Below are 144,179 nucleotides of genomic sequence, written 5' to 3' on the forward strand. Positions count from 1 at the left end.
TTGTGCATTTCCAGAAATGTGTGAACAATCTTTTAATTTGCTTAATCAGATTTTGTCAAAGCAACATTTTGGCTTGTCTGAAGTTAAGCCATGCAAACAATTTAGGGAAAAAGATTCAGATGAAGAAAAAGGGAGCAAAAATAAGCCCATCACTGTGCAGCAAAATATAGCAAATTCTGGTTGGTATTCCAACCAAATAGAATGTTATTTTACTATTCAAATTTGGTTCATATTAAGCCAGTGTTCTCAATTTTGTGTGTTCAGTTATTTTTAAGATGTCGGTTGCCTATTTTAACCCCTTAGTGACCAGACCGTTTTTCAATTTTCTTACCGTTAAGGACCTGGGCTGTTTTTACATTTCTGCGATGTTTGTATTAGCTGCAATTTTCCTCTTACTCATTCACTTATATTATATATAGTTTTTCTTACCATTAAATAATCTTTCTAAAGATACCATTATTTTCATCATATCGTATAATTTATTATACATTTTTATTTTTATATATATATATAATGAAAAAATAAAAAACACACTTTTTTAACTTTGACCCTCAAAATCTGTTACGCATCTACAACCGCCATAAAACACCCATGATAAATAGTTTCTAAATTTTGTCCTGAGTTTAGAAATACCCAATGTTAACATGTTCTTAGCTTTTTTTGCAAGTTATATAAGTACAAGTAGGACATTGCTGTTTCAAAATATATATTTTTTACATTTATCAATAGGGACATTGTGACACTGTTATCTGTCATAAATCTCTGAATCACACCTCACATGTACATATTTTTTTTTAAGTAGACAACCTAGGGTATTCAATATAGGGTATGTCCAGTCCTTTTTAGTAGCCACTTAGTAACAAACACTGGACAAAGTTAGCATATATATTTGATTGTGTGTTAAAAATGCAAAAAACTATTATGAATGCTAAATTTGTCCAGTGTTTGTGACTAAGTGGATACTAAAACAGACTGAACATGCCCCATTTGCCATACCTTGGGTTGTCTTCTTTTGCAAATGGTATGCCATCATGGGGGTAATTCTCACTCCTGGGCTACCATACGCTCTCAAAGCCAACATAACCAATCTGGCAAATTTCAATGTGAAAAAACATTAAACCAAGCCTTATATTTGACCCTGTAAATTTCAGAAACACTATAAAACCTGTACATGGGAGGTACTGTTATACTCGGGAGACTTCGCTGAACACAAATATTTGTGTTTCAAAACAGTAAAATGTATGCTTATTGGAAGCAGAATGATGGCAACACGTTTGCCTTCCAGCGGTCTTTTGTCACAGGCTTCGCATCGATTCTTTTTAGGCAATTTTCCCTTGGATGATCTTAATGGTTTTCTTCCCGTAGAACTATCATGATGGGGAATATATAATATTAGCTCTCTTTTGTTTGTTTAGTTGTTACATAAAGTACCATTTAAAGAGAAACAAAAATTAAATTATTAAATAATTAAATGGCTTACCTATAACTCTTAGAGTGTGACCTATTTTTATTACCAGATGATTCTGAATCGGATCTTTTTTCTTTCTCCATATTAGCAAATGAGAATAGCTATGGAATAGAAATTGAAATGAATATCCTAAAGCAGCATACATTTAAAATTTTGAAGAAAATTAGAAATCTACCTTTAGAAGACAGAAAACATACCTTGATGATAAAGGAAAATCTTTAAGGAACAATACACATCAAAACCAAAAATACTGAAAATGTACAAGATGAAACAAGGGGAAACACGTAATATAAAACTGAGTTTTGGCGCTCTAAGTAGGCGTCTGACGTCATAGGTGACATCACTGCCTATTTTGCGCGTGCCTGAATTGCGGCACCATTCAAATGGCTGTTTGCACATGCGCGAATAGCAGCATTTATGCAAACGCCATTTGCGCATTTACGAATTTGCGTACAAGTGCAAATCTTTGAAATTATGCGAACATGCCATTCGCGCATGTGCGAAATTGCGTGTTACACAAAGGCTTGGTTCGCGCATGCGCTGTTCACCCATTAAGATGCCGGGAAAGATGTCAGGTTTGAAGAAAACTTGTAAACTTAAAAAATAAAATAAAAAATTGAGGGAATTGAAATAAGAATCCCTAAACCACCATGGAAGGGGAAAAGCAAGGTAAGGGAAGGAAAACTTAATACAGGAGGGGGAACCCACGTGTATATACAAAAATACATTAATATAAGTATTTCCCCAAGTACATACATGTGAGCTGCCAACATGGAGAAGTAGAGTAGTCTTGTCCAGGATGAAATCTTCTTGCCACTTCCTGCTACCTCTTGATCACTGCATGGAATAAGTTTATTGCTAATTTTTCTCTTGCTACCCCTAGGGTCACAGCAAGTAAACCCCTGGTCACTAAGTGGGTAGCTTCAGGGGGACACCTTTGCACAGGGCCGTGTACTGAAGCTGCCCAAGGAAGAGAGGCTGAACTACTTTGGGGACAGAAGGTAAAGACCCCAGGTAAGCCAAAAAAAAGTTGGCCCTATGGGGAAAGGACAGGAACAAAAAGACTGAGGGAGGAGGAGGTAGGAGGGGGTATTTGTACTTTATTTTTATTAGTTCCTGTCTAATTAGGGAAAGGGGGGAGCTCCCCATTGTTGTGCTGCCATGGATATGGCCAGGAAATATATATAAATATATAAAGACACGTACAATATGTGTGTGTGTGTGTGTGTGTGTGTGTGTGTATATATATATACACATACACACACATACACTTTTATTTTCTATATATGTATAATATAATATAAAATAATGAAAGCATTTTATAATATATTATACATATATAATGCATATATATATATATATATATATATATATATATATATATATGATTACATTATAAGTGTATTTTGAGATATATGTTCATATATCTCAAAGTACACTAATAATTAAATCATATATATGCATTACATCTGTATAAAATATTATAAAATGCTTTAATTATTTTATAATATATTATAAATATATAATATATGTACAATATATTTATTTGATTATATGATTCTTTTTTTTTTTATTACTATTTTAGGTGTCACGGGGTCTGCCTGACAGCTCAGACAGTCCCCCTGCTGGCAGTTCCATAGACTCCTATTGCGGCCATGTGATCATGGTGATCACATAGCCCTGGAGGGCCGGGGTGGCTGCAGCTGCTGCCGGGGGACTGCTGGGGTCTTGGGCAGTCCCCCCCCCGACCGGGAACGCCGCAGATCGCCGGTCCAGATAAGTTCAGCGCTCATCTTTTCAGTGGACGTACTAGATATGTCCGCAGTCTTTAACAACCGTCAAGAGGTTAAGCTTTCTGTCTGACTGACCTATGAGTGGTTCCTTCCTCCCTCTTTGTCCATTGTCTGTGTCATTTGTTTTGTGATACGAATCACAATTAATTTAAAACTGTTTATATATGTATAGTATTTCACCCTAAATGTTGGGATTGTGTCTTCTTTTCAAAAGTCCATTGTTCTTATTCAAGGGTTGATTTATTTCTTACAAAGATACACTTGCTGAAAAGCTTTACTCCCTCAAAAATTGTCTGTGTAACATGGTCAGACCATTTACGATCTATATATTGTATTGGCCAAATAGGAGCAAATACATAAAGTTACTCCAAATGTACTTCTAAAACCATCTTGAATATTCAAATTGTAATCAAAATTAAACTCCAAAAGAAAATGGAGAGACACCTGGTAGCGTTAAAGCAAAATTGGTGTCTGAATAATAATAAAATCGATAAACTACTTTCTAATAAACTGAAGTTTGAAAAGAAAAATTAGCACAGTAATAAGATCAAAGTTGGTAACAACATTTTATTATCTCCAAAGCAAATTGAACAGACATTTAAGGCTTTTTATGAATACATTTATAATTTGAAGAAGGATATTAATGTATCGATTCAGGACAGCCTCAACGAGTTTCCCCAGATTATTCCAAATAAATTGGAACTTATAAATAAGCTTCTTACTCTTAATGAGATCCAGACCACAATAAGTTGATTAAAGAATGGAAAAGCTCCGGAACCTGAGGGATTCTCTGTGCCCTTTTTTTAGGATATTGAGGGTTTGGTTTCCCTACTGTTGTTTCAAACTTGTAATGAGTTTACTGTACGTAGACATATCCCACAGAAGCTAATACGGGTTAATATTCTCCCAGTTCCAAAGCCTGGGAAAGACCCAAACACCCTGCCCAATCTCTTTGATTAATTTAAACATCAAGATCTTCCCTAAAATATCAGCAGATAGACTGAAAATAGCAATACCACATCTCTGCCTAAATCAAACGGGATTGGATGAAGGCACATACCTCCACCTCACAGTGGCCCGTAGGGAACCTCGAGACATCCTATTGCAGGGACAACTACACACAGCTAGAAAGTCAGCTAGATTCTTCTACAAATACTCTAATAAGAGTGGCAGACTGCTGGCACGGATGTTACAGGATAAAAGAAGGACACAACACATCCACAAGATTCACACACGTGACGGAGGCGTCACACGCTTGCCAGAGGGTATCCTGGAGGCATTACAAGAATATTACGCGGCGCTATACGCACAGGCACGAGCAAGAGAGGGACCCGCGAGACAGCACCATAGAAACAGAGTTCTGGCATACCTTGAAAGACATGTGGCTTGAAAACTCACCCCAGAGCAGGAGGCGGAATTAGACCAACCTCTGACGATCGAAGAACTGACCGGAGCCATGAAAGCCTCCAAGCCACATCGGGCTCCAGCTCCGGACGGGCTACCGCTATCGTACCACCGCACCTTCAAGGACGTACTATTGCCGAGACTCTTAACAGGCCTCAACTCAATCCTAACGGGTGGCTATTTCCCCATGGACACCTTGAGTGCCATCGTCACTGTCCTCCCGAAAGAAGGTAAAGATCCCACTAACTGTGCCAGCTACCGTCCAATCTCATTACTGAACGCGGACCTGAAGATATTTGCTAAGGCAATGGCGCTTCGGCTCACCCAAGCTCTACCTGATCTGGTACATCCAGACCAGGTCGGTTTCATACCCGGGAGGGAGGCCAGGGACAACACCATTAGAGCCCTCAACGTAATCCACTAGGCCAGGTCTGGTAAGCGGGAGGTTATGCTCCTGTTAACGGACGCTGAAAAAGCGTTTGACAGGGTGGATTGGACCTTCCTCGCGGAGATGCTACGCCATATGGGTTTCGCCCCAACTTACGAACATGGGTGGCCGCTCTGTACACCAACCCAACGGCACGCATCCGGGTCAATGGAGCACTGACAAAACCATTTAGCATTCACAATGGCACCCGCCAGGGTTGCCCCCTGTCACCCCTCCTGTTTGCCCTCACTCTCAAACCATTTCTGGAGGCGGTCAGACGGGACGGGGGCATCATGGGGACCCAACTGGGTGGGGCGGAACATCAAGTCGCGGCATATGCTGACGATATTCTCTTCTTTATAGAACAACCCAGAATCTCGGCCCCGAACTTACTAGAGGCGTTTAAACAATACAACATAGTCTCTAACTTGAAACTTAACTTAGAGAAATCGGAGGCAATGCCGTTGACACAGGACAGAGCCCTAACGCAACACATCGAAGAACACTTCCCTTTCAAAATCTGCACAACAAAGCTTCGATACCTTGAAGTCTGGCTGCCGAAAGATCTCTCGCAGATATACCAACTGAACTTCGCACCTCTCCTCGTGACACTACAGCAAGACTTAAAACGATGGACGTCCAAGTACATATCGTGGTTTGGCCGCATAAGCGCTATAAAAATGAATATTATGCCGCGTATCCTATACTTATTTCAGACGCTGCCTACCACCATCCCCCAAGTCTTCTTTCAGATGCTAACCACAAACGTTAGACAGTTTGTATGGAACCAACGGCCTACTCGGGTCCGGAGATCCAAAAAGCGATGGAGGAATGGGACTCTCCTCCGCACTCATGTTCTATCAGGTGACCCACCTACATAGACTGGTCGACTGGCACGCCAACCCAATCACTAAGCAATGGGTGGACATGGAGCTCCAACAAGCACAAGGGAAGATCCCAGCGCTACTGGCTGGGTGAGGCTACACTCAGGGAAATAAGCACAGGGAACCCGATGATAGACGCTACTCTCAGGGTCTGGTGCGGGATACGGTACGCCAAACAGCTCACCACATCACCCAATCCGCTCACACCCATAACTAGCAACACAAAATTAGTGGGCGGCCTAAACTCTGCTGCCCTTAAAAACTTCCAGGCGACGGACTGGGTTTACCTACACCAATGGTGTAGTGGCCGGAACCTTAAACCCCTGAGAGACCTGACACAGGATCGTGGAGTGACCAGACTGGATGAATTCCACTACCACCAACTTGAAACCTACTATAACGCTATCAAGGGTAAGGATCATGTACACCGCCCACTCCTATATCTGGAACAACTATGCACAGCTAGACAACACCTCTCACATGGCGTATCAACTATGTACTCAGCACTAATGAATAGCAGAGACAAGGGCGCTTTAGGCTTCACGGAGTGATGGGAAAGGGAAACGAGGATTGAACTCACGGACATGGAATGGAACAAGATCTTCCAGTTGACGCACAAAGGAACCATAAGCTCAAAGTACCAAGAATGCAACTATAAAATCCTGACGCACTGGTACAGGACCCCGGACATCTTAAGACATATCCACGACACGATTCCTGGCAAATGCTGGAGATGCGGAACCGAGAAAGGTACAGCCTACCATGTCTGGTGGACATGCCAATTCATAGTCCCGTACTGGCAAATGGTGAACCGCACAATAGAAGAAATCACAGACACCGAGCTACCACTGCAGCCCCTGGCGATGTTGCTTAACCCCATACGCACATGCCACTGAAAGCATACAAAAAAGGGCTCACCATACACTTGCTCACGGCGGCTAAGACGCTCAACCCCACAAACTGGAAAAACACGACAGTACCCTCCCTGGGGCAGTGGATCGCCAGGGTGGAAGACATCTACAACATGGAAATGATGATGGCCTCACTGCAGGGATGAGCTGACAAGTGTGCGCTGACCTGGTACCCGTGGATGGACTATGTGGCCAAGAGAGCTGCGGCGGCGGGGCCGCGCGGGGGGGGTGGGGGCTGCGCCCACGCCGGGGAGGCCGGAGGCTGGGGACTAATACATACCAGACTCACACGAACAAGAGGACAACTTACTGGTATCAAAATAACCCATGTCCCCGACCCCCCAGACTGCTGACGGACATAGATCTGACATACCATAATTCACGATTGTTGAACCCCTCACCACGACCTCAGTCTGACAAAGAACGGAATCCAAGTCACGAAGACTCAGGGACACAGGCTTCACCTGCCACGGAACAAAATGTTGCACACAAACGAGGGGCCATCCCAGCCACACACAACAATTGACACCACCGACAAAACAGACCCCTGCGCCCAGTGCCTGAATAGGGAAACCCGTGACCGTACTGCATTCGACACCCACAACGCAAGGTGCCACACCACAAGGGGTTCTGGGGCGGGGGAGGAGTGGGGGATAGGGACAGGGGCACATGGACCGACAAAGGAATTCACTCAGCCCAGAAAGGTGACGGTGCGCGTACGGGCACCGGACAGACAAAGGTTGAAGGGTAACAATAGGGGCTTAGCTCAGGCAACAATGAGTACATGAACACTTACGACTCACAACATGGATAAACACTGAGGTTGATAAACTAAATCACAAGTTCAACTCAATACCTACCAGGCACCATAAGACAGAGACGCGCAGTTCACCATTCATTGTGGCTTCCCCGCATAACCTCAGCTGCACGGCCAGGTCAATAACGACAGATGTGGGGGATGCTGGGGGGAGGGGGGGAGGAAGGATAGGAAATACACAGACACACACACCTACTTTGAGACGGGTGCGCAGACATCCCGATACAGGGGGGTATCCAGACCTCAAACACCCCAGAGGCCCAATCCCATAAATCCAGAGGCCCTCACACTGAACGGGAACATACGCCCGATGTCAGATCTAACCCAGATGATTCTCTCAGGTATGAGGAGCATACACTATCTATTGTATCACCTCGTTTAAGCGATATTACCTGCTTAAGAGGTTTAACCTGAACAGGGACTGTTAAGCAGAATCTTAACATGTAAAATGAAAACGCTACTATGTCCGACTGTCCAGACACTCCTTTACAAATGTATTGTACAACTGCATGTAACAATTCTTTACTTCTCAATAAAAAATTGATTGACAAAAGAAAATAAAAAATAAAAAATAAATCAAACGGGATATGGTGAGATATGAGATATGGTAGATAACACTTGTAAAATCTTAAATATAAAAAAGTACAATCCATCTTTTTAGCATTACACGCAGAGAAGGCATTCCCCAGGGTGAGCTAGAGATTCCTAGATTTGGTTATGGAGACTTTTGACTAGAATTTTGGTGGGCCCATTTAAAAAAAAAAAAAAACATCATGGCACTTTATAGACTGGGAAGAAGCTTATTTACAAGTCAGGAAATACACTCATAGCCTTTAATATAATGCACAGTTGATATCTCACTCCACATAGAATTAGGAAATTTAAATATAAATATATTGATTCTTGCTGGAGATGCACTAATTCTACCGGTACATTATATCATATATAGTGGGAATGCAAATGTTTGACAGAGATTAAGTAAACAAAATCTACATTTTTTACAGTCTTATGTAAACAGTAAATAACAGTGACCATACAACCTTTTAATACAGTCTGTACAATGAAAGAACAACCTAATTGCCCTCGTATCTGTTAATATAGTTATATACTACAACAAACTGGATCTCCGCAGTTCCAACCATAACGAGAATGCGTGTTTTATTTTAATGTTTAAACAAAAATTGTTTAATATGTGTTTTATGTGTGGATATGTCTTTGTATGTTAATTTGTGAAAAATTTGAACATTTGCAATAAGGAGTTATAAAATAAAAAAAGAAAAATAAACTGTTTACAACAGTCTAGTGAAAGGTTTCGCTGGTATACAATATTCCAGTGGATCCTAATTAATTTTTACCTTGGAACCCTTTGACATAGTGTATCAACATCGTAGAACCCCCTCCCCAAAAAAATAAATAAACACAATTTTGCACCGTTGCGTAAATCTCAACTAGCAGAACATAATGTCTTATTTTTTTTTTTGCAATTTTTTTTTTACTATATATACAAACCAATTTCTACGGATAGTAAACAGATTGCAATACTTAGGAGCACGTGTGTTTTTGTGTGTAGGGTTGTTGTTTGTATGTAATTTTATCGTTTTAATACAGGGATGTGTTTTATGGAATGTTAGCATTTGCATGCAGAGGTGTATTTGGATGTAGTGTTGGATTTTAAATGTGGATTTACATTTGTGTGAAGTATTGCGTTTGAGTGTTTGTATATAATTTTGGATTTAGAGTTCAGGGGTGTCTTTTTATGTCATGTTTGTGTTTGTGTGTTGTGTTGGTGTTTGATTGCTGGGATGTCTGTACATGTACTGCCACATACATACTTACACATTACCAATCAGAAACACACTGACATATGCACACTCATATACACACAAACATAGGCACACACACACTGACACAGATACACAGACCTTGACACACACCAGCACATACACACAGACATACACAACTTGACACACAGATACACACACTGACACATACACACAGGGGTTTAACGATACCCATTGGGTGGCCCTAAATGCTTGGGCCACCCGATAGACAAATCACAGCGGAACCCCAATTTTGTTCTCACAGAATCCTAAATGGAAAACGCTGCACTATACCAAATTAAACTTGTATGGTCCTTCCGGACAGATCATTCAAGTGCAGTATCCCAAGATAAAAAGTTAACAGAGAAACTTAGGTTCAAATCCCGTTCAATCCTCCTCATCAATAAGTGTCCTTAGGCAAGACACCTAACAATATATATATGCCTACCCAAAAATCTAAGCTAGTTTGAGCAGGTCCTTCTTCACCTCCAAAAAATTATCCTTTCTATAATTGTAAAGTGCTGCAAAATATGTTGGCACTTATGATAAATTAATTCCTAATTAGGTATATTATGTGGGTTAGAGTGTATTTTGCGACTCATACATGTCTTCTTTATCAGACACTTTCTATTTCAAAAAGCATGGGACTTCAATAAGAGTACAATGTCTCCCATTCTTTGCTAACCTGGAGAAGTAACGTGTTTTTGGAAACAATAAATTCCATAAATTATTTTTCTATGACCAGGATTATACTGTTACACTAATTCATATTTAGCAAGCAAATCCATGAAATATAACATTTTATTTTCATTTGTCAGTAACAAATCTCAGATTTGTAATGGGACAGGTTAATTCTAGTCTAGACTTGACATTATAGACTAAAAAGTAAATCAAGTGCAGTAACACTATTGTGCGCTCAAACATACTCACCAAAAGCATGCCAATTGAAAGGATTTCTGTAGTATACTTAGTTTATTTTGAGAAGCCGATTCCTTACCGGAAAGGGGTGGTGTGGATTTACCCAAAGGAGATATTAGAGGATTTCATAGGGCTCTAAAAAAAAGGGAAATAAACTCACTCAACTGAAAAAGTCCTACAATGACACCATTACATTTGTTATGGTTATGAGATTACTCTTTTTACTGCTTTCAGGGGAGAATATGACTAAATCATGGAAGTGATACAAGACTTTATACATATATCAATGTTTTATTTTAGCTTTGTTATCTTTTATAGTGATTCACACATGGATATGATATTTTATTATTATTATTGTCTGCCAAAAGGTCACAACCTAAAACATATCACACAGGCTTTATACAGTAAATTACAATTAGATGTCTTGTTTTATGATTCACAGTTACTGAAGGAAAACAAATAAAGATGTTGTAGGTAAAGTCTTATGCTCTAGTACACCATCCCAGACATAGAAAACTGGAATACGGTAATGGTTTGAAATACTAAACTTAATCTCACAAATGCAGACATTAGAACAGTTGATGTAATTAGTGGCCTGGCTCTCAACCAGGAAAAATGTACCTGCTTTCTAGCACTATGTCAGAAGAAAAAAAAAAATATGGAAAACTATGTGCAGTGAAAAATCTAAAAAAAAAAATCCAACTTTAGGAAATCTAGTTTTTTCATATTAATATGCATTTTAAAGTTTAAAATTTGAGTTGATTATTTCACATGTGCAGCAGGTGATAAATGTTGGTATGTTGGTCAATGTTGAACAAACCTGTATAAATAATTCCTCAGCGTAGCATTAAAATAGGATATAAATATAAATGTTAGGTTTGTGTCTTCTTATTGTTCATATATATATATATATATATATATATATATATATATATATTCAAAAAAGTAGCCTTGCACTTCTACTTACAGTTTCTGTAAACCGCTGCTCGATAGCACTAAATTATATACCAATAAAAGTTTTTTTTAAAAAGTATCAGCACTGTAAGAATTTCTAACAAAATTGGTTTACCAGAAAGAAAAGTGTCAAACAAAGTCACTGTTTCCGTTCCAATAGGAACTTTCTTCCGGAATGTATGACCATGTTGAAAATCGGGGATGAGTAGTACCTATTTTTTCTTTTTATAAATATGTGAAAGTGATTGTCTTGATGAAAATTTAGTGAAGTATTTTTTTGTAATTTTTTATTATATATAATAATCCTGATGAAAGCTCCATGAGGAGCTGAAACGTCGATGTCTTGCTTTGAATAAAGAAAACTACTAAGTTTGAAAGAATCCTGGAGTGCCGGTATTTTTGGGGATTTATGATTATTGCTGCCAGAGCACCAGGTACCATTTAGTTCTTTTGGGTTGGAGTGCAAGAATCTTTTTCATTTATATATATATATATATATATATATATATATATATATATATATATATATATATATATATATATATATATATATATATATATATATATATATTATTGACATGAGAAAGCATGGCACTGAACAGATGGAACACACACTTCTCCGCCTTTGTCAAATTAGTCATAACCTGCAGAAAAATAAAATAAAAGATGCCAATCACCAAAGATAGAAGAATAACAAAGAAGCCACAAGTTACAAAAGTTACTAGAACCAAAGGTAATTTATTAGCAACTGAATGTCAGTGTACATTTGAATTGCAAACTACAGAGTTAATACACACATTTGATGCAAAAATTGCTATTTGAACATTTACTAAAGCCGGTTAAAGGGCTCAGTTGTAGACTGATTCCAAATGTGCAAGTTTACACTTTGGCAGATCTGGGTCTGTAAAGAAAATTATATTCTAATTCCGTGCAAAGTATAGAAATTTGCAGAGCTGGTAAGCACCAAATCTAGTTTGGATGGTTTTTTTTTTATTTTATTTTTTTGTGTGAATTGAAAATATAAATAATGTGCAGAAGTATACAGAAAAAAGGTTAAAAAAAAAAAAAGCACAATAGAACTAGGAATGTGATGAAGAAAGGTTATGGAATCAAAGCCTCTTTTATATATCAATATATCCTGATCGTGATCCTGAGGAAAGCTCCGAACGAGGGCTGAAATGTTGATTTTATGGAAAAAACTTCTAACAAAAGAATACTTTTTATCTCCAAAAGACGGTGAGTGCAAGCAGTTCCTCAATATTTTATATTTTTCGCTATGGTTTATTGTGCACCCGGCACTTAAATAGTTGGGTCAGTCTGTGTGCAAGGACCTTTGTGTTATATATATATATATATATATATATATATATATATATATATATATATATAAAACACCTGGAGGTATGAGAGTCAATTTTTATACTGGGATTGTGTGCCTTTAGTGCCGTATTGCAGAATATTATATATGCTTTTTGAGGTATGGGGCTGTAATAATTTAAATAAACTGCTTAATAGTGATGTACCGAAGTGTCCGCCGGCGAACAGTTCCCGGCGAACTTAGCGTGTTCGCGTTCGCCGCGGCGGGCGGACACATGCGCAGTTCGATCCGCCCCCTATTCGTCATTATTGGGCAAACTTTGACACTGTGCCTCTCGGTCAGCAGACACACTCCAGCCAATCAGCAGCACTCCCTCCCTTCCACACCCTCCAACCTCCCTCCCAGCATCCATTTTCGATTCATTCTGAAGCTGCATGCTTAGTGAGAGGAGGGAAAGTTTAGCTGCTACTGATTAGATAGGGAAATTGATAGCTAGGCTAGTGTCCACTACAATCCTGAAGGACTCATCTGATCTCTGCTGTAAGGACAGCACCCCAAAAAGCCCTTTTTAGGGCTATAACATCAGGCTGCTTTTTTTTTTTTTTTTTTTTCCTGTGTAATGTAATTGCAGGTGCCTGCCTGCCAGCTTCTGTGTGAGGTTCACATTGGATACTGTGCCTACTTGCCCAGTGCCACCACTCATATCTGTTTTTACAATAGGTTAAGCTTTACATTTAAAATAAATAATTTTTTTTCACTGTAATAGAAGAGCAGGTGCCTGCCTGCCAGCTTCTGTGTGAGGTTCACATTGGAAACTGTGCCTACTTGCCCAGTTCCACCACTCATATCTGTTTTTTACAATAGGTTAAGCTTTACATTTAAAATAAATATATTTTTTTCACTGTAATAGAAGAGCAGTTGCCTGCCTGCCAGCTTCTGTGTCAGGTTGGATGCCTTGCCCATTTGCACAGTCAGTGCCACCACTCATATCTGTTTTAACAATAGGTTAAGCTTTACATTTAAAAGAAATAATTTTTTTTCACTGTAATAGAAGAGCAGTTGCCTGCCTGCCAGCTTCTGTGTCAGGTTGGATGCCTTGCCCATTTGCACAGTCAGTGCCACCACTCATATCTGTTTTAACAATAGGTTAAGCTTTACATTTAAAAGAAATATTTTTTTTTTCACTGTAATAGAAGAGCAGTTGCCTGCCTGCCAGCTTCTGTGTCAGGTTGGATGCCTTGCCCATTTGCACAGTCAGTGCCACCACTCATATCTGTTTTAACAATAGGTTAAGCTTTACATTTAAAAGAAATATTTTTTTTTCACTGTAGAAGAGCAGTTGCCTGCCTGCCAGCTTCTGTGTCAGGTTGGATGCCTTGCCCATTTGCACAGTCAGTGCCACCACTCATATCTGTTTTAACAATAGGTTAAGCTTTACATTTAAAATAAATAATTTTTTTTCACTGTAATAGAAGAGCAGTTGCCTGCCTGCCAGCTTCTATGTCAGGTTGGATGCCTTGCCCATTTGCACAGTCAGTGCCACCACTCATATCTGTTTTTACAATAGGTTAAGCTTTAGATTTAAAAGAAATATTTTTTTTTCACTGTAATAGAAGAGCAGTTAGTTGTTTGCAAGCGTCTGGGTGTCAGGCCTACTTCAGCGTGTGCTCTGCAGACCTGTGCCAGCGTGCTTTGACAGTTGCCAATCATATCTGGTGTCTCTTTAGCGTGCTTTTAAAAAGAAAAAAGGTTTCCAGTGTAAGCTAATAGCAGCCAGTCAGTGTCCTTCAAGCGGCTCTGTCAGGCCTTCCTTCAGCGTGTGCCCTGCACAACCCTGCCAGCGTACTTTGACAGTTGCCACTCATATCTGGTGTCTCTATAGCGTGCTTTTACAAAGAAAAAAGGTTCCAGTGTAAGCTAATAGCAGCCAGTCAGTGTCCTTCAAGCGGCTCTGTCAGGCCTTCCTTCAGCGTGTGCTCTGCAGACCTGTGCCAGCGTGCTTTGACAGTTGCCAATCATATCTGGTGTCTCTATAGCGTGCTTTTACAAAGAAAAAAGGTTTCTAGTGTAAGCTAATAGCAGCCAGTCAGTGTCCTTCAAGCGGCTCTGTCAGTCCTTCCTTCAGCGTGTGCTCTGCAGACCTGTGCCAGCGTGCTTTGACAGTTGCCAATCATATCTGGTGTCTCTATAGCGTGCTTTTACAAAGAAAAAAGGTTTCTAGTGTAAGCTAATAGCAGCCAGTCAGTGTCCTTCAAGCGGCTCTGTCAGTCCTTCCTTCAGCGTGTGCTCTCCAGAACTGTTCCAGTGCACATTGCCAATCATATCTGGTGTCTCTATAGCGTGCTTTTAAAAACCATTTTTTTTTTCACTGTTATAGATTGAATAGCAGTTACTTGTCTTCAAGCGGGTGTGTCAGGCCTACAGTGTGTGCTCTGCAGAACTGTTCAAGTGCACATTGCCAATCATATCTGGTGTCTCTATAGCGTGCTTTTACAAAGAAAAAAGGTTTCTAGTGTAAGCTAACAGCAGCCAGTCAGTGTCCTTCAAGCGGCTCTGTCAGTCCTTCCTTCAGCGTGTGCTCTGCAGACCTGTGCCAGCGTGCTTTGACAGTTGCCAATCATATCTGGTGTCTCTATAGCGTGCATTTACAAAGAAAAAAGGTTTCTAGTGTAAGCTAATAGCAGCCGGTCAGTGTCCTTCAAGCAGCTCTGTCAGTCCTTCCTTCAGCGTGTGCTCTCCAGAACTGTTCCAGTGCACATTGCCAATCATATCTGGTGTCTCTATAGCGTGCTTTTAAAACCAAAATTTTTTTTTCACTGTTATAGATTGAATAGCAGTTACTTGTCTTCAAGTGGGTGTGTCAGGCCTACAGTGTGTGCTCTGCAGAACTGTTCAAGTGCACATTGCCAATCATATCTGGTGTCTCTATAGCGTGCTTTTACAAAGAAAAAAGGTTTCTAGTGTAAGCTAATAGCAGCCAGTCAGTGTCCTTCAAGCGGCTCTGTCAGTCCCTTCTTCAGCGTGTGCTCTGCAGACCTGTGCCAGCGTGCTTTGACAGTTGCCAATCATATCTGGTGTCTCTATAGCGTGCTTTTACAAAGAAAAAAGGTTTCTAGTGTAAGCAAATAGCAGCCAGTCAGTGTCCTTCAAGCGGCTCTGTCAGTCCTTCCTTCAGCGTGTGCTCTCCAGAACTGTTCCAGTGCACATTGCCAATCATATCTGGTGTCTCTTTAGCGTGCTTTTAAAAACAATTTTTTTTTTCACTGTTATAGATTGAATAGCAGTTACTTGTCTTCAAGCGGGTGTGTCAGGCCTACAGTGTGTGCTCTGCAGAACTGTTCAAGTGCACATTGCCAATCATATCTGGTGTCTCTATAGCGTGCTTTTACAAAGAAAATTTGTTTTTCACTGTTATAGATTGAATAGCAGTTACTTGTCTTCAAGCGGGTGTGTCAGGCCTACAGTGTGTGCTCTGCAGAACTGTTACAGTTCACATTGCCAGTCATATCTGGTCTCACAGTAGCTTGCACGCATAGTACCACTAATCCCCCAAAAAATGACAGGCAGAGGCAGGCCACCCCGCAGGGGCCGTCGTGGTCGTGGTGCTGTGATTCCCTTTTGCCCTAGAATAATGCCCAGTTTTCAGAAGCCACGTACCCTGAACTTGAAAAGTTCTGAGGACATAGTTGACTGGCTAACACAGGACACCCAATCTTGTACAGCCTCCGCTCGGAACCTTGACGCACCATCCTCCTCCAGCTTAGCTTCAGGCACCTCTCAAGATACCACTCACCCGCCTGCCGCCACCACCAAAACTAGCACCACAGCCGCTTTACTTGGTATGTCAGAGGAGTTATTCACACACCCGTTTGAAGAAATGAGTGATGCGCAACCATTATTGCTAGAGGATGTAGATAACAGGGATATGTCTCAGGCAGGCAGCATTAAACACATGGAGGTACGGTGTGATGATGATGATGTTGTACCCGCTGCTGCTTCCTTTTCTGAGTTGTCAGATACAAGCGAAGCGGTTGATGATGACGATGCGTCCATGGATGTCATTTGGGTGCCCGCTCGGCAAGAAGAAGAACAGGGCGAAAGTTCAGATGGGGAGACAGAGAGGAGGAGGAAACGAGTTGGAAGCAGGGGGGGTCGTCGCAAGGAGCTAGTGGCACAGTCAGACAGCATGCATTGGCACCCGGGGTCAGCCCGACAGCACGCCAATCAACGCATGCTGTGTCCACCACCAGAATGCCGTCATTGCAGAGCTCAGCAGTGTGGCATTTTTTTTGTGTGTCTGCCTCGGACAACAGCGATGCCATTTGCAACCTGTGCCAAAGGAAACTGAGTCGTGGGAGGTCCAACACCCACCTAGGTACAACTGCTTTGCGTAGGCACATGATCTCACATCACAAACGCCTATGGGATCAACACATGAGTACAAGCAGCACGCCTACTCTAAGTCACCATCCTCCTCCTGGTCTAGCATCTTCAGCCACGTCAACCACTGCTGTCCTTCTTGCCCCCTCTCAACCATCCGCCACTCCGTCTCCCGCCTTGTGCAGTTCCCGCTCATCTGCCCACAGTCATGTGTCTGTCAAGGACATGTTTGAGCATAAGAAGCCAATGTCACCAAGTCACCCCCTTGCCCAGCGTCTGACAGCTGGCTTGTCCGAACTATTAGCCCTCCAACTTTTACCATACAATCTGGTTGAGTCTGAGGCGTTCAAAAAATGTGTAGCTATTGGGACACCGCAGTGGAAGGTACCCGGCCGGAATTTCTTTTCACAAAAGGCAATCCCCAACTTGTACTCGATTGTGCAAAAGGAAGTCATGGCATGTCTGGCACACAGTGTTGGGGCAAGGGTCCATCTGACCACTGATACCTGGTCTGCAAAGCATGGTCAGGGCAGGTATATCACCTACACTGCGCATTGGGTAAACCTGCTGACGGCTGACAAGCAAGGAATGCGTGGCATTGCAGAGGAGTTGGTGACACCGCCACGAATTGCAGGCAGTCCTGCTGCCACCTCCTCTACTCCTCTTACTCCATCCTCTTCCATAACCTCCTCGGCTGAGTCCTCTTGTGCTGCTGCGTCTTGCTCCACATCAACGGCACCCCCACAGCTCCCCAGGTACTATTCCACATCCCGGATACGGCAGTGTCACGCCGTCTTGGGTTTGACTTGCTTGAAAGCAGAGAGTCACACCGGTCAAGCACTCCTGTCTGCCCTGATCGCACAGGTGGAAAAGTGGCTGACTCCGCAGCAACTGGATATCGGCAAAGTGGTGTGTGACAACGGAAAAAATTTGATAGCGGCATTGAAGTTGGGCAAGTTGACACATGTGCCGTGCATGGCACATGTGTGCAATCTGATCGTACAACGCTTTGTGCATAAGTACACAGGCTTACAGGACGTCCTGAAGCAGGCCAGGAAGGTGTGTGGCCATTTCAGGCGTTCCTACATGGCCATGGCTCACTTTGCTGATATCCAGCGGAGAAACAACATGCCAGTGAGGCGCTTGATTTGCGACAGCCCTACACGTTGGAATTCAACACTCCTAATGTTCGACCGCCTGCTCCAACAAGAAAAAGCTGTTAATGAATATTTGTATGACCGGGGTGCTAGGACAGCCTCTGGGGAGCTGGGAATTTTTTTGCCACGTTACTGGACGCTCATGCGCAATGCCTGTATGCTCATGCGTCCTTTTGAGGAGGTGACAAACATAGTCAGTCAACGAAGGCACCATCAGCGACATCATACCATTTGTTTTCTTCCTGGAGCGTGCCCTGCGAAGAGTGCTGGATCAGGCTGTAGATGAGCGTGAAGAGGAAGAGGAAGAGTTGTGGTCACCATCACCACCAGAAACAGCCTTATCAGCATCGCTTGCTGGACCTGCGGCAACGCTGGAAGAGGATTGTGAGGAAGAGGAGTCAGAGGAGGATTGTAGCTTTGAGGAGGAGGAGGAGGAGCAAGACCAAACACAACAGGCATCCCAGGGTGCTCGTTGTCACCTATCTGGTACCCGTGGTGTTGTACGTGGCTGGGGGGAAGAACATACCTTCAATGACATCAGTGAGGAGGAGGAACGGGAAATGAGTAGCTCGGCATCCAACCTTGTGCAAATGGGGTCTTTCATGCTGTCCTGCCTGTTGAGGGACCCTCGTATAAAAAGGCTGAAGGAGAACGACCTGTACTGGGTGTCCACGATACTAGACCTCCGGTATAAGCAGAAAGTGGCGGAAATGTTACCGAATTACAACAAGTCGGAAAGGATGCAGCATTTGCAAAATAAATTAAAAAGTATGCTTTACACAGCGTATAAGGGTGATGTTACAGCACAACGGGAATCTAACAGGGGGAGAGGTGGAAGTCATCCTCCTCCTCCTCCTCCCACGACCACGCCGGCAAGAACAGGACGCTTTAAAGACGTGTTGTTGATGGAGGACATGCGGACCTTTTTAAGTCCTATGCATCGCCACAGCCCTTCGGGATCCACCCTCAGAGAGCGACTCGACCGACAGGTAGCAGACTACCTCGCCTTAACTGCAGATATCGACACTCTGAGGAGCGATGAACCCCTTGACTACTGGGTGTGCAGGCTTGACCTGTGGCCTGAGCTATCCCAATTTGCGATAGAACTTCTGGCCTGCCCCGCTTCAAGTGTCCTGTCAGAAAGGACCTTCAGTGCAGCAGGAGGTATTGTCACTGAGAAGAGAAGTCGCCTAGGTCAAAAAAGTCTAGATTACCTCACCTTTATTAAGATGAATGAGGGATGGATCCCGAAGGGACTGACACTGGGCGATACATTCGCTTAAAAAAGGCCTGATGAGATGAGCTGCCTTGGGCTAAAAATGGTCCACACGCTGCTGTATTTTAGCTCTGAATGACGTTTGACTTGCGTGACTTATCCGCCCCCAACTAGGGTTCAAGCCGCCATGTTTTAGGGCACTTTCTGCCTGTGAAACAAACATCAATTTTTCTGCCCGCTGCTACAGCAGCGGCTGCAACAATACCAAATTTTTCAGGCATGTGTACATGCCTAATTTTTAGGCCCACTGGTGCAGCACTGTGGCTTCAAAAACTAAACAAAAAAAAAATCCTCCAAGATGGCACCAATATACCAGTGGTCTAAGCATCTTCCCACCTTGGCCTAAAAAGGGGAGGTGATTCAACAATTAAAAATCTCTGCCATTTACACGTCCACTGATAGGAGACGCGGAAGGTATTAAACTGATATGAACAATACTAAACTCACCACTCCTATCTGGTGGCACATTAGCTTGCCCGCGCAGTGCCCCAAATTTCAAGTAAGAGGACCGACCAAGCATCTTCTTCCATCTCCCTGTTACATAAATCAATGCCATATACATAGAAATTGTAGAGAATATCCAGGATAGTTTTACAGGGCCAAATCATGTCGCCTGTTGAAAGAGGTGACCTTGCTCGGGTCCCAGGTGTGCGGTTCCTAAAATGGCTGCCATATACATGTCCTCTGATAGGAGACGTGGAAGGTATTAAACTGATATGAACAATACTAAACTCACCACTCCTATCTGGTGGCACATTAGCTTGCCCGCGCAGTGCCCCAAATTTCAAGTAAGAGGACCGACCAAACATCTTCTTCCATCTCCCTGTTACATAAATCAATGCCATATCCATAGAAATTGTAGAGAATATCCAGGATAGTTTTACAGGGCCATATCTTGTCGCCTGTTGAAAGAGGTGACCTTGCTCGGGTCCCAGGTGTGTGGTTCCTAAAATGGCTGCCATATACACGTCCACTGATAGGAGACGCGGAAGGTATTAAACTGATATGAACATTTACTAAACTCACCACTCCGAGTGCTGTTATTTATTTAATTTTTTTGTGGTGAGGCTTTACAGGACAGAGTGCTTCTCCACGGGACATGTTAACTCACGGGCAGCTGGCTCATCAAGGAACCAGAGCAGCTTGAACGAGGTGACCTTGCTCGGGTCCCAGGTGTGCGGTTCCTAAAATGGCTGCCATATACACGTCCACTGATAGGAGACGCGGAAGGTATTACACTGATATGAACAATACTCCACTCCTATCAGTAGGTCCGTCCCATTGTGATTTATGCCCCCCACCCACCGCGCAGGGATGGGGGCCGGGGGGGAGGAAAGTAGGCCCCCCCATTGTGATTTATAGCCCCCACCCACCGCGCATGGGTGGGGGCCGAGGGGGGAGGACAGTAGGTCCCCCCATTGTGATTTATGGCCCCCACCCACCGCGCAGGCGTTGGGGAGGACAGTAGCTCCCCCCAGTGTGTATCATGGGCTTTGAGGACAGGTGTCAATCCATACCTGCCAAGTGACCCTAAGTAGGGGTAACAGTCCCTATTCTGCTCTGTGTCAGTGTGTATCATGGTCTCTGTGGACGGGGAACAGTCTCTATTCTGCTCTGTGTCAGTCTGTATCATGGTCTCTGTGGACGGGGAACAGTCTCTATTCTGCTCTGTGTCAGTGTGTATCATGGTCTCTGTGGATGGGGAACAGCCTCTATTCTGCTCTGTGTCAGTGTGTATCATGGACTCTGTGGACAGGGAACAGTCTCTATTCTGCTCTGTGTCAGTGTGTATCATGGTCTCTGTGGACGGGGAACAGTTTCTATTCTGCTCTGTGTCAGTGTGTATCATGGTCTCTGTGGACAGGGAACAGTCTCTATTCTGCTCTGTGTCAGTGTGTATCAGGGGCTTTGAGGACAGGTGTCAATCCATACCTGCCAAGTGACCCTATGTAGGGGGAACAGTCCCTATTCTGCTCTGTGTCAGTGTGTATCATGGTCTCTGTGGACAGGGAACAGTCTCTATTCTGCTCTGTGTCAGTGTGTATCATGGTCTCTGTGGACGGTGAACAGTCTCTATTCTGCTCTGTGTCAGTGTGTATCATGGTCTCTGTGGACGGGGAACAGTCTCTATTCTGCTCTGTGTCAGTGTGTATCATGGACTCTGTGGACAGGGAACAGTCTCTATTCTGCTCTGTGTCAGTGTGTATCATGGACTCTGTGGACAGGGAACAGTCTCTATTCTGCTCTGTGTCAGTGTGTATCATGGTCTCTGTGGACGGGGAACAGTCTCTATTCTGCTCTGTGTCAGTGTGTATCATGGACTCTGTGGACAGGGAACAGTCTCTATTCTGCTCTGTGTCAGTGTGTATCAGGGGCTTTGAGGACAGGTGTCAATCCATACCTGCCAAGTGACCCTATGTAGGGGGAACAGTCCCTATTCTGCTCTGTGTCAGTGTGTATCATGGTCTCTGTGGACGGGGAACAGTCTCTATTCTGCTCTGTGTCAGTGTGTATCATGGTCTCTGTGGACGGTGAACAGTCTCTATTCTGCTCTGTGTCAGTGTGTATCATGGTCTCTGTGGACAGGGAACAGTCTCTATTCTGCTCTGTGTCAGTGTGTATCAGGGGTTTTGAGGACAGGTGTCAATCCATATCTGCCAAGTGACCCTATGTAGGGGGAACAGTCCCTATTCTGCTCTGTGTCAGTGTGTATCAGGGGTTTTGAGGGCAGGTGTCAATCCATATCTGCCAAGTGACCCTATGTAGGAGGAACAGTCCCTATTCTGCTCTGTGTCAGTGTGTATCAGGGGTTTTGAGGACAGGTGTCAATCCATATCTGCCAAGTGACCCTATGTAGGGGGAACAGTCCCTATTCTGCTCTGTGTCAGTGTGTATCAGGGGTTTTGAGGACAGGTGTCAATCCATATCTGCCAAGTGACCCTATGTAGGGGGAACAGTCCCTATTCTGCTCTGTGTCAGTGTGTATCAGGGATTTGACTATCTTTATTCAGATTCAAAAATTACAATTCCAGTAAAAATTTAACAAACATTTACAAGAACATGTTATGCACATCATAGAAACAACGTAAACCTCTTTAAAGCCACAAACTTAAGACAAAAAATACGTACACACAATGTGTAAGGGTTTGAAAGAATATTCTGAATCCTTACATGTTTACTTTATCGTTTGTTTGATTTTTGTGAACCATATATAAACTACAAGCAGCGTGAAAACTATAAAAACTCAAGTGGCCATGCTGATCAAATTAAATAGTATGCTTTACACAGCGTATAAGGGTGATGTCACAGCACAACGGGAATGTAACAGGGGAAGAGGTGAAAGTCATCCTCCCCCTCCCACGACCCCGCCATATCTGCCAAGTGACCCTATGTAGGGGTAACAGTCTCTATTCTGCTCTGTGTCAGTGTGTATCATGGTCTCTGAGGATGGGGAACAGTCTCTATTCTGCTCTGTGTCAGTGTGTATCAGGGGCTTTGAGGACAGGTGTCAATGTTAGGTGATTTCTGCCCTTTATGGATTAAAAGCAGACTCTGCATCAACTGTGCAATTTTCCATGGGAGTTTTGCCATGGATCCCCCTCCGGCATGCCACAGTCCAGGTGTTAGTCCCCTTGAAACAACTTTTCCATCACTTTTGTGGCCAGAAAGAGTCCCTGTTGGTTTTAAAATTCGCCTGCCCATTGAAGTCAATGGCGGTTCGCGCGGTTCGTGAACATTTGCGGAAGTTCGCGTTCGCGAACCGAAAATTTCGGGTTCGCAACAACACTACTGCTTAACAAACAGAAAATCAAATAAGTAATATTTAATATCCAGTACAGTCAAATCATGTCAATGGCTTTTAACAATCTGATTCAAAATTCATTGAGGTGCATTCATTAAAAAGGAAAATGTGGCGAGCTGAAAGCATTTTGGAAAACCTAAGCTAAAATTGATGAGTTTAAAAAAAATATTCCGCTGAGCAGGTTTGTATTTTCAGAATTTTGACCAAAGTTTTTTTAAGTTGTGGGGTTATTTTCTAAATTGTGAGATGGGGTGAATTAGAAATTGAATTGCAAAACATAGGTCAACGTTATCCAACTTGAGAAATTCTTCTATTCATCTGTTTTACAAACTTGGCTAATTTGGCATGCATTTTGAATTGAATTTGACAATTCATTGTTTAATGAGTAAGCCCATCAGTTTTAAACTCATTAAAACTCACTGTTTAGTGCATAGGTCCCCTTAGAAATGTTCTTGCAAATGTATGCACTTGCTATTTCTTTCTGTTTTATGGGAAGCATTTTGAAAAAGCCCTAACACAAAATACAAACCACTGTGAAACTAAATACATTTTCTATTTTATTGACTGAAATTAGTGAAGCAAACCAAAAAAACAAACTGTCAACCCTCTAAATGTAGCCTGAACATTGGCCACTATCAACACAAACACACACAATTTAAGTATTTATGTGTTGTGTGTTTTCTGTGTTTGCCTAACAAAATATAAATTTTAAACCCAGGAAAAAAGAGAATGTGGAAACTTCACACTGGACTTCAAGCATCTTGCGGTGTGTGCCTCTCCATTCTTCCTCCAGATTCTGGGTCCTTGGTTTCCAAATGAAATGCAAAAGTTGCTCTCATCAGAAAAGAGGACTTTGGAACACTGAGCAACAGACCAGGTCTGTTTTTCTTTAGCCCAGGTAAGACGCTTCTGACGTTGTTTGTTGTTCAGGAGCGACTTGACAAGAGGAATGCGACATCTGAAGCCCATGTCCAGGATCCGTCTATGTGTAGTGGCTCTTGATGCACTGACTCCAGCCTCAGTCCACTCCTTATGAAAGTCCCCAACACTTTTGAATGTCCTTCTCCTGACAATCATCTCAAGGCTGCGGTCATCCCTGCTGCTTGTGCACATTTTTCTTCCACACTTTTACCTTCCACATAACTTTCTATTATGATACAGCACTTTGGGAACACCCAACTTCCTTCACAATTACCTTTTGAGACTTTCCCTCCTTATGGAGGGTGTCAATGATGGTTTTCTGCACAACTGTCAGGTCAGCAGTCTTCCCCATGATTGTGATTCCTACTGAACCAGACTGAGAGACCATTTAAAGGCTCAGAAACCCTTTGCAGGTGTTATGGATTACTTAGCTGATTAGAGTGGGACACTGTGAGCCTAGAATATTGCACCTTTTCACAATATTCTAATTTACAGATTTTTCAAGTATCACCTGTATTCAAATGTTTAGTGTGAGAGCACACAACAAATGGTTAGCACAGTCTGTAAATGGATATTTTATCTGTGGATTTAAAATAGAAAAGAACCATAGGCTAATATAGTTTGTAGTCAAATATGTGTATACACATAAAAGGACCCACTCACATGGTTCTGAGCCACTTAAAAAGCTGGCTCAGACTTAAAATTGCACGTAATATCGTGGATGGTTATGGAGACTGACTTGTTCTTGTTCCCCAGCTCTGCTATCTAGAATTCCCTATACTTCTGCACATTATTTATATATTCTAATTCACTAAACTAAAAAAAAAAATTGCATCCAAACTAGATTTGGTGCTTACCAGCTCTGCAAATTTCTATACTTTGCACGAAATTAGAATATAATTTTCTTAACAGACCCAGATCTGCCAAAGTGTAAACTTGCACATTTGGAATCAGTCTACAACTGAGTCCTTAAACTGGCTTTCGTAAATGTCCAAATATCAATTTTTGCATCAGATTTGTATATTAACGCTGTAGTTTGCAATTCAAATGCACACTGACATTCAGTTGCTATTAAATTACCCCTTCAGTATTTTCAAATGTACTTGATTTCTAGTAACTTTTGGCTTCTTTGTTATTCTTCTATCTTTGGTGATTGGCATCTCTTATTTTATTTCTCTGCAGGTTATGACTAATTTGTCAAAGGCAGAGAAGTGTGTGTCTCATCTGTTCGGTGCCATGCTTTCTCGTGTCAATATTTACAGCACAATTTCAAGGTTCCCAGGGAGGGAATATTTTTAAACTAAGCACTTTCTAACCCGGTTATACATATTCAAGAAATGAATTGTATTTTAATCTCCCATCAAATGATTTAGTGGTCTTCAATCAAAACTAAGAGTCAAGAAGGGATTTATCAATAGATGTAGATTGCACTATGTTGAATTTATATCGCTAGTGATATGATTTTTAGAAGCTATACATATATAATTTTAATTTATAGTTAATATTAAAGAACCTTTGCAAGACTGTATACACATGAGCAATGTTAAAGTGTTTGTTGACTGTAATTGATCAGAGAAACCACATATTGTATAATCAATCCTTGCTTAAAATATGTACATATGTTAATCAGTTCATCTGCTGAATTGTTTTTTATGAATATTGTATTTGATTTACAGCATCAACTAAATTAAGTAAATTATGTCAAGTGTCTTGGCACATTTTTTAACTTTAGATTATGTCTCATTTATCATGATTTTTTTTTCATCAATTGCTGTGCATTAGGCAATAAAATCTACCAATGAGTGAGTTTTAATAACACAACTGACATCTGGATAAACTAAGGAATGTTTAACTAAGGAAATAACACTATGTTAGTAAATGAGATTTAAGAGTGACTTTTAAATTGGAGAGCTCTGTTTGGTGCAAATGGACTAGAATATCATAGTTGTTTTTTGGGTACTATGCATAGTGGGAGGGACTGGCCTCATAATATAGTTAGTTGGGGAGATGGGGACATATTGTAGATCACATAATCTGGGAGGGATAGCAAGTGCACACCTATAATTATACCTGCTTCTTAAAGGGGAATTGTCACTTCATGTGAATTCCAATATAATATTTGCATATCGATACGTTTAACAGTCACAGGATGTATGGTGAGAAAAATAAAATTTAACATAGAATTTACTATTATCTTCTTTATTCTGTGACTTGACATTTCTATATTAGTTATCTGTTAGTCATTGCTATAAGCTCTATTCTTTGTACCTGGTGTCAGCATACAAAAGGCATACAGTGATGACAAGAAATTAAACAACATGTCTGTTTCTCCCCCTCATTCGCAATGTTTGCCCTGTCTTTGCCTTGTCTTTAGAGGATTGTAAAGTAATTAGCTAAATCTCTAATATAAATTTAAATGGAAATGGAGTGTCATGTGAAAAAAAAGGTTAACATAAGTTTTAGGTGACTTTTCAATGGCATAATTCCAGAGAAGTGATAGTTCCTCTTTAAGAGTAATCCTCCTGGTCAAGGACAAGGGGTAAAAGGGAGTCTAGGGCTCCCACCTGGTTCAACCAACATAATGTTCACATATCTCATTATCCCACAATAACGTAGACCTAATTATAGGGCAGGGATAGGCAACCTTTGACACTCCAGGTGTTGTGGACCATGTCTCCCTTGATGCTTTGTCAGCATTATGGCTGTAAGAGTATTATGGAAGATGTAGTCAACAACAACTGGAATGCTGAAGGTTGCCTACCCCTGTTTTATGGGATATAGAAAGGGATTATCCAAAATAAACTTGGACATAGAGAGGACAAATTTAAAGCAGACATATTTGTGTTTCCAATCTGAAATGTTCACATACTACTTTTTTGTAGCTATTTATGGAACTTTAGCAATTTAGCAATAGGACACACATATCTTCATTTGGTCAAGATAAACAAATTGGAGATAATTTGTATCAAAGCAACAAGATGTTTTGTTGGAGTCGTCCAACCAATTCTTCTTCTTTTGTTTAAATTTTCTTTGATATATTCACAGAAAAAAAAGTCTAATTTACAGTGAAACATTTATTAACTTATAGAAAACTCTAAATAATCAAAAATAAAAAGAAATAGAGTGTTCTGTTTATTTTAGAACAGAGTCATGCACATTGTTTTCTTTTGATTGTTAAATTATAAGTGCTTGCAAAAACAGACAGCATAGAGGTTACGTGGAAGCTTATGCAGCATAAAATCGCAAAACTCATCTCTAATTAAATTCTTTGACTATATCTCATTGCTATTCAGCTCATGCATTAATATGAATCAGTTCCATTTTCTTTTCACTAGAGTCAGCCTGCATGAAATCATTGATACACTGAACAGGCTTGTGTACTTAGCATCAAAGAAGAATATGGACTTTCTGCCTGCGATGGAGGCTAGATCTTATATTCCTTCCTTTGGTCAAGTGCAGATGTGCGAAAAATTGGATATATTAATTTTACGTTGATAATAAAACATGATGAAAAATATATTTTTTAAAGAAATTGTTGAAAAGTTCAAATTTTATTTTTTCCGGTAGAAATTGCTTATGATGGACATATGTTTTTGTTTTGTTTGTTTCTTTATGAGAAGGTTTCATCCTTCCCTATAGTGTTTCTTGTTTCTTTTCACACTTTTAGACTCACGCGTTTATATCATTCAAGTTGTATACCATTTCCAATTTCAGAAAACAATGTATTTCTTCATGCTTTCATAAAAGTATCACACATGTGACAACTCATATTATTTGAGGAGATGGAAATCTAAAATAAAGCTCATTCATAGTTGATCTCTGCAAATTTATAAAATTGTTTCAACATATATAAAATCATTTTCCTTAAACAATATATAAACAATATTTTAAGAGAAATTAGCAGAAATTCAAGGAAATGTTTTCACTGGGGGACATTTTACTTTACCCATTACTGTTATTTTCCAATAATACCTAACAATCTACTGTATACTATAACAATAAAATCCCAAATGACCTGCTCCAATTCATGATTCATTCATGATCTGGAAAAATCTACCCATCTAGGGAGCTTTATTAGATATCACTTATTAAAACTGTGTTCTACAAAATCTATCTAATTTACCTCTCCATCATTATGCATGTGTTACTTACATGCTAAAGTAGAGGAGGCCTGTTTGATAGAGAAAAAATATCTTCCTATCTTGGGGAAATATTACTAGTTTGTCTCCATGGCTGGTGTTCTCCAGATAGTTCAGTACTGCTCTATTTGGGACACTTAGGTGGTATGTATAAGGGCTTAATATGCCAAGCATGGATCCAAGTAATGCCCTGGCCCAATATCCCCATCTCACAGCATCAGTTATGAATTCTTGTTTGAAGGTTACACCCATAGCCTGCCTATCTATCTATCTATCTATCTATCTATCTATCAATCAAACATACAAGATCCAGCACACAATTTGCTGTTTAGTGAATAAGTGAGTGCGCTGGATCTTGTATGTTATATTAATTGGCCCCAGCAGCACCCTATAATATATGCATGTTCGGGTGAGTGCAGCCTCTTGGTTTTATAAATTGGATATTTGGGGACAATTGGCTATGGGGTAGGTGGCCGGAAGAAGTAAGCCAGATCGAAGGGTTCTATAAGAACTTGTCACTCTTCGAGGTATATCCCATCGTAGCCGCAGCAGCAACATGGGGTCATTTATGGGCAGGCAGACCGGTACGATGTTTCTCTGACAATTTGGCCATTTGCCATGTTATAAACAAAGGCCGGTCTTCATCCCTAATCATTATGAAGTTTATCAGACGACTGACGTGGTTGGCAGCCTGTCCCCAATTTTATCTGAATTGTTACCACCTACCAGGCATTTATAATACAGCTGCTGACCAGTTATCTTGTCTTCAATTTCAGGCATTCAGGAGATCCCTACCAACAGCCTAATCAATAACCGCTCCCCAGCTCCAAGAATGAATCATGGACAAGAAGAATTGCTAGGTCACAGCAGGAAATTGACAAAATTGGCCCTCTCAAAGAATACGCACACTGCTTATGATAGAGCTAACTGGTTATATCAAAGGTTCATGACAGATCACCAGCTGACCAACTGGTTCGATAATACAACTTTGGTGGCTTTTGCCACTTTTTGCCACATCAAACTAAAAATGTCACACAACACTGTTAAATTATACCTCACGGGCATCCAAAACCACATGTTCGCAACTCATCCCAACAACCAAGGATTCCTCACATCCTACCCCATCAAAACCATCCTTAAGGGTATACTCAAAGCCCACGGTCCTACTCCACAACGTAGGTGGCCTATCAACATACAACTCTTCAAATGTATTTCAGGCCTACTGGACACCACACCTTTTGAACCTCATACAAATGCAGTTCTTAAAACCACAATATACTTGGCTTTCTATGGATTTCTCCGACCAAGAGAGTTCACTGTCACAGGGCAACACGATTCTAAGCATTGCCTTCAGTACTCAAACCTTTACAAACTACAGGACCATTATGTGCTAAGCCTTCCCTCAACTAAGACCAGCCAGATGGGTCAAGCGGTTCTTATACACTACTACCCCACCGACAACTCATGGTGTCAGGTGAAAGTTTTTGGCACGTACCTACTGTCAACTGCACGGGGTCACCCTTACCACTTCTAAATTCATGGTATACATACAGTTATCATTGACACGACTCAGCTTAAACGCCACCAAATATTCAGGACATTCATTACGGATAGCGGCAGCATCCACTGCCTCAAGCCCAGACATCCCGGTTCATGTAATCAAAACATGAGGCCGCTGGAAGTCATCCGCTTATGCTGTTTATATACCTCAGCCAATACAAGAATTAAGAAACGCATTTGTTAAGATGTCCTCATAAATATACCAGTATACTATCATGTGTTTTCATAATAAATATATTTGGTATAACAAGATTGGTATTCCTTTTGCCCACTTATTTACAGGCCTATCACACACGTCGGTACCGGCACAACTCAACCGAATTTTGCTTATTATGGTGATTGATAATGTACTTAATTGCTATTTCATTCCATTACTATAATGGCCCCGAACACAAATTGGAAGGCTGGGCCAAGAAGTTGTGGGAGGGGCTATGGGCCTTTAAAAGGAACTTCCCCTCTTACCTATGTTACCTAATTGGTTCCAGACGTACTTCTGGCCCACCCTCCTCACACTCTATTCAATTCTATCTAAGGTAGGCCCACTTATTTACATGCCTATCACACACATCGGTATCGGCACACCTCAACCGACTTTTGCTTATTATGGTAGTGTACTTAATTTCCTTCCATTAGTGAAAAGGCCCGAACACAAATATATATATATATATATATATATATATTTTATATCATATATACATATGGTTTTACATATATATATATCCATTTCTCTATATATATTTATGTATGTATATCATCGTATCCAGACAAATTATATGAATGGGAGCAGGTGTGCTGTATCAGTGAGACATTTGGTATTATAATATTATAGTATACAGTAGATTATTGGGTTTTATTGGAAAAAACAGTAATGGGTAAATTAAAAATGTTTCCCAGTAAAAAAATGTTTAAGGAAAATGATCGTATTTGGTAGAACAATTTTGTAAATTGTAGAGGTCAACTATAAATGGGTTTTCTTTTGGATTTCCATCTTCTCAAATTATATGAGTTGTCACAGGTGTGATACGTTTATGAAAGCAATGAGAAATACATTGTTTTCTGAAATGGAATAAGGTATAAAACTTGAATGATATAAAAGTGTGGGTCTAAAAGTGTGAAACAAAAAGAAAAACCAACTAACAAAGAAACAAACAAAACAAAAACATATGTCCATCATAAACAATATATATATATATATATATATATATATATATATATAAAAATAAATATATATATATTATAGCTAAGAGTCCTCCAAATACACAAATCTGCCCAACTATTTGGGAAAAGGATCGATTTTATCTGGAGTCATAATGGGAGTTTATTGCAAATCTATTATTACACTTATTAATAATAACTATTAACTAACAATATATATTTCAGTTTATTAAGAACCATTGGTGATCTATGTAATCATAAACATCTGGTCTATAGATGCATAATGCATATGGTCTCATTGCATTAAATTGTCATAATGTGGGCCTTTTTAATAATCATTTGATTTAATAATCTTCCCAATTTATTCAATACTGTTAGAAAAACTTTCAAAATTATTTAATTACACAAATTCCCATAGACGTTAATGGTTCTGTAGATACATTTTTTTTTTTTTTTTTTTTTGAAAAAAATGTTTTTTAACAATACTGAATTATTTGGAAAGCTTTATACATTGAGGACATGTTTGGAGTGTTATTGTTCTCTAAGAAACAATTGCTTTTGAGACTATCTGCACTTTTTGCCAAAATGTATATTTGCATTGTTAATCCTATGCCAGTGTTAAATTACATTTTTAGATAAACAATATTAAATCTCTATGTAAGTTTAGCTCGTAAAATTATTTATTTTATTTTTTTGGTTTTTGGTCTTATTAAGTGTCCTTCGGTGCCACGTCAGAATCTCTTAACAGTAATTAAATTAAAATTCCTGATTCTGATTATTGAAAATATCTGTTTCCAGCTTAATCATTTGAAAAACATTCTACCTCCTCTGTTTTATACAAATGAAGCATGGCAGGAAGTAATTACTGAATCTTAATCAATTCTCATTCTTTTAAGTGACTGTGATAATTTAATTAGGCAATTAGAAAAATGCCTTGACTATGCAGTCATAGCTATACTTGTGGCTTATATAGTGCTAGAACTCTTTAGGACTTGACTAGACACAACATTTTTCATATGAAAATTTCAGCTATAGAGATAAATATCCCAATTTGTTGCTGAATTAAAAAGTACACTGATGAGTCAGTGATATCACATAGAAAATGTAAATTTTAGATCAGATGAAGAATGTTTTGCTTTGAGCAGGCATTTTTTATTGAACAAAAGCCAGCTTTCTACATACAACTGAACAAATGCATATCTGTCTCGATCAACAATACACCTGCTGTTCTCATTGCCTTGAAAAATGCAGAATTAATATATTACAAGAATAATTTTGTGAGGGAGGGACATCCATGCTTCCCCTTGCGAGCTCTTCCTGCAAGGGAGAAGCTCAATATGTCTGTTGCAAGTGTGCAGCATGTGCTAACGACGGACATATTTTATACACAGAAGTAACATTAGTGTTCTGGACTGTCAAAGTTACTTGTCCTGGCAGTGCAACTAGCCCTGGAACACAATGGCAGATTTTTCTTCATGTGCATCCTTTTAAGTGAAAACTCTTCACATCCAGACACCTACCACCAGACACCTACCACTATTTGAAGTGCTCATGATGGTTGGAGTAACCCTTTAATCAATATCATTATCAAAACAAGAGTACTCCCAGAATACACTAAAGTAACATATTTATACCAAATACAATTAACAAATGGTACAAACAAATCCAAGTTTGATGAGGAATTACATAAGTAGATTTTGAGGGCTCTGTCCATGATGCTTAAAGCTAGAAAAAAAAAATAAGATGTAGCTCATGAATCATCTAAGAAAAAGAATGAGAAGAGCAGGTTGGTCACATTAAATCATATTAACTAGGAACTGAAGAGATGTAGTCGTGCGTTGTATGTCAGGGCATGGAGTTTACAGATTATTCGGTTTAGATGTGGTGCAAAAATAATTTAGAAGGGAATCAGAAATTTAATCATTAACAGTTTATAATTAATATCATTTTGATTTGAAGACTCTGAAATCATTAGCTTACACCCTTAGTAACCAGGTAAAAACCACTCCCCTTTAGCTACAATTTGTTTCAATGCTTGTCAGTAAAACGTAACCATTAAGCATATGCAATACCAATAGCTAGTGGTTCGCTGCGTCTAAAAATTACTTTCACAATCCACCCAAGCTTTTAACATTATCATGCTACTTGAGACTACCACTACTGATGCTGGCCATCAGTCAACAGCTAGCATTTTGCATATTGGACAAAAAAGCTAATTTTCAAATTAATTATCACATCGGCTTCACTGGGTCACTATAAAAGGATGGAGGATATCTAATGTAAGAAACCTATGTTACATGTTAGTTTAGACTTTGTTAATCTATACATATATATTGAAAACGTACTTTAAAATAGCTTAATTTTTTCACTCCCCCTCCCCTTTCCAAACTACATCTCTACAAAAAAAAACATTACTTCTAGAAAGTCAACTACACCTCTTTGTGTTAACCATTATAGATATTTAAGTGTTTTATTAAGTGTTATTTATTTCACAGTCACGAGACTCTGATGCAATTTGTCCGTGAAATTCAAATTTGTTCACTGCTATGTAACAGTTTGTGTCCAGGAACCTGTAACACTTTGATAAAGCCCTGTTTTATGGTGAAAAGTGTTAGTGTTATACTATTACTCTTTTCTATTTGTTGCTAATTTTAGAAACCTTTAAATGAAATCTGTGAGTTTTTAGAATCCCTGGGCCCTCCGTCTTTTCTTGACATCTTGATTTCAAATTCCTTGGTGGGGAATGTACCACCTACACATTGTGGATTGAGCAAGACTGTTCTTTTTATCAGTGAGCACATTTTCATTTAATTTGCACCCTTCCGAATTACAGTGAGCATTATATATTTCATTTATTTTCTTATCCAAATATCACCTCGTGAGAACTTCAGCCATCAACGATATCCAAGAGTAGGGATTATACCACTCCACTTAAACCAAAAATAAAGTGTGCTGTGCCTTTAAGATGATAAGTAATTAAATACCTTATAATAAATACTTTGTAATAAAAGTGTAAATAGTATAAAAATAGTAGTGCAAAGATATACAGTTGCAAGAAAAAGTATGTGAACCCTATGGAATGATATGGATTTCTGCACAAATTGGTCATAAAATGTTATCTGATCATCATCTAAGTCACAACAATAGACAATCACAGTCTGCTTAAACTAATAACACACAAAGAATGAAATGTTGCCATGTTTTTATTGAACACACCATGTAAACATTCACAGTTCACATACTTTTTCTTGCAACTGTATGCCCAAAGTGACAGTGTGCACTTGTGAAAAACACACTGTGCGCAATGGGCAAAAATTGACACTCACTTAGGAGTATCCCACGCTGCTTGTTTCAAAGTTCCAATTGGAATCTCAAAAAGAAAAAAAAGGCAGGACAAATACATAGGGCAATATGTATATATACAACAATTAACAAAAGTGCTTGGAGTAACCTATTAAGTATAATTAAAGGTGTATGAAGTGAATGGTTCTTATCCAATATGAAAGTGTTAAAGATTTGTCAGTTTTTGGTAAGTGAATGATTGCGTTAAAAGAAATGCAGTTGTAGTGCTGCACCATTCAATGTTACTCGTAAATGGTTATTAGTAGAGAAATGCATAAGAAATGTTATCACATTTCACTGTTAAAAATAACAACTGGACACACTTATTAATTATTTCATCAGGTCTTATCAGCATATTTTAATGCAAATTTAAAACATAAAGCTGCTCTACAATAATAATTGAGATAAAAGAACAAAATTGCCTCGTCTGAGAATGCATGCCTCATGTCTGTAGATATATTTGGATAGTAAAATAAAGGACATAATACCTGACAAAACTTCTTGTAAATCACTGGAACATGTTAAACTGTTTACTGATTATGTTTATTTGTCAATATTTGAAGTAGTGGATAGTGAATAAAGAGCCACATGTCCCCTAAGATGAGTAAGCTATTTTCCCAATGGAATATCGTGGTGGATACCTATGCTAACCTTAAAGGGACTCTCCAGTGCCAGTAAAACAAATCAGTTTTCCTGACACTGCAGAACCCTGTAGTGCCCCCACTCCCAGACCCCATTGCATGATGCTGAAGGGTTTAAAGCCCTTTCAGGGACCTAACTGAATCTAGAGCCGATGTCCCTCGGCGCTGGGTCAGGCTCCGCCCACACTCCTCCCCCGCCAACGTGAGCCGGCGTGGGAGACCTAATGCATTAAACCTCCCCATAGGAAAGCATTATTCAATGCTTTCCTATGGGGATTTTGGTGACGCTGGAGGTCCTCATGCATAACGTTGTTCTAAGAACACGGAAGTCCCTCTAGTGGCTGTCTGTTAGACAGCCACTAGAGGAGGACTTAACCCTGAAAGGTAATTATTGCAGTTTATAAAAACTGCAATAATTACACTTGCAGGATTAATGGTGATGGGAGTTGGCACCCAGACCACTCCAATGGGCAGAAGTGGTCTGGGTGCCTCGAGTGTCCCTTTAAGTGGTGAGTTGTTTGTCGCATGGCATAGCATTCTTTCCTGCATCCTCTTTATTTTTTATTGTACTACAATAGACACAGACATGTTAAATGGACACTCCACTCCCTTAAAGCCCTCTAGCTTGCTGAAAAGCTTTATGTGTGAAGAGTGTGTCCTATTTTTTTTAATCTTGGAAAAAGTGCAGATTTTAATAGAAATTTACAGTTTTATAAAATATACTGGTTACACCCCCTTCGCTTTTCAAGCAGACAACAGGCCCTGTTACTTTCTGGTTTGGTTAGCTAATTTGCACTGAACTCAAGAGGCAGGAATTGCCCAGAGCATCTGCATTGCAAAGACTTCCCATTTAGCTGCATTAGGAAGTCTGTGAATGAATAGTACCATAAAGTCTGGGCGGGTTAAAAGAAGATGGTCTGTAAAGGCCGACTGCCATTTTTGCAAGCTGTTTTTACATATACACCCAATGAAACAAATACATACTTAAATGCATGCACATTTTCATTTGGGGTATATCCACTGAGCAGTGATTTTTATTTATTTTGTATTCGGGCAGTGGACTGTCTCTTTAATAGTGAAGTATCCTAGAGCAGGGGAGGCAACCTTCAGCACTCCAGATGTTGTGAACTACATCTTCCATAATGTTCTTACACCCATACTGTTCATTATCTGGAGTGCTGCAGGTTGCCTACCCCTGTCCTAGTGGGAGGACTAAATAGGCCAGTGTATACCTATCTGACATCACAGGCTATTTTTTTTTTCCATTCAAGTTAATTATTTTACTCTTTAAAAAAAAAAAAAAAATTAACTTAACGTGTGTTCCTGACCCTATAGTGTTAAAACCACCATCTAGCCCCACTGGCCCCTTTGCCCCCTAGATATAGCAAAATCGTACTTCTATTGCAGTCTGCTGCTGCTGGCTCTGCCCCTGATGTACCTGCTTGGCTGACGTCATCAGAAGTGTTGAACAAAAGCCAATCACAATGCTTTCCCATAGGATTGGCTGAGACTGTTAAGGAGGCAGATCAGGGTCAGAGCCAGCACAAACTAAACACAGCCCTGGCCAATCAGCATCTCCTCATATATTGAATCAATGCATTTCCATGAGGAAGGTTCTCTGTGTCCATACAGAGGGTGAATGGCACTGCCACAGGAAGCACCTCTAGTAACCATCTGTGGAGTGGCCAGTGGAGTTATCCCTAAGTTGTAATGTAAACACTGCATTTTTTCTGAAATTACAGTGTTCACGGCAAAAAGCCTGAAGGGAATGATTGTGCGATTGTATGATTATGTGAACTGAATGTTATTATTATATAATTCCATGACCACGATTATGTTTCTTGAATCTTGTTGAGTGGAATGTGACAAGTGTATAACCAACCCAGTAGTTGTCCCCCATGACCCAGAAAGCACATCTCTCCAGCTGACACAACTAACAATTAACTCAGCGAGTCTGCCTCTATGAACATTATAATAAGCTGAATGTGAGTTGGAATGAAGGATCAACTAGTGATAAAGCTCTTAGGAACAAGTAGAAAATCAGTAACATCTACAATGACAGAGAAAACAATTAAATGTAGATTTGTATAGGTAGGTAGAAGAGTAACAGCTGTACATGAAATTGGCCTGGATGCTGTGCCTGCAGCTTGTGTTCCCATGCTGTGGTATATTTTAGATTTGTGCTGCACTAGGCATGACTTGGGCACCCCCTAATTTAAATTTGGCCCACCCCATCCTGTCAAGGCCACACCTCTTCCTGTTAAAGACTAACACACACTTTGACTGATATACACACACTGACACACCCACTCACTGACCAGCACACACTCTCAGATACACTGACATACACTTACTGAGAGACATACACTGACATACCCACACAATCACTGATTTGACACACACTGAAAGACACACAAATTCACTGACAAACACACACAAACTCACTAACAGAAACACACATTCACTGACAGACCCACACATTCATTGAAAGACACACAATGACACAGACACACAGACACACACATTCACTGACAGACAAACAAACTCACTGACAGACACACTCACTCAGACACACTGGCAGATATAAACACACATTCACTGACAGACATACACACACACTCACTGACAGACACACACACATTGACAGACATCACACACACACATTTATTGACAGACACACACATTTTCTCCGAACATTTACAAAATATTGTTACTTATTTTTATTTTTATTTAAATCCACCCAGCCTCACTACCTTGGGAGAGCTTGGATTTTTACCTGGGGTCCAGTGGCACTGCAGGGCTGGCCGCTGGTTAGGCAGATATGCAGAATGGCGGTAGGGTGGGCAGGAAGGGGGGTGGGTTGGTGCGCAAAATAGGTGGCAAGGCCATTCGGACCAATGGCACTCGGTTCGGTGTGGCACTTTGGCAATTCGGAACTTTGGCAATGCGGACCCTAATCCTAACCCCAATCCCTAACCCCTAACCTCAACCCTAAAGCCTAAACCCTAAAGCCTAATCCTAACCCTAAACCCTCAACCCTAACCCTTAACCCTTAACCCTTAACCCTTAACCCTTAACCCTTAACCCTATACCCTATACCCTATACCCTAACCCTATACCCTAACTACTTGTTATGGCATTTTTCAGAAATCCAAAGCACCTCGGCAATTCAGCACTTCAGCAATTCGGAACTTCAGAAATTCGGACCCTGACCCTAACTCCTAATCCTAAATCCTAACCCCTAACCCTAAACCCTAAACCCTAAACCCTAACCCCTAATTCTAACTACTTGTTTTGCCACTTTTCAGAAATCAGAAGAACTTTGGAACTTTGGCAACTCGGAACCTTAGTGATTCGGAACTTCGGCAATTCAGAACTTTGGTAATTTGGTTCGGTTCGGAAATTCGGGTAAGTAAAAAAATTTGTCTGCTTCGGCAATTCGGACCAACGGCATTCGGTTTGGCACTCGTCAATTCTGCACTTCGTCAATTCAGAACTTCGTCAATTCGAACTTCGTAAATTCAGACCCTAACCACTAACCCTAAACCCTAAACATTAACCCTAACCCCTAACCCTAACTTCTTGTTTTGCCACTTTTCTGAAATCTGAAGCACTTCGTAACTTCGGCAATTTGGAACTTCAGCAATTCGGTTAGGTTTAGCACTTCGGCAATTCAGAAATGTGGAAATTCGAACTTCAGACATTCATAAGCATCCGAATGTCAAAATTGCACAAAATTCATCTGAATGTACATTCGGAACTAAATGAATTGCACATGTTTATTTAATGCATCTCACCCCCTACCATTTAATTAAGTCTTAACATTGCATAGTCCTCTATATGGATCTTACAGGCCATCCCTTAGAAAACGAATGGTGAAATAAAGCTAAAGGTTGTGAAGTTAGGTAATGCAGGTTTGTCAGGGGGAGTGCCATCTAATGCCGGTAGAGAAGAGCTGTCTAATGGTCTGACGGGAGAAGGAGCAATACAGCAGAAACAGACTGAGAAGAAGCAGCAGGTGCAGGAAGTGATAGTACCGGTGGGGATTGTTTGCCCTTATATATTTCTTCATTGTGCCTCTTTGTGTTATAAAGGACTATATGGCATTAAGATGACTATTATCTCCAGACCTTTAGATGCAGACAATTCAGGAGATATCCATAGTGCACAGTGCTAAGCATGGTTTATCTGTGATAGATAAAGTGTCCCTGAAACCTGCTTTCTAACCAGCTGCTACACATGGGTCATAGAATGCATGGCGTTGCTTGACAGATAGCCTTTAACATTGTTGGCACAGACAAATATATAAAGACATGAAAGAACATAATTAGAATAAAATCATATTTATTTGTGCATAGAAAAACACAATAATCTTTCTTTGAGTAGAATTGAGAGAATTTTATATTCTATACTGCAATATCGACATTATCTTTATTTATAATATTCCCAAGTATTTATTTCTAATTATTCATATTTTGTAATGATTCAAAGCATTGCATTCATGCAGAAAATGCAAACTGTATACTTATTTTTTTTTGTTATTTAGACAAGCTTTAATTATAATCCAAATGGGACATTATACTCATATATTCAGACCTAAGTGCTATTAGAATCAAATGTAATCTAATGCATTATTTAATAGTTGCTATATTTTTCCATCTCTAATAGCCCTGTGGTAAAGACTATAAGTCAATGGGCAAGCTAATTGCAATAAGCAGAAGTGGTGTTTAATGCACTGGACACTTTCAATGGAAAAGTAGCTCTAATTAGTGTTTTGTAACTGATGTGACAGCAGTTTATAGAAGACCAACATAGTTCCTCATTCATCAAGTAGGCCTACAGCTTGTGGCAGATCTCTGATCGTCTTTCTTGCTGCAAGTCCTAAATGCACCTTCAAAAAGCTTTCTGTCATTGATCTTTAGTCAGAGGCTGACTGAAAAGCAGACATCTTCGCCAGAGAGAAGATAGATGTTTCACCAGCATGACAAATATCACCTATTTAATGAAAAGGCTGCCCAGTTATAACCTAGTACCCAATGCAGAAAAAAAATGCTCTTTAAAAAAAAAAAAAAAAAAACCAGCAAGAAAATGAAAGCAGAACAAACGTGAATATAATATGATATTTTTTTGTATTTTCTGCTCTACTGTTGACAACAAATCTAAAAAAAAAAAAACATCAAACCATTTTACGAAAGGAGGTGTAGCTTTCAACTCTAATGTATTTTTAAAACTATTGATTGTTCTATAGCCTAAGACCATGAAAGCTAAATGACTAAGTGATAATGTCAAATAGCAAAGAACCATCTTCAAATTGAAATGGTAAGAAACTTCAAATGACTCTTCTAAGATAGGTTTAACTCTAATATTACCCTCGTTATTTAACAAACAAACATTAATGGCCACTGGGCTAATTCTGCATGTTGTTTAAGGTGTATGTCTGTATATTCTGCAAAGGAATTGTGAGATCTCCAGCCAATGTTCTGTGAACCACTGTATAAAGTTTAACGCACTGCATTAAAATATAAATAAAACTAAATCATGTTGTCTCTGAATGGTGAAATAGATGTTTTATTTGTATTAGAAGAGATCAAGTGAATTATATATTTTCTATTGTTTTCATTTTTCTTATTTTTTTTAATTACATTTGAGGTAGTGGCCACTTACACCTTTATAATAAATGTGAAGTATTGGCAGATATGCTCCAGTTCTCTCTTCATCTTTTATTTCATGGTAGTATTCTACCATTTGTTGTTTGTGTACTAAATTGTATCTCACATACGAGGGAAAGAGAAATATATGTAAACTATACATTGTGCTAACCAAAGTGCAGGCAAAGTACAGGTCAAATGATCATCTGTAGGCCTTGTCTTTTTTTGATCATGTCCACAATTATGTATGTGTGTATGTACGTGTATGTCAGGGAAGTATGAATTCAGGACAGGAGGTCCTTTTTGGTGTCATCCAAGAAAGGGGCATGTTAGCTTGGCATAAATGCATGCCAGGATGACTGACAACCTTATATGCCTTACCCACTGAGGGCAGACCATACACTGAGCGTTACTGAAGCACCTTTTGCATAGTCCCAGCGCCCAAAGGAAAGTGCAAACATGTTGAATGATGCACTCATACTGTACTTGCTGGGGACAATTCCCTGACATCCGCAGACATGGGAATCCAAGGAACAAACCTATCATGGTAGAACAGGAATTTAAAATGAGGTTGGTTCCATGGATCTGGTTGATTGGTTGGTTGGTTGGGGGATTGTGGTGTTTGCATATGTGGCTTGCATTTTGGGAATTTGGTGGTCTGATAGTGTGATGAACCCTCCCCCCCTTGCCTGGACGTTCGCCTCGGGCTCCTGGAGGAGTGTGGAGGCAAGCAGGGCCGGTGCTAGGATTTTTAGTTACACAGGCGAAGATGCATTTTGGCACCCCTCACCCTCCTTTAAAAAAAAAAATGCATCTTCACCTGTGTGTATTTCCTCCCAGGCCACAGGCATCATTTTTCAGTCACACAGGTACACTGTCATACAAACACAGAAATAATCATACAGAAACATACAGACACAGACACATACAGTCAGAGACATACAGGCAAAGACATACATGCATACAGAGACATGAAGGTATATAAAGACATGCATACATACAGAGGCATACCATCATACAGACACATACAGGCATACAGAAACATACATACAAAGACATACAGGCATACATACACATACATACGTACATACAGAGACATACAGGCATAAATAAACATACATACAAGACATACAGACACATACAAACATACATACATAGGCAAACCGTCATACAGACACATACATACAGAAACATGCATACAAAGACATACAGAGACACACAGACACATACATACATCTGTACATACAGAGACATAAAGGCACAGAGTTACACACATGCATACAGATACATACATGCATGGATACAGAGACATACATACATACATACATACAGACAGAGACATACATACATACAGACAGAGACATACAAACATACATACAGATAGAGACATACATACAGACAGAGACATACATACATACATGCATAATTACATACTTACATCAGTTCAATCTTGTTCCTGGGGTGCATGGAGTCCGGCTCTGTGGAGTCCTGTCCTGCAGCCCAGCCTCATCACTGGGCGCCAGCTGCGCTGTGCGGTACACAGGGAGCAGGGTTATGATGTCATTCATATCCCTGCCCCCTCCACACAGCCTGCGGTAGTCGTCAGACACCAGGGTAGGAGGTGGGCGGGCGGTAAGAGGCTGGGCTCCGCGGGCGGGAATCTCTGCGCTCGGCCACGCTACAAATTGTAACCGGCTGGAGGAGAGCGCAGTGCGCTTCCCTCCTTCCGGTCAGCATGACATTGCACCCCCAGGGCTAGTGCGCCCTAAGGCGGCCGCCTGGGCCGCCTTATGGTAGTGCCGGCCCTGGAGGCAAGCCTACTGCCCACTGACTATGGGCCATAGAAAAGGCTGATAAAAAAGACTTGGTTCGTAGGATTTATTTGTACTGTTTGGGAACCGAAAAAACTCATGAACTGTGGACCACCTCAGGGCTTGTTAACCCCTAGTAACCTCTCCTGACACTTCAATTATTGTGTGTTCTATTTTTTTGCAGGAATGTAGGCAGCGGTGTTCAGGCGTCGATCGCATGGCACTAAAATCGGACACAGAAACTCCCGATCACCGCTGAACTTAGACGAGCGCCTGCTTCCTTCCCACACATGTCAGGAGAATGCGTTCAGTAGGTTTGTTCGTATGAACCATACAAACAAATGCTACTAAATAGTCAGGGCGTGTGTTTGCTATTTCTTTTGCATGTAGCTCCGGAAGTTGAACGGCAAAAGCGCAAAACGCCCTGGAACTGTTTCGGGCATAGAACCATGTGTGTGGCCGGTCAGAACTTTATCCCGGTGGTGTTTTGGCTGTGTTCGTGGGATCTGAGCGCTTTTCAGATATGTTGGGTGCTCAGATTCCAGGCTATCCGGGGATGTATAAACTATGGGGGTTCATAGGTGGTAAATATGTGATTTTTTGTGTTTTTCATATTTTGTCATTTATTGCTGAGTCACGTTGACATTACATTTTGTGGGTGTGTTTATGGGAGTGTAATGGGCGTGTTTACTGTGTCTCTGTATTGTATATAAGTGGGCCATTGAGCCTGGATAAAACAGATTTGTTTTACCCCTTCATTAAGTCTAGGCTAATGTTTGGGTGATTGGGAGCTTTATTCACTACTATAATCACTACTGCGCTTGGGACTCGGGAGATTCATAACGGATATACTCAGGGGATCCGTTACAGATAGCATTTGCGCTCACACATGACTCTATCTCTGAAAGCTTGTAAATACTAATTTTCCTATGCATATATTTAAAAATTACCCGGCACAATGCATACTTAATATTTTAGTGTACACATTAGTTTGAGCTTGTTATCCACTTACTTGTAAATAGCACATTTATTCAGTGATGATTAGTTGTAGTTTTGTTTGTTCGTGATGAGGAAAATTCAATGCTTCTCTAAAGATGGACAAAAACATTTAAATCATCCTGTAGCTCATTTGGGAATAGTCTAAGTTGACACTTTAAGGTAGAAACATCCACCTATTCTGTACATTACAGTTGAAGGAGGGGAATTTTGTATGTCAATCGATTGCAGTTAAGCGAAAATGCAAATGTGAAAAAAAAACCACATACACATGGGATCTAATGCACACATACACAGCTAATGACTATTTGTAATAATGGCTACTATTATGAGATGACAATTATGCTTTATCCATGGAGCAGGGAGATTAACTGTATGATTCTAGTACTAATGAATATTTGTAATAATTGCAACTATTATAAGATGACAATTGTAATGATGGCTACTATTATAAGAGTACTACTGTGTTTCAACCAGTCAGCCAGTGAGATTTATTGTTTGTCATTAAAACTGGCAATAACTTATTTATTATATTGACTGGTAATGTGTCTTTTTTATTAGCTCTGTTCATATCGCCAGTAAGTCATTAGCTAACATTTAGATTGTAAGCTCACGGGCCATCTAGCCAAGCACTTTGTATAAAAGAGCTCCAATGGCTAGATATCAGCTTACGGGCAGGGATCTCTCTATCTTTGTATTTGTCTGTGTATATTGTACGTTTCTCCACTAATTGTACAGCACTGCGGAATCTGTTGGCGCTTTATAAATAGCAGTAATAATAATAATAACATCAGTGATCACATCATAGTAAATAATTGGTGGCTACTAATATTCTGTGTAATCAGTGGCCAAAATGTTTATTTACAAAACTACAACACAGTACTTAACACAGTAAGATCACCGGGGACTTCAAATGGCCAGAGAGGATCTGTGTTTGGTAATATTTTTATTAACAAAAAGTAAGTTCCACAGGACTCTTTAATCACCAAAGACACAACTAGTAGATCACCCTCTACCTTAGGGTAACATATTCCAGTCAGCTAGAGGTCATCAAGTCATAATACTGTATTGCCCTGTCAAAAAGGGCTAGAGAATAGGTTATCTTCTAGCAACCCTTAACCCTAATTTAGGTAAATATAAGATAAGAAAAACACAATAATAGGTCGCGCTGTACAGAAAATATTTCAATAAATAAATAAAAATATATATTTTACTCACATATGATAAAAGGGCAAACAGAGAATAAAAATAGATATGTGCATAACAGTCCCAATATATAGTAAACTTCTTGTGGGTTCCAATAGGCTAATTAAGACTTGATAGTGTGGTCAATGAGAGGCTGGATCTTCTATAGCTTAGGATATTTTGACTCAATGGCGGACATGTGGATGAAAAAAACAGAGAGACTCCAATAGTGCAAACTGTGTTAGAGTAGATAGAATAAAGTGTATGTTAGGGAGGTATTTCACTCACCTATACAAGAGCATGTACTTGCTCAAGTATGATTAGCATTCAGTGGCGTTGGCCCCCCACTGTCGGGATATAGGTGTAGATAATTCCTCGATATGAAAGACAAATAGAAACCAAATATAGTGCTCACTGTATTAATAAAAGTAAGTCTGAGAAGTAGAGGGCGTACTCACATTTGAATGAGCAGGATATACTGCTCAATATGATGGCGTGGGTGGTATAATCCCCACCTAGGATTCTTTGGATGATAGTCAGCTCCAAAGTGACGTGTGACCAGGTTGAAAAATAAATAAATAAATTAGAAATATAAAATGAAATAAAGTAAAAGGTATATGGCAAATAAATGGTAAAAAAGCCAATATTCCTTTATTAGTACAATAAAAATATATATAAAAATAGCCAAAACGTGTTTCGCCACACAGGGCTTTATCAACTGACAATAATAAAGATTGACCTGGTACATAGAGGCTTATATAAACTTAGGAGATACATGATTATTCAAATGTTGGCGCCAAAATGACGTCATCAATACAGTGAGAATAATACAGGGATCTTAAAAAACATAAAAAACATAAATATAACAAATACATAGTTTTGTAATTAAAAGGGTAACTGAAAACTTTATAAATAGCTTAAAAACGAGTGTTATTATTGGTGAATAGAAGTAAAATAGTTAGTCATGTGATTGCGGGCTGCCGCGATCACATAGTGCATCCCAATGCTTATTGGGAAATGTAGTGTAACGGTGAGCGTTCAGGGAGACCGGAAGGGGGGAGAGAGGTGAAGATTGCCCCTAGCTACGCTAACCTCTTCATGGCAGATTGGGAGTCTTCGGCCGTTTGGGGTGATCATGGTTGGCGGGCAAACCTGGTCTCATATTTTCGTTATATTGATGATTTGTTTTTTATTTGGCAAGGTTCCGAAACATCTCTTAAATTGTTTTTAGATCATTTAAATATCAATGATAGGGGTATTGTTTTATCATCAGAATTTAGCAATGTGTCAGTTAACTTTTTAGATTTACATATTTTTATTCAAGATGTGCGCATCCAAACCAAAACTTTTTTTTAAAGAGGTTTGCACCAATACAATAATAGACCAAACTAGCTGCCATTATAAACCTTGGTTGGACGGCATTCCAAAAAGCCAATTTCTCCGCCTCCACCGAAATTGCTCATCAATTGTTGATTTTGATGACCAATCTACCTCATTAAAAAATATGTTTTTAGAAAAAAACTATGAAGCAGGTAAATTAAATAAAGCTTTAGAGGTGGTTAAAGAGAAGGAAAGAACTGAGCTTTTAATATACAAAGCCAAAAAAGCAGACCCTCCACAGCTCCCCATTATCTTAGATTTTAATAATAAGAATAAAATTTTAAAAAAAATCATAAACAAACACTGGCACATTTTGAAACAAGACGACCTTTTAAAGGATCAAGTTCCAGACAGACCTAATGTTATATTTAGAGGAGCCCCCAATTTTAGATCAATCCTAACCAAAAACTACATTAAACAAAACGCACACAAAAAAGAACACTTTTTATCCAGGCCTAAAGGGTTTTTTAAGTGCAATAAATGTATTGTGTGTAGAACCACAAAAGGTACTGCGAATTCCAAATCTACCCATTTTTCTTCCACTACAACCAAAATCACCTACCCCATTAAAGATTTTATTGGATGTAACACTAAAGGTGAATTAATAGAAGAGTCGAGATTTCCCTTTGTCTTTGCTCCACAATAGTAGAGCAAAGGGCTAGGGAAAGGAGGTCAGATTTGGGTGGTACCAGCACCACCGAGATGGGCTTGGACCCTTTGTAGTAAATATAGAAAAAATGCACAATGCTAAGGTAGTATCCCTTTAAGGGGGTAACTTACCCAGCAAGCTGGTATAGTGTAATTAAAGAACACTGATATTAAGCATTAACTGCTTGGTTTTTAGTTAGAGTAAAGAGCAGGGCTCGAGTCCTGCAGGAACGCGTGGGAACGGTGTTCCTGCACTTTTTCCACAGCAGGAACGCCGTTCCCATTACTAATCCTGCAGGACCCAGGGCTGGCACAAGCGGCTGCCAGAGCAGGGGGAGCACAAATCCGAATCCCCTGCCTCTGACTGGGGACTCGGATTTTTAAACTCACCTCTCCCCCTGCAGTCAGTGGAGTCGTCCGGCCTCTCCTAATGATGTCAGTAGGAGGGGGCGTGGCTTCCTCTGCTCTTCTCACAGGACCGCTGGGGAGCAGAGGAAGTCACGCCCCCTCCTCCTGACATCATCAGGAGAGGCCGGCTTACTCCACAGACTGCAGGCTGCAGGTTCCAGATCCTGTCCCACCCCTCCTGGCCCAATGTAAGCCTCAGGGAGGGGGGAAGGCACTTTAGGGTTTTTTTTTTTTATCCCTTTCCCCAGTCCCTGCCTCCCTCCTCAGTTCCTGCCCCCCTCCTTAGTCCCTTTCCCCAGTCCCTGTCCCCCTCCCCAGGCCTGTCCCCCTATTTAAGGCCCTGTCCCCCTTCCTCAGGCCTGTCCCCCTATTTAAGGCCCTGTTCCCCCTCCTCAGTTCCTGCCCCCCTCCTCACTCCCTGTCCCCCTATTTAAGGCCCTGTCCCCCCTCCTCAGTCCCTGTCCCCATATTTAAGGCCCTGTCCCCCCTCCTCATTCCCTGTCCCCCATCTCAGTTCCTGCCCCCCTCCTCAGTCCCTGTCTCCCTCCTCAGTCCCTGTCCCCCTCCTAAGTCCCTTTCTCTTTCCTCAGTCCATGCTCCCCTCCTCAAGTCATGTCCCCTTACTCAGTGCCTGCCCCCCTCCTCAGTCCCTGCCCCCCTCCTCAGTCCCTGCCCCCCTCCTCAAGCCCTGTCCCCTTACTCAGTCCCTGTCTCCCTCCTCAGTCCCTTCCCCCCTCCTCAAGCCCTGTCTCCCTCCTCAGTCCTTGCCCCCCTCCTCAGTCCCTGTCCCTTTCCTCAGTCTCTGTCCCCCTCCTCAAGCCCTGTCCCCTTTCTCAGTCCCTATCTCCCTCCTCAGTCCCTGTCTTCTTACTCAGCCCCTGCTCCCTTCATCAGCCCCTGCGCCCCTCCTCAGCCTCTGTTCCCTTCCTCAGCCTCTGTCCCCCTCCTCAGCCTCTTTCCCCCTCCTCAGCCTCTTTCCCCCTCCTCAGCCTCTGTCCCCTTCCTCAGCCTCTGTCCCCTTCCTCAGCCCATGGCCCCTTCCTCAGCCCATGCCCCCCTCCTCCTAAGCTCCTGTCCCTATTCCTCAGCCCTGCCACCTTACTCAGCCCATGGCCCCTTCCTCAACCCATGCCCCCCCTCCTCCTAAGCTCCTGTCCCTTTTCCACAGCACTGTCACCTTACTTAGCCCCTGTCCCCCTCCTCAGCCCCTGTCCCCCTCCTCAGCCCTTGTCCCCCTCCTCAGCCCCTGTCCACCTTACTCAGCCCCTGTCCACCTTACTCAGCCCCTGTCCACCTTACTCAGCCCCTGTCCACCTTACTCAGCCCAGTGCTCTTACTCAGCCCCTGCATACGAGCATCAGCCCCTGCCCCCCTCCTCAGCCCCTGTCCCCCTCCTCAGCCCCTGTCCCCCTCCTCAGCCCCTGTCCCTCTTCCTCAGCCCCTGTCCCTCTTCCTCAGCCCCTGTCCCTCTTCCTCAGCCCCTGTCCCTCTTCCTCAGCCCCTGTCCCTTTTCCTCAGCCCCTGTCCCCCTTCCTCAGCCCCTGTCCCCCTTCCTCAGCCCCTGTCCCCCTTCCTCAGCCCCTGCCCCCCTCCTCAGCCCCTGCCCCCTTCGTCAGCCCCTGCCCCCCTCCTCAGCCCCTCAGTTCCTGTCCCTTTCCTCAGCCCCTCAGTTCCTGTCCCTTTCCTCAGCCCCTCAGTTCCTGTCCCTTTCCTCAGCCCCTCAGTTCCTGTCCCTTTCCTCAGCCCCTCAGTTCCTGTCCCTTTCCTCAACCCCCATCCCTTACCTCAGCCCATGTCCCCTTCCTCAGCCCATGCCTCCCACCCCTCCTAAGCTCCTGTCCCTCTGCCTCAGCTCCTGCCCCCCTCCTCAGCCCCGTGCCCTTACTCAGCCCCTGCATACAAGCGTATCATTTTTTTGTGGTGTGGGGGGGGGGGGCGGGGGGAAGGGGGCGGGAAGTGGGTCTTGGGTGAGTTCCTGCACTTTTTTACCCAGGACTTGACCCCTGGTAAAGAGGGTACATAAATTCATATAACAATGCTGGTGGTTGATGGTGAATATAGGTACAGAAAAAACGGAATATGGACCGATAAATACGGTATAGGGAATCCTGCATCAACAGTGCTACAAATAAACTTTAATCACTGTTGCATGTAGGAGATACTAGTAAAACTATTGTGTCAGTACAATTGCTAAGTGCAAACTGCTACAATGATCTCCATAAAAATCCGATTGTACACATTTATTCACAGACGCAACCCACACAGAGTAGTAGAGGGAAACAGCTTAGTTCATAGAACAGATATTATTGATGCCATAGTGAAAGCAGTAGTAGGGAAAAAGTATCGTATAGATACAGAAAAGACCCGTAGACAGCAGGCTAGTAATGATCGTAGTGATCTGATAAGGATGGTGCTGTATAGATGGCTGGTCTAGCTAATGCCCTATCTTCTGCTAATAAACACCTTCGTGGGTGTTCTGCACTATAAGGCTACCTGTCTGCTGTGCCTCTATGATTTACCCTCTTAACTAAGGCGACATAGATTTAACAGGTTATAGTAACCGAGAGTGAAAGTGACAGAGAGAGGATTCCCATTTGTGCTTCGTGGTGTGCACCGTGAAGTGCCAGTGAGTGCTCGAGTGTGGTGAATGGGAATCGCGCTGGAAACCCGACGCGCGTTTCGGAGTGCTGGACTCCTTCGTCAGGGGCTTAAAATTGCCGCTCGAACCCCCCCCCCCGGTATTTAAATGTAAAGGGGCCAATCACCAGTGAGGTCCTGATGACGTCAGTGTATTGTGGGCGGAGTTAGAAGCCCGTTTACGTCATCTGACTGACATGATTCTTTTTGGTGATCGGACTGCCCCTCTGTTCCACTTACTATACATGTATGATCCATATAACGATCGAGTTATATTGCTGAATACAGTTGTTTGTAAGGATCCCTAGGGTATCCCTAAAGTATTCTGAGTAGTTGGCAATTATAACCCTACACATTATAAGGATAGTAATATGGCATGTTTGTGGAGAAGGGGGGTAAAAATAAAGGGGTGGCAATGTATATACAAAGGTAAGGGGACTTATAATTACCCCTAAAAATGGTGTATAAAGTGAACCACTATAACTTATGAAGTCCTGTTAAGGGCTAGAAAAAGAGATAACTGGTCGCAATACTAACTAAGATATAGTTAGTGGGCTGATTATTAGTGTTCAAAGATAGTGTGTTACAGAGAGACTTCTAGATAAAAGGAGAGTATGAAAACCCTTCGTTAAGTCCCCTAGGGGACAGGGTTTTAAGGCGATAAATCCAGTAGCACTCACGTCTTCTTAGATGTTGATCCCAATTGCCTTTCCTTTGGCCAGGTTTAATTAGTTCGATGCCAGAGATTTTGAGGACAGTGACGTCCCCACTGTGGACTGTTTTAACATGTCTGGAAACAGATGTTTCTATATTTCTTGCTGTTTTAACTGAGTTTATATGTTCGAGGATTCGTCTTTTAAAAGGCCTGAAGGTTTTGCCCACGTACATAACGTGACATTGGCAAGTGATTAGATAAATCACTCCTTTGGAGTTACAGTTAAAGAATGAGAGGGGTTTGAAATTTTCAGTATTGGTACTGTTACTGAAATTTTTTGAATTTGTGCTAATGTATCTGCAGGCTTTGCATCTACCACATTTGTAAGTGCCTTTGATCTTTTCAGACAGCCAATGTGTTGGTGGTTTGTCGGGTTGGAAATGACTGTGTACCAACATATCTTTTAGGTTGCTACCCCTCCTGGCTGTTAAAGGTACATATGAGGGAAGGGCATCTCTGAGATGAATGTCCTGTTTCAGTAGAGGCCAGAAGCGGGTCATAATGGTTTTGACCTGATTCCACCCAGCATCGAAGGTGGCGATGCATCTGAATTGTTTCTGCCCCTCTTCTTTCGATGTTTTAGAGGGGACAGTATTTTCGTTTAGTAGACTTGTCTGTTCAGTTATTAGGGTCCTATGGTATGCCCTCTTCAGGCATTTATTGGGGTATCCTTTAGATCTGAACATTTGGCGTAGTTGTTTAGCTTGTGTTTTAAAATCTTCGATATCCGAGCAGATCCGTCTTAGACGTAGGTATTGGCCGGTGGGTATCCCCCTTTTTTGCTGGATTGGATGGTGACTTCTCCAATTCAGAAGGCTATTAGTAGCTGTGCTTTTTCTGAACAAATCGGTCTTGATAGTGCCTTCTGGTTTGGGAGATACAATGAGGTCAAGAAAACTTAGTGAGGGGGTGCCAATTTCTGCTGTGAATTTGAGGTTTAAATCGTTTAAATTCAGGCTGTGTGTAAATTGCCTGAATTGATCCACTGACCCAGTCCAGATGATTATAATATCATCGATATATCTTTTCCAAAGATGAATATGCTGGGTCAGGGGATTTTTTGGGGGAGATGTGAAAACCACTTGTTCCTCCCACCATCCCAGGTGCAGGTTAGCATATGAGGGCGCACAAGATGTCCCCATAGCAGTTCCCTGCACCTGGTGGTAGTATACCCCATCAAATAGGAATAAGTTATGAGTTAGGACGAATCTTAAGAGTTCCAAGACAAAGTCACTGTGTTTGTCTAACAATGTTCCTCTTTTCCTCAGGAAGTGCTCTGTATGTTTAATTCCCAGACCATGGGGTATTGAGCTATATAGAGATTTGACGTCTAAACTGCAGATGATAGAGTTATCTGGCAATTTAGTTTGGGTCAGGACTGAGAGCGTTTGCTTAGTATCTCTTAGGTAAGAAGGAAGCTTTGTCACCAAAGGCTTCAAGATGTAGTCCAGGTATATGTTGACATTCTGAGTCATATTATCGTTACCTGAAACGATTGGTCTGCCTGTCAAGACCTTCTGCTGTTTGTGGATCTTGGGCAGGCTATAGAAAGTAGAGATGCGAGGGTTGGTGATAGTCATAAAGTTAAATTCGTCCACTGAGATTATTTTATCATCTAAGCTTTGTTGAAGGATACTTTTTAGCTTGTTGGCGAATGCTTTTGTGGGATCTTGTTTCAAGATTTTGTAAGTGGTGTGATCCATAAGAATTTGTTTGTTCATTTGAACATATTTGGGGGTGTCCATAATGACAATGTTCCCACCTTTGTCTGAGGGCTTTATAGTTATGGTTTGGTTCTCTTTTAATGTCTTTAAGGCTTTGTATTCTGAAGCCGTTAAGTTCGAGTTTGGTTTATAGGTTGTTTCATTTGGTGTGATTTTTTCTATTGCCTCACAAACCAACTCTACAAAAGTTTCTACATATTTAGAATCTCCTAGCTTTGGACAATAGCGACTTTTATTTTTAAGACTGGTCAGAGGGTATTTAGGTCCCTCCATATTGTCGTTCTCTTCTAGTAGTTCTACTAGGATTTTGGTCATGTAGTAATCTTTGAGTTCCAAACCTAAGTTTTTTGCTTTTCTCTCCTCAGCTAAAAGGAAGTTCTTGTGCAACATAAGTTTTCTAGCAAAAAGGTGAATATCCTTAACCCAGGTGAATTTGTCAAAACGTGGTATAGGGATAAAAGACAGACCTTTAGCTAAAAGGTCCAATTCGGATTGTGTAAGTTTATACTCAGATAGATTGACAATCTGTTTTCCTTTTAGAAGCGATTCTTCCTGGTGTACTGTTTTTTGGGTCTCGGTCTCAAAAAGGGGCGATTTTCCCCCTGTGGACGATCTAAAAAAGTTACTCCTCTCTTTAGAATCCCTCTATTGGTCTCACTAGAGGTGGAGAGGGTTGCTATTGTATCAGTGTCGGAGCTACTCGATTCGTATTCAGATGTTGATGCCTGATCGCTATCGATCCTTCTTTTTCTATTATTAAACCTTTTGTAGACGTTGCCAGTTTTGAAGTCCTTATGGTCCCTCAGAAATTTAGAATGTTTCCTCTGTTTTATTATACTTTGGTATTTTTCTAAGTTTGTTTGGAGTTTATTTTCATTCGGGCCAAAGGCTGGGTCTGTCTTATGTTGTTGAATTTTTTCAACTTCGCTATCTATTTTTTTCTCAAGTTCTACTAATTTCTTGTTCTCGAATTTACAAATGATCTGCATGAAGCGTACTGAGCATTGCCCAGCTGCTTCCTCCCATTCTTTGATGAATTCTTCTTCATCAGTATGTGAACTAGGGGTTGTTGGTATTCTCAGTCCCCTTGGTATTAAGTTCTTTTTTAGATAGTTTTCCAGGGAGTAAGTGGAACAGAGGGGCAGTCCGATCACCAAAAAGAATCATGTCAGTCAGATGACGTAAACGGGCTTCTAACTCCGCCCACAATACACTGACGTCATCAGGACCTCACTGGTGATTGGCCCCTTTACATTTAAATACCGGGGGGGGGTTCGAGCGGCAATTTTAAGCCCCTGACGAAGGAGTCCAGCACTCCGAAACGCGCGTCGGGTTTCCAGCGCGATTCCCATTCACCACACTCGAGCACTCACTGGCACTTCACGGTGCACACCACGAAGCACGAATGGGAATCCTCTCTCTGTCACTTTCACTCTCGGTTACTATAACCTGTTAAATCTATGTCACCTTAGTTAAGAGGGTAAATCATAGAGGCACAGCAGACAGGTAGCCTTATAGTGCAGAACACCCACGAAGGTGTTTATTAGCAGAAGATAGGGCATTAGCTAGACCAGCCGTCTATACAGCAGCATCCTTATCAGATCACTACGATCATTACTAGCCTGCTGTCTACGGGTCTTTTCTGTATCTATACGATACTTTTTCCCTACTACTGCTTTCACTATGGCACCAATAATATCTGTTCTATGAACTAAGCTGTTTCCCTCTACTACTCTGTGTGGGTTGCGTCTGTGAATAAATGTGTACAATCGGATTTTTATGGAGATCATTGTAGCAGTTTGCACTTAGCAATTGTACTGCAACAATAGTTTTACTAGTATCCCCTACATGCAACAGTGATTAAAGTTTATTTGTAGCACTGTTGATGCAGGATTCCCTATACCGTATTTATCGGTCCATATTCCGTTTTTTCTGTACCTATATTCACCATCAACCACCAGCATTGTTATATGAATTTATGTACCCTCTTTACTCTAACTAAAAACCAAGCAGTTAAAGCTTAATATCAGTGTTCTTTAATTACACTATACCAGCTTGCTGGGTAAGTTACCCCCTTAAAGGGATACTACCTTAGCATTGTGCATTTTTTCTATAACACTAAAGGTGTCATATATCTTTTGGAATGCCCATGTGGACTACAGTATGTGGGCATGACCAAAAGATGCCTTAAAGTAAGACTGGCAGAACACTGCCGCAACATCAAGAAAGGCTACGATAATCATTCAGTTTCCAAACATTTCATAAGTCACAATAAAGACCCGACACTTTTAAAAGTTATTGGGATTGAACAGGTTACCCTTCCTTGGAGAGGTGGAGACATTACAAACATTTTAGGAAAAAGGGAAATGTATTGGGTTTTCCAACTGAAAACTCTCGCTCCAGAAGGACTTAATGCTGAATTCGATCTTTTTAATTTTTTATAATTAATTTTTTATAATCATTAAAAAAAAATCATAACCATTTTCCATATTTTCTATAATATTTAATTTTTTACATCTGCTATTATATTCTTTTTAATACTTTTGTAAGTGTTATACTGTCCATTATTTACTATTTTGCTATATCTTCATATATATCCCATACACTATTCTTTTATTTAATATAGGATGCTTTGCTTATTAACATAATTTTCTGTTCTATATCTCTATTAACCCTTTTTGTTTTACACCCCTATTTAACTATATATATTTTACTATTTATTGTGTATTCTTACATATCTACACAATTATTCTACAAGTCACCCTTAGCTTTTTCTTTAGCTACATTTCATTTACTGTCATTTTGTTCCATATACTTTTTATTATTTAATTATACATATTCTACTAATTTATAGGTGTATTCTTACATATCTTCACACTTATTCTAAAAGTTTCCCTTAGCTTTTTCTTCAGCTACATTTCATTTAATTTTATTGTTATTTTGTTCCATATATTCTTTATTTTTCAGTAGGCAACCGCTTTTTTTAGATGGGGGCGTGCCCTGTTAGGCACTACATCTCCCAAGATGCTTTGCGCCATGACACGTGATCACGCGTGATCGCGCTCACGTGTCTCGAACGCCCACCGGCCGACATTGGACGGAGGTGTGCCCTCTGAGGCTGGCCTCCGCCTAGATACTCCATTTCCCAATAAACCCTGTACCACAACACGTGACCGCGAGCGATCGCGGTCACATGCTCTTCACCTCTCTCCCCCCTTTCGGTCTCCCTGAACGCTCACCGTTACACTACATTTCCCAATAAGCATTGGGATGCACCATGTGATCGCGGCAGCCCGCGATCACATGACTAACTATTTTACTTCTATTCACCAATAATAACACTCGTTTTTAAGCTATTTATAAAGTTTTCAGTTACCCTTTTAATTACAAAACTATGTCTTTGTTATATTTATGTTTTTTATGTTTTTTAAGATCCCTGTATTATTCTCACTGTATTGATGACGTCATTTTGGCGCATGTATCTCCTAAGTTTATATAAGCTTCTATGTACCGGGTCAATCTTTATTATTGCCAGTTGATAAAGCCCTGTGTGGCGAAACGCGTTTTGCCTATTTTTATATATATTTTTATTGTACTAATAAAGGAATATTGGCTTTTTTTACCATTTATTTGCCATATACCTTTTACTTTATTTCATTTTATATTTCTAATTTATTTATTTATTTTTCAACCTGGTCACACGTCACTTTGGAGCTGACTATCATCCAAAGAATCCTAGGTGGGGATTATACCACCCACGCCATCATATTGAGCAGTATATCCTGCTCATTCAAATGTGAGTACGCCCTCTACTTCTCAGACTTACTTTTATTAATACAGTGAGCACTACAGGGAGTGCAGAATTATTAGGCAAGTTGTATTTTTGAGGATTAATTTTATTATTGAACAACAACCATGTTCTCAATGAACCCAAAAAACTCATTAATATCAAAGCTGAATATTTTTGGAAGTAGTTTTTAGTTTGTTTTTAGTTATAGCTATTTTAGGGGGATATCTGTGTGTGCAGGTGACTATTACTGTGCATAATTATTAGGCAACTTAACAAAAAACAAATATATACCCATTTCAATTATTTATTTTTACCAGTGAAACCAATATAACATCTCAACATTCACAAATATACATTTCTGACATTCAAAAACATAACAAAAACAAATCAGTGACCAATATAGCCACCTTTCTTTGCAAGGACACTCAAAAGCCTGCCATCCATGGATTCTGTCAGTGTTTTGATCTGTTCACCATCAACATTGCGTGCAGCAGCAACCACAGACTCCCAGACACTGTTCAGAGAGGTGTACTGTTTTCCCTCCTTGTAAATCTCACATTTGATGATGGACCACAGGTTCTCAATGGGGTTCAGATCAGGTGAACAAGGAGGCCATGTCATTAGATTATCTTCTTTTATACCCTTTCTTGCCAGCCACGCTGTGGAGTACTTGGACGCGTGTGATGGAGCATTGTCCTGCATGAAAATTATGTTTTCTTGAAGGATGCAGACTTCTTCCTGTACCATTGCTTAACCCCTTAAGGACCAAACTTCTGGAATAAAAGGGAATCATGACATGTCACACATGTCATGTGTCCTTAAAGGGTTAAAGAAGGTGTCTTCCAGAAACTGGCAGTAGGACTGGGAGTTGAGCTTGACTCCATCCTCAACCCGAAAAGGCCCCACAAGCTCATCTTTGATGATACCAGCCCAAACCAGTACTCCACCTCCACCTTGCTGGCGTCTGAGTCGGATTGGAGCTCTCTGCCCTTTACCAATCCATCCATCTGGCCCATCAAGACTCACTCTCATTTCATCAGTCCATAAAACCTTAGAAAAATCAGTCTTGAGATATTTCTTGGCCCAGTCTTGACGTTTCAGCTTGTGTGTCTTGTTCAGTGGTGGTCATCTTTCATCCTTTCTTACCTTGGCCATGTCTCTGAGTATTGCACACCTTGTGCTTTTGGGCACTCCAGTGATGTTGCAGCTCTGAAATATGGCCAAACTGGTGGCAAGTGGCATCTTGGCAGCTGCACGCTTGACTTTTCTCAGTTCATGGGCAGTTATTTTGCGCCTTGGTTTCTCCACACGCTTCTTGCGACCCTGTTGACTATTTTGAATGAAACGCTTGATTGTTCGATGATCACGCTTCAGAAGCTTTGCAATTTTAAGAGTGCTGCATCCCTCTGCAAGATATCTCACTATTTTTGACTTTTCTGAGCCTGTCAAGTCCTTCTTTTGACCCATTTTGCCAAAGGAAAGGAAGTTGCCTAATAATTATGCACACCTGATATAGGGTGTTGATGTCATTAGACCACACCCCTTCTCATTACAGAGATGCACATCACCTAATATGCTTAATTGGTAGTAGGCTTTCAAGCCTATACAGCTTGGAGTAAGACAACATGCATAAAGAGGATGATGTGGTCAAAATACTCATTTGCCTAATAATTCTGCACTCCCTGTATATTTGGTTTCTATTTTTCTTTCATATCGAGGAATTATCTACACCTATATCCCGACAGTGGGGGGCCAACGCCACTGAATGCTAATCACACTTGAGCAAGTACATGCTCTTGTATAGGTGAGTGAAATACCTCCCTAACATACACTTTATTCTATCTACTCTAACACAGTTTGCACTATTGGAGTCTCTCTGTTTTTTTCATCCACATGTCCGCCATTGAGTCAAGATATCCTAAGCTATAGAAGATCCAGCCTCTCATTGACCACACTATCAAGTCTTAATTAGCCTTTTGGAACCCACAAGAAGTTTACTATATATTGGGACTGTTATGCACATATCTATTTTTATTCTCTGTTTGCCCTTATATCATATGTGAGCAAAATATATATTTGTATTTATTTATTGAAATATTTTCTGTACAGCGCGACCTATTATTGTGTTTTTGTTATTTCTTTTTTGAGGACGTTGGAGGGAACCTCATACCAATAGGTTGCAGCTCTCTACTTGTTTATTTCCCTCTAGATCACATCACGCTGATCCGTAACCTTTTTTTTTAAATATAAGATAAGGTATGGAAAATATAGACAAAACAGATCAGCGCTGTTCAACCATAGCAAATAAAGTTTAGAGATATTAAACAGGTAAGCAGCAAACCTTAAAATGTAGGGCTTCCTCTTAGCCTTATACACAAGTACAATAGTAAAAAAGGATAGGGGGAAAGGTTGCACCAAAACAATATTTGTCTATTATGTGTGGGCAACACAAAAAGCTATAACAACAGGATAAAATATATGAATAAAATTATTACTATTTCGAAAAAACAAATAATATTGTTAAAAAAAAGTCCAGGGTAGAGATATAGACTTGCCAGAAGAAATGACTATGGAATTCTTCAGAGAATATTCTTCAGCCAGAGGATCAAGGTCGGAAGACATCTTGAAATTTATATATATAAAACAAAGAGAGACTAATAGTGTAATATATCCCAGAATTTTGTATATATTAAAAAGTCTATATTTTCCTACTCATGTTTTTTAGAGCTATGACCAGCTCTAGTATGAATAGCGTACAGTGGTACAGTCCCCACATAGGATACGTGAGACGTTGATAGTTTTTCAATGTAGTGAAGACCATAAAATGATAAAATGAATAATCATACTGCTCACTGTTTAAAAACGTCAGGAGCATAGAGATATATAAATTGGTACTCACATTTGATTGAGCAGGCAAAATTAAGGAATACACTGTAAAAACAGTCAGGAATCTTACATATATACCAAATAAGATAATTAAAGGAACATTCTAACTTTAAAAATTCAAACATATATTTCTAATGTAAAAACCAAAGGAAAAGTTACCTGCGCTCTCTCCTAAATCCCTATGTATATTTAAACAAATGGAGGTCATTTAGTTACTCAAATGGCCATTGGATGGAATGCCCGCCTGCCACCGCCAAGGCAGACCCCCTTCGATGGGTCCTACACTGACCTTTCACCTTGCTTCCTTGAGTTCACACATAATATACGAATGTTGTTTTGGTGCAACCTTTCCCCCTATCCTTTTTTACATAAGATAAAGTATAGTATAGTTTCTGATAGTGAATGTGATGTTTGACAGTTTTTGTCAGTGGGTGAAGCTTAATCAATGTTCCATTACACTTACTAAAATAATTTAGCCACAATAAATCAGTCAAAAGAATCCCACAGAAGAAGAAACTACAGACATCATGGACAGACGAGAACAAAATGGCCGTGCCCAGATATTGAGATCTGGCCAAGGAACAAAATATAATAAATATAAATAAAGGCAACTGGTAAATAGGTTATTCATGTTAAGATACAAGGGGCATAAAGAAAGTGAAAAAGTGAAAAAATCATAACAGTGATAAAGGGACACAACACAAAAGAGCCTGTCCCTGCAATCTGGCTATTGTAAACACTGCTTTTTATCTGGGAGCACCAATGCTGATTGGTGGAATGTATGATTGCTGTACACACACTTTAGTCCCCTCCAATGTTTCTTTATGGGGAAACATTGGAGATCACCAGTTATGTAGTTCCCAGCCAGGGGAAGGGGGCAAGACTGGTATCTTAAGAAGCAAGGTAAGTAAACAAATGTATTTAACTTTTACAGCAGGTCCAAAAATCTAAATAGACAAGGAAATGCTTGAACGTTAGAAATATATGTTTGAATTTTGAAAGTTAGAATGTTCCTTTAAGTATCTTATATGGTATGTAAGATTATTCCTGACTGCTTTTACAGTGTATTCCTTAATACTGGTTACAGTCACTAGAAAAGTTTGTAGCCAAGCTGCTGTCAAGATGAACAAGATTTGAATGTGCTGTGGTCATTTCATCTTATCCAAAATTCATGTCTGTCTTTTACTTCCTTTTGGTCTGAATCCTCTCCCACTATTCTACCAGGTCAGGGAGACAGATTACATGAAGACCTTCTAAGCAAGTGAAAATCTTAGTTTTGTATAGAACTCAGAATGCTCCGCTAAAACAGTCTCACAATTGCCTTCACAAAATAGTTATTAGCTTTTGTTACTGGGTAAATATACAATGCATTTTATTATTGTCCCTTTGTTCAGGTTGTTTCAGTAGAAATAAGAAAAAGTTCAACATTTGGTAAAGAAAGCCTAAACTCCTGTAGTATTTGCTTAATAACTCAAATATAAATCCTGTAATGAGTGTGATATATTTGGAAAGACTTTAAAGGTTGCAACAAATACAAAATGATTTTTTTCATCAGTAAGATTACACTGTGCAGGTTTTTACTGTAATTATGCAATTCATAATGAATATAATTCACAGATCATTCACATGCTACTGAAAGGACAATCAGGCAAAAACACCTAAATAATTGAATCAATTATCAAACATGTCATTTTACATTATGTCCTTTTTTTTCTGGGCACTTTATGGAATTTAGAGTAGACATACTGTGTAGCACCTGGCACATTCTCTTTCTATAATTTTGAACTCTACTTTTTTGTAATGTTGGACCCTGGCCTTTAACCCCTTAAAGGGACACTCCAGGCACCCAGACCACTTCTGCTCATTGGAGTGGTCTGGGTGCCAACTCCCACTACTCCTAACCCTGCAACTGTAATTATTGCAGTTTTTTATAAACTGCAATAATTACCTTGCAGGGCTAACTCCACCTCTAGTGGCTGTGTACTAGACAGCCACTAGAGGTCACTTCCTGGATTATAGCAAGGAGCTAGGACCTCCAGCGTCGCTCATTTCCCCATAGGAAAGCATTGAAATTCGTTTTCAATGTGTTCCCATGGGGAGCGCTAATTATAGCAAGGACCTCCAGCGTCGCTCATTTCCCCATAGGAAAGCATTGAAATTTGTTTTCAATGTGTTCCCATGGGGAGCGCTAATGCGCATGTGCGGCATTGCCGCGCATGCGCTTTAGGTCTCCTCGGCCGGTGGGCGGTATCAGTCTCGCCCGCCGTCCGACGGAATCAGAGGGAGGAGCAGCACGGAGGAGGAGACAGCGACGAGGGACATCGTCGCTTCCTCAGGTAAGTGACTGAAGGGGTTTTCACCACTAGTAACTGGGGATTGGTGGGTGGGAGGGAGAGGGACCCTTCAGTGCCAGGAAAACGGATTGTTTTCTTGGCACTGGAGTTTCCCTTTAAGGACACATGACATGTGTGACATGTCATGATTCCCTTTTATTCCAGAAGTTTGGTCCTTCAGAGGTTAAAGGAACATAACATGCTCCATAACTACCACAGTTCCTTGCAATAGTTATGTTGGCAGGAGTTTTCTGGTCCCCCCACCCCTATTGTAAGGAGTCAAACTTGTTTTGAACGGATTGACTTCTTAACTTGGGTCCCCTAGGTGCTGCACCTCTCCTCCACTACAATCTCCTGAGACACAGAAGTTCTCAGCAGGAAGATGTGTCATTCTGGCATCAAGTTTGATGTGTACTGCTCCACCTTGAGTAATTAAAATGGTGCCCAGCTCATTTCATTTCTGCAAAAACTGTTGCATCCAGTCTAGCATCACTCAATTAGTGCTATCCAACAGCATCTCATTATACTCTATATAAAAGCATACCACAGACTAACCAATTCCTTATTAAGGTTTTTAGTTGCAAAATACAGATTAAGCAACAGTGCACATGCACTTTTACACAGTCACTTAAAATCACCCATTATCACAAATATGGGGATTCAGTTCCACCATATGTCAATATTGTGTTAAGCCCACCACTATGTCACAGTACTTCAATATTGCCATATGGTGTAAATTAATCCCCATGTTTGTTAGCTAAGATAGGTGATTTTAAGCAGCCTTGCACAATTTTAAACAGTATTTTGTATGTGTGTTTCTTTGTATTTTGAATATATGTTAATCTTTACGGCAGTGCCACTACTGAGGAATGCATGGTCCAGGTGTGCCCCCTCACAATTCCCTTTTCTTCAAAGTCTTTAGTTATCTGAGAGCACATTTATTCTGTTTATGTTTTTTCTGGTTTCCTACTTCTGGATTGGACACCCACTCTTTTGATTTCTGTTGGTGTAGCATTACTTACCCACTCCTTACTTACCCACTCCTTGCGCTCGAACACTCCTGCCTCCAAGTGGGTCAAATGTGATGACTATTATGATCGGCTGTGCAGCCCGAGAAGCATAGTAAAAATGCTACTTACTTCATGAGCACATTCTTAAAGCTGAAATGGAAGCCAAAAGTCACTTCCGGTTCCCATTGGTCCATGTCATTCTGGCACCCCTATTCATGCATGAATCAAATGTAACATAAAGGTATTTAAACGTAACTGGCCATATCTATTGTGCCCGATTGTGGTTTCTGTTCCCAGTACCCTTTAGTGCGTTCCTTGATTCATTGAGTATTAGTATTGTATTGATTATATGTACCTGACTCTGGCTAGATCTCTTTTTCGCTGTCTCTCCATTACCATGACCTCTTGTAGCTTGTATTTTGACTACACTTTATTCCCTGTCTAACATTAAGTCCTACAGCTCTAAAGTCCGGTAATACATTTATTTAATTTGTCTATCCCTTGCTATACTAAACTCTGTTTGTTTGGCTTTAACCTCATGACAATTGGCTTGTCTATTTGGATTGTTGATTCTCTGTTATCCTTTGATCTTGGCTTGTTCTAGACTGTTCTTGCAATTTTTTGCATTTTGCGTTAAGCCTGTCCATCTCTAAGAACTAGTAACATGCTTCTATCCTGTCTTATTACAAATGTTTCTGGCTGGCTTAGATTTGTGTGTTTACACCACTAACATTCCTGACACGGTTATAGTAATGTTTCTATGTAAAGTAAAGCTTAGAACCGAAAAGAGTGAAGTAAACCACAATTATAGAAATCAATCTGCTTATGGAAAGCAGGAGAACATAATTCAATAATACACATTTTTTGGAAGGCATCTCAAAGACTAATAAGACAGTCCATCTCAGCCTTAAATATTAGGTCAAAGCCATTTAATGTACCCAAGAATGGATGTCCTGGGAGGATTTTGAATACTTCCAGGTAGGTTTTAGTTTTAAGTATCTCATTCACCATCTGGAAGGCAGGCTCGAACTGGGCAGAAGGCATGCTTCAGTATTGTCAACTTGAGTATACCCAAATAAGCAAACCAAGGATAAACAGCAATATAAATATGTATTACCAGCCCTTAGAGTGTCTGCGCTCAATGTAAAAGTTAAAAATATAGTCAGAAGTGGTATAAGCTGGAGGTGTGGAGTGTTCCACATCAAAAATGAACTAGGATGCCGCATAGTTAATTTTTTTTTTGCCACCTCTATGGCAGCACCATTGCTGAGAAATGCATGTTCCCCAATTTCCTTTTTGTATTTACTATGTTTGTCACAGTAGCATCCAGATGGAGCAGTGTTCACAACAAGCACTTAGTAAAGTTGGGTAGTAGAATGTCATCGGCAACAACAACTAGAGTCCACGGAATCCTGGAGTGAGTCTTGGTAGTCACAATATAGAGAAGAAATTGTGAATTGTGTATTATGAGATTAATCTTGAATAAAATCTTATCATTTGAAACTTGTCATGTTCTGATGACAAAGAGCTGTCCATTTACACAAAAAATGACTTGCAGAGCTGTCAAGTGATTGCACAGCCCAACGTCAGAGAGAGTGAATATGAGGAGATACTTATAAAGCAGAGCACATCTCTCCGGGTGGGAAGAAGGCAAAAAAAGGAAAGAAAGTTACATTAGTCATTTACTTAAATATTTCTTAACAGTTAGTAGTTTCTGAAATAGTATTTCTGTGAAAGACATTGTGTCTTGATGCCTTCCTGTTGAGAATATTAATAGTAAACTATGAAAACTTGTTAAGTAAAATGTGTTGTGAAAAGCTGGGAGACGAAGACACAATAGCTAGTCAAAAGTGAGAACACATGCGGTCAAATGAAAAGCTGAATTTGCAATACAGGCAAAGAAGCCCTATGAGCAGGGGAAAACAAACAAACTCTGCGCTCCTTGAGAGCTCTGTACTAAGAGCGGAGACAGGAAAAAAGTACATGGCAGTGTTCAGAGAGACTGGATTTACTAGCTCCCTTTACTGTTACCTGCAGTGACATCCTCATTTGTTACACATAGAAGCCCTTTGAGGATTCAAGTTTATTTCATGTTTCATGACAATGCAAGTGAAATACACCAGTACAACAATTGGAACTGTGGATGTTTGGTCACATTGCTGATACGGGTAGACTGCTTAACTCCATAACAATACACTATCAGAAAACAGAAAAATTCAATTGGATGCAATATCTTGAACATGAAGATTGGCCATAATAATAGACTTTTTTGTTATTCTCTTTTGTTATTTTTTTGTTATTGATACAGTTGTATCTATCTATCTATCTATCTATCTATCTGTCTGTCTGTCTATCTATCTATCTATCCCTCTAACCTCTTTCTTTGTCTATTTTTCTTAATTTCTTTCTCCCGTGTCTCTCTTTCTCTGTTTGTCTATATTATGAGATACAAAAGGAAATTAGTTTGCTTATTTTAATATTTTATACACTAAACAAAGATTTGCCATGCACAACTATCAAGCTTGGAAAAATCCCTAACTCAACTGTAGAAGGGATTTTGTTTACAAGTGTGATATTTTATGCTTAAAGGGACTGCTTGAATGCAAACAAAAAACAAAACACAACAAAAAAAAACACAATTTGGTAGATATACCTCTAATAAAAACATGTGCATTCAATAATCTACTTAAATCTAGACATCTTGCAAAACAGAAGATCTTTTGTCTGAAGCCTTTGCAAAAGCCCTTTTAAACGCAGCACAGACTTTCTGTGCCTGTCCAATCCCAGACTTCCCAATGCAGCTCACAGACAAGTCTTTGCAAGACAGATGCTCTGTGCAACTGCTGCCTCTTGAGTTTAGTTTTAGCTCCACTGAGCTAAACGACAAGAAATACAGGACTGATTGATAGCCGGGTGTAGTAACAAAGTTAATTTATAAAAGTGCCAATTTCTATTGAAATCTGCACTTTTTGTAGAAAGAAAAAGAGGACACACTCTTCATACATAAAGGACTTCAACAATCTGAAGTGCTTTAGGGGTCTGTGGTGTATCTTTAATTTGCAACTTTCTTTTTTAATTACTGCTATTTATTATTTAGTGAATAACTTCAAATATTTTGAGTTGCTTAATTTGTACAGTTAGTTTAAGCACCATTTTCAACAAATTCATCAAGAGCTGTCAATAATAGGGAATGTTGAAATATGAAATTGATATGATGTATGTTTTTTTCTATCTGAATTTAACAGTTGCAAAATTGTCTGTTTCGTTTTTTTGAGTTCACATTATATGCATATTGTTTGTTCACAACATAAAAAGGCACCCCAAAGCCCTAAAAGGATTGTTTGGTTCGTATTTTTTTAATCAGGCACAAATAATGAATTTCTGCTAATTTAAGACTTCAAAGACGGGTTGCTTTTAGCGTTACTTACAGAAGAGTTTGACTATTATTTGGCTTCAATAGAGCAACTTATCATCGGTCATTGAGGTTCACTTCAGCAGCAAAGATGTCTTACCGTACTTATCATTAGCCTTTGTCAGATAGAAAAGTATCATTCTCATTAATGTACGAAGCAAGCCATTAAATGACGAACCTTAACCTAACAACACAACATCAGTCTACTTAATGAACCAAGAAATCAAAAGCTTTCTGGACAGATTTTGACCAACAATAATGTGTATTAAAAAAGCACCACTCACAGAACCAACAAACTCTACGTGAATGTACGACTTTTCTTCTTTTGACTAGGTCTTAATTTTGGCTTCATCCATTATTTTTTGGGGCTTTCTGAACACGTGTTGATTTATGCTTCACAGCTGTCTATAATAATTGTCATCTTTCTATTCCGGTTCTCTAACCTTGCATAATTATTACTTCATTATTACAGAAATTGCTCTTTCATCTTTTTATCCACTAATTGACATTTACCCCGATTCTTATTTTTTTTTTTTACCTCCTCCACATGCTACAATATATTCTTTCATCATTTAACACCCCAACCTCTAATACTGATCTCTATAACAATGCTTCTGTGAATTCCATTATAGATGTACGGTAGACTATTAATCAATTCCTTGCTGGGTAATTATTTATGAAGAATAGAAGCCTTTCATTATTATGTTTTTTTTAAAGGTCCGCACATATGAATGTTTTAACAGCTATTGCACAGATTTTAGATGAGGACAAAGGTGTTCTACTTTTATTTGTTAAAATAATCAGTCCCATTGGAAGCGAAGTATTGATTGTCAGCATATAATATACATTTAAAATAAAGATATGTCAAGAGAACAAGACCTTCAACGTTAATATAAGAGCGGATTAATTTTTTAGACCTTCATGGTATTCCTAATTTTGCAATCCCTTTTGAAGTATGAAAATAGATTAGATATTTTGAGTGCATTGCCATGTTAAGCTACTCTTTGATACAATTTTGTTTATTTACTATAATTTGCGATTTCAGTTGACTTTCAAATATTCCAGATGGAGTGCTGTAATGCAAAATATTACCTGTAAGTAATTAGTTACCAGGCTAATGATGAAATGAAGTAACAAAAAAATGAATGTGGATCTTTTTGTCTTGCTGTTTCTCAGTTAAGCATCAGTCTTGGGTCTTGTGTCTAAGCTAGTGTTTTGTGGAAGCACAATATGCTATACTAGACTAGTTATAGTATTATATTTTTTCAACCAATCCAAACTTGAACTAAATGAGCTGCATGACTATGAATATGGGCATTTACAACAGAGAGTTATTACCTAAAGTATGAGTTGTTGGGAATTCTAAGTGAAAGTTTTTTTAACATTTTGTCCAAAATACAAATGTGATAAAAGTGATAAAGTGGAGGACTCAAAAAAGTGCAAGTGCAATTATATTTACCCTTAATAAAATGGTATGTCACATATTTACATTGAGTAGATAAAAGAAAGAAACAAAAACAAATATATAGTGTAGTTAAAGTAATAAATGATAAGACCCACTCACATTGACCAGAGCCTGTAACTACTGGCTCTGTAATCAACGCCTTTATGTCTTTATGGTAGCATACCATACAACACTAAAACTGCTTCATTAAAATAAAGGAAAACATTATCAAATGGTTTTATTTAATAAGAATATTATCTAATGTAACTTCCATATATAAATCTTGTAAATAGACGCTTGATATTGAAAAATTTCACGTGATGTTTTAATGGTTAAGTACTTTACATATGTATTGAACATGGAGAGTGTGTCTCCATATGAATGGACTTAGAATGAAGTATATCGGGAGAATAAGTCTCCATCCTAATGAAACAAATCCAGTGATGTAATAGATTGGTGACAGGAAGTGACTTGTCACAAGTATTGCAAGGCATCACTTCTGGGAACACAGAAGAAGGGCAAGTGCATTCACTCATCAAGGATTGGATACAAATGGTCACATGAAAGAAAGTGGAGAAACCTTACATGTTTTTAAATAAGAACAGGCATTCTGATTGAAAAAGACGAACGGTGAAACGAGTCTTGGATACAAGATGTCATGCCCCAACTACTGGTAATTCCTTGTCTCTTCCGGGTTGACGGAGTTTAGCCACACACCCTCTCTGACGCGGTCTCGCCACGCTACATAATGCGACCGCGCCAGATACAAGACGCTGGATTAATGAACAGCATTACCGCGATATCAAACCGGCTAAAAGTTTCTCTGCAACCATACCTGTGTACCGAACCGGACTGGAACTCGAACTAACCTCCTTCTCCTCTCCTCGACCTCGGCTAGTATCTGGACTTCTCTCATCCTGTCTCAGAAAGAACCTCCCCGGAGGAGAACTCCGGGAACCTGATTTCAACCCTCTGGAAGCTAAGTCAATTGTTTCATCTGTGATAAGAGCTTTCCCTCTCTCAAGCCTGCTGAGCATTCCTTCCATAGTCTGCTCTCAAGTCCGTTAAGCATTCAGGCACCAGCTGCTCCCTGGCCTGCTATTTCTAACTCCAAAACGAATCTCTCTTGTTACAACTCCAATTATAGCTTTCTACATTTCCCTAAAACAACAATGTGCTAGATTGCATGTATATAGGAAGCTGCTTACTCCAATTAAACCAACAGCGAAGTAATTAAAGATACAGTACCTGTATTTTCCTATATTAAAAAATACAATTCCTATATTATTCTCTAATTTTCCTAATCATCAATTAAGTCCTAAGAAATCTGCAGTTGCGCTCCATATTAATCTATGTAAACGTGACACAAGACTTCATTGAAGGACAGAACAAGCACTGAAACGTTGACTTGCTGGAATTTGTCAAATACAGAACCTACCTGAATGAAAACCTTGGAGTGCTGGTATTTTGTAGATATATATAACTGCCTTAGACAAATTGTAACCAATAATGTACAAATTGCATATTTGTTCCATTTATGTATGGTTCAATATATGAGTTCTAAAGTTAGGTGTTTTAATCGTTAAATAGTTGTCTCTCCAATATATATACACATCATTATAGTGTTTGATTAAATATTGGAAATTGATAATCATGAAAAAAGATAGGCAGATAGATAGATAGATAGATAGAAAGCGAAATGCTGTCCAGAATAGCACAAAAGTATATTATTCTGGCCAATCTTTATGTACAAAGAAAAGAGAAAGAGAAAGAAAGAGAAAATAGAAAGAAAAAGAAAAAAAGACAAAGAAGGAAATAGAAAGAAAGAGAAAGAGAGAGGGAAAGAGAAAGAAAAGGAAAGAGAATGAAAGAAAAAACAAAGAAAGAGAAAAGAGAAAGAAATACAAAGAGAGAGAAAGAGAGAAAGAAAGAAACTCCCCAAAGTCCCTTATTCAATGTGTCTATTTCTTCTAAAAGACTTAAATACATACAGATCAGTAAAGTTGCACATTTTTTCTTTTTGCAATGTTTTCTAGCTCAGTACTGCCAATAAAAAAGTATCTTAAATAAACACAAAAGGATATTAAGCATACACCACTGCCTACAAACCCATGGCACACATTTTGATAGTTTGAATTTTGTGCATGTCGGGTTCTCTATTAAATTAAATTTAGCATTTCTTTGTCTACTGCTCTAACGCATCTCAAAGTAATGAGTACAAAGAGATTGAAATCATGAACCAGTTAAAAACTGTGGGTCTTTTTATTTAGTATTATGTTCACGCTCTGCAAAGCACCGTGTTGTGATCTGCTTTGTTAGTTAACCCTTTTTCCGATAGAGAAGTAAATAATGCTTTCGTTGTGCAATACAGTGCATCTTCCCTCTGGCTAATGTATGGTTAATAATATTTATTAATACAATATCATTTGTATTTTTTTGTTTACCTTGAATGTCACTGCCAAAAAATAATTCAATCTTTAATGTATAAAGGGGTTGATATACAATTTTTTTTAAAAATATTTATAATATTTTAATATTTATAGAAAAATAATATTGAAAGGTAATCCAAAAAAATATAACATAATTTGAAAAATATATCTAAAAATGAAATCAAGATTAAAATGTATTGATTTTCAGTAAAATATGAAACAGGTCATTAGACTATAGTCACTTAAGATTTGGATTTTGAGTGATAAACACTTTCAAGATAATAAATTCCCACTTAAAAAGTTTTGGTTTGCTGAACTATTTTCTTTTCAAATAATTTTTATTAAAGTTATAATGTTTTTACAGCAAATAATAATGAATAGTCAAACATACTATTCGGGGTAGGAAAGAAAAGGGAAACTTGGAAATAGGAAAGGGGATCCATCCATATTAGTAAACACAAGAAAGAATGTACAAAACATGACTTATACATCGTTGAGCTTAACAAAATATATATTCCGTAAGCAGTAAGATTTTTTCATATCTTCTTCCCATTTATCCCAATATGTTGAAGGTTTGCAAATAAATGTGTGTTTTTTTAATTTAATTTGCCTTATTGTCTAAAACCATGTTCAAAACTTCTTTACGTGTAGGTAGATTTTTAGACTTACGGTATCGAGGTAAACATGATTTGGCCTATTATTACTCTATCGATTTTCATAACAGACTCTGGAAATTTCTTAAATAGTGCTAGCTCTGATGTCAAGATACTTATAGCTTTGTCCACTTTAATGATCAAATCATGGATCATTTTCCAGTATTTCAGCTTGTCAATAATCGCTAAACAGTTCAATTTAGATTCAAACGGTAAACCGTGCTTTCATTTGTCAAAAGACAGTATGGCATTGCCGTGAAAAAAGTTATCTAGATTTGTTATGGAACAAGCATGCCAGAAATGTATGTCTAAAGATGGTACATATTCTTTCAGCAATGTGATTGGCATTGCTGTGTATAAACCTTTAGCATGATTATTGTTTTTAAAAATAAGGTTCCTTAATCGTTGTTTTAGGTGATAAGAATAAATTGGCAGTTCTAGGTCTTCTTTCCGGGCCTACCCAAAGAGCCTCTTTGAGTATAAATGGGAACACTTTAAGCTCCTCCATTTTTAGCCATCTCGGCTTCTAATATTTTTATTAAAACTAACAGCAACGACAGCATTGGTAGCAAAATAATAATAATTGGTATATCAGGTATACCAATACCACCACTGGATTTATTATGTTGAAAAGTAGTTAGTTTGATTCTGCATGGTTTCTTGTTTCAAATAAACTTTAAAATTGATTAAAATTGAATTGATTTTTGAAAAAAACGAAACCGGGATAGACAGAGGTATGGTCCTAAAATAATACAACATTTTTGGGAGGACTGTCATCTTAATAGATGCAATCCTGCCTAACCATGAGAGCTCCATCCCACACCATCGCTCCATCTCCTTCTGTAAATCGGGCCACTCCTTGTTTAGGTTATGAGTATGCATTTTTGTAAAATTTTTACATAAGCTAATGCCTAGATATTCTATGAAATAATTTCTCCCATTGTATAATTATGAACTCTTTAGAGCCAAAAGGTCTAAGTGACTAATGTGAAAATGAAGGGCCTGCATTTTAGATTGAGTTTGTAAAATGAAACCCTTCTCCAAACTGATGCAATATATCTTTCAAGGGTTGTAAGTATAGTTTCGGGTTTTTATTGCTAAGATAATATCATCTGCAAACAATCATATCTTGTGAATTGATTCACCAATCCCTATACCTTCTATTTCTGCATTTAGTCTGATGAGCTCAGGATTTATTGGTAGTCCTCATGGCCAACAAAGAGGTATTTAGACTCTCAGAAGTAGTTGGGTATTGTGTAAACTAACACAACATTATTCAGCAGAATTGTAATGCAAAATGGGTTGGTGCTTGGGGGATTATATGACGTAATTCCGGCCCGGCATCACTAAGAGGCGCGCGCGGGAGCTGATCCGGGAAGATCACTGCTCCCTCGCCGCCCGCCTCCACTCTGTGCCTGGCTGCCTTATGGACCTCGTGCCCGTGCCTGCCAGCCCAGCCAGAAGCAGCCCCAATGGACCCCAGGGAATAATCCACTCCAGCACTCCTAAAGGTAAGGAGGCTGGGTGTATTGAACTTGAATTTTTATTTTTATTTTAAATTGTGACTGTGTGTGTGTTTGTTAGTGAGTGTGTTAGTGTGTGTGTCTGATAGTGAGTGTGTTAATGTGTGTCTGTTAGTGAGTGTGTTAGTGTGTGTGTCTGTTAGTGAGTGTGTCAGTGTGTGTGTCTGTTAGTGTGTTTGTCTGTGAGTGTATGTGTGCCTGTTAGTGAGTGTGTGTGTGTGTGTGTTTGTGTGTGTTAGTGTATGTGTGTGTGTCAGTGTGTGTGTGTGTCTGTGAGTGTGTGTGTGCCTGTTAGTGAGTGTGTGTGTGTTTGTGTGTGTTAGTGTATGTGTGTGTGTGTGTCAGTGAGTGTGTGTGCCTGTTAGTGAGTGTTAGTGTGTCTATTAGTGATTGTTAGTGTGTCTGTTAGTGAGTGTTAAAAAAGACAGTCTACTCATCATTCCACCCCTTTTTTCTCTGGTGCCAGGAATGACACTTCAAATCACAAATCAAAACAAGCATGTTCAGGCTCGTGCAAGTCATTTGTTCCAAGATTCAGGCATGTGGTAATTTGGAAATGAGAAATTCAGCCAAATTCAGACAGATTGCCGTTAAGACCAAAACTCATTTTCAAAACTAGTAGTTTTTTAAGTTTCAATTGACACAACAGGAATATTAATGATACCTTGTTAGGGACATCATAATCACCACACAAAGCTTAAAAATAAATCTCTAAGGCACTAGACAATGGTGAGAATGGTGAGAAAAATCAATATTTCATTTCACTATTAAAAATATTGAATATAAGTGCAGGGAACATAACCATTCAGAAATTTCTGATTATAGAAGAATGATGTCGGGCTGTTTTCTCTGGTAGTTTATGGTATCTAATATGATTTTAAACAATTATAACGAATATTGTAATTTGTTAGTTAGGAAAGCTGGAAGAAGACCAAAACATTAAATAAAGAGTGAGAGAAGAAAGGTGAAGTTTTCTTTCAAGTGAACCCATCTACACTGAGAGAAGAGAAGCCAGGATTAAGCTGGAAGAACTAGGCAAAATAAAATTAAAGGCCAATCCTCTTAGTTCTTTCTGGAGAAAATGAGTATATTGTTGCAGCCATCACATTTTCCCATTCCAGATCAAGTCTAAAATGTTCCTCTAAAATGCACAAATGCCAGAAAGACGAACAAGGACAGGATTTGCACTAAAAAAAAAACTAATTGCAAAGAGTAATGCCCTTTTAGTGAGGATTATTCAATAGGGTAAAACCATTTGCTTCCCATTTGTTTTGAAAAATGTTGTATCCATATAAGGTTGTAGAAGCAGCAAATGTTTTGTAGAGATTGGGTAACCAAGTATCCGGGGAAGACTTAGTCAGTAGGACATCATCTATAACAAGGCTTTGCTATTGACACCTACTGGGGCTGGAATTCCAAGTATAACTTTGAAAACTGTAAAAAACTTGGGCCAAAAGCTCTATCTGCAACATTTTTAATCCAATTATTGACATAGGAAATAAACTAAAGTCATCATAACATGCCTTTCATAAAATGAGTACTGTTTGGTACATGCAAGATTCTGCATAGCCAAAAATTTGATATAACAAGTAAAGGGTTTATTAATTGGAGATTTAGAACCATAGAATGGGCAAGGTGAATTTACAATGAAGACAATGGTGAGTTTCAGGCAGAGAAAATCCTTAACACTTGAAGTAAGGGAGATATGCACCTGAAAATTAAGCAGGGTGCTGCCAATAAAAGTGATGTGTGAGTGTAAACATGCGAATAAACATTAGTATACTATAGAAACATAGAAACATAGAATGTGACGGCAGATAAGAACCATTCCACTCATCTGGTCTGCCCAATTTTCTAAATACTTTCATTAGTCCCTGGACTTATCTAACAGCTAGGATAGCCTAATGCCTATTCTAAGCATGCTTAAACTTCTTTACTGTGTTAATCTTTACAACTTCAGCTGGAAGGCTATTCCATGCATTCACTACCCTCTCAGTAAAGTAATACTTCCTGATATTTTTTAAACCTTTGACCCTCTAATTTAAGACTATGTCCTCTTTTTGTGGTAGTTTTTCTTCTTTTAAATATAGTCTCCTCCTTTACTGTGTTGATTCCCTTTATGTATTTAAATGTTTCTATCATATCCCCCCTGTCTCGTCTTTCCTCCAAGCTATACATGTTAAGTTCCTTTAATCTTTCCTTGTAAGTTTTATCCTGCAATCCATGAACCAGTTTAGTAGCCCTTCTCTGAACTCTCTCTAAGGTATCAATATCCTTCTGGAGATACGGTCTCCAGTACTGCGTACAATACTCCAAGTGAGGTCTCACCAGTGTTCTGTACAATGGCATGAGCACTTCCATCTTTCTACTGCTAATACCTCTCCATATACAACCAAGCATTCTGCTAGCATTTCCTGCTATTACATTGTCTGCCTACTTTTAAGTCATCAGAAATAATTACCCATAAATCCATTTCCTCAGATGTTGAGGTTAGGACTCTATCAAATATTCTGTACTCTGCCCTTGGGTTTTTACGTCCAAGATGCATTATCTTGCACTTATCCACATTAAATGTCAGTTGCCACAACTCTGACCATTTTTGTAATTTACCTAAATTATTTGCCATTTGGCTTATCCCTCCTGGAACATTAACCCTGTTACATATCTTAGTACCATGAGCAAAAAGACATACCTTACCATCAAGACCTTCTGCAATATCACTAATAAAAATATTAACGAGAATGGGTCCAAGTACAGATCCCTAAGGTACCCCACTGGTGACAAGCCCATGTTTTGAATATACTCCATTGACTACAACCCTCTGTTGCCTGTCACTCAGCCACTGCTTTACCCATTCAACAATATTGGAATCCAAACTTAAATATTAGTTTATTGATAAGCCTTCTATGTGCAACAGTGTCAAAAGCCTTACTGAAATCTAGGTAAGCAATGTCTACTGCACCACCCTGATCTATTATTTTAGTTACCCAATCAAAAAAATCAATAAGATTAGTTTGGCATGATCTCCCTGAAGTAAACCCATGTTGTCTCTGATCTGGAAATCCATGTGATTTTAGATGTTCAACAATCCTATCCTTTAACATGGTTTCCATTACTTTCCCCACTACTGAAGTAATGCTTACTGGCCTATAGTTGCCCGGCTCCTCCCTAATACCTTTCTTATGAATGGGCACAGCATCTTCTGGGACTACTTCTGTTAACAATGGTGCCTAATGCAATGTGCACACAATAGCATTTATCTGGAAACCTTGGCAGGTAACCGGCATGCAGCATGTATATGACAGATATATAGATAAGAAATATACTCTTCTATCGGTAATCAGGGAAAATGTAACTAATTCATACAGAAATATGAGAAAGCATGGCAAAAGTCTACCCAACTGAGAAGGGTACATACCCACAGAAAGAGAAAAACATACAAAACATAGCAAATACAGCAAAACATACAAGGGCTCAGCCACCAAGCTAATTTGTTCTCCCACATGCTACATTGTATCTCACAAATAAGTTTTTCTCAAGCCTAGGCTTTGAAACAAAAGGCTATTTTTTAATTGAAACATTGCTTATGAAGCATTATGGGCATAGGCGTGTGCAGCCTATTGCATTACTGTGTGCACCCTAAAGCACATATATACAAAGGAGCGTGGGTGGGGCTGGGCGGAGCTGGGCAGAGCTGAACCAGCACCAAGGGACCCAGGTAAGTGACAGAAGGAATTATTAACCCTTTCTGCACCACAGGTGGGAGCCTTGACAGAGGGGGAAGCTATAGTGCCAGGAAAACGAGTTTGTTTTCCTGGCACTATAGTTTACCTTTAATGCAGTGGTGTGGTTTTAAGGTAAAACAGTGTGTGTGAATTCAGAGGGAGCTAATCTAAGATCCACAGCAACTACAAAGTGCTGTGCTTAGAGTAGGCCTTTAATGGGCATCACTGAATGAGTTTTCTCTTTTATTTTTTTGTCACTTCAAATCTTCCTATTGCAATAATTCCCTTTCACTGTGTTTAGTAATTCTCACTTGATCTCTTTTTTAGTAGCTCTCTCTTTCTCTCTCTCTAGGAACTCTTACTTTCTCTCTCTTTAGTAGCTCTCTTTTTCTCTCTCTTTAGTAGCTCTCACTGTCTCTCTCTTTAATAACTCTCACTGTCTCCCTCTCCAGTAACTCACTGTCTCTTTTTAGTAACTTACTTCCTCTCTGTCACGGCTCCCGGCATATCCTACCACGTGGCTACCCTTAACCAGAGCAGCCACGCTGTCAGAGATACTTTAAACTTACCTTGGGCTCGGCGGGTAGCTGTCTGGTCTCTCTCCTTACCGGTCCCCAGCAGGTGCGACATTCCTAAGAGCTCCAGCCACTGCGTACTGGGCTTGTATAAGAAACCTACCTTTGCCCATGTCAAAGATGACATTGACGTGAGTGCGGCGTCATGTCATAGACGGGCATGCACATTTTGGGGTCAGAGGTCAGACACAACCAATTACAGCCTAAACTCAAAATAGCATTTGGTCAGTGCCCTGTCGTGGTTTCCCTTAGCTGGTTATCCGAGAGAGTATTGCTGATTGTTATTTTTCTGGTATTTGACTTTGGCTTCATTTGACTTCCCTGATTTATGGTATCCTTAACTTTTGGCTTTCCCTCATCGTTGTGTCTCTTTCTGTATCTCTGACCTCGGCAAGTATTCTGACTATTCTTGGATACGTTAAGTCCAGCCATTAGCCTAGGTGTGATATTATTATGCGTGCTGGATCACTTAGTAATTATCTCTCTTTAGTAACTCTCACTTTGTCTCTCTTTAGTAACCCACTTTCTCCCACTCCAGTAACTCACTGTCTCTCTTTAGTAACTCTCACTTTCTTTCTCTCTAGTAACTCACTGTCTCTCTTTAGTAACTCTTACTTTCTTTCTATCTAGTAACTCTCACTTTCTTTCTCTCTAGTAACTCTCTATATCTCTTTTTAGTAATACTCACTTTCTTTCTCTCTATTAACTCTCTATATCTCTTTTCAGTAACTAAGTGAGTAACTCACTTTCTCTCTCTTTAGTAAGTGACCTCTCTCTTTCTCTCTAGTAACTTACTATATCTCTCTTTTTTAGTAAATCTCACTTTCTCTCTTGAGTAACTGACTTCTATCTCTTTCTCTCTTTAGTAATTCTGCTCTCTCTTTAGTAACTTTCACTGGTGTGCGTCTCTTTGTCTCTTTTTCCCAGCCTCTACTTATGTCTCCCTTCCTAATCCCCTTTGCTCTCTTGTCTCCCTCACCATTTATGTCTTCCTCCCCATGTCCCTCTATCCTTCCCTTTACCTTGTGGGTGCTGCTGTCTGTCCTCCATCTTCCCTGCACACATTGCTGACGTACCTTGGATGAGCTGTGTTCAGGAAGTTCCTGCAGTACGGAGCACTCCTGCTTGTACCAGCTGGCAGGGTAAGCAGTGTAAGAGGCTGTGTGTGCAGTCTGGGATGCCTGTAACTCACACTCAGTTGGTTATTATTTATATAGCGCCAGCTTATTCCGCATCGCTTTACAATAAGAGGGGAATTTACCAAATGAGACAATAACAGAATGTAACAGGAACAATAGGTAGCTGAGGACCCTGCTCAAATGAGCTTGCAATCTAGAGGAGCTGTATATCTATATAAAAGGAGATGCCAAACAACATGTATTAATACTTTGTAGAAATACTTGGGATGATTAACAATTTACCAAGTGCTTGTACAATGTATATTCAGCTTCTCTATTTCTTATTTGTATTCTAGATGTGATCCATCATTGAGCCTTTTATCTAAGACAATATAGAAAAGATAGAAAAATAAAAAATTTGAGAGGCACTACCAAGAACATGCATTATTTACTAGCCATCCTCCTGAAATGACTTATAGAAAGTACACACATAGAGATCACAAGCACTTACAAAAAATAAGTAAAGCAGTTATAGTTTATACTTTAGACAAGTGATTTAAGGTAGTTTTAAAATATATGAAACAAAAAATAGAATGTATGTGCATGCATGAGTGCAAATGTGAACGTGTTTGTCCGAATACTTATTTGTGCATTTTAGATGACGGCATAAACATTTATTTTTTCACCATTTCCAAGAACATGAGACTAAATTGGTGAAATCGTGGAGCTGAAGTCCAAATTGAACAAAAGCGGTTTAAAAAAAAAGGATATTTTTTTTAAAATCTAAATTATTAATTTTAGCAAACATTTTTTCAAATCAGATTTCAATCTGCTACAATTTAATGAGACATCTCAAATGACACATCAAGTATATCCTAAAGTATTGTGTATCATTTCAATATATAGATATAAACTTTAGTTCAACATATTTGAATCTTAGCTCACTTTCTATAAAAAATAATGGAGACTCACAATGACACTATATGCCAACTGGGAATTATCGAGTGAATGTTTATTTTGACAAAGATCATTCTATACTCCCTCAAACAGAGTTCATAAAAAAAAATCTCTGCTAAAATATTAGTTAGCATTTCCTTTCACTGTCATTCAACGAAGGTTTTAGAGAGATCAGACACCAAGACAAACATTCAGTATATGGTATTTTTACACTGGATTAAGGCACAGACATAACTCTGCAAAGATCAGAGATACTGGCCTTTGATTTTCTATTTACTTTCTACAAGGTTTGACAATCAATTTGCTTTAAGTCAAAGAGTTACAACAAGGAACACATTTAAAAACGATTCTACAGGTTCGTTGCTTAGTATATTCTTTCCAAAATAATGCAATTTATCATGGTACGATGTCTGTCAATTTAATGGCAATTTGTTCAAGTCTCCCCACTAATTTGCACATTTTCTATTGCAACCCCTAAAAAAAAATATAAGTAAATAATTCATGAACTAGAATAATATTGAATTTATAATTAATATGGAAAGATAGTGTTATGTTCAGTGTCAGTGTATTTTTGTTTTCTTTGTACTAAACCAAAGAATGTGAGCCTAAATGTCATGAATACATATACAGCTATTTTCAGGCTTCAGGAAAGAGGAACACACACGTTGTCACATTCACTTACCTCTGTCCTTAAATCCCAACTAGCAGCATATCCCATGTTGTCCTCTACTGGTTGCATCTCCTGTGAAATAGAGAGCTATGCTCATGCTAATATTGTACAAATTTGCACTATAAAGGCATGGAACCACTATGGGTAGCATTGCTCTTTCATTATTTAAGTGATCCTATAGTGTATAAGGTAATTCTGTTTATTTTTCTGGTTATATTTTTGAATCATTTGACTATGTTAATTTATCTGGTTTTCTACCTTCAGTTTGTTCTAGATTTTTAGCAATTTTCTGATATCCTATGAGACCCTCACTAAGTTATGGTATTTGAGCATTCTCTATTTCACCACCTCCTTATTATCATTTATGTCATGCCACTTTTACAATTTACAAGAAATGGGATATTTAGAGGTGAGGAAGGCTCTGCTCGAATCAACTTCAATCTACAAGGAATTTAGGTAGGTGGATATTTTTAATTATGTGTCTTGTCCAAAGACACTAATGGTGAGGTGGTCTGATTGGGGTTTCCCAGTTCTAAAATAGTGATATTGCCACTGTCCTAACCAGCCCCTTGGAAGTATGCTCTAACTCTGGTTATTGTAACACATCCATGTCCCTCACATTGTATTTTATTTTATTTTATTGTCTTCATCTGACCCACATTTGCATAATGGATTGTACTGCTTTCTAACAAATGTGCAGATTTAAAAAGAGTTTTCATCCCTTTTCTAGAAATGATATATAAGATCCAGCACACTTTAGGTGAGTGCAGCCCCTGGTTTCACATGTTCTAGAAATAAGCATTACACCTTAAGCAGTAAGATCTAGTTAGAAATACAGTTTGAGAGGTCATTAAGATTCATTCCTCACAACAAAATATGATTCTTTGAGTCATTCCAGGCACATCATCACTGGCAATTTGTGGCAAATAAAGACTTTTTACAGCATAGTCCAGTCTCAACCTCATGCTTTTTACCACTCTGTAGTGTTCTTGGTTTAGAATTCAGGATAATTCAGTTCATGAGAAGATAAATTCAAAAGTCAAAAAATGCACAATAGGTGACAGAAGGATAAAGAACACATTCGCACTCTGAGAGTTAAAGGAATTCTTAAAGTACATTTTTAGTTCACAATACCCATCATACCTCTACAGCATTGATCCATCATATTGTATGATAGCTCGTGAAGAGGTCATAAAAGATATTGATTAATGCCTGCGCAATACTCATCACCACTTGATGAATTTGACCTATATCTAAGATAATCTCTTCTACAATCTTCAATCTTTTTTTTCCCTTCTAACAGTTCAAAATGGAGTGAACAATTGTATGATTGGTAATCAAGACTCTAGTGTTCATGGCAAGGGATTGGTGTTTTTTCAAAAGACCTGTGATCTATTTTTCATTGGTTTTGCTCACCACGATTATACTGTGGAACATCACTCCGTCAATACTGCTCTTATTAAGTCTATTGAAGCTAAAGGAAGGTCTGCATAATCGATAACTATTTCAGTCATATATACTTCATATTGTGTGCCTACGATTGTTTTTTGCCTTTTATATTCTATGTTGTATATGAAAGATTTCTAGTCCCACTGGGGAAATTGAGTGATCATCAAAAGTGCATGTCTAGCAGCTTGCAAACCGTTTGACTAAATCAATCCCATAACCTTCAAATACCTTCGAAAGATCACAAGTTAAAGTTCTATGTCTTACCTGATGCAAGCATAATGCAAGTTTTTGCCAAATAATAAACTGTAGATATATATAAACAATGTTTACCTCTAAAACAAATACGAATTTGTCTTGAGCAATTGACTAGTAACTTTTCATTTTACAGCAGCCTTTAAAGCGGCACTGTCACCCCTATATTAAAAAATAAGTATTTCATAAAGATTTTAACTGGATTTACAACCAAGTCAAGAGTCTCTGCTTGACACTTCTTGACACTTCTAGACACAAGGCAGAGCCTATGTGTCAATCCCTGCAGCCAACATCAGTGATAGCTACAGGGAATTGGCTGTGTCTATGGAGGATCCTGGAGTCTAACAAGAATCCCCATATACATCAATGCTGTACTCTTGTGCATGAGCAATGCAACTTGCATTACTTAAAGCATATGCTGCTAATGTCTGAATACTAGACATGTTGGACCCAAGGAGAATCTACATGATATTAGACTGGTGGTTTTAATGTTGTGGCTGATCGGTGTATATAAAATTTACTCTCATTTTCATTTTTTTTTTTTAACATAAGTATGCAAATGTTAATATGAATTTTATTTATAAAATTAGTAAAAGAACAAGCAAATACACTGATCAGCCACAACATTAAAACCATTGATAGGTTAAAGGAACACTGTAGGGTCAGGAACACAAAAAAGTATTCCTGACCCTATAGTGTTAAACCCACCATTTAGGTGGCTTGCCCCTCCTCAGCCCCCTTAAAAGGAATTAAAACTCACCTTATTTCCAGCGCAAGTCTGCCGGCACTGACCCCGCCCCTGATCCGCCTCCATGATGACATCATCAGAATTGCAGATGTTTAGCCAGTCCAATGTTGGATTGGCTAAAATCGGCAATGAGGCAGGATGGGGGCAGGGTCAAATGCATTTTTGGCCATTCAGCACTTCATAGAGATGCATAGACTCACTCCCCTGATGTGCATTGTGCAGCACTACCCTGGGAAGCACCTCCAGTGGCTATCTGAGGAGTGGCCACTTGGAGGTGTCCTTAGGGGCAATGTAAACACTGCCTTTTCTCTGAAAGGCAGTGTTTGCATGAAAATGCCTAAAGGCAATGATTATATTTACCAGAACAACTACATTAAGCTGCAGTTGTTGTGGTGACTAAAGTGTCTCTTTAAGTAAATAACATTAAATGTAATGCTAAAATGGCACCTGTCAAGGGCTGGGATAGTTTAGGCAGGAAAGGTTTGAGGAACATGACAAAAAATTCAAACTGTTGTTTTCCTCTCCAAATTCTCCAGATCTCAATCTGATTGAGATTCTGTGGGATGTGCTGAAACAACAAATCCAATCCATGTCGGCCCTACCTTGCAACTTGCAGGACTTTAAGGATCGGCTGCTAATTAAAGATGTCCCGAACGGTTTGCTGGCGAATAGTTCCTGGCGAACATCGCTTGTTCGCGTTCGCCACGGATGACGAACATATGCGATGTTCGGTCCGCCCCCTATTCGTCATCATTGAGTAAACTTTGACCCTGTACCTCACAGTCAGCAGACACATTCCAGCCAATCAGCAGCAGACCCTCCCTCCCAGACCGTCCCACCTCCTAGACAGCATACAATTTAGATTAATTCTGAAGCTGAATTCATTTTTTTTTATTATTATTATTTTTTTGTGTTTGTGTTTATTATACATTATCCTCCATAGCCAGTAACAAGCGCTACGGAATCTGTTGGCGCTATATAAATGGCAATAATAATAATAATAATAATAATAATAATAACTTGTGCTTATACATTATCTCCCCCATAGCCAGTAACGTGTGTTTATTATACATTATCCCCGCACAACCAGTAACCTGTGTTTATTATACATTATCCCCCATAGCCAGTAACCTGTGTTTATTATACATTATCCTCCACAGAGCCAGTAACCTGTGTTTATTATACATTATCCCCCCATAGCCACTAACCTGTGTTTATTATACATTATCCTCCCATAGCCAGTAACATGTGTTTATTATACATTATCCCTCCATAGCCAGTAACCTGTGTTTATTATACATTATCCCCCATAGCCAGTAACCTGTGTTAATTATACATTATCCCTCCCATAGCCAGTAACCTGTGTTTATTATACATTATCCCCCCATAGCCAGTAACCTGTGTTTATTACACATTATCCTCCCATAGCCAGTAACCTGTGTTTATTATACATTATCCCTCCCATAGCCAGTAACCTGTGTTTATTATACATTATCCCCCCATAGCCAGTATCCTGTGTTTATTATACAGTATCCTCCCATAGCCAGTAACCTGTGTTTATTATACATTATCCCTCCATAGCCAGTAACCTGTGTTTATTATACATTATCCCCCATAGCCAGTAACCTGTGTTTATTATACATTATCCCTCCCATAGCCAGTAACCTGTGTTTATTATACATTATCCCCCCATAGCCAGTAACCTGTGTTTATTATACATTATCCCCCATAGCCAGTAACCTGTGCTTATTATACATTACCCTCCCATAGCCAGTAACCTGTGTTTATTATAAATTATCCCTCCCATAGCCAGTAACCTGTGTTTATTATACATTATCCCTCCATAGCCAGTAACCTGTGTTTATTATACATTATCCCTCCATAGCCAGTAACCTGTGTTTATTATACATTACCCTCCCTTAGCCAGTAACCTGTGTTTATTATACATTATCCTCCCATAGCCAGTAACCTGTGTTTATTATACATTATCCCCCCATAGCCAGTAACATGTGTTTATTATACATTATCCCTCCCATAGCCAGTAACCTGTGTTTATTGTACATTATCCTCCCATAGCCAGTAACCTGTTTTTATTTTATATTATCCCCCATAGCCAGCAACCTGTGCTTATTATACATTATCCTCCCATAGCCAGTAACCTGTGTATTATTAGTGATGTCGCAAACATAAAATTTCATAGACTTCAATAGGCAGGCGAATTTTAAAACCCACAGGGACTCTTTTTGGCCATGTAAAGCATGTAAAATAAGGGGGGGGGGCTACTAAATAACAATAACCTACTGTCCACCCCCTGGCCCCCACCCCTGAGCGGTGGGTGGGGGCCCTAGATAAGAATGGTGGGGGGGACCTACCATCCTCCCCCCGGCCCCAACCCCTGAGCGGTGGGTGGGGGCCCTAAAAAATCAATAAGGCGGGGGACCTACTGTCCCCCCCGGCCCCCACCCCTGAGCGGTGGGTGGGGCCCCTAAATAAAGAGAGGGGCGGACCTATTGTCCTCCCCCTGGCCCCCACCCCTGAGCAGTGGGTGGTGGCCCTAGATAATAATAGTGGGGGAGACCTACCATCCTCCCCCCTGGCCCCCACCCCTGAGCAGTGGGTGGTGGCCCTAAAAAAAACCAATAAGTGGATAGACCTACTGTTCCCCCCGGTCCCCACCCCTAAGCGGTGTGTGGGGGCCCTAAATAAAGAGACGGGGGGACCTACTGTCCTCCCCCCGGCCCCCATCCCTGAGAAGTGGGTTGGGGCCCTAGATAATAATGGTGTGGGGGACATACCGTCCTCCCCCTGCCCCCACCCCTGAGCGGTGGGTGTGGGCCCTAAAAAAACAATAAGGGGGGGACCTACTGTATCCCCCCAAGGCCCCACCCCTGAGAGGCGGTGGGGGCCCTAAAGGAAAATCCCCCCCAATCAAGGTGACTAGGGGTCCCAAGCCCCTAGTAACCCCCCCCCCACCCAAATCAAGCTGCCATCCTCCCCCCTGGCCCCCACCCCTGAGCAGTGGGTGGTGGCCCTAAAAAAAACAATAAGAGGATAGACCTACTGTTCCCCCCGGTCCCCACCCCTAAGCGGTGTGTGGGGGCCCTAAATAAAGAGACGGGGGGACCTACTGTCCTCCCCCCGGCCCCCACCCCTGAGAAGTGGGTTGGGGCCCTAGATAATAATGGTGTGGGGGACATACCGTCCTCCCCCCCTGCCCCCACCCCTGAGCGGTGGGTGTGGGCCCTAAAAAAACAATAAGGGGGGACCTACTGTATCCCCCCAAGGCCCCACCCCTGAGAGGCGGTGGGGGCCCTAAAGGAAAATCCCCCCCAATCAAGGTGACTAGGGGTCCCAAGCCCCTAGTAACCCCCCCCCACCCAAATCAAGCTATCTCCTACCTACCCCCCTCACCCTAAAATAGTGAGGGGGGAATAAAATAACTAACCTGTAAAAAAAAATTAAACTTACCATTTGCCGTCTTCTTTTTTCTAAAATCGTAATTTTTCAGCCCCAAAAAAGGCCAAATAAAAAGCCATCATACCAGACGAACTTAAAATAAAATAAAAACCCGAGCACCAAAAAAAAAAAATCAGACGAAAAAGAAATACCCGAGCGCAAAAAAATAATCCATCTTCACCCATGGAGGGTGAAAACTGAGCTACGCAGGGCAGGGGAAGGCTTATAGAGCCTTGCCCTGCCCTGCAATTAGGCTAAGAACACTCTGATTGGTGGGTTTAAGCCAATCAGAGTGCTCTTTGTCATTTTACACAGCGTGGGAAAGTTCTTTGGAATTTTCCTACGCTGTGTAAAATGACACAGAGCACTGTGATTGGATGGCTTGAAAACCATCCAATCACAGTGCTCTGTGTCATTTTACACAGCGTGGGAAAATTCCAAAGAACTTTCCCATGCTGTGTAAAATGACACAGAGCACTGTGATTGGATGCCTTGAAATCCATCCAATCACAGTGCTCTGTGTCATTTTACACAGCGTGGGAAAATTCCAAAGAACTTTCCCACGCTGTGTAAAATGACACAGAGCACTGTGATTGGATGGTTTTCAAGCCATCCAATCACAGTGCTCTGTTCATTTTACACAGCATGGGAAAATTCCAAAGAACTTTGCCACGCGGTGTAAAATGACACAGAGCACTGTGATTGGATGGCTTGAAATCCATCCAATCACAGTGCTCTTTGACATTTTACACAGCGTGGGAAAATTCCAAAGAACTTTCCCACGCTGTGTAAAATGACACAGAGCACTGTGAGTGGATGGTTTTCAAGCCATTCAATCACAGTGCTCTGTGTCATTTTACACAGCGTGCTTATTATACATTATCCTCTCATACCCAGTACCCTGTGTTTATTATACATTATCCCTCCCATAGCCAGTAACCTGTGTTTATTATACATTATCCCCCCCATAGCCAGTAACCTGTGTTTATTATACATTATCCTCCCATAGCCAGTAACCTGTTTTTATTATACATTATCCTCCCATAGCCAGTAACCTGTGTTTATTATACATTATCCCCTCATAGCCAGTAACCTGTGCTTATTATACATTATCCCCCATAGCCAGTAACCTGTGCTTATTATACATTACCCTCCCATATCCAGTAACCTGTGTTTATTATATATTATCCCTCCCATAGCCAGTAACTTGTGTTTATTATACATTATCCCCCATAGCCAGTAACCTGTGTTTATTATACATTATCCTCCCATAGCAAATAACCTGTGTTTATTATACATTATCCCTCCCATAGCCAGTAACCTGTGTTTATTATACATTATCCCGCCCATAGCCAGTAACCTGTGTTTATTATACATTATACCCCATAGTCATTTATCGTTGGACCTAGGCAGCATGATGTCTTAGGCGGCCCAGAGAGTGAGTGAGTGAGTGAATAATATAATATATATGTTCAGAAACATATTAGTAATATATCTAAATCGGGTTCATGCAAAGAGGGTGAAAAGGTATTAAAGAAAAACACACTTATTGCATCAAATTTACAAAGCCAAACTTTTAAAAGCTTTCCTCATTTCTTTCTCGGGATGAGGAATATATCGGTTGTAGACTGAGGATTTCCATCTGCCCAATCTTTTAATAATATGCACTGTCAGTGTTGAAGGAGACCGAAGCTGCCCCTATTCTATTCTAATGAAAGATCCGAGACATGGATACAACCCAATCTTAGGAGTAGTGTTCTGATGTAGAAGATGAATTTAGCAGTAGTCAGAGGGATTCAGTGAGAGTAGTGGTGAAATGTGTGTGGCATGACTGAGTGTGGGTAAGTAAGAGTCAAGTATTTTAACTGGGCACTAGTTCTAGGTGGATAAAGTGGTATAGCGGATGGATGAGTAGTTTGGTTAGTTTTAGAGGTTTGTAGAGAAAGTATATATTGATCATGATTTTTAGCAATATCCAATATTTTTAAGGTGGTCTCAAACAAACATAAAATGCTATATAAAATTTGTGGGAATATCGAATAGTCGTGTACAGTAAATCAGAGAGGGCTCAGAATATCGAACCATCGATCGGTAACCTGGATGAAGTAGGGGGTCTATCTGTTTTATTAAATACGCGGTAATATGCTTTTAATGGGATAGGACGTTAGGAAAGGTGTGTGATTGGGATAAGTGGTTGTGGCTGTATTTACCCTATCCTGGGACCCACCTGGCTCCTAAGCTTGAGCCGCGCATGGCTGGATCACTCCTGCCTCCACACGAGCCGCATGCGGCTTGATCTCCTCTTCTGACTTAGTCGCGTGCACTGACTGCAGTGATCGGTCACGTGGCCCGCCTGGCACTAGGAGCACGGCTCGAGTCACGAGCTCGCTCTTAAAGGGGCCAAAAGTTGATTCAGGCTCCCATTGGCCCACGTCATTCCAGCACCTCCACACACAAACGTTTTCGGGGCGTAGGCATGATGTGGGCCAATCAAATGTTAAAGGATATTTATACTTCCCTAGCCCTATCCACTTTGTCCTATCGTGGTTTCTGTGTCAGTACCCTTTAGTGCGTTCCTTGATCTATTTTGTTTATTTTGCTATTGACCATGGCTTTGCTCTTGACTCTGAATTTATCTTTAACCCTTTCCTGTCTTGTTTGCCCATGTGACTGATTACCATCTACCTGACCACTATTAAGCATGTCGGGTCAGTCAGGTAGGAGCAACATTGCTGGGCCATCCCCTTCTGGGGTGAAATTCGCTTTTTGATAGCTGCTTAAAGTGAGATATTGAGGGAGCTCACACGAAGTGCGTCTTTCCTCCATGACAGCTAGGCCCCGCCCCCCGGAAGCTGCATTCTTAGTGAGAGGAGGGACAGTGTAGCTGCTGCTGATTTAATAGGGAAATCGATAGCTAGGCTAGTGTATTCAGTGTCCACTACAGTCCTGAAGGACTCATCTGATCTCTGCTGTAAGGACAGCACCCCAAAAAGCCCTTTTTAGGGCTAGAACATCAGTCTGCTTTTTTTTTTTCCTGTGTAATCTAATTGCAGTTGCCTGCCTGCCTGCCAGCATGTGTGTCAGGCTCACAGCGTATACTGTGCCCACTTGCCCAGTGCCACCACTCATATCTGGTTTCACAATAGCTTGCATTTAAAAAAAAACAAAAACTTTTTTGACTGTAATATAATAGCAGTCAGTTTCCTTCACACGTGTGCATTTCAGAGCCTGCCAGGGCACAGTGTCACACCAGTGCAACTCATATCTGGTGTAACAGTAGTGTACATTAAAAAAAAAAACTAGAAATTTGACTGTGAAATAATAGCAGTCAGTTTCCATCACACGTGTGCATTTCAGGGCCTGCAAGGGCACAGTGTCACACCACAGTGACCAACTCATATCTGGTGTAACAGTAGTGTACATTTAAAAAAAAAAAATACAGGGGGCTTGTTGTCACCTTTCGTGGGGCCCTTGGTGTTGTACGTGGCTGGGTGGAGGAAGAGACCTTCAATGACATCAGTGAGGACAAGGAACGGGACATGGCTAGCTTGGTATCCAACCTTGTGCAAATGGACTGTTTGCGGTTGTTTGCGGTGCGTTAAACAGGGAGTTTGGTCTGTCACTGTGAAGCGGGCGTAACCCTTACACTACCTGATCGATACAACATCATACCTGATGTTTTAAAGCACATTATTCCAAAAATTTTGGAATGTTAGGTGATTTATGCCCTTTATGGATTAAAACCAGACTCTGCATCAACTATGTAATTTTCCATGGGAGTTTTGCCATGGATCCCCCTCCAGCATGCCACAGTCCAGGTGTTAGTCCCCTTGAAACAACTTTTCCATCACTATTGTGGCCAGAAAGAGTCCCTGTGGGTTTTAAAATTCGCCTGCCTATTGAAGTCTATGGCGGTTCGCCGGGTTCGCCCGTTCGCGAACATTTGCGGAAGTTCGCCGTTCGCGAACGGAAAATTTTCTGTTCGCGACATCACTTCTGCTAATGTCTTGGTGCCAGATACCACAGGACATGCTCAGGAGTTTTGTTGAGTCCATGCCTCAATATATCAGAGCTCTTTTGGCAGCACGAGGGGGACATACATAATATTAGGGAGATGATTTTAATGTTGTGACTCAGAATATAAAATGAACTCCCATTTTCATTTTCAATACCTTTACAGCCAGAGGTATACGGGGCGAGTATTGTGAGTGACCCATTACCTTTGATTTTAATCTAATTTTTTCTCATTTGGTCAATCTCTTTTTTATTTGTGGCATATAGTAAACGGTACAGAAATGAGACATAAGAAGTTATATCTTCACTTGACAATACACGACTACATATTTGATATACAGTATAATAAAAAATTGACCTATTTTTAGAATTATAAGGGTTAAACAAACTAGGGTAGTATATGCCCAACAGATAAGTGTTAACATGCAAGAATAAGTAGGCTAGGCGATTAAATGGAAAAGTGTGATGAAGGCCCTTCAGATGTAAGTGTAAGCGCAGCGTGAGCTTGGGGCATTGTAGGCATTTACAGGGTTATACCTATGAATTCTCTGCTCACAATTTAGTTACTGCCTAGAACGCATATTAGGCGAGTTAAAATGTGAGTTGCAACAAGAGGGAGCCTTGTGGAAAGTGGCCTGATGCTGGGCAGCAGGAAAAAATTTAACAGTGAGGTTTAACTTAGGTTTGTTGGGAGGTGATCCTAAACTGCCCCAACATTATTGTCTGGCATGTATGTAATATTGCCCCCTACCAAGAGGGAGATCATGTAAGGTGCATACATTATATGCTAAGAGTGTAGGACAGAATCCTCGACTGTACCCTCTGTGTGTGTGAGCGGGATACTTTTTTAAAGGGGGGTCAAATCTGTAGCTGCTTCAGGCAGGTTTTGGCTGTCTTCGGTACACCTGAAGTAGTGGGTAATCCTTCCAGACTGTAATGCTACGAGTTTAGGTGGCTGTTGAAGGTATCAGCCTAGTCGAGTAAGTGTAGAGAAGGTGTTTGCTTGTGTTCCGTGTCATGCTTCTGTTCATGAACCATGTTGAGGGTGTTTGGGACCTGTGTGTGATGAAGTACCATAAGGTCTCGACTTCTAACCATAGGGGGAGTCACAGTTGGGAGGGTATGTGTGTTTGAGAGTTCATGTCTCTCTCGGCTGTTGAGGGCCCTCACTGTGGTTTGTGAAACTGTGTGAATGTAGATTTTTGCCTATCTAGCTATGGTGAGCTGCAGGGAATTTTATTTGTGAAACAGCTTAAAATCTATAGAGAAAACAGCGTTAAACTAAAAAAGACATAACATAGTGTGGTTATTTAGTAAGGTACAAAGGCTTAATAGGATGCCTGAGTCAAATAGGTGATTCAAGTTTGTGCCCCTCTCTCTTCTCCACCCCTGGGGACGAAGGGCCATATTTTTTCCGGGTCCCAGGAGGTGAGGCTGAGGAAGTTGCTGGTTGCCTGGATTTTGGGGGAGTCTCCAGTGCTTGGAGGAAGAGCTCCACTTCGTCTAATGAGGACAGTCTCAGTATGGTGCCCTCTTTGTTTACTGTTAGGGCTCTGGGAATTGCCCATCTGTAATCGATGCCGGCTTCACGTAACTGGTGTGTCACTGGGCCCATTGACAGACGCCACAATAAGGTGTTCCATGTCAGATCTTGTTAGAAGGAGATTTAGGATGATTCAAAGGGAGTTTTTCCTCGAACTGAGGCTAGGATACGATTTTTGTCCATCAGGGACTGGCAACGGATTACCTCTTATCTCATGTATAGGATGTCCTCCTCAGAGACTTGTGTGCGAGCTGTCACTGCTTGCATTTCGGTGCGCAGTAGGTCTAGGTCTGCGGCATGCATCTGCCTCATCTCCTGCAGCAGGTCAGCAATGTCTTGCTTGGTGGCCAGGGCCAGCTTTTACTGTCCCCTAAGTTTGGCTATAGGAGGTTGAGGTGTGTGAGGTTCTTCTAGGTCCTCCATTATGTTGTCTGAGCCACGCGGGCTATATCTGTGGTCTGGCAAGGCCACCATTTTGGAGGCTGCTGGGTGCTGTAGCCAAGGTACTTATGTCCTCGGTGTCTTTATGTGCACCCGGTTGCGGTCTTTGGGATTTCCTGCCCATGTTGTCGGCCTCACAAAGGGGGGGTCTGTTCAGAGGCCGGGGTGTACCTGATATGTCAGCAGTCCAGACTGATAGCTCCGATGCGGTGTGGAAGTTGATGTAGGCACCAGATCTCCGTTGGGTTTTCTTGCCCGCTCGCGGTAACAGAAATGGCATCGGTAGTTAGCCTGCACTTAAGGGGTGCCTAGGGTGGTGTTTCCTCACAAGGATGGCATGGGTTAGTTATCTGTTTGCAGGAGCTCTGAGAGTTGTCGGCTATTCCGTTCAGACGCTTAGCTCTGTCCCCCTTTAATCTAACTTTTAAAAAAATATATATTATACTATGTGAGCTTTTATGTTTTTTTACACATTAATCAACAGAAATTGTGTAATGTATGAAAACTGGTTTTAACTTACCACTTTTGCTTGTAACGTGCAACCCCTTTTCTATTTATTTATTTTCTGTTTTACTTTTGTGTCTAATGTGTGATTAACCCCTTAAGGACTGAGCCAAATGTACAAAACGTAAACAAAACCTGGCATTTGCGCTATATGTCTGTCCAACCGTAATTAACCTCTTTCATATTAAATGCACGCCCCCTTATTATATATCATTTTATTCAGGGGAAACAGGGCTTTCGTTTAATATCAAATATTTAGCTATGAAACATAATTTAATATGAAACAAATGGGAGAAAATAAGAAATGTTGTTTTTTTTTAGTTCTACATGACATTTTAACTGTCAATGTCATAATACTGTTTGCTTTTACTGCAATACAATACACATATTTGTATTCAGCAAAGTCTCACGTGTAAAACAGTACCCCCTATGTACAGGTTTTATGGTGTTTTGAGAAGTTACAGGGTCAAATATTGCGTGTTACATTTGAAATTGAAATTCGGCAGATTGGTTACGTTGCCTTTGAGACTGTATAGTAGCCCAGGAAATACATTTACACCCATAATGGCATACCATTTGCAATAGTAGACAACCCAAGGTATTGCTAATGGGGTATGTCCAGTCTTTTTAAGTAGCCATTTGGTCACAAACACTGGACAAAATTAGCGTTAGTATTTGTTTGTGTGTGAAAAATGCAAAAAACGCCAATTTTGGCCAGTGTTTGTGACTAAGTGGCTACTAAAAAAGACTGGACATACCCCATTTGCAATACCTTGGATTGTCTACTATTGCAAATGGTATGCCATCATAGGGGTCATTTTCATTCTTGGGCTACCATAGGGTCACAAAGGCAACGTAAGAAATCTGGCGAGTTTTAAAGTGAAAAAAATGAAACACAAGCCTTATATTTGACGCTGTAACTTTTGAAAACACCATAAAACCTGTACATGAGGGGTACTGTTGTACTCGGGAGACTTCGCTGAACACAAATATTTGTGTTTCAAAACAGTAAAAAGTATTGCAGCAATTATATTGTCCGTGTAAGTGCTGTTTGTGCGTGAAAAATGCAAAAAGCGTCAATTTACTGGCGATATCATCGTGTAATACATTTTACTGTTTTGAAACACTAATATTTGTTTTCAGCGAAGTCTCCCGAGTAAAACAGTACCCCCCCTGTACAGGTTTTATGGTGTCTTGGAAAGTTATAGGGTTAAATATAGTGCTAGCAAATTAAATTCCCTATACTTTCGGCATGGGTTGTCAGGCAGGTCCCGCTAATTGTAATTAATTAGGATACCTAATTATGTAAAAATATTACATAAATATATGTGTAGAATTAATATATGTATATATATACATATGTGTATATATATGTATATATATATATATAATTTTTTTAAAATATTTTTGTTTATATATAGGTATATATATAGTGATATATACGTATATATTTATGTATATAGATATGTATATTATATATATATATTAATATCACAATACAGTTAGAACGAAATAACACACATCTATATATTTTTGTAATTTTATTTTTTACATATTTACATATTTTTTTATATTATATATAAATATATATATAACAATAATTATATATATTTAATCAGTATCAGTCTACGTGTAATTTGATATTATATATATATATATATATAATTATATATATATTAATAGTAAAATACACCTAGACAGTGTATGTGTGTGTATGTATATGTGTATATATATACTTAGATCATATATATATATAATATATATATATATATGGATCTAAGTATATAATTTTTTTTTCCACTTATTTTACTTTTATTTTATTTGAAATTAGCCAGCAGAGGGACTAACTGTCATTACAGCAGTCCCCCTGCTGGCAATGCCTCAGCCAGCTAACCCGGCCATGTGATTGTGAGGTCCTCGCAAGGACCTCACTCTCACATGGCTGGGGGGGCTCCAGGAGGACAGACGTGCCGCGGAGGGCTCCCTGGGAGTCCCCCCAACCGCGATCGCCGGCGTGGGATCGCCGGCGACTGGGTAAGTAAGAAAAAAACGGAGGGCATACAATTACGCCCGGCGGCGTTTAGAGCCGCTCAAAATAGGGCGTAATTGTACGCCCTCCGGTCTTAAGGGGTTAAGGACACTAGGGGTTGTTGCAATTTATAAAAGATCAGGGCCAATCCACCTATTCCCCATTCTCTGTTTGAGCTTTTCACTATTGATCCCACTTTCATTGGGTTATTTAAACATAAGTATGCAAAACACAAAAAATGTCAGAAATAGTTGGTAACAGAGTGTGTACGGACAGTGTCAGAAAGCCATCTCCTACAAAATATCTTCTACAGCTGCTCTATAATGGTGCAACACTTGAGATTACCAAGGCCTATTTTTCTACAAGCCACACATATGCCTATTAAATCTAAGGCCAAATTTGAGTCTCTGATAATGATTAAATAAGACTATTTGTGAGAAATGAAAAAAATCAGCATAATGAGATAGATAAACATGAACTGTTTTTCTGGCACAAAATTATAGTGATGATGAACTGTCTGGAAACAGTGTAATTGTCGAATGCCCAAAATGTAATGTAAAAATAAATGTGATTGCAGTATGAAAAAAAACACAAATGTAACAAATGTTCTTTTATACAGAACAGACTCGGTATGTCTGAACTAAACTAATCTGTTAAAAAATAGAAATAACGTTGTTTTTTTAAATCTAGAGTGCATCTAATCATACTAGCGTCTAATAGTTCACTAACATAAATGTAGCAATAATTAGTGACAGTCAGTATAGTCTTAATATTCTCTCTATAAAAAGTGCTGGATTGGCAGATCACAATTGACACAAATGCATTGTAGGGCCCTATTGCTTCTATGAAGAGCATTGGATTACTCTAGGAATCATCAATTGGGTGGCCTAAACCTAAAAGGGGAAAAGTGAGAGGACATGAACTGGTTAATCACAATGTGCATGTTGCATACCATACTAAAAATAACATATGATTAGTTATAGGTGCAGTTGAGTCAGAATTTTATGAAATGTGGCAAAGGTGTTGCGGATGAACAGTAACCTTCAATTTATCCATTAGGTAGTCATCATCAATTTTAGTAAAGACATCCCTTACCATATGATAAAATGCTCTTATTTTCAAGTCTCAAAGGATGACCTGGTGTACAGTCCTGCTAATGAACAGGTCACCAGATAGCTGTTTGAACCAGAACTCTATATATGTATAAATCAATATTGTGTTGTTAAAAAAAGGATTCAGTAGAATGATTATATAAGCGGAAATTTGAAAAGAAAGTAGCAACACACACACACACACACACACACACTTTTAGTGTTCAAATTTTGTAGGGCACAGGTATTAATCTCACATGCTCAGTTAAATACAGTGCTATTGAATTTACAATCACGTTATACATCACCATGTCTTTGGACATGTAACATATAATATGCTACTACATTCCAGGATATAATGGAACCAAAAAAGTGAACTCGAACATTAAATTCCAACAAAACAAACTGGTATGAAGACTTACAGTTGTTTCATATCGTTATTAAACTTGAAAGTGTAAACAATACGAGTTGTTTGTTGAGGACATTCAATATTGTTTGCTCTTTGTAGTTTAATGTGAAGCTGATATTAGTTTAGCTAGAATTGGTTCCACTCTATTAGTTTTCTTGGTAATAGAACAGTACATTATTGATAGAAGACAGCAGGAATGGTCTATTTATTCAAGGTACGGCTAATGTGTACAACTTTCAATTAGATGGACACACCAAATGCAAGTGAAAAATGGACATTATCACCCTGGAGTAATTAGGACTGTTATTCAATCATGCACAGCTTTGCTTCACTGATACACAGACGTAAAACATAGCATCATTGTTCACTTGACGATGGCAGAGGAAGAGATTATGTCTATGACAACTATTGATTATGCCAGTGGGGTTATTTTGTAATGCATGTCTGACGTGGAGAGAAAACATAATAATTTTTACTTTTGTCAAATGAGAAACAATGTGTGAGTCTCCAGAATGCTGTTACTGAAAAAAGAAACAGGATACTATCAAATAATATAATTACTATTTTACGAAATGAGCCATTTAATTAACTTGTACTTTCATTCTTCCAAGGCTTGTAAAATAAGCATCATTGAGTTGGGTAATAATAAAATGAAGACATTTAAAAACTATAGAAAGCTCAGAACTACGTCTTGGTTAAATAATTTGGTATAATTATCTTTTTTTTTTTATTAGAAAGTCATCACATGGCTAATGGTTTATTATTCTGTAGTATATTGTGCAGATTATTTAAGACATGCACTAACCACAAGCAATTCTCTCAGAGGACTTCTGTGGAAACAGCATAGAATTCTAGACTGGTAACTGTGGGTCGGGATAGAGCAGGAGAACCATGCTACAGGTGGTTCTCCTGCTATCTGTCTAAAGCAAATTATATAATTGTTGTTTAAGAAAACTTGTCCATTAAGGATAACCTATCATAAGATGTCCACTTGAAATACTTGAAAGCTCATGAACACACTCCATAACCTTGAAGCAGATATTTACATACCAGGGTAACTGAGGTGCATTATTAAATTGAGGTCAATGTTGGGTGTTGGTTGCTAGTGTCCCAATATGGGTTACTTTTCAGTTTTAGAATGTCCAGTCAGGTTTACATTTCATCTTTGCATTTGTAAACAATGCAAAATACTGGCAATTTTTTGATTGTCAAAGTGTAATATGAAGACATAATTAATCTCCACTACACCATTTTATAGTAGGGTTGTGTCTATATCAAGAGAATTCATCGTATGAATATGTGAATGTTTCTCTATTAAACTGTGCAGTCTTAAATCATCTCACTATCTAACTCACATAAGCAGTCTGCAGGCGTTGCCTTGCTGACCCTGCATTTGTATTTCTGGATTTGTTGGCTCCTTTACAAGTTGCTTTCAAGATACGTCTATGTTTGACAAGCAGTTATTTTTTTCAGGTAGTTATTTTTTCCAAATGCTATTAAAACCAACTTTACACCTTCTGTTTTGCTCCGCATTATTTTCTTAATGTACTCGGTATTTTAGTTAAATGATCTCATTCTAAGAAGGGATATATATGAAAAAATACACTTTTATCATTCAATATATTTTTTTTTGTAATTTAATGATTAGAGAGGGGATATCCCCCTGAGAGGGGATATGATAACATTATACAAATATATTCGAGGCCAATACAAACCATTGTGTGGAAATCTATTCACAAACCGGACTTTACATAGGACACGAGGTCATGCGTTTAGACTAGAAGAAAGAAGATTTCGTCTAAGGCAAAGGAAAGGTTTTTTTTTACTGTAAGAACAATCAGGATGTGGAATTCTCTGCCTGAAGAAGTGGTTTTATCAGAGTCCATACAGATGTTCAAACAGCTACTAGATGTATACTTGCAAAAACAGAATATTCAAGGATATAATCTTTCAATGTAGGGTAATAACTGCTTGATCCAAGGATAAATCTGACTGCCATTCTGGGGTCAAGAAGGAATTTTTTTCCTAGCTTGTTGCAAAATTGGAAGTGCTTCAAACTGGTTTTTTTTGCCTTCTTTTGGATCAACAGCAAAAAACATATGCGAGGAAGGCTGAACTTGATGGACGCAAGTCTCTTCTCAGCTATGTAACTATGTAACTATGTAATGATGACTCTTAGAAAAAGTAATAATTTTACAGTAACGCTTACAAGTCATTTAAATATATATATATATATATATCCAGTAATTCCAAATTCCACTCTGTGCTTATTTATATTTCTTGGGGATATTTTGTTTTCTTCCATCTAATGCTCTGAATTATTTTCTAACAAACAACACATCCAACTGTGCTTCTTTTTATCATGTATTCCTTATAAGAATACTATATTATATAACTAGTGTGTACATTTGCAAAAAAAAAGTGAAATATTAAAATGTTCTGCACTGTTGCATTTTGCAAATATTCATATTTTTGGATTGCTATATACACTAAGCAAAATTATAAACGCAACACGTGTTTTTGCATCCATTTTTCATGAGCTGAACTTAAAGATCTAAGACTTTTTCTATGTACACAAAAGGCCTATTTCTCTCAAATATTGTTCACAAATCTGTCTAAATCTGTGTTAGTGAGCACTTCTCCTTTGCCGAGATAATCCATCTACTCACAGGTGTGGCATATCAAGATGCTGATTAGACAGCATGATTATTGCACAGGTGTGCCTTAGGCTGGCCACAATAAGAGGCCACTCTGAAATGTGCAGTTTTACTGTATTGGGGAATCCCGTGGGGGGGGGGTTCGAAAACCAGTCAGTATGTGACCACCATTTGCCTCACGCAGTGCAACACATCTCCTTTGCATAGAGTTGATCAGGTTGTTGATTGTGGCCTGTGGAATGTTGCTCCACTCCTCTTCAATGGCTGTGCGAAGTTGCTAGATATTGGCAGGACCTAGATCACGCTGTCGTATATGCCAATCCAGAGCATCCCAAACATGCTCAATGGGTGACATGTCCAGTGAGTGTGCTGGTAATGCAAGAACTGTGTACAGATCCTTGCAACATGGGGTAGTGCATTATCATGCTGCAACATGAGGTGATGGTCGTGGATGAATGGCACAACAATGATGCCTCAGGATCTCGTCACGGTATCTTTGTGCATTCAAAATGCCATCAATAAAATGCACCTTTGTTCATTGTCCATAACATACGCCTACCCATACCATAACCCCACCGCCACCATGGGCCACTCGATCCACAACATCAGCACACCGCTCACCCACACGATGCCATACACGCTGTCTGCCATCTGCCCTGTACAGTGAAAATCGTGATTTATACGTGAAGAGAACACCTCTCCAAAGTGCCAGATGCCATCGAATGTGAGCATTTGCCCAATCAAGTCGGTAACGACTACAAACTGCAGTCAGTTCGAGACCCGGATGAGAACGACGAGCATGCAGGTGAGCTTACCTGAGACAGTTTCTGACATTTTGTGCAGAAATTCTTTGGTTATTGTGGCGAAGAGAACCTCACCACAGGCTTTTGGAGGAGCCCGCTTGCCAGCCCTCTGCAATAGACCTGGCTAAAATACTTTAAAAAGGCTCTGTTCATGCAATAAGCATTATATGGTTCAGTTACTGAAGAGCCGCACGAACCAGAGACCATCCGGGAGCTTGTAAAGCTTAACTGACAGTTTGTAATACTTTCCACCGAAGGTTCTAAGTGTTCGTCTGGGTGGCCTCTGTTCACATGAATGAGCACGAGGTGGCGGCCATCTTGTTCCCATGAACGCAGGCAGTGGCATTTGGTCGTCAAGTTCATGGAACTGTTTTCAGATACTGAAACTCACGAACACCGCTGGACTTCCAGGATCGCCTGCATTCGGTTCTTCACAACTTATCAGGACACTGTTCGATGGAAACGTTTCCACGAACAAGGTGAAGAAGCTCCAGGGTAAGAACATTGACTATGTTTGGTAGTTTGTTTGGGTTTTAAACTACCGAACTAGACCGACCACAAGCCCTGATTCTCTGGAACTGTTTTAGCCATGGGACCATGCGTGCGGTCAGTCACATTAGGACTTCCAGGAAATTCCTGAACCCCTAAACCAATCCAGGTTATTTTTGGATATGTTGGTCACCCAGATATATTTGGGGTTTTGTAAAAATGTATGTTTTCTGTGTCTGGAGATAATTGAGTTTAATACAGTGCTTGACGCCATTATCTCCCACGCACAGAGGAGGGATTATCTTGTTTTATGTGGGAGTGTCCTGGACCTGAGAGCCAATGTAATCGTGTGTATGTTTTTACTGTAGTCCACTCCCAGGGGAGAGTGCCCCTTGCACGGGGACCTGCATATAAGGCCAGTTGTGACTGCCAATAAAGGAATTCCTGCTTACCCTTAACATAGAGTCTCATCTCATGTGTGGGGGAAATGGCTGTATCACTCTGGGGATTGCTATATCACTATACTCCCCTGGGATTAAAATCACTTGCTCTTTTAAGAGCATATTGCTACACTTTCTTGGTCTACCCACTGGAAGCTGGATCCTGGTCTTGGGTCCAAGGTGGGTGGAGTACAGCGAGACCTAAACCAAGCTGTAACGCTGGAAGTGGGGACTACAGTGCTGATGGAGTCTGGTGCGGTGCTTATGGTAATCGGTAAGCACTAGGAAGTAGCAACTGGCAGAGGCACCCAGTCTGGGTGCCAGACGGTCTGCCACAGTTATGCAAACCAATTGTTGTAGCAGCTGTCCGGGTGGCTGGTCTCAGACGATCTTGGAGGTGAAGATGCTGGATGTGGAGGTCTGTCACGTCTAAACATTTGTTATGAAGGAACACAACTGCAGATTTCTTATAGTTTGAATATTTATTATAAAAAGTAAAAGGTATTGACGTTAAGTCCAATTTACAGGTACTGTAGCTTTAATTAGTAAACGATAACTGAAGTCCACAATTACAGGCACTGTAGCTTTAAGTAGTAAACGATAACTGAAGTCCACAATTACAGGCACTGTAGCTTTAAGTAGTAAACGATAACTGAAGTCCACAATTACAGGCACTGTAGCTTAAGTAGTAAATGATAACTGAAGTCCACAATTACAGGCACTGTAGCTTTAAGTAGTAAACGGTAGTAATTAGCAGACACTGAATCAGAAAGAGTCTTTTAGTAGTATTAATGAATTAGGTGATAAGAAGTTACAATAGCTGTTCCATAGCATTTAACTGAAGCAAGACAGATGCAGCTAACTTATATAGAGTATGAGTTGAAGTTAGCTGTAACTGGTTTGTTTTATCGAAGGACCTTGGAGACAGGAAATAACGGCTTTGAGATGTAACGCTTATCACAGAGGTTTTACTTAGCTTCCGGCACATAGAACACTGGTTCCCGAGATCTCCTCAGAGGCGGTTATCATGAGTGAAGAGAGTTCAGCTTTAGTCGTGGATGAGGAGAGGTGAAGGGAACTTGAAGTCTTCCAGTCCGGTCCGATAACAGAGGGCTTTCACAACGAAGTTGTAGCCAGTTCGTGAGTACGGAACGTAGTTCAATAATCCAGCGTCGATCAGCTGGTGCGGTCGGATTAAATAAGGAGACCGTGTCATAAAGGGGTGTGGCTAGGCTCCGTGGAACCAGGAAGTAAGAGGATACCATAGTTAAGGCATGACAAGGTCCTGGGCTGATGTGGTTACACGTGGTCTTCAGTTGTGAGGCTGGTTGGATGTACTGACAAATTCTCTGAAATGCCTTTGGAGACGGCTTATGGTAAAGAAATAAACATTCAATTCATGGGCAACATTTATGGTGGACATTCCTGCAGTTAGCATGTCAATTGCACGCTCCCTCAAAACTTGCGACATATGAGGCATTGAGCTGTGTGATAAAACTGCACATTTTAGAGTTGCCTTTTATTGTGGCAAGCCTAAGGCACACCTGTGCAATAATCATGCTGTCTTATCAGCATCTTGATATGCCACACCAGTGAGGTGGAAGGATTGTCTCGGCAAAGTGCTCACTAACACAGATTTAGACAGATTTGTGAACAATATTTGAGAGAAATAGACCTTTTGTATACATAGGAAAAAGTCTTAGATCTTTGCGTTCAGCTCATGAAAAATGGGGACAAAAACAAGTCTTGCTTTTATAATTTAGTTTAGTGTACATTGTGGAATGTGTGACCCAAATCGTAATATATCTCGTTTTTAGGTTAGATAAAAGACAGACAGACAGAACTATATGGGTGTAGTGTGGTTTCAAATATATGTAGGGCTATATTCCATTAACAGAGCAAGACTTTACTCTTCTTATTGAATAACAGTTTTCACATAGACTTCAGTAGAGTAAATGCTATTTCCTATTAATTGCTGTTATAAACCATTACCCTGCTAAGAAAACTCAGACCTTAACCTTTAAGAATGTTGTTTGATCAACTTAGCAGGGCAAAACTTGTTCTTATTGAAGGGCAGCTAAGCATTATAATCATTATATCCCCATGCTTTGGTTCTGATGATAGTACACTATAGGCATCATCTTTAAATTCTTGATCAAACTGTTTTTGAGCTGTTTGATCACATCATGGGGATTTGAAGCACATGGTGTCTTACCCGTGCTCGCTATATTGCTAAAGCATAAGTTTCACTCCACATTAGAAATATAAGTTTTGTCCTGCAATCTGGACAGAAGTGAGCACATCAATTGAATGCCCCTTTAATACAATCACACACTATAAGAAGTCTGCACTTCATTGGGTCCATTTAGCTACTAATATGGAATTTTTTAAATCATTTGTACAGAAAACAATTATTTGTAAAAATATATATATTGCACATTCATATGGATCTACACAGTGCATTTGTATACATGGAAACAGTAATACAAAATGTAGATGACTATTTACTAAACCATATGTTGTAGTAGTTTTCATAATTTAGAAAAACAAAAGTCAATCTGAAACTAAAACTTATCCACATTTGACCTAAACATTTTTCTAATGAACCAATATTGTTTACTTGAAATATAAATATATACTTATTTTTTCTAAAAGTCTATTATTCATATGCACTAAACTGATATACAGATGGGATTTAGTGATCTTCTATATTTCAAATGTACTGTATTGGTTCCCTTTTATTCCTTCCTTTTTTTAAATTTGAAATAAATATTGTTTGGAAAAAAAATACCGGAAATTTTTTCCTTATATTCAAAGACTGTGAAATATATTATTTTATCAATTATAAAAGACTCCATGTGTCTTTAGTAGAGTGTTGATTGAAGTTGATTTAATTGTAACAGTCTTTTTCGAATGTATCCCACGAACCTTTGTCAACACTATGGCCTGTTGAGATTTGCTTGTGATCAAGAAGGCTATCAAATTACCTAAGAAGTTTAGTTTTGTGAGATTACAGTAGAGCAATTATAGATGTGGCCAGTGAGTATTTTATCTATGAATAACATTGCCAGTCCATGTAACTATGAAATTACAACCTCAATTATATCGGGTGTGAAAAATGCCAGAAGTACACACTGTTACTGTCTCTTATCCCCGAGGCTCAGCTTGTAATATGACTGGTATCCATGTGTAACAAATAGTGTTATTCAGTGGACTGGAAGATAATAAATAGATTTGAAGTGATGATTTATAGAAGGGTGCTTGAAACATCTTCACCCAGTAGAGAGATACAAACTCTGAAAACCTGGTTATTGCATCAACTATTTTGCAAGTCATTTTTATCTTGCAGCACCTGTTTCATAACACTACATTGAAAAAGAGAGAACTACTTTATAGGAAATATATTTACGCATTGCATGGTAATTAAAAGGACACTATAGTCACCAAAAAAACTTTAGCTTAATGAAGCAGTTTGTGTTTATAGATCATGCCTCCTATGTTTTCACTGCTCAATTCACTACCATTTAGGAGTTTAATCCATTTCTGTTTATGTAGCCCTAGCCACACTTCCCCTGGCTTTGACTGACACAGCCTGCATGAAAGCAAAATGGTTTCATTTTCAATCAGATGTAACAAACTTTAAATATTTTTATTTCCTGCTCTGTAAATTGAACTTTAATTACATACAGGAGTCTTCTGCAGGGTCTAGTAAGCTATCAACAGAGCAAGAGATAAGAATTTTTTAATTAAATAGAATTCACAATTACATAGTTACATAGCTGAAAAGAGACTTGCGTCCATCAAGTTCAGCCTTCCTCACATATGTTTTTTGCTGTTGATCCAAAAGAAGGCAAAAAAACCCAGTTTGAAGCACTTCCAATTTTGCAACAAGCTAGGAAAAAATTCCTTCTTGACCCCAGAATGGCAGTCAGATTTATCCTTGGATCAAGCAGTTATTACCCTACATTGAAAGATTATATCCTTGAATATTCTGTTTTTGCAAGTATGCATCTAGTAGCTGTTTGAACATCTGTATGGACTCTGATAAAACCACTTCTTCAGGCAGAGAATTCCACATCCTGATTGTTCTTACAGTAAAAAAAACTTTCCTTTGCCTTAGACGAAATCTTCTTTCTTCTAGTCTAAACGCATGACCTCGTGTCCTATGTAAAGTCCGGTTTGTGAATAGATTTCCACACAATGGTTTGTATTGGCCTCGAATATATTTGTATAATGTTATCATATCCCCTCTCAGGCGACATTTTTTTCTAAACTAAATAGGTTTAAATGTGTTATCCTTTCTTCATAGCTGATATGTTCCATTCCTTTTATTAATTTTGTACCCCGCCTCTGCACTTTTTCTAGTGCCATAATATCCTTCTTTAGAACAGGTGCCCAAAATTGCACAGCATACTCAATGTGTGGTCTTACCAGTGATTTATAAAGAGGCAAAATTATATTCTCGTCCCGAGAATGAATGCCCTTTTTCATGCATGACAATACCCTACTGGCCTTGGCCACTGCTGATTGACATTGCACATTGTTGCATAGTTTGTTGTCTATAACAATTCCCAAGTCCTTTTCGTGTGTTGTTATCACTAATTCGCTTCCATTAAGGGTATACGTTGCTTGTGTATTCTTTACGCCGAAGTGCATAACTTTGCATTTTTCAACATTAAATTTCATCTGCCATTTGAGTGCCCAGTCCACCAGTCTATCTAAATCCCTCTGCAGCAAAGTAATATCTTGCTCACATTGTATTATTTTACAAAGTTTTGTGTCATCTGCAAACACTGAAACATGACTTTCAATGCTATCTTCAAGATCATTTATAAACATGTTAAATAGAAGGGGTCCCAGAACAGACCCCTGAGGGACACCACTTGCCACCTCTGTCCAGCTTGAAAATTTACCATTAACGACAACTCTTTGTACTCTGTTTTACCCAAGAACAAGCATTTTCATCTAGACCGATTTCCTTGAGTTTGAACACTAATCTTCTGTGTGGAACTGTATCAAATGCCTTGGCAAAGTCCAAATAGATCACATCCACTGCAACACCCTGATCTATACTTCTACTTACTTCTTCGTAGAATGCAATCGTTAGTTTGACACGACCTGTGCTTCATAAAACCGTGCTGATTTTTGCTGATAACCATGTTCTTCTCAAGGAATTCTTGAATATAATCCCTTAATAACCTTTCAAATATTTTACCAGCCACAGAAGTTAAGCTCACAGGTCTATAATTTCCAGGCAATTAATTAAGGAAGTGTTAACATTATATGACTTTCTACAGGAAGTGTTTAAATAGGTTGTATAAGTCACATGTAGGAGGGAGGGCTATGGCTGTATAAACAATGTAATTTAACTCCATAATGTAATTGAATTGAGGAGTGAGACTAGGGGCATAAGCTACACACCAAAATGGCTTCATTAAGCTACAGTTGTGTTGGTGATGATAATGTCCCTTTAATTGCTAAATATTCAAATTTGAATTATTGAAAACGTTTTTATCTTTAATTATCTTAAAAACAAATACATAAAATACATAAATGCAGCTGCATTTTTATTCAGTCTTAAATGTTAAAATTGGACCGTAATGGTAATTACAATTTACATTCAGTTGGGTTAAGCGAATCTGCAGCAATCACACGGATGCAATTGGTGTCAGGATTAAAATCGATGCTTTCACAACTGAATCCAATACAAAGTACAGAATCTGATTTACAAATTGCATGTGAGCAATAACTTTACTATTAAGTACTATTTGCCAGCTAGCAGCGCAAATATTTAAGTAACCACCAACAATGCAAAGGTTTATTATTTGGCTTAGTTGATATGCCTAAAAAGCGCTTCTATGGTGAAGTACGTTTATTCAGAGTATAAAATAAAATACAAATATAATATATAGAGAATAATTTAAAAAAAAAAATACAAATAAAAGCTATGAGAAATATAAAAATACAAACTGCAGATACTTGATTGAACGCAGGATAATCCCCTCTGGTACAATCCCACCCTCTACTTGTAATCTACAAGGCTGCATGTGTCTGGAACGGAGATCCTGTGTGCTGCAAAGTAGAACACTGGATTATAGCATTCTCATACAGATCCTAGATGAAAAATAGAATCACCTAGTAGTGGTAGTGTAAAGCCGCTATATCAGTTCTGTCGGCGGCGCACCAAGCTGTACCAGGAGCCGAGAGTACGGTAAATCACAAGGGACAAACTAGTGAAGAGAAATCGGTAATCGTCCGCTTCTACGCGTTTCGGAGTTTAGACGATCACCGATAGAGCCATATCATTATATCCACCCTCAAGGCTCCAATAATTGCATTTCTTAACCCCTTAAGGACCAAACTTCTGGAATAAAAGGGAATCATGACATGTCACACATGTCATGTGTCCTTAAGGGGTTAAAGGGATAGAGATAGCCAAAAAAAGGGAGGGTAGTATTTACTAAATTGCGTATAAAACACACTATTATGGTATAATAAAATAATAATAAAAATGTAAATCATGATAATAAATTATACTTAATAAGATACATAAAGAGCAGTGTCTATACTGCACACGAAAAAAAAAAGGTGATCGAGGCGATCAGACTGACCCTCAGAGGAGGCGACGGATTAAAAACCCTCAGACAAAGGGAATCATATTGGATTTTCAAGCTAGGTACCCTCTGGAATGGGGGTCTAAATAAAGATCTAGATCTAGCAGCTTTTTGATTATATTATATTATGCATTATTTTAGGTTATTTCTTTATACCACTTCTTTTATATTTCTTTTTTTCTTTTTTCATTTTCTAATATTTATTTTAAAAAATTTTATATTTTTATTATTTAAATTGTCTTATTAATTCTTATTTTGTTATATTTATTTTTATCTTTATTTTTATTTTATTTTGCATTATGTATATATATATATATATATATATATATATATATATATATATATATATATATATATATATATATATATATAATTTTTTTTATTATTATTTTTTTTGCTGTATAGCAGGAACATACTGGCATTATACCCTTTCCAACACCTGGGGGTTCATGAAAGACATCACCCTTTCTATCTGTATTTTTTGTGTGAAGTGTATAACATTACAGGATACTATTGATGGAGTGTGTGCTATCTTAAATAGTATTTAGACACAGTATCCTTTCTTCTTTGACTCATTCGGAATATCAGTCTATTTGTGGCTTTTTTGGCTTCTTCCAATGTATACCAGTTTTTGATACAATTTTTTTTATACAATGTCTGATTGCTTAATCAGCATGTCTCTAAAAATGTAGTATTTTGTTTGAAAACATTTACTTGTTAATGATATATATTCTGTGTGTCTATGAGTCAGTCTGTGTGGGGTGGGTCAGTCTGTGTGTGTGTGGTTGGGTGGTGAGCCTGTGTGTGGGGGGGTCAGTCTGTGTGGGGGCAAGTGTGTGTGTGTGTGTGTGTATGGGTCAATCTGTTTGGGGTGGGTCAGTCTGTGTGTGTGGGGGGGGGGGTGGTGAGCCTGTGTGTGGGGGGTCAGTCTGTGTGGGGGGTGAGTGTGTGTGTGTGTGTGTATGGGGCAGTCTGTGGGTTTGTATTGGGCAGTCTGTATAAGTGCTTGTGCTCGAAGAGAGATACCTCTCATCTCATGACCTCACCTGTATCCGATGCATAGACAGCCTTCTCAACCACATACCTGATTGTGCCACCTCCTCCCTGCAAAGTAAGATCAGGGAAAGGGTAATATTCTTTTTTCTCACAAATCTGTCTAAATCTGTGTTAGTGAGCACTTCTCCTTTGCCAAGATAATCCGTCCCCCTCACAGGTGTGGCATATGAAGATGCTAATTAGACAGGTGTGCCTTAGGCTGGCCACAATAAAAGGCCACTCTAAAATGTACAGGCACACACTCATAAATTGCCCAGAGCAGGGGTAGGCAACCTTTGGCACCCCGGATGTTGTGGACTACATATCCAATAATGCTCTCACAGCTGGAATGCTGGCAAAGCATTAGGAGAGATATAGTCCAAAACATTTGCCTACCTCTCACCTAGACCAACATTTTTCTTTAATAAAACTTTATAATTAGTTTTTTTGCACTCACAATGACAGCAGTCTCCTGCATCTGCAAAACCTAGAGTTCTTTCTTACACTAAAAAAATAGAGAACTATTAACTATTACTCTTTAGAAAAGCACTTACTCTCATCCATTGTCCATCTATGTCAAGCTTTATCACCTGTCAACATATATGATATTATCATGTTACTCTGTTAAGCCATGATTACCTATTTGATGTTGTCTTGCCATAGTTTGGAACTCATTAGTGAGTGGTGAAACAGAAATGTATGCAATAATTGTTCTGTGAGCTTGAATGATCAGCTTCACTTTATGAGCAAAGCTGGTATGATTCCTTTCACTTCATGGTCAAGGCTTGTATGGTCAATTACCTTTACTTCATGGCCAAATTAACTATTGCTCTTAGACATTTTCACAAAACAAAAACAACACTTATTTAGAACTTTCTTAACTCTAGCAATGTTCAACTGTTACTGTTAGTAAGCTACGAGGTCTGTCTGGAAAAAGTCAAGCCATTGTTAATGCAACGAGAACGATTTGTGCAACATCGATGCAACCTGGTAGTGAAGGAGAGTGGATTGGAATGTGCATGCATGAACAATGCTGACTTTACTGTACTTGTCAGTGGGGGTGCTAGACGCCATAGAGTAGAGCAAAGAATCTGCATTCAATTTTGCATTAACCTTCAACTTTCCTCCTTGAAAAATATTCAGACGATTCAGAAGTCTTTCAGAGATGATGCAATGAGTACAGTGCAAATAAAAATATGGCACAGACGCTTCAAAGGGGGTTAAGAATCCGTTGAAAGATTTTTGTGACTTTTGATTTTTCCCAAAAATAAAATCACTTTCGGATGGGAAGAGATTTCAGATCGTCAATGACATTTAGGTAAATACGAAGAATTAGGTGATGGTGATTCCAACAATGGATTTTGCAGAGTGTTTTGAGCAGTGGAAGAGACGCTGGGAGAACTGTGTGAGGACCAAAGATGCCTACTTTGAAAGGGACTGAGGCATCATTGTCCTATGTGCAATGTTTCTTAAATCTTGCATCTTCAATAAATGTCTCTATTGTTCATTTTACATGGCTGGGTTTTTTTCTGGACAGACCTTGTAAATAGCTGGTAAGAGTAATTTGATGATCCCTATTCAAAGGTTTTTGAACATCTCACTGTGAGCCATTTTATTGCCAGTTTTTGCCTACAAAGACTTCAATGCACTGAGCTTGATTGTATGCACCCATCAGCAAAGGTATGGCTGAAATAACCAAAATTCCTAATTGAAAATTGATTCTTCATTTTTTTTTTTTTCTGACATTTTATTGTATGTTATCCTGAAGACTGGTTTAGCATCATGAGAAATATAGTTTAATGAGTAATATCTTTATGGGCAAGATTCACCATTACTCTTTCAAATAAGCATACTGTTTTGTGTTTTGTGGGTTTTTTTAAGTTTTCTTTTTATTTCATATAGCATGCATTAGCCAATCCATACATATTATGGAAATCTTTGTCCAGCCAAAAATTTAAAGAATCGATACTGAAATAATATCCTAACAACGATCATGCCCATTTATTCATAAACAAACCCAGTAGTGTAGAGGTTAAAACTTGGATGGCTGGGACAAATTAATCAGTTTCCTAAGTTGATTTGATCACCATTGGTGATCTCAACCCCCCAGTAAATTCTTAATTGCTTTAGCATGAATATAATCACATTCAAATGGTCACTGATCTCACACTGTCATTTGAAGTAATTTGACCTTTCTTAGTAACGCATACACCTCATCACTTTATTTCCATAATTAAGTATAAATATCTATAACGTCCTTCTAATTACTAAATGAAAGTTAGTCAATAAGAAGGCTGCATATTTACAAAAACATATGTACAACTCCTGTATAAACGATGCAATCAGCAATCCCTTATATAATAATTGTCTAAATGTTCACTCCTTCCTCTTTCTCAGTTGAAATGTAATATAATAGTTTAACCACTATAAAACCTGACCAGTACAAGGCTGTATCTAATGCTAATGAGCACTTTGCAAAGCTGTGCTGGAGGCAGTGTTCCCATTGAAGGGTCACATCAGGTACCCACACATATTCGGTGCAAGGTGAAATTTAGATTACCAAGAAATCACAGTAATCACAAAATTATCTGGCATGTTCAGTGTATATTAAAATAAATGATCATGAGCAATGGCTTCTGCGTTATACAGAGGTGGTAAGAGAGAGAGAGACAAGCAGAAGAAGAGAGAAGAAATATAAAGATATAAAGTGATAGACAGTCAGAAAGGTATGTTTTGTTACCCATAAGCACTTTAATATCTTGTATCATTATAGTTTTTTGCTGTATGTATTTTATGTATCTAAGTTTGATATTTCTGCAGTCTGTAGAATAGAATAGAAGCTGTAGGAATTGAAGGTCTACCTTTCCAAGAGCCATGTGATGCATATGGCCAATGAAGGTGAAGAAAGAGGTCAAAGAAGAGAACGCAAGATGGGGAATGAAGAAGAGGAATGACACCGCAGTGGTGAATTAAGAACCTAATTAAACGTACCCTATGTCAATTACCCTATTATCTATGTCAATTAACCTATTACTATGTCAATTACCCTACTTGTCTACTTGTGCTGATATTACAAGTCACACAGTTCTCAAACCGTAACTCCTCGGGTATCACTTGTCTGCCCTCCTCCCATCTTCTTAGAAACAGTCAAAAGCTGATTTCCAGTATGCAGCTTGGGGCAAAAAAAATACGTGGATGAATTGAGTTTAAGAGGGATTGGATATGCTACATTGCCACCTATTGCCACTATTGTGATGGGCTGTTACAGAACGAGAAGCAGACAGAGCATTAGCACAGTACTTGCAGCCATTCCTATGTTAGCTGTGTGATGGCTACCAAAGCCCTCTCTCTCCCTCTCTCTCTCTCTCTCTGCATTATATTATATCCTTGCAGCTAAAGCCTTGCCCATATCAAATAATGAGTGCAACATTAAAAAGATAAGCACTGAGTACTATGCTCCATTAAGGCAATAAAAGCACTGGGACTGACTCCAGCTGCATCAATTTAGGGAGTGCTGCAAACAATAGAAAACAGCCTCAAAAAGTGCACTATAAATATATACTCTGGACATACAAGGGATATAGTGATCGTTATTCAAGGCATGCTTTACAAAAGTTAATCTAAAGTGTTTCAGCTAATCCACAGTTTACATTTCATAGGACTAATTTTTAAGGTTTATTTCAATTCTTGTTTCACATCTCTAAGCTTGCATGTTTGTTTGTTTTTTTGCTTATAGGAAACATAACTTCTTTAAGTCAAATACTTAAAGATTTAGCTGGTGGTTTAGCTGTTTTATGTTATTATTCCAGTAAATTTTGACTCAACTCTAAATACATATTTCCACTGAATACCGTTACTGTTTAAACTGCTTACATTTTCGAATGAATTTAACTCTTGTTTTTTGCATCAACAGGGTTGGCCTGAGAGCCAGTGGATAGTGGAATGTTTATAAAAAATATTAATTCAAAAATATTTAAGTCCCCGGATGTAGATGTTATTATCTCCCAACCTAATGGTGCTCATTTAATCAAATTTGGAAACATAAAAGACTGGGCCTCAAAAAAATAGATTGCAAACTTCTATGGAACTGTCTGCTTCTGGCATTGTATTTTACAGTGTGTACATGTTCTTTACCTGTCACCTTGCACACGATATATTATAGCTATGACATTAATTAGACTCATTGCTTTACTCCATACATGATTCTTTAACCCCTTAAGGACCAAACTTCTGGAATAAAAGGGAATCATGACATGTGTGACATGTCATGTGTCCTTAAGGGGTTAAACCCTAATCCTCAACACAATACCATAGAAAAGTGCTAAGAAAATGCCAACTAAGCACACTATTAAATATACTGATGCTTTGGTAGAAAGAATCTCTGAGATATTCTGAGCATTGATAGTCTTGGTTGGCTATGTCATACCAATTTCATACTCAATTTCCTATCTCCCAATTTTTAGAGGTATATATGTGTTGTATTGCCAGCTACTCTTGCTTTGTTTAAAGAGCCACACCATATGTATATCACCTAAAAACATGTGATGGTACATCTAAATTCTAATCATATTTCTAGGTGATTGCATTAATAAATATATATCCCAATCAAGGAACATGTAAAACAAACACCACTACAGATTTTTATTTTTTACAAAAGCCACATTTCATTTCTAATTGTAAAGAGGGCAGAAGCATGTGCTAGAATCACTAATTCTAATTATTGCTTTAAGTGGGAGTTTTTGGCAGTAGGTCAAGAAATAATAGAAGAATGTGTGAATCTGCAGAACACAGCAGCAGCAAGCTTAATCATTTGAATAAAGCCATTTTTCCCCCAGACTCTCTGGGTGATGTTCAATGTTCTGGATGGATCTAACATAATCAGTCTGTTCTCTGGTGTACATCCATTTCCTGCTGACTCAGACCCGTAATGCTTCTACTGCCATTTTTTAAACTGATACATTCATGTTAGAACAGCATCTGCTCCAGGTAAATCTATGTCACATTGGTGACAACATGCTCCTGTTAATCGCTGCCAGAATTTTTTCTTAAGGAAAAGGATGCAGTAAAGGGTTTGCAGGGAAAGCACATTACAATTAAATATATTCTCTTAGCGTTGGGGAAGAAAAAAGCATAATTAAAGAATCCCTGTAAACCTTGTAACTCTACTACACTATTTTTACCCTTTGCGTCCAGAAGAGTTGATTAAGTTGCAGTGTACAATGGATATGGAATGCACAGAAGTCAAAGGATAAGCTTAGACAGGATCCTAGGAATGTTTCTGGTTTAGAATCTCCCACCACCTTCATTCTTCACGTAGGTATGGTGAAGCAAATTCATAGTTCTGAACCCCGTCTAATCCCTAAGCCTCAGGTGGCCATCTACAGTCACCTTATAGTTAATCCTGCTATAGAACAAGTTGACATTTGCTAGTAGTTCTGGAAGTAATCGTTGTGATTCTGCATTTGAAATAATCAGACTTCTGTGCATTTCTGCTGATATTACAGATGCTAACTCTATCATTGTACACTGATACATTTTAATTTAGCTACATTTGCTCGCAGACAAATGGGATTTTTTTTTTACTTTTTGCACTAAACAGGTAGTAAGGTTTTTGAGTTATCTGGTGTTAATCTTCATTTTTTGAAAATGCTTTTTAATTTCCAGATGTGTTATGAGGTTATCAGTTATGTACATTTTTGCTAAATTGAGTGAACGGGCCTGAAGAAAGGCCAAAAGATGCCTATTCATCAGTAGCCCTCTCTTCCTCCAACCCACGTACATAGGCATTAAGGGTAATCATAACCAGGAAAGAGGCCAATTAATGGTCTCAGCACCTACCTTCATACCTAGGATTGTATTGTGCAATAAGACACTCTAGTAATTGACACTGAAAATGGAGAGCTACAGTTAATTCTATTGATGGACATTTTTTTTATCGGTGTGTTGAGTTAAATACCCTTCACTTTTTTATGGAGTTTGGTTGTTGTATCACATAAATAAACACATAAATAAATACATTTTGCATGGAATGATATGATGATATATCACCGATCAATAATAAATGAAGATTGCATTTATTGTACTGCATTCTGAGCAGAAATCTATGAATATAAAAATATGTTCACAATAATTTGTTGTACAATAATTAAAATGTTCATTACATTTTAGCATACAGGGTTTTTATTTTTTTTTTGGAAAATTTGATTTAGTATTGTCTGATACCTACATTTATGCACATTAATGCATTTTTCAGTTCCAAAAAAAGACAAGTTACGCTTCACACCACTTTAGTTACTTCAAGTAAAATTAGCATTACAGTAAAAAAACTTGCATCAGCTTTAGTTGCATTTCACTGTTGAACTGTGCCATCTCTGATCTTTTGACAGATCTTTGGGATTCTACCGACACTGAGTATAACAGACCTAGCTCTGACTCTCCCCCCTGCCCCCCCCCCCCCCCCCCCCTCCACACACACACACACACACACACACTCACAATTTACTTTACTGTAAGGGTTATTGCTGGGTTGCCAGTTTATATTTTATATAAGATATATAGAGCACTATTTATACAATTCATAATAGATTATTAGACATAGCAATCTATAGTCTTGACTCATATACAGTATAACATAAGGATAAAAAACTAAATCTTATGTTTTTCTGCATTTTGCCCTCAAAAGCTGTTGAATTAAATATGTGAGTTTTATCACAAATTGGACAATAGCAGCTTTAACAACACCTCTCTCCAAGCTGCATTTCTCTATTATTGTGCTACTATTTCTTTATTTGTGTTTCCGGCATTGTGCCTTGATATCTATAGCCCTAACAGACTGTTTCATCTTCTCCTCTCACATGGTATAATTTCATTTATATTTCACAGCAAATAGATCTATCTACAAATGAAAAACACTCCACATCCAACACAATCATTTTTCTATCCAGCCGATTCAGTGTAAATCCAGTGGCATCAAAAGGGTTAAAGAATAGCATTGCTGATAAGGGTTAACAGGGATTCAGGAAGACAGAATACTCGTATATCTCAGTAGTCACAACCTCTCATTCACTGCTTCAGCGTGCAGTTCTTGCTTGTGTTGTACAAATATTTGAACAAAAATGAGAAAACAAAACATTCTCATCATGACGGTTCCAACCGAGAAGTGGCTTTAGGAAGCTCAGGAATCCTATAGTTTTTGTCAAACCAATTGAAACAATTTTGACAAAACTGGAGAAACTGTACCAATAGGCTCCTAGTACCATAACCACTATAGGGTTTTGGTGGTTTGAATGTCCTATTAAAAAAAGAAAGATATGGAATAGTGTTATCTCCAATAATGACATTCACTGATTTATTTTCACTATATACAAAACAGTGTTTAATACAGAGTACTTTTTAAAATATCCAGATATGACAGATAAACAAATTATTTTATACGCAAAGACACACACACACAAACACAAGAAAGCACACATCTTATACTAGATTCTAAATGCTTTTACATCATTTTTTATAATTTCACTAAATCTCACTCTGCTGAACGATAGCTTTATGTATATATCATGTACTGTAGTTGGAGGACTCGGAGAATATGTATGGCTACGGGATAAGCAGTAGAGTATCCATGAGCTGTCTGGGGATTATAAAAAAGGCTTTTTACTAGCAAGAAAAAGAGCTAAATAATGCAGAAACATCCTACAAAAGTAGACAATTGATAAATATTTGGGATTATAACAGATTCTTGCCCGAAGCACTACAGGAGCATCATTAAAAGTGTCTGCGTTTTTATATTTTTTTTTGCACATTTTTATTACTGTTGTTATAGGTTAAGATATTCTGCAGTCTATCAAATGTAAAGAATCACTACATACTAATGTGTTCAATAATTGTATAAGATGCACATTGGTGGAATTCCTCATTTAGTATACACACCTTTTGTGACATAGAATGGCAGGACTTTTCTTCCTCTAGGTCTGTTTGAAAATGGATTGTGATTTCAGTGGAGGCAAACAAAGTCAAAGACATTTCTGCCACATAGCATACTGTGGCAAAAGTGACCTCGCCACTGGTTTTTGGAGAGGCCTGCTTGTCAGCCTCTTCCCCTGTGACTATGGCCCCTGGGATGTATTGCCCTTTAAAACACTAATTGTGCATATTGGGACTTGGCACAATGCCCCTTTAAACTTTCGAAGTGGTCAAAGTGGAACTTCAAACTACCGAACAGCTGGACCACACACAAGTGGAGTGTGCAGACAATTTACCTCCCAGGCTGGGAGTTAACCACAGCCAAATTGATGAACAGCTGGGTGGCCGCCGTTCATATAGTCGAACATGTGGTTCGGTGGCCATCTTGTTTAGTCGAACGTGTCCAGCTGTGTTTTGTCGTCGAGTTCATAGAACTCAAATCGGACACGCGACGACACGAACAACGCTGAACTTTACCTTCTCCGGAACTTCGACTCTTCGACAGGAGTCGAACGGCGTTCAACAATTTGAATGGCACTTTGACATTGACAATGTGCACGAACAGTCCCCGTTTGATTATTCAAACGTAACTTAGACATTGAAAATAGACCGCAACGTTTCGACCTAGCGAGAGGTCTTTGTCAAGCTTGACAAAGACTTCTCGCTAGATCGAAACATTGCTGTTTATTTTGTTGCAAATAAATCTGTCTGCGGCTTTCATATTTTGAGTGCCTGGGCATCTTTTCTTATTGCCTTGTCGTATTGGGATTGCTGTTCCTGTTCCAGAGCACCTGTGGCCCGTGGGAGTGAGTGCGGTTCCTGTGACCAATTTCTGCTATATTGAAATAGACCGGCCACACAGCCTAATTCTCTGGAACTGTTATGGGCATGAAAATGTGCGTGCGGTCGGTCAAAAGAGACTTCCAGGAATTTTCTGAACCCCTGCCCTGATCTGGGTGATATGTTGTTCACCCAGATCATGGCTATCTAGGGATGTATAATTTATGGGTATATGTTGGAGTTTTGGGGTGTTTCTGTACTTTGGGTAAAAATGTGTGTTTTCTGCCTGTGGATAATTAAGTTAGTACATTATCTACCTTAATTATAACACAGGCAGAGGGGAGGGCTTGCTGACTGTATGTGTGAGTGTTACAGTGCTAATTATTGTTCCCATTGGTTTATGTTCCTTTTGTCCCAGTTTTCCATCAGGTCCGGGGGGTGTGCCTCTGGCCTAAAAAACTGTATATATTCCAAGCTATGGCAATAAACCTTTTGTTCTACTTCACCCTCAATCTAGAGTCCTGTCTCTTATTGGGGGAATCTGCTACAAGGGATTGCTATGCTCTTCGCACTCCCAGGAATAATCACTAAGCTCCTGTAAGAGCTTGTTCCTGTTCCTGCTTCACTTTCTGGGAAAGAGAGGTTCACCCACTGGAACTTGGAGCCTTGTCGTAGGTCCAGGGTGGGTAGGAGATGGTGAGACCCCAACCAAGCTGCGGCGGTTCGTGGGGTCTGCAGTGCTTATGGTGTCCAGTGGAGAGCTTGGAGCCCTCGGGAAGCACTAGGAGCATCTGTCAACGAGGTACCAAGTCGGGGTACAGGAAGCTCTGTTACACATACAATGCCATCTGCTACTGAAAATATGGTTTGATGTTTGGTCTGTTCTAAACTTGGCCTCTCTCCTGAGCCTAGTGACACCGCTAATTAATAATCCTGATGCAGCAAACTCAATACATTTTTGGGAGTCTGGGTGACTGGGTGATATTATCTGGCCTTCAACAATTGCACAGACATTTGTCCCAGAGATCTTCAACAGTTCCTGATAGCTTTTGACACATTCAAGTTCCACATTACTGTAGCTCTTTCCCTTTAGAAGGCAGCTTCGCAACATTTGAACGATTTAGCAAAATAGACTCTCCTTCAAATAAGGATATTTCATGCATATCATTTTCCTCATAAGGATATGATAATGACCCTGACTTGATTCATAGCCAGGTGGGAGGAGCATCTCAGTTGGACATTCACAACAATAGCATTCATTAGCATTTTTTAAGTTTACTAATCAACTAGTTTAATGGATCAAAAGTTTTGTTGCTAAAACTTGGTATCCCCAAAATCCTGCATGTTTCCATTTTAGTAGACCCTATATAAAAGAAAAGTCCTTATCCGCTGTCTTTACAATGAGATCAGAGTTGGACCTGAACTTGGGTGCCAATTAAACACATTTCTATATTTATATGTATATGTTCATATGTCGAGTCATACTTAGTGCCTCATTGATGGCTCTTTAGAAAAAAAATGTTTTGTTTACTCAGTTTCTTTGTTTTTTCTTATTTTTTTAATTTTTTTTTATTTTTAACATCAGAAAGGTATTTATCCCATAAGTTTGTGCAATTGTCTCTTAATAATAGAATAAATACCAATTCATCAAATGTTGTTATATATAATGAAGTTTCTATATAAAAAATATTACTTTGTAATAGTAGTTTCATGCAGTAATCATATATTCATTGTATTTATATTAAATTACTATGCACTTTTGTGCACTGAACTCTCTCATTTTTTGACTGATACTTTCTTAGACACCTTTACTTAGAGAGTTGTAGAGAGATGCTCAGATGCTTGATTTTTTTTTGTTTTTAATGTTTTGTGCATACCTTGGTGTTTTTACTTTTTGTTTCATTGTACATTACATTTATTTTTAAGTAAGGCTAAGATTAGGGTTAGGTTTAGAGTTTTTTTTTATCTTGAGTCAGTCCCAGGGCATACATGTTCCTATCCATCTGAAGTTGTTGGGAGGTACCCACCTTGTGAGGACAATAGCTGCTTTTTGCAGTTGCTGTATTTAATGTAGCCCCTTTCCCTTTAGTGAGGGGGGAAGAGCTGTAAAGAGAAAGAATTACACTGCCTGTTCCCTAACCCATTTTCAATATATAATTTTCCATAGAGTGACTGAAATAATGGCAGGAGGTTCAAATAGTATCTGTTGCCCAGAAGCGTAGCTTCCACAAATCACAAACACATTATTTTTCATGTCAGTTGTTTCATTTTTGGAATATTGCACATGTATAGTTAATATTTGCTTGGTATTGTTTTTACTCTATTGTCAAAATGTAAAATATCATACCCTAGCCATCCACATTATATCCTAAATCAATATCATGTTTTATTAATAATGCAGACTGTCTTGTTGAAAGCTTTAAAGTAGAGCCTACTTTAACAAGGATCTATAGCTTGAAGGCTGGCTGAGCATCATGGGAACTGTAGTCCACAAATAACTGTAGGCCCAAGGCTATCCATCAATGAGCTTTTGATTTACAGAAACATAGATCTGCAAAATAAGCATTATACAAAAAGAGAAAAACTGACCCTGATCAATATTTTATTTTTGTATGAAAAATAATGATTTAGATCACTATTTGTTATGAACCCAAAAAGTTGGCTTATTAATAGAACATAATGCTGGCCAAAAAATATATAATTGATACAATGATGCCCACGTGACTTCACATCTTTAACTCAGTCAATTGAATTCTTGAGTTGTTAGTTTCCGTTATTGTAAATATGGTTCCCTAAGCATTTACAATAGATGGTGCAGCATATTAAGAATGCAAAAAATTGTCAGGTTTCCAACTGCAAAAAACAAGCAAGTTAAAAAAAAAATTGAAAAATTAGGCTTTTGGAATTCACAGAGTATGTGCATGAAATAATAATGAAATACACAGAAATTATTTTGAATTCTGATTATTCCTGTGTTGTACTGGTTCTCAAGTTAATGGGACGTTTATATAAAATATATATGAGTTTATGTAACAATACTGAATTAGATAAATACATAATTATTTACATATATCTATGAGGTAATCACTCGTTAGGGTTAAGGAGCAACTAAAAATAAAATATATTGAGACTTCCAATAGTCGATGTAGGTACATAGACAATATTAGGGAAACAATAGACAATATTAAGGAGAATAATAGAGTGTGTAGGCTTGTGGTATTCATTGAGAAGAAGCAATGCAGTTAAAATGTGTTTGAGTAACGATCAGAGGTGATGTTGAAAATTAGCATCTAAGACCTTGATTTTATTAACTGGGGATCCAGAGGTGGAATTCCATCAGCATACTAGTAAAGGCAGGGCTATTATAGTGGGTGTAGAGTATGGAATTGCTATAACCTTTTAGCAAATTATTTGATGCAAAGAGAGTTTAGGTTGGGGGAATCTAATAGAAGTTCTTTAGTGTGAAGTTGAGCATTAGGAATGTGCATGGGCCAAAAAATTTGGTTCGGAAATTCGGGAAAGTAAAAAAAAAATGTCTGCTTTGGCAATTCGGACCAATGGTATTCGGTTCGGCACTTCGGAACTGACGAATGGCATTCGGTTTGGACATTTGGCATTCGGGTATTCGGCATTTATTCCAGGTATTCGGCATTTATTCCAGGTATTCGGCAGTTCGTCATGTCATTCATTTCATACATTTGGTCGCTCGTTTTGAAAAATAAACATTTGGGTGTTTTTTTTCTTAAAAGCAATGTTTTACATTGCATAGTGGACCACAGCAGCACCTAGACCACTTAATCTTAAAGAAGCGGTCTAGGTTTAGTTAATGGATGTACTGGGTAGAATTAACTAACCCTGGAGAGTGGAGAAAGTGGTAAGAATAGGGATAGGAATAGGTAGCTAAAGGGTCTCTACTAGTAAAGACATGCCCCCATAAAAGCTCTTAAAAGTTAAATGGATAAAAAATAAGTATAAAATACGTATACGTTTTTACAATTATTTTTATCCATTTAGGTTTAGTTAATAATTAGTAGCGTTAATTTAGTATATATACAATTTACAAAATAATATTTTCACTGCACAGATAGTGCAGCCAATCAGGGAGCACTACCAGCATGCAACACTTCTGCACACTATCTAATCCCACCCCAGTGACACCATCTTTATGGAGAGTTTAGGAGCAGAGAGTGAGCAGAGATTGAGCAGAGTGTGAGAGCAAAGAGAAAGCAATTTGTGTGTGAACAAGCAAGTGAGAGTGTGTGAGAGAGAGAGAGCAAAGTGACAGCAAGTGATGGATGGTACACAACATTAATCACTGCAGTAAAGTCACAGTACAGCAGAGAGACACCCTATCAGACTACCTGGCTTGCACAGTCACATACTGTATCCCTTTCAAAAAAAGAAACAAAATCTTTCTCTCTCTCTCTCCCAGGAACACACACTTAAAAGCAATGTGGCTCCCCATGTTTGCAACAAGTAAAGTACAATAAATGTAATGTAATTTATCTCTTGCTATCACAACTAGTCTGGTCACATGAATGCAAGCCAACACCCCAACAGCCTGATTTATATACTATCCCACCTCAATGACTCTGTGTGCCTTCATTGGACAGTGAATAGTGAAACCGGATTGGGCAAGCAAGCATTACATTGCACAAAAGGAATTAGCTTATTGGTCAAGATTCCTGTCATTTTTCACATAATTTTCCATCCCTCTCTCTTGTTTTACCACTTTTCAGAAATCCTATTAAATTTCCTATTAAATCACCATAGTGCTAAAAAAACTGTGCTGTGATTTAAAATAAAGTAAAGAAACAAAGTAAACCGATGCATGTTTCAGCGCTAGTAGAACGCCTTCATCAGGGAAATTCAGGATGAATGAAGCATCCGAATGTCCGGATGGCATAAAATTATACGAATGTACATTCGGAATGAAATGAATTGCACATGTCTATTGAACATCTGGAGATTCAATAGAACTGGTGTGGTTTATTTTAAACTTGTTCTATCTATCTTTCAATCACGTGATCGTCCAAAATATGGATTTCAATACAGCAACTTATCAGAATCATGGAACATATGCAGTGTTTCAGTATTATTGGTGATTCGGAGTCCCGATTCCTGGTGTTAGAAAACAGGGGGATGAAATCTAGAAAGGCTGTTGTTGTGTGTTTGATTTTTTTTTTCTAGGTAGGGCAAGATAAACAGCTTTCTTTGCCATAATGAGAGCAATAAAAAAAGGGTGCAAGAGAATACTGAGATTGGACTTAAACTTAAGTAGCTGGCCCTTCGGTGGGTCCCTGCTCAGATCTAAAGTTAGTTTTAGGTCATCTTTTTCCATTAGAAAGAATACCTTGGTCATTTGCACATCAGACTCATCCCAAAAGGGTGGACCAGGTATGAAATGCAGGCCCGTTTCTCTCTCCACAAGTGATACAGAAATATCAGATGATCATTTCGACCTTGTTAGGCCTCATCAGTGAGGTATAGCCAATACCCCTCTAGGCACAGTAAGCAAGGTGTCCACGTCTTAAAAAAAACAAAAAAAAAACAGGGGAAATTAGAAGAGTAGTGGCTGTATTGGACAAAAGGTCTGCCCAAACATGTGAGTTTTATATCCTGTCCAATCAAGGGTGGAAAACAAAAGATAATTGATGGTTGGTGGGCAGCCACTACATATTATTTTATTCACAGATCAAGTGACAACTAATCAATAGAGGGAAAGAAACGAGCAGTAAATCAATCTATATTTTCAAGCAGGATAATTTTAGACATGTTGACTGCAGCTACTGAGGTAGACAAACCAGCAGTGATACAGTGTGTTTTACCTTTGCTGTGCATGTATCGGAATGTGAATAAACAAGGAGAAGGTTGATGATTGCTGAATAATTGGGAAAAAGGAAAAATAAATGGTAGCACACCTGAGGGCAATGTGTTCCCCCAAAAAACCCTAAATAAAACTGGTAACAGAAAAATTTAAACAAGCAGGATGCACTAAATGGTATAATTAATCCAAACAGGTGAAAGGAACAAATAGAATGCAAATTCCAATACAAAATTTCCTTTTTGAAGAATATAATTTGTATTGGAATTTGCTTTGTATCCATTACTTTTAAATTGTTCATTTTACTAACATACCTGCATTTATTATACCATTTGGCGAATCCTGTTTGTTTGCTTTTTCTGTTACCAGGAATGAGACTAGGTATAACTTACTAGGTATAACTTACTGCTATGTCTACCTAGCTACTGTGATCTCACTAGTGCCAGTACAAAGCAATATCTGCAAAAACACCACCAGTCTGTATTACAGAGGTAAGAAAGTACTGGGACAGGCAGAAGGTCTACTGCTACTGCATTTAATTATGTGCAACCAACTACCACTGTTGGTACCTCCACCAATGCTACCACCCTTAGGTAGAGCAGTAGGAATGTTAAGCTGTGTGCTGCAACAGGGAAAGGCAAACTCCCAGTCCTCATTGTCTCAGGGTCATATTCAAGGATCATCATGCTGAATGCCAAAAGCTTGCAAATGTCCCCACAACTGATGGAGCAAACAGCCGTCTTCAAGTTCAGCCTTCCAAAGTTGGGTTACCCTTCTCTGCTCTGAAATACTTGATATATCATCATCTGCTAGCTGAGATACAATTAGCCCCTCACATCGCCCATCAAAGTTGTTTCTAAAATTGCAAACATATTCTAATATCTGGCGGTGTATAAAACAATTTTAAGAAAAATGTCTCCTGCTGCTGTGGGTTTCCTGGTGTTTTCACTCTGCCTGGCTGAGTCTTGAGCTGTGGGTAAGCCTGCCACCACCACAACACAAAGTGCCTTAAATTAAAATCTAAAAGGTGGTGCTGGTGATAGAATAGTTGTCATTTTTCAAATGCCTTCAAAGGTAGTGGTTCCTCTTACTTAATTGAGTCGTGCAGTGCTTGATACTTTTACATAGTTAAATAGTTACATATTAGTCTAGGTTACAAAAAAGACAAAAGTGTAACCATGAACCCATTATTTTATGCTGTTGATCTAAAATAAGACAAAATAAACAAACAAAAAGTATAATGAGGGTCACTGACACTCCAGACTGAATGTGTGGGAAAACTTTGTTCTTTTTTATTGTGGAAGGGATGAGTGGATGGTCAAATACCCCCTTTTTAAAAAACTTTTTAAACATTTTTTAAAATGACTTCTGCTCCCCAATTTTTGTTGATAAAAGATAGTAAAAGGTACAGCAAGACAATCAATCATTATAATAGTTCTCTAACTTAGTATTTTGCTTTAATAAAGATATACAACTGACACCTCAGAATTGGTATTGCAAAAATGCCATTAGGTCAGACAATATTATAGCCATTTATGACGTGTGGCACACTAATAGGTACATTCTTTCCTGCTTTTTTTGGCTCTCCAATTTTTTTCCAAAATGTTTTTTTTCTCCATTAGGGAAATTTATAAAAAGTTGAACCACGACATGGGCAAAATTCTGTCATACAACATTTTCTCTCTGTGCACAATTCTATATATGGTATAATAAATGATATTTAATGTTCCATCAAAAAGTCATAATAAAACAACTATTATGACAAATGTGTGAATCATTTTAGCATTATTTTGAACATATTTACAAAATAATGTAAATGTTTCAGATTTTTTTCAGTTTTGAGAAATTTTGGTTTAAAAAAACTAGGAAAGTCCTAAAAAGAAGGAAAAAAGGTGCCTATATTGTATCAAAGAAAGACAACTCTCAAATGGTAAATTAGTAATTCAAGGTCAGTGTTAAGTTTCAGTGGTTACTATAAGTGTACACTACAAATCAAATTCCAAATTCCAAATCAACCTCACTAGTACACTATTAGGTTTATTTGGAATTTGAGTGAAGTTCAATTTATACTTTGAAAGAAAACTGAACCAGTCAATAAACCAAACCAAATCGCCAAGTCTAATATTTACCTGTATAGAAAGGCCACCAACATAACTAGCTTATGACTAATGTACCATATTAGCAGGGCTTGCCTGTCCATAGACTGTTTGTATGTGTGTAATGTGTGTGTAGCTTGGGTGTCTGTGTGTTTATATGTGTGTAATGTGTGCAGTGTGTGTGTGTGTGTGTGTGTGTGTGTGTATCTATCTGTGTATGTGTAGTGTGTGCATCTGTTTGTATGTGTGTGTATCTGTGTGTTTGTATGTGTGTAATGTGTGTATCTGTGTGTAGCATGTGTGTAGTGTGTGTGTGTGCGTAATGTGTATGTGTGTGTGTAGTGTGTGTATGTGTAGTGTGTGTATCTGTGTGTAGTGTGTGTGTATCTGGATGTGCGTAATATGTGTATCTGTGTGTGGGTAGTGTGTGTATCTGTTTGTAGTGTGGGCATCTGTGTGTTTGTATGTGTGTAGTGTGTGTGTGTCTGTGTGTGTCTGTGTGTGTCTGTGTGTGTGTGTGTGTGTGTGTGTGTGTGTGTGTGTGTGTGTGAGTACCTGTGTATACGTAGTGTGTATATCTGTCTGTCTGTATGTGTGTAATGTGTGTAATGTGTGTATATGTGCGTATCTCTGTGTGTAGTGTGTCTATCTGTGTGTTTGTATGTGTGTAATGTGTTTATCTGTGTGTAGTGTGTGTGTGTGGTGTGTGTATCTGTGTATGTGTAGTGTGTGTATCTGTGTATGTGTGTATCTGTGTGTGTGTGTGTGTGTGTGTGTATGTGTATGTGTAGTGTGTGTGTGTATCTGGATGTGAGTAATATGTGTGTGGGTAGTGTGTGTAGCTGTATGTAGTGTGGGTATCTGTGTGTTTGTGTGTATGTGTGTATATGTGTATCTGTGTATGTGTAGTGTGTGTATCTGTCTGTATGTGTGTAATATGTGTATCTGTGTGTAGTGTTTGTATCTGTGTATGTGTAGTGTGTGTATCTGTATGTATGTGTGTGTGTGTGTGTGTGTGTGTGTGTATGTGTAATGTGTGTATCTGTGTGTGGTGTGTGTATCTGTGTGTAGTTTGTGTATACTGTATGTGTGTTATGTGTATCTGTGTGTGTCGTGTGTGTTCTGTATGTCTGTATATCTGCATGTGTGGCAGTATGTGCATCTGTATGTGTCAGTGTGTGTATCCGGATATGTCAGTGTCTTATGTGTCTGTGTGTATGTCTGTATGTCTGTGTATCTGCAGGCATATTTGTGTGTCTGTACATTTGTATGTGTGTCAGTATCTGCCTGTATGTCAGTGTGTCGGTTTTGATACATATACTGACACATGCAGATGCACAGACACACATATAGTTGCACAGACACACTGATACACATGCAGATATACAGACACACAGACACAAACACTGCCAAACATGCAGATACATAGACAAACAGATACAATCACTGACACACATACAGATAGAGACACACAGATACAAACACTGACACACATGCATATACACAGTGTACAGGTAAGTGTACTGGCTACAGCGCAAACACAGACACAAGCTACATCCCCAGCATACACACATACACATGCTATATACCCAGCACACACTTCACTCCCAGCACATACACTTCATACTCAGCACACCCACATAGAGACACTACCATTGCAGTAGTATATATGGTGGGGGTTGGGGGTGGGTTTGGTGAGGTAGGCAGCATTTCATCCTTAGACCGAGACAGCACAATGTCTCGGGATGATAATAATCATAATGTAATATGATTATTATGAAAAATACTATTCTCGTTTTTACATCCCATTGATCATTTGTAAAAAATAGCTGTAGGGGAAATTTCAAGGATAGTTTAGAAAGTAAAGAAATAAAGCTATCTTAATTGGGCTTAGCAATGGGATTTTTCAGTTTACAATATTTTCTCATAGAAAGTCTTGCATGCAGATGAATAAGCTGTCATCTGTTTTGAAGAGATGCAGCAGAATTATATTTAAGTTCTATTAGATGGTGTGAAAGAAGCACACATTGGCTTTCTGTACTGTGAATGTGTAATGCACTCTAGTTTCTAGACTTGCAATGTCAGGCAATGTTTGCAACATCTAGTAACTTTCTGCATTAGCCTCTGCCCAACACCATTTAACCATCTTACCTTTGCTTGAAAAAAAAAAGGCAAAGTATGCCCAACTATATTGTTGTAAGTTTCCAAATTTGTATTTTATGTTAAGACTTTAATTATAGTGTAAGAAATATTCAATGTAATGATCTGTAGAAGACTGTACAGTATATTGCTAGAATTTTTTTTCTTTTAACATCTTCACATCGGCAATCATGTATATACGATTGTCATGGTACGCAGCCATATCCCAAAATCATGTACACAATATTTGCAGAATTGCAAATTAATTTTGTTTATTGCAACTGAATTTTGTTTACAAATGATGCAGTGTCTACAGTACAGAAGCTCACAGCACTGTCGCACTGGGAGCCGTAACTCTGTGAGCATTGGAGTGTTGAATACAGACTAGCTCTCTGTATTGGTGCTGCTGGTTTTCAGAAGGGGGCCATGGTTAAGAGTACTGCAGCCCATTCTCCTGTATATGACATCACATCCTCTAGTGCTCTCAGTGAATTCATGATGTGGGAGACAGTAATAGCCTGCTTGCAGGGCAGAAAAAGAGTTACTCACCCTCCTAGAGTAAGACAATTGGAGGGTGGCTGATATTGAGATGGCAGTCAGAGATGCCAGCTTCCCTTTCCCAAAATACATTAATCCAAGAGTTGCTGACAGGATGAGAGTAGTGAATGTGTTTAGAGACTGGCAGTAGCCATAAGACAGTCTATCAACACACTGATTTATCTTCTGCATCATTGTATGAAGCTACATTTCACACAACAATGGAGATTGGAAGCAGCAAGCACTAAGAGACTGACTCTCACACCATTCTATCACCACCAAGGTAAATGTGTATGTTTCTGACATTTTATATGCGTGTGTGACAGTGTGTATGTCTGCCAGCATGTTCATGAGTGTATGTGTCTAACAGTGTATTTTGGCCTCAGCGTGAGTGTATATACATATCTAACATTGTGTATCTGTGTGTGCCTGAGAACGTGGGTCTGTGTGTAGCACTGAATATGAGTGTGTGTGTGTGTGTGTGTGTGTGTGTATGTGTGCATGCATGTGTGTGTTTGCATGAGAGTATGTACCTGTGTGTATGTGTCAGAGAATGTATATACATGTGTGTATCAGTGTGTGTGTGTGTGTGTGTGTGTGTGTGTGTGTCCTCAAAAAGGCAACATAGCTGCACTGAGTGTGAAATGGTATGGGCAACTTCATGCCAATGTAAAAATATACAATATAATTATACATTTCATGTATATGTTTAATTACAAAATCTTTCCTTATCTGTAAATTCATTATTTGACATTATTTCTGTTTTACCAAATAAAATTGTTTTGCTTCCATGAAATAATGCACAATCTATGCATACTGAAAAAAATATATATATTTAAACATTACTTTCCAAGACACCCAAAATACTTGGGGGTTAAGAGGATAACCCCATTTTGTGAAGGTTTAAAATGGTTGCAATTTCACATATAAAGATCACATTGTTAAATTTAATTTTGCTGTGTATTTATTTCCTAATATTGCTCAAATTCTCACAGCCTGATTTTTAATTTGCTAATATGTGGCAAAGAGTTTTCTATGCTATTGGAAATGTTTAATCTATTTTGGGGGGGGAGGGTGTTGCTCTCATGGGTAGCAAGCAGTGGGTATATGCAGGGCCGGATTAAGAGCACAGTGGGCCTGGAGCTGACCATTAGGCCTGGGTCTAATTACGGAATCTTATCGACCAAAAACACTAAAACAGTCATACCTCCCAAGCATTATGTATCTGATGGAGATGGTGCTGGAGGGAAACTCATAGGATGCAGCTGTAAGAAAACACATACTCTATGCTAATCTCTCTCTAATTTATGCTTTTATATTTTAAGTAAATCCATAACCCCTAACAGTAGTGTCCAGTGAAGCAGAAAGTCAATGGGCGAGGTAAAAGGGTGTGCCACTGGCGCAAATTGCGTGACCAGACCTGCCAAAAGGGGTGAACATGCCCAAAAAGGGGGCATTTTTGTCCAAAGAATTGGAAGGTCAACCTGGCATGAATGCATGTCAGGCTGCCTGCCAATCCTGCAGGCTGTCCAACTAAGGGCATACTATGCAGGCAGTACCCTGAGCTTGACATAAATGCGTCTAATGATGCGCTCACTCCATGCTTTCTAAGGACTGTCCCCTAGCACTCGCTGGTCCACTTGTCTCCTTACCTTCTTACTAGCAGGCAGAAGTTCCTGAGACAGAGGAAAGGTGTATGTAGTGAGTGTAGAAAAAAGGGAACATGCCACAGTGTTAGAGAGACCAACGTCTGCATTACCTAAACTAATTTTATTGTCAGCCAGTCCACACAAGTTTTGTTCCCATACATCCCTCTTAAGCTTCCAAACTTAAAGGGACACTATAGTCACCAGAACAACTACAGCTTATTGTATTTGTTCTGGTAAGTAGAATCATTCCATTCAGGCTTTTTGCAGTAAACACTGTCTTTTCATAGAAAATAACTCCACTGGCCGCTCCTTAGATGGCTGCTGGCCACTCAGTGTCTCCACCCTCTGCATGCAGACACTGAACTTTCCTCAGAGATGCATTGATTCAATTTATCTTTATGAGGAGATACTGATTGGCCAGGGCTATGTTGGACTTCTGCTGGCTCTCCCCATGATCTGCCTAGTTGACAGTCTCATCCAATCCTATGGGGAAGTGTTGTAATTTGCTCAGACCACCACTTCTGATGATGTCAGCAGACAGTCAGTTTAGAGGCAGGGCCAGCACCTGCAGACTTGAATACAAGTAATATTTTACTATATTTAGGGAGGCAAGAAGGGGCCAGGGTGGTGGTTTTAACATAACCGGGTCCAAAATACATGATTGTGTTCCTGACCCTATAGTGCTCCTTTAAGCAAGAGTATGTTGAGAGTAGTTAAGGTTGCCACCTTTCTTGGAAAAAAATACCAGCCTTAATCATTTGTATAATTAATTAGTTATGCATGACATCACAAGGAGTGACATCAGAGAAAATTCTGTAAAATCACCGGAAAACTACATAGTTTGATTCTGCTCTATATATGGATTGCTCCCAGTGTCTCCCTGTCTCCCAGTGTCTCTTTTCAGTCTCGCAAGTCACCCAGTGTCTCAGTGTCCCTATGTATCACAGTGTCAGTGTCCCCATGTCTCCCAGTCCCCTAGTCTCCCAGTGTCTCAGTGTCCCATTTCTCCCAGTGTCCCAATGTCTCAGTGTGTCCCCATGTCACTAGGATACTAGGGACACAGTGAGACATGGGGATACTGAGAGACCCGGGGACACTGAGAGATCCAGGGACACTGAGAGATCCGGGGACACTGAGAGATCCAGGGACACTGAGAGATCCGGGGACACAGAGAGATCTGGGGACACAGAGAGATCCGGGGACACAGAGAGATCTGGGGGCACTGGGAGACATGGGGGCACTGGGAGACACGGGGGCACTGGGAGACATGGGGGCACTGGGAGACATGGGGACACTGAGACATTTAGGGAACCTGGGAGAAATGGGGACACAGACACTAGGGACACAGACACTGGGAGACATGGGGACACCTAAACATTTGGGGACACTAAGACACTAGGGACACAGAGACATGGGAACACAGACACTGGGAGACTAGGGGACACTAGGAGTCTAGGGGACACTGGGAGACATGGGGACAGTTGTGGACATAGACATGGGGACACTGTGACATATAGGGACACTGGGAGACATGGGGACACTAGGCACACTGAGGCACTAGGAACACAGACACTGGGAGACATGGGGACACTGAAACATTTGGGGACACTAAGACACTAGGGACACAGAGACATGGGAACACAGACACTGGGAGACTAGGGGAGACTAGGGGACACTGGGAGACTAGGGGACACTGGCTGGGAGACAAACACTTGGGGACACTGGGAGACATGGGGACAGTTGTGGACATAGACATGGGGACACTGGGACATATAGGGACACTGGGACACACGAGGACACTAGGCACACTGAGAGACATGGGACACAGACACTGGGAGACTTGGGGACACTGAGACACTAGAGACACTGGCTGGGGGCATGGGGACACTGGGAGACATAGTGTTTCTGTATCCCAATGTCTCAGTGTCTCCCAATGTCCCTGTGTCTCAGCATCCCCATGTGTCCCAGTGTCCCCATGTTTTCCAGTGTCCCCAAGTGTCTCAGTGTTCCCAGGTCTCCCAGTGTCTGTGTCCACATGTGTCCTAGTGTCTGTGTCCCCATGTGTCCCCTAATGTCTGTGTCCCCTAGTGTCTCAGTGTCCCCTAGTGTCTCAATGTCCCCATGTTTTTCAGTGTCCCCAAGTGTCTCAGTGTTCCCAGGTCTCCCAGTGTCTGTGTCCCCATGTGTCCTAGTGTCTCAGTGTCCCCTAGTGTCTCAGTGTCCCCATATGTCCCCTAGTGTCTCAGTGTCCCTTAGTGTCTCAGTGTCCCCATGTGTCCCCTAGTGTCTCAGTGTCCCCATGTGTCCCTGCTGCCTTTCCCCCCATCCCTCACTTACCTGAGCTGTAGAGCTGCTGTCTGGACTCTGTGCTGTGTTGCTGCTCCCCCACGGATCAGTGAGTAGTAGAGAGAGGCAGGGATATGCTGCAACTTCCTATCCCTGCCTCTCTCCACACACAGTGACCCCTACTGGCCGGTGCTGATATTGCAGAGTAATCTCCATTTATTCTGAGAAAAATACCTGCATTTGTTTTGACGGTATTACTGCAATACCGGCATGGCAAGGCAGCCTCAAATACCGGCTGTGCCAGTAAAATACCAGTCAGGTGGCAAACATAAGAGTAGTGTGTAAAAAAAATATATATATATATATATATATATTTTTTTTTTTTAATGGGCCTATTCCATGGGCCTGGGCCTGGAGCTGCAGCTCCATCAGCCCCTATGTTAATCCGGCCATGGGTATATGTGGGAGTGGGCACTGACAATTATCAAGCCCCCTTTCTGTAATTAATAGGGTTGTGAACCTTGCTATACCACCATAATTGCACAATAAGCATGCAACCTACATACCAGTATTGGATGGAGAGATACAACAGGTGCAAGATACCTCTCGGTATTATTGACTTCTCAACCTTTGTAGCCTGTGATTCTTAGCACACTATTTGTTAATAGTGGGAACCATTTGAACCCCTACATACAGAAAACTGGGTCTGTTATAACTAGTGATGACAAGTAGAACTGTGTTAAGTACATTTTTAAAACACATGGAATCTAATGGAATTTCAAAAAATAACATATAGCTGGTGCTATATAACATGTGCATCAGTCAACTGCAATTTAATGTCATCTGGAGGACATTCTCAAAAATAATCACTGTATATGTCAAGCATTGATACTCATACACTTCAAAGACTAGTTGTTAAATATTACAAAAGTAAAACCTAAGCAAAAATAAACAACTAAAACATATTGTAGAATTTTGCTATTTTATAAATAAAACACCATAATTATCAAATAATAGGAAATAATAGTAAGAATGAACACTCTTTAGATGTTGCTTTTTAAAAATTGATATTTTATAATTTCCTGGATGATCTGGAAGAGCAAAAGAGATGGTGTCACAATTGGTCAATGGAATTGCAACCAGAAATTCTCAACTCACAGTTTTACTTTTTTTACTGAAACATTTATGTAACAAAATATTTCCAGTTGTTCTAATAACAAGCTATACTGCCATCTGCATTAAAGTTGAACTTTCACATTTCGTTCTCTAAACCCTTGTCAGTTTGTTCCATTCCCATGCTTATTTGTATATTTTTTTCTCTGCAGGGGGGTTGAACCATGTCATTAATGAGCCCTGGAGGGACAGGTTTCTTAACTCTCTATTACTGAAAATACATTTCTTCTTATTCCGCTTTAAGTTGTTTTGAACATCTCATTAAACTTCTGCTCACTGTTGTTTTTTGTTTTTTTTTCCAGTCGCAACACAGAAATATATCAGCTACCGTTTTATGTAGTACATGGATTTTCTATTTTTCTATTTAAGTTTTTACTTGCATTATTTTTTTCAGTTCTTTTAATTTGGTGTTCTTCATAATACATCACCACCCAAAAAAAAAAGCATAATCTCCAATGTAATAGAGGTTGAAGTAATACCTTATATAATGGAACATATGCAAATCCTTAACACGTTTTTTGTATTAAAATACGTGGTATACACTTACTATACAATATGTTTTAAATATATATTTTTACAAACAAACAGAAAACTGATGAACGCATGACCCCAGATTTTCTAGTTAGCGTTAAAGCCTTCACCGCTTTAAAAAAAAAAAAAAAAAAAATAACACTTGAAAATCAGAAAAAAAAAATTGCTGTTTAAAAAGATATTTACACATTCAGTGTATCTTTTTTCTGGCATTGCCTGTGATTTTCCTGTTACAGTATATATTGACATCACCAGTCGAGCCATGCACAAGTGAGACTTGCCAACAAATGCACTGTGATTTGTTGGCTTTGTAAACCAACCAATCATAGTATCCTAAAGGAGCATCACGTCTGCAGAAGCACATTGAATCATATGGTTTTTGTAAGGGTGTGTATTAATGAATTTATTTATTTTTCTTTTAATACAGTAGTGTTGAGTTAAGATAGGCAAAATACTATACCATGTGCTGGCCAAGTTGCTTGAATATATGCAATTTAAATGTGTTTTACCTAAATGTTATTGCAGTGCAGCTTGAATATCAATGAAGACTGTACATGTGGTTAAACGTGGCATGGGAGTATTACTAGTATTTATTAATATACTAATAGTGATTGGATACCATGCACGTCATTATAGAAATCGATGATTATGGGCACTGTTATGGGTAGTTTGGGACCAGGGAGATGAACTGAGAATTAATGCAGCCTAGAAATATTGATTTTTTTAAACTGGCTGGTCTAAAGTGAGAAGTTAGCCAGTAGGTTTTAATTGGCTTGTTTAAGGACTGAAGACTAGTGGAGGTCAGAATGGAAAAGGTTTAGTCTTTCTATAGAATTTGAGGTGGACGTGAGAATGACCAATATGAGTACATAGACAGGGCAATAAAAGGTTGCTATCAGAGCCTAGTGCAGGAGAAGTTATGTACCTGTGAATTGGAGAAACAGTGTTCAAGGAGGTTGTTGGGGGCTTTGTAACTTAGTGTTAGTAATCTGGTTTGGATTCTGAAATTATATAGGAAGACAATCTAAAGCTTGGTAACATGTGAGAGGAGCAGAGAGTAAGCCTGACAACATCAATCAATACAGTTTATAATAGGGAAGACATATCCTTCTTCTCTTGAACTTACACCTTTCCTTTTTTATTGTTTTTTTTTTAATTATTTAAACATTTTTTTTTAGTATTGTTAAAGTGAAATAACAAAGCTACTAACACGTGTCTTCTAGATCCACATTTTAGTGAATAAGTAATATCAGCATAATATATACAGATAAAAAAAATAACAATTTACTCCAAATTTTAAAATAATTAGTGAGGAAGAGCCTTGTAGAAGATGTTGCCTCAACTGGGGAGAACATCCCAAATCAGCTTTGTATGATTGATTGGCTTTAAATTCTATTCAAAGAATGACGAAAATGGTTACATTTGTAAATGGAAGTGAGTTCGGGGAAAAGCAATCCAAAATCAGAATTACTCTTCTTTACGATTTTATAGCTCTTACACTATGCCATCATTTGGCACACTTTGGTATAACAGCCTAATAAGCATGGCATGACCTAGGCCAGACTTTACAGTCATCCACATCAGAGGGTGAGTCCTCAGTTGGAATACACAAGCTGCACAAATAACACTGCCAATAAGACGAAACACAACAATCCCAATGAATTAATTAATTAAGTAAAACAATTAAATATGACAGATTTTATTATCCATTTTAACAGTCATGCTGGTATGTTATGTGTTTATATGTAGCATATTTATTTTGAATGGATTCCATCCCTGATCTCATATTACATAACATTTTGTATATGGAGACTTCAGATAAAAATTCCCATATGACGATAGAGAAAACCTTGTTGATTATCACAAAGTGTGTTCATTGAGTTCGCGTTAAGACACTATGTAAACGAAGGAGACTTGTTTATAGATTTTGTGTTCTTGTTATTATTTTTTCTAACAGGAGGGAACATCCTATTTTAATAACCCCAGGTAGAGGTTGAGTGAATTTGTTATGACTGACAAGGAAACAAGAGGGTTCATGAAGATTATCAATAATAAATGAGAAGAGAAACCTTACTCTGCTCTCACCCATATTACAGATTCTGTTTTTGGAACAAATAAATTTGCAAAAATTAGGTTCTTTCAAGACTTGGAAACAGAGCCTGGTTTTCTAGCAATGCATAAAAACCCCTCTACCAATTACTGTCTGCTGTCAGTAATGCTAATGTTGCTATGTTGCCAGCCCTCATTACTGTGTTTTTCTGGAGATAGCAGATATATCCTAGCTTGAACTGTACATTTCAATACCATAAGGCAGATATACTTGAAAATCATTATTTAATTGATGTAGTCAAATCTGGACCAAATTCATTTCACAAACAGAAAATTACAAATATATTCAAGGTATCTTTTCCAAAGTGCTTGTGTGTGCCCTTTTGCATCCTGCTGTATTCAAGTTATTTTTAGTTTTCTTTAAACAGAAATGGTAAAATGCTTTCAGTCAAAAGGTCTAACATTGAAACAAAGAGAATTGAAAGTATGGAATATGGATTTCTTGCAGGAAAAATATGATCAACAATACATCTGACATTTGTCTCAGCCTTTGTTTAAAAGAAATTATGAAATCTCAATTTTTGTGTTTTACAGTATATTCATCTCAGTAATGTGTATCAATATAAATATTTTTTGTGAAATTGAAGCAGTGGATATAAAATCAACTGACCTCAGAGGACAGAACAGTGGAATAAACACTGCCATTCTGAATAAGAAACATTTAAATATTGGACTCTTTATTCAAATAGACTTAATTTTCCCATAATTCCTCCATGACATTTCAGAGGTTACTCATTTCAGGAGTGTGTTCAGAGAATTTGCCACAAGTCTGATGGAGTTCATGAAAAGGTATTGGTAATACCAGAGTAAAATATATATTGAATTCAATAAATAATGAACAAAACACCCTAAATAGGCAACAAAGTAACATAGTTTGTACATGCATATGCTAGAATTTTATTAAATGCTTTTTTAAATATGACAGATTTAATTAATATCACTCTAAATTGCTTGATCTTAGTAGATTTTAACTATTATTTAAAATTTTTAATGCTTAAGGATTGTTCTACCTATGTAAATAGTGAAAAAAGTTAAAGCTATTTTTTTCTTTTAATTCCAAGGAAAATATAATCACACTCTAAATGAATCAATGCTATGAGATGGCTAACATAGATTTTATAGCTTTAGTGTTTTAATATCTATAATGTTTTACTGGAATGAATACATTGAGTTTTTGTTTGATTTAAAGTATGTCACAGGGAACAATACAATATGGTACAAATGTAAACGATCAAAATAGTTTGATATTAGCAGCTATTATTAAAATGTGATTCTTGCTAAGGAGAGGAAGATCTTTTGAGTAGGTAATAAGGGAAAATAATGGAAAGTAATGGAAGGTTGTCACTACAGTGAATTGTGGCAATTGAAAACCAAATTACAAAATTAAGGCTACAATTGCCAAACTGTGACTACAGACATGAATATTTCTATACCAATTACTCTAAATAAATGTTGCAATTCAGTTTCAGTTCATGAGTACTATATTTTAAATGAACCCTTCATGTGTACAGAACTCCCTAGGAGAACGATGCAAAACAAACTTCATTTGAGAATGCGGAATTGTGATTTAAGTACCGAAAGCTGCCCAAACGTTACAGGAGACGTGGGGATCTGGAGTAAGCAGAGTACCAGGATTGTGTGAGAACGTACATAAAAATACATAAGGATGGCTAGGAGCATGAAATTAATTTTTTTACATGGATTTAAACATCTCTGTATCACATTTCTGTTAACATTCCATTGAAATATTGAAAGAAAAGGGACCCAAGTTCATTTCCGTAGATGCAGAACAGATATGTTTTACATGGACAGTTTAAAAAGGACTCCCAAAAGGCTGAAATTTAGGCAACAAATTCTTCTGTGTAAGAAACAAAAATGGGAATAAGTTTCTTGTTTTTTCTATTGGTTTAACACACACCCTAACGTTTTGTGAGAAAGTAATATCTGTACACTTAGTTTCATGCGCTAGCTAGTTTAGGTGTCTTACCATTATTTTCTTCATAATTATATCATTACAAGTAAATGTGACATAAAACGTAGTAGAGTGTTGTCACATGCTGCAATGTTTCCCAAATGCCATTTTGCTCAAAATGCCACATTGCCCACTTACCTAACACAAAAACATGCACAAAATAATCTATTTCAAAGCACTGAACATAGAGAGTCTCACTATATCAGAGTTCGAACAGCTGCTAGTGATCCCAGTCAAACACGCGCATGTGTTTTTGTGTGTGCGCATGTGTCTCCAGTGAATACATGAATGTAACTGAGGTATAGTGAAGGCATTCGTTGCAAATAAAATGTGTTTGCAATAAACACGTTTGTTTACAATGTATGATGTTGGAGTATCCGTAATATAACCAAAAAGAAAAGGTTAAATTCCTATATCATTGATCATGTTACAATACAGATTATTATTTTTTTATTTTTTTTATTAAGAATATCAGTTACAATGGAATTTACTCATATTCATTCATACTCTGAATAAATAGGAGTCATCTATAGTGCTTCCCAAAGAAAGCTTGGATCACTTCACTCAATCCTCAAAAGACATAGATGGGGTATCAGATATTGGTAGAACTGCTCACTCCCACATGGTCAATGGTAGGGAGTTGTAGGTTTTGTCCATCATGACAATGGGAATAAGATACTGCCTGCAGCACTATAGTGTTAACAAAAACAGATTTAATTCTTGATCACATCTGAATCCTGGATAAAAGTTCTGCTGAGTGATGAGCCCATTTAGCCTGGTAAAATGCCGTACATTGTGGGTAACTGTGACAGAATATCCAAGAGGTATTACATACATTTTAGGCGAGGAGTCTGTAAAAAATAGTGCTTATATAGATTTGTTTCATATTTTACTTTGCTGCAGGAAATGGTAACCAACACTACTGATATTTAAATATGCAGTTTTATAAACCTGCTTTGAGTTACTACAAAGTGAAGGGTTGAAATTTAAGTAAGATAAATCTTTCTGTAAACCTACTCGATTTTGCTGTAGCTATATTGACCATGATTTTTGTGAGTTATCAACTTCACCCACTTCAGTGAATTGCTCCATTATCCCGAGGATTTTGTAATTACAGAAACAAATGATATGATATTTCTTTACTTGTATGTATCCCACTGATTCGATGTAGCCCTAAATAATGTTTGCCCAATGTCCATCTAAAAGTCCAAAGTAAAAACCAAGAGGTTGTATTAGATCAAGGAAGTTATTTAAATGGTAATATTTAGCAATCAATCTATTGCCAGAATTCAAAGTAAATTTCTAAAGCCATAGTAATTTAACTGGCAGCATAGAGAACTTCTTTCCAGTTTTGTTTTTTTGGCCTGAAATTTGAGAATCACTTTACTCATGATTAGGGTTTGTGCCATGCTGTGTTAGGGTTAGGATAAAGTAGGGTTAAATAGAGAAATGTAAAATATACTGCGAGTTAGTCTGTGTGGTAGCAGTAGCAGCTACAAACCACCTGAGTGGGAACCCCTTATACCACTCTAAGAAATACTCAAACATACATACAATAGGTGGGACACACGTCTGATGATTCTATAAAACAAAATAGAATAACATAGTGCAATAAAGGCTATCCAAAGACCAGCAAGAAGAAGGATGGGGACATCCTATTGAGAGTCCCTCTGCATTATTCATGAGAGCCATATGCTAATCTGGCTCCAGGCTTGTGAGTACTTGATATCCACAATATTTCTACGCTATTTATATCGACTATATTGCATGTAATTCTGTTTTGATTTATAGAATCATCAGACATGTGTCCCACCTATTGTATGTATTTTAAAGTAGGGTTACGGTTAACATAGAAACGTAGAATGTGACGGCAGATAAGAACCATTCAGCCCATCTAGTCTGCCCAATTTTTGAAAAATACTTTCATTAGTCCATGGCCTTATCTTATAGTTAGGATAGCCTTATGCCTATCCCACGCATGCAAGGGGCAAGTAAAGGTAGGCACATGGGTAGGTGTTAAGATTGGTATAGCATTGGAGGAGGTTGGTATAGGGTTAGCATTAACTGCCAAACATGTATTTAGACCCTAGTCATCTAGACTGATACGTGAATCTATTCTGAGTTCTTTTTCTTTAGTTGCACTGGATATGTGCAAATTATTAAAAAGCAAAAATGTGAAAAATGTATGTTTCCATTATTTTTCATATTGTTAACATTTTATTCACCTTAACCCCTTAAGGACACATGACATGTGTGACATGTCATGATTCCCTTTTATTTCAGAAGTTTGGTCCTTAAGGGTTTAACCCCTTAAGGACCAAACTTCTGGAATAAAAGGGAATCATGACATGTCAGACATGTCATGTGTCCTTAACCCCTTAAAGACACATGACGTGTGTGACACGTCATGATTCCCTTTTATTCCAGAAGTTTGGTCCTTAAGGGGTTAAGGGGTTAAAGGAACACGATAGGGTCAGGAACACAAACATGTATTCCTCACCCTAAAAACACCATCTGGCCCCCCTGATAATTCCTTGCCTCCCTAAATATAGCAAAATTGTACCGTTACTCCAGTCTGCTGCTGCTAGCTCTACCCTGATCTGCCTGCTTGGCTGACATTATCAGAAGTGTTGTTCTGAGCCAATCACAATGCTTTCACATAGGAAAGCATTGGATTTGCTGAGACTGTCAATAAAGCAGATCAGAGCAGAGCCAGCAGAAGCCACAACACAGAACTGGCTTATCAGCATCTCCTTATAGAGATACATTGAATCAATGCATCTCTATGAGAAAAGTTCAGTGTCTCCCAAGCAGAGGGAGGAGATACAGAATGTGTGCAGAACTGCCCCAGGAAGCACATCCCTAGGCTGTAATGTAAACACTGCATTTTCTTTTTAAAAGACAGTGTTTAATGCAAAAGGTCTGAAGAGAAGAACTACACTCACCAGAACAGTTGCAATAAGCTGTAGTTGTTCTTGTGATTATAGTGTCCCTTTAATGTGTGTATATATATATATATATATATATATAATATAATATATCAAAAGAACACCATCTCTGTCCTTTAAAAAACAATATATGATATTATAGGGGCACTTAAGAATATAATCTTAAATTACAGTTTAACAAATACACTGCAAATTCTAGGTTTTATTTTGGTTCAGAAATTGGACAATAGCCCCCCCCCCCCCCCTTATTGTTATTTAGGGCTCCTACCCGCCGCTCAGGGGTGGGGGAGGGGAAGAGGACAATAGGTCCCCCTCATTTTCATTTAGGGACCCCACCCGCCGCTCAGGGGTAGGCCTCGGGGGGGGGGGGGGCAATAGGTCTTGTTTTTTTGTTTACTAGACATGCCCCTACTCGCAGTATAGTGAGTAGGGGCAGAATTTACTAATACTAAGTAATCTTTACTTAGTATTAGTAAATTTGGCTGAAAGACCAATTTAGGTCTTTCAGCCTTTTGGTAGATAGCTCCCTGATACCATGGGAATTAGGGAGCTATCTACTAAGCGGCTGCAAGATGCAGCCGCGGCACGAATAGGATCGGAGTTTCATTCATATGAATGAAATTCCGATATGAACAAAGTCCCAAAATGCGTCCTAACATGAATGAACAAACTGTTCTCATTCTGTTAGGACGAAATTCAGTAGTTTCGCCAGCGTTCTGTCTAAGGGACAGGACGTTCGGGAATACTGACAAGAAGCATCACAAGATCACGGATTAAAGGTGAGAACTGTGGGAGAATTGCTTTGATCACCAGAAACGAAGCACACTTTGCTCCTCTGCTGGTCAAAGCTGGTCAGACGTAGGAAACCTCCGTAAGACAAAGTAGTCCCTACTTTGTCTTATGGTTTAAAGAAAACTAGAGCAAACAGGAAGAAATAAAGAACAGATCCTGACAGAGGGTGAGAAGAGGTATTGATTGGAGAAAGGTAAGTTTGGCATGACAATGCTGCTTTAAGAGATTACACTTCACAAAATTTCTAAAGATATACGTACATAATCATTTACGTTGGGAGGAATGCAAATTATATGTCAGCATAACACTAATGTATGTGGATTTACATAACCATTATGGAATACAGCTAAAATAACTTTTTACATCAGTGAAAACTGTTGATAAATTTTGCATACAAAACTTTTCAATTATAAGTGCCTACTTTAAAAGATTTGCTAACCACTCAGAGACAGATTTAAATTCTTTCCTAAAAAAAAATACATTCCTTTTTTTATTATTAAAAGCCTATAGTTGTTTTAAGAAAAAGAAAAAATGTCCGCAACTATTACATTTTGACACATTATTTTCATAATGAGTGAACGTAACAAGTTGATTAGACATTGCGACTGTTGAGAGAAGACATATTCGCTGGTGTTGACATTTAGGGCTGAAATGTAAATTATTCACAGCTGATTAGTCTAAGACAAGTACTTCTAAAACAGTGCTCTGTGCTTGTGAAAAGCAAAATAATGAACTATGTTTTACTGTGGGGCTCAAAATGGCAATTAAGTCCTCCTGGGCTACATACAGAACTAATATGACTTACATTTAAATGAAAATTAAATGAATCAAATTATGTTATCTTTGGTTTAAGAACCAAGAAATAATTGCAAATAAGAATTCAGATATAAAGCACTTCTTCGAATAGACACATTTTAATTACTTACAAGGTCAATAGTACCAGGATGTGTTTATGAATCTGCCAGCGATTTCACAAACTATGTACAATGGAAACAATATTCTATTATTTTTAATATTATTATTTTACATTATATTTTGCATTTCATATTGACTGCAATATTTTTGTATGATTTATTTTAATAATGTTAATGTTATGAAAGCTTAATCGAAGTCACTTATGACCCCCACTCCCTAAAAAAAACTGTTGCATGAAAAAACAGAAATAATTTGTGGATGCTTAAAGGCTGAAAAATGTAAGAAACATTAACCGTTTCATAATATAACATACAAATATTTAAGTTGGCAAAAAAACACAATAACTTTATAAACTAACTGAAGCCTAATAATACCTTTATTGTCATCCAGTGAAATTTGCAATCATACATAGTACCCATGGTCCATTAAATACATGATGAATTAGTTGATGACATTTGTATACACTGGACGTGGTAGATGAAGGAACAGTTATGGTGTTCATAGATTTACAAAAAACGAATTCCGACCAATTCTCATCTGTTTGGAAGCGCTTAGAAAATCAGTAGTATATATTAACGACCGCATGGAGAATGAAGACAAATCAAATACATCCTGCAGGGTGCATATTCACAAACACACAGGTGTTATTGTAAAGTTTAGTTTTGTCTCTTCAATTCCTTTATTTCCTCTACTTTATACTATTCTTGATCACAAAGGATATTCTAGTGATTCGGTACATTGTTATTTATACCTATCGAACCATTATTTTACCTGCTCTTTATTTTATTTTATTGAGAGTGATAGGAGTTTGAATATGGTCTTGATTTATGTAGTGCTTTACTTACCATTATCAAGACTAAAGGAGTTATGCAGTAAAGGATATACTAGGTAATTGTTTTTTTTTTTTGTTGTTTTTTTTTAATAGACCCCAATCTATAGGGGTATCTATCTAAGTTGATGTGCATGGATAGAGTGTAATCCTGCTTTATATATCCTTTTTACTTTACACTTTTATTTTTATGACTTAGTATTAGGACCTTTTTACCCCACTCACTTTGATTTTAGTTATAATTGCTTTTATGCACTATAGGCATGCACCAATAAAGCCTGATTTGTGCATTTGAATTGCTTCATTTTGATACTTAAGAGTGAAGATACATGCAGTACTTATCGTTATTTTGTTGCAATCAATTTGCTAGTATTCTGAATTATTAGTGTAGCGGCACCCCGGTGTAGTAGGGGGTTACGCCGCTGAGAAGGTGTCCTTTCCCCCCCAAGATGAAGTCAGCTAAAGCATAACAGGTTCCCAGCAAATACGAATCCGAATAATAGCCATCCCCTCCAAGCACGAGACGAGACTCTGTGTTGAGGGTCAAAGTAGGAATAATCTTTATTCTGCAACTCGGGCTTTTATGCCGTACAACAACTCCTCCCCGTATCCGGAGGAGATAATACATTTACAGTGGGAGTCACTCCCACTGTACCGGGCAGAATATTTCACGATTATTACACGTTTAATAACACACAATATATAACGAAAATGCACTGTACTACGTGTATTAGGGAACGGAGATCTAAGGGAACAATATACGTGAAAATCCCCTAGATCGGTTGGGCCGTTCGCTAGATACACGTTTGCACCATTTACTCAGGAACCATATAACATAAACAAAAACTCTCTCTTGGATCTGGTGTCTCTAGTTCGGTACTTTGGATCTGTCGACCAGCATGGGCGTACGTTACCGGTAAGGTTGAAATTCGTCGTGTGGAAAGTTCGTGAGTGTTCGGTCATTAGTTCATGCGGTCAAAATGGCCGCGACCCATTGTTCTCTCCACGTGGCTGCGTGTACCGTACGGATCCACAAGTACCCGAAATCCACAATAATCCAAATACAACGGCAATTCTCGGAGATGGTATCTATTACTCCAAAAGGGGTCTGTCACACGGCTCCCTCCTAGTGGTACACTCCGGCAGACCTGGCTTGATCCTTTCGGATTAACTTAGGGATGACCGGAATTCACTTGTCCGGAGAATTGTCAAGTTGTCGGGACAGCCCATCGGCGTTGCCATTTAGCTTACCGGGTCGATAGCTGATGGTGAAATTGTACGTTTGCAGGGCCAAGCTCCATCTTAGCAATCGGCCATTGTCTCCTGCGACCCGGTTAAGCCATACCAATGGATTGTGGTCGGTTACCAAGGAAAATTCTTGTCCATACAGATAAGGAGTTAGTTTTTTCAATGCCCATACCAGGGCCAGGCACTCTTTCTCTACGGCCGCATAACTCACTTCCCTCGGTAACAACTTTCGGCTGAGGTATGCGACCGGATGCTCTTTTCCATCTTCCCCGATTTGGCTCAGCACAGCCCCCAGTCCATACATGGAAGCGTCTGTATGGACAAGGAAATGTTTGTTAGGTACTGGGGCAGCCAAGACAGGAGCATTAACAAGTGCATGTTTGAGAGATTGGAATGCGGCTTCGCAAGCGGGAGACCACAGGACCTGTCTAGGTAAATTCTTCTTGGTCAAGTCAGTCAAGGGCTTGGCTATCGTACTATAATCAGGGACAAAACGCCTATAATACCCGGCTGTCCCTAGGAAGGCCAATACTTGGGTCTTAGTATTAGGTGTGGGCCAGTTCGCTACTGCTTCAACCTTGGCAGGCTCCGGCCTCTGGTTTCCACACCCTACTCGGTGACCCAGGTATTGGACCTCGGCCATTCCTAAATGGCACTTCTCGGGTTTTAATGTCAGGCCCGCGGCCCGAATCTTATCTAGTACTACTCCTACGTGGACTAAATGTTCTTCCCAAGACTCACTGTACATCGCAATGTCATCCAGGTATGCACACGCAAACTCCTGGAATCCATCGAGGAGCCGATCCACCATTCGCTGAAACGTAGCCGGGGCATTTTTCATCCCGAATGGCATGACCTTAAATTGGTATAAGCCAAACGGGGTGACAAATGCCGACTTGGGGACGGCATCCTCGGCCAGGGGAATCTGCCAATAACCCTTGCAGAGGTCTATGGTAGAGAGATAGTTACCCCTGGCTATGCGATCTAATAATTCGTCTACCCGGGGCATGGGGTAAGCGTCAGTGGTAGTCTTTTCATTCAGTCGCCTGTAGTCTACGCAGAACTGAGTGGTTCCGTCTTTCTTGGGGACTAGGACTACGGGAGAGGCCCAGGGACTGTCTGATGGCTCAATGACCCCCAGCTGGGTCATTTCCCGTATTTCCTTTAGCATCCCGTCCCGGACGGCTTCCGGAATACGGTAAGGGGGTTGTCGGAGGGGGGCCTGCCCTGGGGTTTCTACCTTGTGCATGGCCAGGGTGGTGTATCCTGGTTCCTGGGAGAAGGTACTCTGTTTCTCCCATAGGAGCTGTCTAGCTTGCTCCAGCTCAGTAGGGTTCAGTCGATCTCCCAGCTTCACTAGGCTAATTGGGTCGGGGTGAGTCTCCCTTTCTAGCAGGTCAGGTAGGGGTAAATTTTCGGGGTCATCCGTAGCTGGGGCACAAACAGCGTGAATATCTTCCTGCCTTTCTTGGTATTCCTTCAACATGTTCACATGAAAGGATCGCTGGATCCTTTCATCTGCACAGCTGGCAATAAGGTAGGTGGTATCACAGAGTTGGGCTAGAACCTTGTAAGGACCCTGCCACGCAGCTTGCAGTTTGTTGTCCTTCACCGGTTTTAGCACCAATACCTTCTGCCCTATGTGGAATAG

This window comes from Pelobates fuscus, chromosome 7, assembly GCF_036172605.1.
Source record: "Pelobates fuscus isolate aPelFus1 chromosome 7, aPelFus1.pri, whole genome shotgun sequence".
Classification (NCBI taxonomy): Eukaryota; Metazoa; Chordata; class Amphibia; order Anura; family Pelobatidae; genus Pelobates; species Pelobates fuscus.